The following is a 144,179-nucleotide window of genomic DNA, read 5'->3' on the forward strand; positions in this document are numbered from 1 at the left end:
AATAAGTATTTGACCCCTCTGCAAAACATGACTTAGTATTTGGTGGCAAAACCCTTGTTGGCAATCACAGAGGTCAGACGTTTCTTGTAGGTTAATAGGTTCCCTTGCAAGCACATCTCAGGAGGATTTTGTCCCAATCTCTCGCAGATCTTCTCCAAGTCATTAAGGTTTCGAGCCTGACGCTTGGCAACTCGAACCTTCAGCTCCTCCACAGATTTTCTGTGGGATTAGGTCTGGAGACTCGCAGGCCACTCCAGGACCTTAATGTGCTTCTTCTTGAGCCACTCCTTTGTTTCCTTGGCCGTGTGTTTTGGGTCATTGTCATGCTGGAATACCCATCCACTACCCATTTTCAATGCCCTGGCTGAGGGAAGGAGGTTCTCACCAAGATTTGACGGTACATGGCCCCGCCCATCGCCCCTTTGATGCGGTGAAGTTGTCCTGTCCCTTTAGCAGATAAACACCCCAAGCATAATGTTTCCAACTCCATGTTTGACGGTGGGGATGGTGTTCTTGGGGCCATAGGCAGCATTCCTCCTCCTCCAAACACGGCGAGTTGAGTTGATGGCAAAGAGCTCGATTTTGGTCTCATCTGATCACAACACTTTCACCCAGTTCCTCCTCTGAATCATTCAGATGTTCATTGGCAAACTTCAGACGGGCCTGTATATGTGCTTTCTTGAGCAGGGGGACCTTTGCGGGTTGCAGGATTTCAGTCCTTCACGGCGTAGTGTGTTACCAATTGTTTTCTTGGTGACTATGGTCCCAGTCTTGAGATCATTGACAAGATCCTCCGTGTAGTTCTGGGCTGATTCCTCACCGTTCTCATGATCATTGCATCTCCATGAGGTGAGATCTTGCATGGAGCCCCCAGGCCGAGGAAGATTGACAGTTATTTTGTGTTTCTTCCATTTGCGAATAATCGCACAAGTATTGTCACCTTCTCACTAAGCTGCTTGGCGATGGTCTTGTAGCCCATTCCAGCCTTGGGTAGGTCTACAATCTTGTCCCTGACATCTTTGGAGAGCTCTTTGGTCTTGGCCATGGTGGAGAGAGTTTGGAATCTGATTGGAGTGATTGCTTCTGTGGACAGGTGTCACTTTTATCCAGGTAACAACTGAGATTAGGAGGACTCCCTTTCAGAGTGTGACTCCTAATCTCAGCTCGTTACCTGTATAAAAGACACCTGGGAGCCAGAAATCATTCTGATTGAGAGGGTCAAATACTTATTTCCTCATTAAAATGCAAATCAATTTATAACATTTTTTGGACATCGCTTTTTTCTGGATTTTCTCCGGGTTTTTCTTTGTTATTCTGTCTCTCACTGTTCAAATAAACCTACCATTAAAATTATAGACTGATCATGTCTTTGTCAGTGGGCAAACGTACAAAATCAGCAGGGGATCAAATACTTTTTTCCCTCACTGTATAGTTTACCCCCAGTCCCTGTAATACAACCACAATCCACTATGTATCTCTAGTTTACCCCCAGTCCATCTAGTACAACCACTATATCTATCTAGTTTACCCCCAGTTCCTTTAGTACAACATTTAACAATTAAGTAATTTAGCAGACGCTCTTATCCAGAGCGACTTACAAATACAACCACTATACATCTCTAGTTTACCCCCAGTCCCTCTAGTACAACCACTATATGTCTCTAGTTTACCCCCAGTCCTGTCTTGTCTTGTCCTGTCTTGTCTTGTCCTGTGTAGAGTACACTGAAGCAGAGTCTGGCAAGAGGGGAGGCTCCATTGAACCATTCTTTTAGCTGTAAACTGAAGCCCCAGACACTATGTTCCAATAGTGCACTGCTTTCGACCAGGGCCTACAGGGCTGTTCCTGGCTCTTAATAACAGCATTATTACACAGGTATAGAGAGTTAACATACATAAGGTGCTATTATTAAACTTACTTGAGGAAGTATCTTTGTCCAGAGGGGGTCTTGGCCATCTCCCAGCCCGGGGGCAGGGGCATGTCCTCCGGGATCTCATAAGACGACTGTCGGAGGTGTGATGGGGGGGCACCAGCAGGGACCATGCCTAACAGGGGAGATACTGCCCCTAGCTGCAGGGAGGCCGGGGACGAGTGGGCGCGCACGTGGTGGGGGGCGATGGCACCAGCCGTACCTGCGTCTGTGCTGGCCTGGGAGGAAGAGAGAGGAGGGTGGAGGAGAGAGGAGAAGATGGAGGAGGAGAGAGGAGGAGAGGGAAGATGAGGAGGAGAGGGGAGAAGAGGAGGAGAGGGGGAATGAAGAGGAGGAGGAGGAGGGAGGAGAGGAGGAGGAGCAGTAGGAGAGGAGGAGGAGTAGGAGAGGAGGAGGATGAGGGAGAGAGGGGGGGAGTAGGAAGAGAGTAGGAGATGGGAGTAGGAGAGGGGAGTAGGAGAGGAGAGTCAGGGAAGTGATTCACTCTAACAATGGCACATGACCAGTAATGTACACCAGATTACTGATGGAAAGTTTGTATACAAAACACCTCATTAAATGTTGTTCAATCATGTTCCTCACTATTCACTTCAAAGTAATTAAATCAATTCATTATAGTCACGTTCTATAACGAGTTGAGTAGCTCAGCTGGTAGAGCACTGCGCTTGTAACGCCAAGGTAGTGGGTTCGATCCCCGGGACCACCCATACACAAAAAAATGTATGCACGCATGACTGTAAGTCGCTTTGGATAAAAGCGTCTGCTAAATGGCATATTATTATTATTATTATTAAAAAAGAAATAAAGTGGTTGTTGTTCCATGCAATAAGAACAAACTTTCTGTTCATAAACTTGAATAAACCAAACATTGTGATAATAAATTGGCCTAGTATCACTGCTCGGCTTCTAAAGACGGGAGGAGAGGAGAAGAGGGCTGCTGCAGCAGCCTGCTAAAGTGGAACAGGGAATCAGGGACAACAACTCTGGAAGTCCCGAAAGCGCATACTCCGACACGTCTATGCCACCGTGAAACCGCGCATGCGCACTGTTGGCTCAACTCACTCATTAAAGATCATAAACTGAAAGGGAAAACATTGTAAATAGGCTACGAGTGATCCCACCACATGATTTCGTAAGCTTTTTACTAACATTAAAGGGCATGCATTGTTTAACTAAACCGGCAGGTTTTACTCCTGCACAAACGGACCTGTTGCAAGCATAGGGCCTAGGCTGCAGTCCATTTTTCGATCACAGACATTTTCTTTTCATTTACAAACATCAAACGTAACAACTTTTTTATCAATCTTAAAACGAATATTATGTTAATCTTGGTGTATTAATTAAATAATAATTTTCGGCAATGCAATACACTACATTATATGAAGCCTACATAAGATATATCTGCAACTTGAAACTATTGGAATAACTTACAAAATTAACTATAGTAATAGCACGTAGTACTAGTCATATGCGTAACACTTAAAAAAGTTATTCAACAACTCCTCAAAAAATTAACCTTCTCAAGCTGATTCATCTTGATTTAGGTAACAGCAGATAACTTCTAATTTAATATAATTAACGTTTTTGGGACACTCCTGACTAGGAACATGCGTGGGTAAAAGTAAAACAACTGAACGGATTTCTCTCTTTATAGTTGCTGAAGTGTCTGGGGGCTTTGTAGCTGGGTTGTGCGTGAGGGTGGTCTCTCTCGTCTTACTTGTCTGGAGTGGGATTTTGGCTCTGGCGGTTTGAAGAAGGAATCGGAAGCTTCCTCATCCTCATAGGGACGGAGGGGGACGATGGTATTTTTTCGGGTTCATAACAGCGTTGAAAAGGGCCTCCAGGTCAGTCTCGGAGTCGCCACGGACGTGGATGATCTGGTGGCCGGCTGGGGGGTTGTGTTGGCTCGGATCCATGTTTATTCCAAAAACAATCCAAAAAGTATTTGCCAGAGAAAAAAATATGTATAAAAAGATTAAACTCAAAGAGCCCAAAATCAATCCAGAGTTTTTCGGAGAGCGAAACTCGAAACCTCGATCATCGAAAGTTAGTCAAAGTGAGTCCAAAAGTAAATTTGGTAAAGTTATCCCAACAGCTATCTATCGTAATCTCCAGAAACTGTACACTTCTTTTTGATGTTTCGGAAGGACACACTGTGCAATACAACAACGCGCATATCTACCGAACTGTATCTGTAACTTTTCCACAAAAAAAACACAAAGAAAAAGTTGAAAACGTTTACCTGGCTAAACTCAAATTACTGCACAGATTTACCATCGAAAGTTTTCCGATTTTTCCATCGAAAAACGAGTGACAGCGCACATTGCAAATCACTGCCTTCTCACTGTTGTAAAGTTGAGTCTGACTTGGTTCTAAACTTCGGGCAGGACATCAAACTCTGACTCATGTGATCTGAGCCCAGAACGGGCGGGGCTTTAAAGAGACGGAGAGAACTTTCTCCACAGGCAAATTAAATTAAAACCCTGCTACCGTTCTTTATGTTTTAGACAAATCTGGAGTGTTTTGGTGTGGATAAAGTTGTTATTTTAATTATACTGAACAAAAATATAAATGCAACATGCAACAATTTCAAAGATTTTACTGAGATACAGTTCATATAAGGAAATCAGTAAATTGAAATAAATTCATTAGGACCTAATCTATAGATTTCACATGACTGGGAATACAGATAATAATAATATAATAATATGCCATTTAGCAGACGTTTTTATCCAAAGCGACTTACAGTCATGCGTGCATACATTATTTATTTTTTTGTGTATGGGTGGTCCCGGGGATCAAACCCACTACCTTGGCGTTACAAGCGCCGTGCTCTACCAGCTGAGCTATGGCGCTAGTCACAAATACCTTTTTAAAAAGGTAGGGGCGTGGGTCAGAAAACCAGTCAGTCTCTGGTGTGAACACCATTTTCCTCATGCAGAGCGTAACATCTCCTTCGCATAGAGTTGATCAGGCTGTTGATTGTGGCCTGTGGAATATTGTCCCACTCCTCTTCAATGGCTGTGCAAAGTTGCTGGATACTGGCGGGAACTGGAACACGCTGTCCTACGCGTCGATCCAGAGCATCCCAAACATGCTCAATGGGTGACATGTCTGGTGAGTATGCAGAACTGGGACATTTTCAGCTTCAAGGAATTGTGTACAGATCCTTGTGACATGGGGCCGTGCATTATCATGCTGAAACATGAGGTGATGGTGGCGGATGAATGGCACGACAATGGGCCTCAGGATCTTGTCACGGTATCTCTGTGCATTCAAATTGCCATCGATAAAATACAATTGTGTTTGTTGTCCGTAGCTTATGCCAGCCCATACCATAACCCCACTGCCACCATGGGGCGCTCTGTTCACAACGATGACTTCAGCAAACCACTCGCCCACACGACGCCATACACGTGGTCTGCGGTTGTGAGGCCGTTTGGGAATACTGCCAAATTCTCTAAAACGATGTTGGAGGTGGCTTATGGTAGATAAATTAACATTCCTGCAGTCAGCATGCCAATTGCACGCTCCCTCAAAACTTGAGACATCTGTGGCATTGTGTTGTGTGACAAAACTGCACATTTTACAGTGGTCTTTTATTGTCCCCAGCACAAGGTGCACCTGTGTAATGATCATGCTGTTTAATCAGCCTCTTGATATGCCACCTGTCAGGTGGATGGATTCTCTTGGCAAAGGCGAAAGGCTCACTAACAGGGATGTAAACAAATTTGTGCAAATAATTTGAGAGAAATAAGCTTTCTGAGCGTATGGAACATTTCTGTGATCTTTTATTTCAGCTCATGAAACATAGGACCAACACTTTACATGTTGCGTTTATATTTTTGCTCAGTGTATTATAGCAAGTTATTTGTCATTTAGAAACACTTATATCATGCTAGTAAGTTATTTATAAACTATAGTTGTCATGTTCTAACTTTGCTTTGTTGTCAAAACATCTCTAACATTAGATTAAACTCAACAGTCTTTACTCTGCCTGCTGTTCCCCCTATGGTCATCCCCCCACACCCTCAACAGTCTTTACTCTGCCTGCTGTTCCCCCTATCGTCGTCCCCCCCCCCACCTCCTCAACAGTCTTTACTCTGCCTGCTGTTCCCCCTATCGTCCCCCCCCCCACCTACTCAACAGTCTTTACTCTGCCTGCTCATCCCCCCCCACCTCCTCAACAGTCTTTACTCTGCTGCTGTTCCCCCCTATCGTCATCACCCCTCAACAGTCTTTACTCTGCCTGCTGTTCCCCCTATGGTCATCCCCCCACCTCCTCAACAGTCTTTACTCTGCCTGCTGTTCCCCCTATGGTCATCCCCCCCCCCCTCCAACAGTTTTTACTCTGCCTGCTGTTCCCCTATGGTCACCCCCCACCTCCTCAACAGTCTTTACTCTGCCTGCTGTTCCCCCATCGTCCCCCCACCTCTTCAACAGTCTTTACTCTGCCTGCTGTTCCCCCTATCGCCCCCCATGTCCTCAAACAGTCTTTACTCTGCCTGCTGTTCCCCTATCGTCCCCCCCATGTCCTCAACAGTCTTTACTCTGCCTGCTGTTCCCCCTATGGTCATCCCCCACACCCTCAACAGTCTTTACTCTGCCTGCTGTTCCCCCTATCGTCCCCCCCCCCACCTCCTCAACAGTCTTTACTCTGCCTGCTGTTCCCCTATCGCCCCCCCACCTCCTCAACAGTCTTTACTCTGCCTGCTGTTCCCCCTATCGTCATCACCCCCTCAACAGTCTTTACTCTGCCTGCTGTTCCCCCTATGGTCATCCCCCCCACCCCTCAACAGTTTTTACTCTGCCTGTGTTCCCTATGGTCACCCCCCCACCTCCTCAACAGTCTTTACTCTGCCTGCTGTTCCCCCTATGGTCATCCCCTCCACCCCTCAACAGTTTTTCACTCTGCCTGCTGTTCCCCCTATGGTCACCCCCCCATGTCCTCAACAGTCTTTACTCTGCCTGCTGTTCCCCCTATCGTCCCCCCACCTCCAACAGTCTTTACTCTGCCTGCTGTTCCCCTATCGCCCCCCATGTCCTCGACAGTCTTTACTCTGCCTGCTGTTCCCCCTATCACCCCCCCCCCCATGTCCTCAACAGTCTTTACTCTGCCTGCTGTTCCCCTATCACCCCCATGTCCTCAACAGTCTTTACTCTGCCTGCTGTTCCCCTATCACCCCCATGTCCTCAAGCAGTCTTTACTCTGCCTGCTGTTCCCCATGGTCATCCCCCCATGTCCTCAACAGTCTTTACTCTGCCTGCTCTTCCCCCTATGGTCATCCCCCCCACCTCCTCAACAGTCTTTACTCTGCCTGCTGTTCCCCCTATGGTCATCCCCCCCACACCCTCAACAGTCTTTACTCTGCCTGCTGTTCCCCTATCATCATCACCCCCTCAACAGTCTTTACTCTGCCTGCTGTTCCCCCTATCGTCCCCCACCTCCTCAACAGTCTTTACTCTGCCTGCTGTTCCCCCTATCGTCATCCCCCCACCCCCTCAACAGTCTTTACTCTGCCTGCTGTTCCCACTATCGTCCCCCCCCCCATGTCCTCAACAGTCTTTACTCTTTCTCCACCCCAATGGTCATGTATGTATTCATCACTGCTACGGTTCTGATATATAGTGCTCTTTCTATTTCTATTGTGGGTTTTTATTACCATTGTCATTATTTTATTTCACTAGTCCTGTAATCACACCTGGAACCCTGTGCATGTGACTATTAAAACTCTGAATCTGAATCTGACAATGTAGGATGGATATTCTCTTTATACACCATTTCCCAAGAAGAAACAAGAACAATGGGACAATTGATAATGAGCAGCTAATAACATTCGCAAATAAATTTAATCTCGTCACATCAAATAATCACAAACCGCACTTGAAGTTGTCTAGTCAGTCATTATAAATAACAAAACATCTCTCTCTCTCTCTCTCTCTCTCTCTCTCTCTCTCTCTCTCTCTATATATATACAGTGATGCTAGAAAAAGTAGTCCCATGCAGTTCCCATAATTGTTATGCAAATGTCCTCCATGCTTCATTGAGAAATCATTTTGTCAAGACCCAGTCTCTTTGGACATAGACCCTGTTTCCCTAAACCCCTATTAATGCTCTGCAGGCACTGTAAAGAACTGTTGAATGGGAGAGAGTAGTCACTATGTCTGTCTGTCTCTGCTATTTATTAATTTATTCACACAGACAGATAATATCTAAAAGTTGGCAGTGCTTTATCTAACTAACTTAAACAGTGTTAGTGTAACTCTGTAAGTTCCAGAACATTTGATTTATCTTTTTTAAGAGGTAGGAAACATGCAATAATACCACCTTTATAACATGTTTACAACACAACACTAGCTATTATTTTGTTTGTTTATTACAAAAATATTTTGTTAGTTTATTACTACTATTTTGTTCCATGAATCTTCAGAAGTTGTGACGGATTTTCGAGAGCAGCTGTATTAAATAGAGGTAGAGATGTATAGTAGCAGTATATATACTGCCCTGACTCTTCATATATATACTGCCCTGACTCTTCATATATATACTGCCCTGACTCTTCATATATATACTGCCCTGACTCTTCATATATATACTGCCCTGACTCTTCATATATATTACTGCCCTGACTCTTCATATATAGACTGCCCTGACTCTTCATATATATACTGCCCTGACTCTTCATATATAGACTGCCCTGACTCTTCATATATATACTGCCCTGACTCTTCATATATAGACTGCCCTGACTCTTCATATATATACTGCCCTGACTCTTCATATATAGACTGCCCTGACTCTTCATATATATACTGCCCTGACTCTTCATATATATACTGCCCTGACTCTTCATATATATACTGCCCTGACTCTTCATATATAGACTGCCCTGACTCTTCATATATATACTGCCCTGACTCTTCATATATATACTGCCCTGACTCTTCATATATATACTGCCCTGACTCTTCATATATATACTGCCCTGACTCTTCATATATATACTGCCCTGACTCTTCATATATATACTGCCCTGACTCTTCATATATAGACTGCCCTGACTCTTCATATATATACTGCCCTGACTCTTCATATATATACTGCCCTGACTCTTCATATATATACTGCCCTGACTCTTCATATATAGACTGCCCTGACTCTTCATATATATACTGCCCTGACTCTTCATATATAGACTGCCCTGACTCTTCATATATATACTGCCCTGACTCTTCATATATATACGCCCTGACTCTTCATATATAGACTGCCCTGACTCTTCATATATAGACTGCCCTGACTCTTCATATATAGACTGCCCTGGACTCTTCATATATACTGCCCTGACTCTTCATATATATACTGCCCTGACTCTTCATATATATACTGCCCTGACTCTTCATATATAGACTGCCCTGACTCTTCATATATATACTGCCCTGACTCTTCATATAAGACTGCCCTGACTCTTCATATATACTGCCCTGACTCTTCATATATATACTGCCCTGACTCTTCATATATATACTGCCCTGACTCTTCATATATATACTGCCCTGACTCTTCATATATACTGCCCTGACTCTTCATATAGACGCCCTGACTCTTCATATATATACTGCCCTGACTTTCATATATATACTGCCCTGACTCTTCATATATAACTGCCCTGACTCTTCATAGCCTCTATAGACTGCCCTGACTCTTCATATATATACTGCCCTGACTCTTCATATATAGACTGCCCTGACTCTTCATATATCTGCCCTGACTCTTCATATATATACTGCCCTGACTCTTCATATAGACTGCCCCTGACTCTTCATATATATACTGCCCTGACTCTTCATATAACTGCCCTGACTCTTCATATATATACTGCCCTGACTCTTCATATATATACTGCCCTGACTCTTCATATATACTGCCCTGACTCTTCATATATAGACTGCCCTGACTCTTCATATATATACTGCCCTGACTCTTCATATATACTGCCCTGACTCTTCATATATACTGCCCTGACTCTTCATATATGACTGCCCTGACTCTTCATATATAGACTGCTCTGGACTCTTCATATATATACTGCCCTGACTCTTCATATATATACTGCCCTGACTCTTCATATATAGACTGCCCTGACTCTTCATATATAGACTGCCCTGACTCTTCATATATATACTGCCCTGACTCTTCATATAGACTGCCCTGACTCTTCATATATACTGCCCTGACTCTTCATATATATACTGCCCTGACTCTTCATATATATACTGCCCTGACTCTTCATATATATACTGCCCTGACTCTTCATATATAGACTGCCCTGACTCTTCATATAGACTGCCCTGACTCTTCATATATAGACTGCCCTGACTCTTCATATATAACTGCCCTGACTCTTCATATATACTGCCCTGACTCTTCATATATAGACTGCCCTGACTCTTCATATATATACTGCCCTGACTCTTCATATATATACTGCCCTGACTCTTCATATATATACTGCCCTGACTCTTCATATAGCTGCCCTGACTCTTCATATATATACTGCCCTGACTCTTCATATATATACTGCCCTGACTCTTCATATATAGACTGCCCTGACTCTTCATATATAGACTGCCCTGACTCTTCCATATATAGACTGCCCTGACTCTTCATATATACTGCCCTGACTCTTCATATATACTGCCCTGACTCTTCATATATAGACTGCCCTGACTCTTCATATAGACTGCCCTGACTCTTCATATATAGACTGCCCTGACTCTTCATATATCTGCCCTGACTCTTCATATATAACTGCCCTGACTCTTCATATATAGACTGCCCTGACTCTTCATATATAGACTGCCCTGACTCTTCATATATAGACTGCCCTGACTCTTCATATATAGACTGCCCTGACTCTTCATATATAGACTGCCCTGACTCTTCATATATAGACTGCCCTGACTCTTCATATATAACTGCCCTGACTCTTCATATATATACTGCCCTGACTCTTCATATATAGTGACTAGCCCTGACTCTTCATATATATACTGCCCTGACTCTTCATATATATACTGCCCTGACTCTTCATATATAGACTGCCCTGACTCTTCATATAGACTGCCCTGACTCTTCATATATAGACTGCCCTGACTCTTCATATATACTGCCCTGACTCTTCATATATAGACTGCCCTGACTCTTCATATATAGACTGCCCTGACTCTTCATATATAGACTGCCCTGACTCTTCATATAGACTGCCCTGACTCTTCATATATAGACTGCCTGACTCTTCATATATATACTGCCCTGACTCTTCATATATAGACTGCCCTGACTCTTCATATATAGACTGCCCTGACTCTTCATATATAGACTGCCCTGACTCTTCATAGACTGCCCTGACTCTTCATATAGACTGCCCTGACTCTTCATATATAGACTGCCCTGACTCTTCATATAGACTGCCCTGACTCTTCATATATAGACTGCCCTGACTCTTCATATATAGACTGCCCTGACTCTTCATATATAGACTGCCCTGACTCTTCATATATAGACTGCCCTGACTCTTCATATATAGACTGCCCTGACTCTTCATATATATACTGTCCCCTGACTCTTCATATATAGACTGCCCTGACTCTTCATATAGACTGCCCTGACTCTTCATATATAGACTGCCCTGACTCTTCATATATAGACTGCCCTGACTCTTCATATATGACTGCCCTGACTCTTCATATAGACTGCCCTGACTCTTCATATATAGACTGCCCTGACTCTTCATATATAGACTGCCCTGACTCTTCATATATAGACTGCCCTGACTCTTCATATATAGACTGCCCTGACTCTTCATATATAGACTGCCCTGACTCTTCATATATAGACTGCCCTGACTCTTCATATAGACTGCCCTGACTCTTCATATATAGACTGCCCTGACTCTTCATATATAGACTGCCCTGACTCTTCATATATAGACTGCCCTGACTCTTCATATATAGACTGCCTGACTCTTCATATATAGACTGCCCTGACTCTTCATATATAGACTGCCCTGACTCTTCATATATAGACTGCCCTGACTCTTCATATATAGACTGCCCTGACTCTTCATATAGACTGCCCTGACTCTTCATATATAGACTGCCCTGACTCTTCATATATAGACTGCCCTGACTCTTCATATATAGACTGCCCTGACTCTTCATATATAGACTGCCCATGACTCTTCATATATAGACTGCCCTGACTCTTCATATATAGACTGCCCTGACTCTTCATATATGACTGCCCTGACTCTTCATATATAGACTGCCCTGACTCTTCATATAGACTGCCCTGACTCTTCATATATAGACTGCCCTGACTCTTCATATATAGACTGCCCTGACTCTTCATATATAGACTGCCCTGACTCTTCATATATAGACTGCCCTGACTCTTCATATATAGACTGCCCTGACTCTTCATATATAGACTGCCCTGACTCTTCATATATAGACTGCCCTGACTCTTCATATATAGACTGCCCTGACTCTTCATATATAGACTGCCCTGACTCTTCATATATAGACTGCCCTGACTCTTCATATATAGACTGCCCTGACTCTTCATATATAGACTGCCCTGACTCTTCATATATAGACTGCCCTGACTCTTCATATATAGACTGCCCTGACTCTTCATATAGACTGCCCTGACTCTTCATATATAGACTGCCCTGACTCTTCATATATAGACTGCCCTGACTCTTCATATATAGACTGCCCTGACTCTTCATATATGACTGCCCTGACTCTTCATATATAGACTGCCCTGACTCTTCATATATAGACTGCCCTGACTCTTCATATATAGACTGCCCTGACTCTTCATATATAGACTGCCCTGACTCTTCATATATAGACTGCCCTGACTCTTCATATATAGACTGCCCTGACTCTTCATATATAGACTGCCCTGACTCTTCATATATAGACTGCCCTGACTCTTCATATATAGACTGCCCTGACTCTTCATATATAGACTGCCCTGACTCTTCATATATAGACTGCCCTGACTCTTCATATATAGACTGCCCTGACTCTTCATATATAGACTGCCCTGACTCTTCATATATAGACTGCCCTGACTCTTCATATATAGACTGCCCTGACTCTTCATATATAGACTGCCCTGACTCTTCATATATAGACTGCCCTGACTCTTCATATATAGACTGCCCTGACTCTTCATATATAGACTGCCCTGACTCTTCATATAGACTGCCCTGACTCTTCATATATAGACTGCCCTGACTCTTCATATATAGACTGCCCTGACTCTTCATATATAGACTGCCCTGACTCTTCATATATAGACTGCCCTGACTCTTCATATATAGACTGCCCTGACTCTTCATATATGACTGCCCCTGACTCTTCATATTAGACTGCCCTGACTCTTCATATATAGACTGCCCTGACTCTTCATATATAAGACTGCCCTGACTCTTCATATATAGACTGCCCTGACTCTTCATATATAGACTGCCCTGACTCTTCATATATAGACTGCCCTGACTCTTCATATATAGACTGCCCTGACTCTTCATATATAGACTGCCCTGACTCTTCATATATAGACTGCCCTGACTCTTCATATATAGACTGCCCTGACTCTTCTAATATTAGACTGCCCTGACTCTTCATATATAGACTGCCCATGACTCTTCATATATAGACTGCCCTGACTCTTCATATATATACTGCCCTGACTCTTCATATATAGACTGCCCTGACTCTAATATCATATATGACTGCCCTGACTCTTCATATATAGACTGCCCTGACTCTTCATAAATAGACTGCCCTGACTCTTCATATATAGACTGCCCTGACTCTTCATATATAGACTGCCCTTACTCTTCATATATAGACTGCCCTGACTTTTCATATATAGACTGCTGATGACTCTTCATATATATACTGTTGATGTCGCATAGACTGTTGATGACTCTTCATATATAGACTGTTGATGACTCTTCATATATAGACTGCTGATGACTCTTCATATATAGACTGTTGATGACTCATAGACTGTTGATGACTCTTCATATATATACTGCCCTGACTCTTCATATATAACTGTTGATGACTCATAGACTGCCATGACTCTTCATATATAGACTGTTGTGACTCATAGACTGTTGATGACTCTTCATATATATACTGCCCTGACTCTTCATATATAGACTGCCCTGACTCTTCATATATAGACTGCCCTGACTCTTCATATATAGACTGCCCTGACTCTTCATATATAGACTGCCTTGATGACTCTTCATATATAGACTGCCCTGACTCTTCATATACTGACTGCCCTGACTCTTCATATATAGACTGCCCTGACTCTTCATATATAGACTGCCCTGACTCTTCATATAGACTGCCCTGACTCTTCATATAGACTGCCCTGACTCTTCATATATAGACTGCCCTGACTCTTCATATATAGACTGCCCTGACTCTTCATATATAGACTGCCCTGACTCTTCATATATAGACTGCCCTGACTCTTCATATATAGACTGCCCTGAATCTTCATATATATACTGCCCTGACTCTTCATATATAGACTGCCCTGACTCTTCATATATAGACTGCCCTGACTCTTCATATATAGACTGCCCTGACTCTTCATATATAGACTGCCCTGACTCTTCATATATAGACTGCCCTGACTCTTCATATATAGACTGCCCTGACTCTTCATATATAGACTGTTGATGACTCTTCATATATAGACTGCCCTGACTCTTCATATATAGACTGTTGATGACTCTTCATATATAGACTGCCCTGACTCTTCATATATATATTGCCCTGACTCTTCATATATAGACTGCCCTGACTCTTCATATATAGACTGCCTGGACTCTTCATATATATACTGCCCTGACTCTTCATATATAGACTGCCCTGACTCTTCATATATAGACTGTTGATGACTCTTCATATATAGACTGCCCTGACTCTTCATATATATACTGCCCTGACTCTTCATATATTGACTGCCCTGACTCTATATATATATACTGCCCTGACTCTTCATATATAGACTGCCCTGACTCTTCATAAATAGACTGCCCTGACTCTTCATATATAGACTGCCCTGACTCTTCATATATAGACTGCCCTTACTCTTCATATATAGACTGCCCTGACTTTTCATATATGACTGTTGATGACTCTTCATATATATACTGTTGATGTCGCATAGACTGTTGATGACTCTTCATATATAGACTGTTGATGACTCTTCATATATAGACTGTTGATGACTCTTCATATATAGACTGTTGATGACTCATAGACTGTTGATGACTCTTCATATATATACTGCCCTGACTCTTCATATATATACTGTTGATGACTCTAGACTGTTGATGACTCTTCATATATAGACTGTTGATGACTCATAGACTGTTGATGACTCTTCATATATATAACTGCCCTGACTCTTCATATATAGACTGTCTATGACTCATAGACTGCTGATATTCATATATAGACTGTTGACCCGACTGTTGATGACTCTTCATATATAGACTGTTGATGACTTCCTAGACTGCTGATGACTCTTCATATATAGACTGTTGATGACTCATAGACTGTTGATGACTCTTCATATATAGACTGTTGATGACTAATAGACTGTTGATGACTCTTCATATATAGACTTTTGATGACTCTTCATATATATACTGCCCTGACTCTTCATATGTAGACTGTTGATGACTTATAGACTGTTGATGACTCTTCATATATAGACCTTTGACCTGACTCTTCATATATATACTGCCCTGACTCTTCATATATATACTGCCCTGACTCTTCATATATATACTGCCCTGACTCTTCATATATATACTGCCCTGACTCTTCATATATACACTGCCCTGACTCTTCATATATATACTGCCCTGACTCTTCATATATATACTGCCCTGACTCTTCAGATATAGACTGCCCTGACTCTTCATATATAGACTGCCCTGACTCTTCATATATAGACTGCCCTGACTCTATATATATATATACTGCCCTGACTCTTCATATATATACTGCCCTGACTCTTCATATATAGACTGCCCTGACTCTTCATATATAGACTACCCTGACTCTTCATATATAGACTGCCCTGACTCTTCATATATAGACTGCCCTGACTCTTCATATATAGACTGCCCTGACTCTTCATATATAGACTGCCCTGACTCTTCATATATAGACTGCCCTGACTCTTCATATATAGACTGCCCTGACTCTTCATATATAGACTGCCCTGACTCTTCATATATAGACTGCCCTGACTCTTCATATATAGACTGCCCTGACTCTTCATATATAGACTGCCCTGACTCTTCATATATAGACTGCCCTGACTCTTCATATATAGACTGCCCTGACTCTTCATATATAGACTGCCCTGACTCTTCATATATAGACTGCCCTGACTCTTCATATATAGACTGCCCTGACTCTTCATATATAGACTGCCCTGACTCTTCATATATAGACTGCCCTGACTCTTCATATATAGACTGCCCTGACTCTTCATATATAGACTGCCCTGACTCTTCATATATAGACTGCCCTGACTCTTCATATATAGACTGCCCTGACTCTTCATATATAGACTGCCCTGACTCTTCATATATAGACTGCCCTGACTCTTCATATATAGACTGCCCTGACTCTTCATATATAGACTGCCCTGACTCTTCATATATAGACTGCCCTGACTCTTCATATATAGACTGCCCTGACTCTTCATATATAGACTGCCCTGACTCTTCATATATGACTGCCCTGACTCTTCATATATAGACTGCCCTGACTCTTCATATATAGACTGCCCTGACTCTTCATATATAGACTGCCCTGACTCTTCATAATATAGACTGCCCTGACTCTTCATATATAGACTGCCCTGACTCTTCATATATAGACTGCCCTGACTCTTCATATAGACTGCCCTGACTCTTCATATATAGACTGCCCTGACTCTTCATATATAGACTGCCCTGACTCTCTCATATATAGACTGCCCTGACTCTTCATATATAGACTGCCCTGACTCTTCATATATAAGACTGCCCTGACTCTTCATATATAGACTGCCCTGACTCTTCATATATAGACTGCCCTGACTCTTCATATATAGACTGCCCTGACTCTTCATATATAGACTGCCCTGACTCTTCATATATAGACTGCCCTGACTCTTCATATATATACTGCCCTGACTCTTCATATATAGACTGCCCTGACTCTTCATATATAGACTGTTGATGACTCTTCATATATATACTGCCCTGACTCTTCATATATAGACTGCCCTGACTCTTCATATATAGACTGCCCTGACTCTTCATATATAGACTGCCCTGACTCTTCATATATAGACTGCCCTGACTCTTCATATATAGACTGCCCTGACTCTTCATATATAGACTGCCCTGACTCTTCATATATAGACTGCCCTGACTCTTCATATATAGACTGCCCTGACTCTTCATATATAGACTGCCCTGACTCTTCATATATAGACTGCCCTGACTCTTCATATATAGACTGCCCTGACTCTTCATATATAGACTGCCCTGACTCTTCATATATAGACTGCCCTGACTCTTCATATATAGACTGCCCTGACTCTTCATATATAGACTGCCCTGACTCTTCATATATAGACTGCCCTGACTCTTCATATATAGACTGCCCTGACTCTTCATATATGACTGCCCTGACTCTTCATATATAGACTGCCCTGACTCTTCATATATAGACTGCCCTGACTCTTCATATATAGACTGCCCTGACTCTTCATATATAGACTGCCCTGACTCTTCATATATAGACTGCCCTGACTCTTCATATATAGACTGCCCTGACTCTTCATATATAGACTGCCCTGACTCTTCATATATAGACTGCCCTGACTCTTCATATATAGACTGCCCTGACTCTTCATATATAGACTGCCCTGACTCTTCATATATAGACTGCCCTGACTCTTCATATATAGACTGTTGATGACTCTTCATATATAGACTGCCCTGACTCTTCATATATAGACTGCCCTGACTCTTCATATAGACTGCCCTGACTCTTCATATATAGACTGCCCTGACTCTTCATATATAGACTGCCCTGACTCTTCATATATAGACTGCCCTGACTCTTCATATATAGACTGCCCTGACTCTTCATATATAGACTGCCCTGACTCTTCATATATAGACTGTTGATGACTCTTCATATATAGACTGCCCTGACTCTTCATATATAGACTGCCCTGACTCTTCATATATAGACTGCCCTGACTCTTCATATATAGACTGCCCTGACTCTTCATATATAGACTGCCCTGACTCTTCATATATAGACTGCCCTGACTCTTCATATATAGACTGCCCTGACTCTTCATATATAGACTGCCCTGACTCTTCATATATAGACTGCCCTGACTCTTCATATATAGACTGCCCTGACTCTTCATATATAGACTGCCCTGACTCTTCATATATATACTGCCCTGACTCTTCATATATAGACTGCCCTGACTCTTCATATATAGACTGCCCTGACTCTTCATATATAGACTGCCCTGACTCTTCATATATAGACTGCCCTGACTCTTCATATATAGACTGCCCTGACTCTTCATATATAGACTGCCCTGACTCTTCATATATAGACTGTTGATGACTCTTCATATATAGACTGCCCTGACTCTTCATATATAGACTGTTGATGACTCTTCATATATAGACTGCCCTGACTCTTCATATATTGCCCTGACTCTTCATATATAGACTGCCCTGACTCTTCATATATAGACTGCCTGGACTCTTCATATATATACTGCCCTGACTCTTCATATATAGACTGCCCTGACTCTTCATATATAGACTGTTGATGACTCTTCATATATAGACTGCCCTGACTCTTCATATATATACTGCCCTGACTCTTCATATATTGACTGCCCTGACTCTATATATATATAACTGCCCTGACTCTTCATATATAGACTGCCCTGACTCTTCATAAATAGACTGCCCTGACTCTTCATATATAGACTGCCCTGACTCTTCATATAGACTGCCCTTACTCTTCATATATAGACTGCCCTGACTTTTCATATATAGACTGTTGATGACTCTTCATATATATACTGTTGATGTCGCATAGACTGTTGATGACTCTTCATATATAGACTGTTGATGACTCTTCATATATAGACTGTTGATGACTCTTCATATATAGACTGTTGATGACTCATAGACTGTTGATGACTCTTCATATATATACTGCCCTGACTCTTCATATATATACTGTTGATGACTCATAGACTGTTGATGACTCTTCATATATAGACTGTTGATGACTCATAGACTGTTGATGACTCTTCATATATATACTGCCCTGACTCTTCATATATAGACTGCCCTGACTCTTCATATATAGACTGCCCTGACTCTTCATATATAGACTGCCCTGACTCTTCATATATAGACTGTTGATGACTCTTCATATATAGACTGCCCTGACTCTTCATATATAGACTGCCCCGACTCTTCATATATAGACTGCCCTGACTCTTCATATATAGACTGCCCTGACTCTTCATATATAGACTGCCCTGACTCTTCATATATAGACTGCCCTGACTCTTCATATATAGACTGCCCTGACTCTTCATATATAGACTGCCCTGACTCTTCATATATAGACTGCCCTGACTCTTCATATAGACTGCCCTGACTCTTCATATATAGACTGCCCTGAATCTTCATATATATACTGCCCTGACTCTTCATATATAGACTGCCCTGACTCTTCATATATAGACTGCCCTGACTCTTCATATATAGACTGCCCTGACTCTTCATATATAGACTGCCCTGACTCTTCATATATAGACTGCCCTGACTCTTCATATATGACTGCCCTGACTCTTCATATATAGACTGTTGATGACTCTTCATATATGACTGCCCTGACTCTTCATATATGACTGTTGATGACTCTTCATATATAGACTGCCCTGACTCTTCATATATATATTGCCCTGACTCTTCATATATAGACTGCCCTGACTCTTCATATATGACTGCCTGGACTCTTCATATATATACTGCCCTGACTCTTCATATATAGACTGCCCTGACTCTTCATATATAGACTGTTGATGACTCTTCATATATAGACTGCCCTGACTCTTCATATATATACTGCCCTGACTCTTCATATTGACTGCCCTGACTCTATATATATATACTGCCCTGACTCTTCATATATAGACTGCCCTGACTCTTCATAAATAGACTGCCCTGACTCTTCATATATAGACTGCCCTGACTCTTCATATATAGACTGCCCTTACTCTTCATATATAGACTGCCCTGACTTTTCATATATAGACTGTTGATGACTCTTCATATATATACTGTTGATGTCGCATAGACTGTTGATGACTCTTCATATATAGACTGTTGATGACTCTTCATATATAGACTGTTGATGACTCTTCATATATAGACTGTTGATGACTCATAGACTGTTGATGACTCTTCATATATATACTGCCCTGACTCTTCATATATATACTGTTGATGACTCATAGACTGTTGATGACTCTTCATATATAGACTGTTGATGACTCATAGACTGTTGATGACTCTTCATATATATATACTGCCCTGACTCTTCATATATAGACTGTCTATGACTCATAGACTGTTGATGATAATTCATATATAGACTGTTGATGACTCGTAGACTGTTGATGACTCTTCATATATAGACTGTTGATGACTTCCTAGACTGTTGATGACTCTTCATATATAGACTGTTGATGACTCATAGACTGTTGATGACTCTTCATATATAGACTGTTGATGACTAATAGACTGTTGATGACTCTTCATATATAGACTTTTGATGACCCTTCATATATATACTGCCCTGACTCTTCATATGTAGACTGTTGATGACTTATAGACTGTTGATGACTCTTCATATATAGACCTTTGATGACTCTTCATATATATATACTGCCATGACTCTTCATATATATACTGCCCTGACTCTTCATATATATACTGCCCTGACTCTTCATATATATACTGCCCTGACTCTTCATATATACACTGCCCTGACTCTTCATATATATACTGCCCTGACTCGTCATATATATACTGCCCTGACTCTTTAGATATAGACTGCCCTGAATCTTCATATATAGACTGCCCTGACTCTTCATATATAGACTGCCCTGACTCTATATATATATATACTGCCCTGACTATTCATATATATACTGCCCTGACTCTTCATATATAGACTGCCCTGACTCTTCATATATAGACTGCCCTGACTCTTCATATATAGACTGCCCTTACTCTTCATATATAGACTGCCCTGACTCTTCATATATAGACTGCCCTGACTCTTCATATTTAGACTGTTGATGACTCTTCATATATATACTGTTGATGACTCATAGACTGTTGATGACTCTTCATATATATACTGTTGATGACTCTTCATATATAGACTGTTGATGACTCAGAGACTGTTGATGACTCTTCATATATAGACTGTTGATGACTTTTCATATATAGACTGTTGATGACTCTTCATATATAGACTGTTGATGACTCTTCATATATAGACTGTTGATGACTTCATATATAGACTGTTGATGACTCATAGACTGTTGATGACTCTTCATATATATACTGCCTTGACTCTTCATATATATACTGTTGATGACTCATAGACTGTTGATGACTCTTCATATACAGTGGGGAAAAAATGTATTTAGTCAGCCACCAATTGTGCAAGTTCTCCCACTTAAAAAGATGAGAGAGGCCTGTAATTTTCATCATAGGTACACGTCAACTATGACAGACAAATTGAGAAAAAAAATCCAGAAAATCACATTGTAGGATTTTTTAATGAATTTATTTGCAAATGATGGTGGAAAATAAGTATTTGGTCACCTACAAACAAGCAAGATTTCTGCTTTCACAGACCTGTAACTTCTGCTTTAAGAGGCTCCTCTGTCCTCCACTCGTTACCTGTATTAATGGCACCTGTTTGAACTTGTTATCAGTATAAAAGACACCTGTCCACAACCTCAAACAGTCACACTCCAAACTCCACTATGGCCAAGACCAAAGAGCTGTCAAAGAACACCAGAAACAAAATTGTAGACCTGCACCAGGCTGGGAAGACTGAATCTGCAATAGGTAAGCAGCTTGGTTTGAAGAAATCAACTGTGGGAGCAATTATTAGGAAATGGAAGACATACAAGACCACTGATAATCTCCCTCGATCTGGGGCTCCACGCAAGTTCTCACCCGTGGGGTCAAAATGATCACAAGAATGGTGAGCAAAAATCCCAGAACCACACGGGGGGACCTAGTGAATGACCTGCAGAGAGCTGGGACCAAAGTAACAAAGCCTACCATCAGTAACACACTACGCCGCCAGGGACTCAAATCCTGCAGTGCAGGACGTGTCCCCCCTGCTTAAGCCAGTACATGTCCAGGCCCGTCTGAAATTTGCTAGAGTGCATTTGGATGATCCAGAAGAGGATTGGGAGAATGTCATATGGTCAGATGAAACCAAAATAGAACTTTTTTAGGTAAAAACTCAACTCGTCGTGATTGGAGGACAAAGAATGCTGAGTTGCACCATACCTACTGTGAAGCATGGGGGTGGAAACATCATGCTTTGGGGCTGTTTTTCTGCAAAGGGACCAGGACGACAGATCCGTGTAAAGGAAAGAATGAATGGGGCCATGTATCGTGAGATTTGGAGTGAAAACCTCCTTCCATCAGCAAGGGCATTGAAGATGAAACGTGGCTGGGACTTTCAGCATGACAATGATCCCAAACACACCGCCCGGGCAACGAAGGAGTGGCTTCGTAAGAAGCATTTCAAGGTCCTGGAGTGGCCTAGCCAGTCTCCAGATCTTAACCCCATAGAAAATCTTTGGAGGGGAGTTGAAAGTCCTTGTTGCCCAGCGACAGCCCCAAAACATCACTGCTCTAGAGGAGATCTGCATGGAGGAATGGGCCAAAATACCAGCAACAGTGTGTGAAAACCTTGTGAAGACTTACAGAAAACGTTTGACCTGTGTCATTGCCAACAAAGGGTACATAACAAAGTCTTGAGAAACTTGTGTTATTGACCAAATACTTATTTTCCACCATAATTTGCAAATAAATTCATTAAAAATCATTCAATGTGATTTTCTGGAATTTTATTTCTCATTTTGTCTGTCATCGTTGACGTGTACCTATGATGAAAATGACAGGCCTCTCCCATCTTTTTAAGTGGGAGAACATGCACAATTGGTGGCTGACTAAATACTTTTTTTCCCCACTGTATAGACTGTTGATGACTCATAGACTGTTGATGACTCTTCATATATATACTGCCCTGACTCTTCATATATAGAATGTTGATGACTCATAGACTGTTGATGACCCTTCATATATAGACTGTTGATGACTCATAGACTGTTGACGACTCTTCATATATATACTGCCCTGACTCTTCATATATAGACTGTTGATGACTCATAGACTGTTGATGATTCTTCATATATAGACTGTTGATGACTCATAGACTGTTGATGACTCTTCATATATAGACTGTAGATGACTCATAGACTGTTGATGACTCTTCATATATAGACTGTTGATGACTCATAGACTGTTGATGACTCTTCATATATAGACTGTTGATGACTAATAGACTGTTGATGACTCTTCATATATAGACTTTTGATGACTCTTCATATATATACTGCCCTGACTCTTCATATGTAGACTGTTGATGACCTAAAGACTGTTGATGACTCTTCATATATAGACCTTTGATGACTCTTCATATATATACTGTCCTGACTCTTCATATATATACTGCCCTGACTCTTCATATATAGACTGCCCTGACTCTTCATATATAGACTGCCCTGACTCTTCATATATATACTGACCTGACTCTTCATATATATACTGCCCTGACTCGTCATATATATACTGCCCTGACACTTCATATATAGACTGCCCTGAATCTTCATATATAGACTGCCCTGACTCTTCATATATATACTGCCCTGACTCTTCATATATAGACTGCCCTGACCCTTCATATATATACTGCCCTGACTCTTCATATATAGACTGCCCTGACTCTTCATATATAGACTGCCCTGACTCTTCATATATAGACTGCCCTGACGCTTTATGTATATACTGTTGATGACTCTTCATATATAGACTGCCCTGACTCTTCATATATAGACTGTTGATGACTTATAGACTGTTGATGACTCTTCATATATATACTGTTGATGTCGCATAGACTGTTGATGACTCTTCATATATAGACTGTTGATGACTCTTCATATATAGACTGTTGATGACTCTTCGTATATAGACTGTTGATGACTCTTCATATATAGACTGTTGATGACTCTTCATATATAGACTGTTGATGACTCTTCATATATAGACTGTTGATGACTCATAGACTGTTGATGACTCTTCATAAATATACTGCCCTGACTCTTCATATATATACTGTTGATGACTCATAGACTGTAATGACTCTTCATATATAGACTGTTGATGACTCATAGACTGTTGATGACTCTTCATATATATACTGCCCTGACTCTTCATATAGACTGTTGATGACTCATAGACTGTTGATGACTCTTCATATATAGACTGTTGATGACTCATAGACTGTTGATGACTCTTCATATATATACTGCCCTGACTCTTCATATATAGACTGTTGATGACTCATAGACTGTTGATGATTCTTCATACATAGACTGTTGATGACTCATAGACTGTTGATGACTATTCATATATAGACTGTTGATGACTCATAGACTGTTGATGACTCTTCATACATAGACTGTTGATGACTCAGACTGTTGATGACTCTTCATATATAGACTGTTGATGACTCTTCATATATACAGTGGGGAGAACAAGTTTTTGATACACTGCCAATTTTGCAGGTTTTCCTACTTACAAAGCATGTAGAGGTCTGTAATTTTTATCATAGGTACACTTCAACTGTGAGAGACGGAATCTAAAACAAAAATCCAGAAAATCACATTGTATGATTTTTAAGTAATGAATTTGCATTTTATTGCATGACATAAGTATTTGATACATCAGAAAAGCAGAACGTTTCCTGTAGGTCTTGACCAGGTTTGCACACACTGCAGCAGGGATTTTGGCCCACTCCTCCATACAGACCTTCTCCAGATCCTACATGTTTCGGGGCTGTCGCTGGGCAATACGGACTTTCAGCTCCCTCCAAAGATTTTCTATTGGGTTCAGGTCTGGAGACTGGCTAGGCCACTCCAGGAACTTGAGATGCTTCTTACGGAGCCACTCCTTAGTTGCCCTGGCTGTGTGTTTCGAGTCGTTGTCATGCTGGAAGACCCAGCCACGACCCATCTTCAATGCTCTTACTGAGGGAAGGAGGTTGTTGGCCAAGATCTCGCGATACATGGCCCCATCCATCCTCCCCTCAATACGGTGCAGTCGTCCTGTCCCCTTTGCGGAAAAGCATCCCCAAACAATGATGTTTCCACCTCCATACTTCACGGTTGGGATGGTGTTCTTGGGGTTGTACTCATCCTTCTTCTTCCTCCAAACACGGCGAGTGGAGTTTAGACCAAAAAGCTATATTTTTGTCTCATCAGACCACATGACCTTCTCCCATTCCTCCTCTGGATCATCCAGATGGTCATTGGCAAACTTCAGACGGGCCTGGACATGCGCTGGCTTGAGCAGGGGGACCTTGCGTGTGCTGCAGGATTTTAATCCATGACGGCGTAGTGTGTTACTAATGGTTTTCTTTGAGACTGTGGTACACTTCAGGTCATTGACCAGTTCCTGCCGTGTAGTTCTGGGCTGATCCCTCACCTTCCTCATGATCATTGATGCCCCACGAGGTGAGATCTTGCATGGAGCCCCAGACCGAGGGTGATTGACCGTCATCTTGAACTTCTTCAATTTTCTAATAATTGTGCCAACAGTTGTTGCCTTCTTACCAAGCTGCTTGCCTTTTTGTCCTGTAGCCCATCCCAGCCTTGTGCAGGCCTTACACAGCTCTCTGGTCTTGGCCATTATGGAGAGGTTGTTTGATTGAGTGTGTGGACAGGTGTCTTTTATACAGGTAACGAGTTCAAACAGGTGCAGTTAATACAGGTAATGAGTGGAGAACAGGAGGACTTCTTAAAGAAAAACTAACAGGTCTGTGAGAGCCGGAATTCTTACTGGTTGGTAGGTGATCAAATACTTATGTCATGCAATAAAATGCAAATTAATTACTTAAAAATCATACAATGTGATTTTCTGGATTTTTGTTTTAGATTCCGTCTCTCACAGTTGAAGTGTACCTATGATAAAAATTACAGACCTCTAAATGCTTTGTAAGTAGGAAAACCTGCAAAATCGGCAGTGTATCAAATACTTGTTCTCCCCACTGTATACTGCCCTGACTCTTCATATATATACTGTTGATGACCCTTCATATATAGACTGTTGATGACTCTTCATATATAGACTGTTGACTCTTCATATATAGACTGTTGACCCTTCATATATAGATTGTTGACCCTTCATATATAGATTGTTTACTCTTCATATATAGACTGTTGACTCTTCATATATAGACTGTTGACTCTTCATATATAGACTGTTGACCCTTCATATATAGATTGTTGACTCTTCATATATAGATTGTTGACTCTTCATATATAGATTGTTGACTCTTCATATATAGACTGTTGACTCTTCATATATAGATTGTTGACTCTTCATATATAGATTGTTGACTCTTCATATATAGATTGTTGACTCTTCATATATAGATTGTTGACTCTTCATATATAGACTGTTGACCCTTCATATATAGACTGTTGACTCTTCATATATAGATTGTTGACTCTTCATATATAGATTGTTGACTCTTCATATATAGATTGTTGACTCTTCATATATAGATTGTTGACTCTTCATATATAGACTGTTGACTCTTCATATATAGATTGTTGACTCTTCATATATATATTGTTGACTCTTCATATATAGATTGTTGACTCTTCATATATAGATTGTTGACTCTTCATATATAGATTGTTGACTCTTCATATATAGATTGTTGACTCTTCATATATAGACTGTTGACTCTTCATATATAGATTGTTGACTCTTCATATATAGATTGTTGACTCTTCATATATAGATTGTTGACTCTTCATATATAGATTGTTGACTCTTCATATATAGACTGTTGACTCTTCATATATAGACTGTTGACTCTTCATATATAGATTGTTGACTCTTCATATATAGATTGTTGACTCTTCATATATAGATTGTTGACTCTTCATATATAGATTGTTGACTATTCATATATAGATTGTTGACTCTTCATATATGACTGTTGACTCTTCATATATAGATTGTTGACTCTTCATATATAGATTGTTGACTCTTCATATATAGATTGTTGACTCTTCATATATAGATTGTTGACTCTTCATATATAGATTGTTGACTCTTCATATATAGATTGTTGACTCTTCATATATAGATTGTTGACTCTTCATATATAGATTGTTGACTCTTCATATATAGACTGTTGACCCTTCATATATAGATTGTTGACCCTTCATATATAGATTGTTGACTCTTCATATATAGATTGTTGACTCTTCATATATAGATTGTTGACTCTTCATATACAGATTGTTGACTCTTCATATATAGATTGTTGACTCTTCATATATAGATTGTTGACTCTTCATATATAGATTGTTGACTCTTCATATATAGACTGTTGACTCTTCATATATAGATTGTTGACTCTTCATATATAGATTGTTGACTCTTCATATATAGATTGTTGACTCTTCATATATAGATTGTTGACTCTTCATATATAGACTGTTGACTCTTCATATATAGACTGTTGACTCTTCATATATAGATTGTTGACTCTTCATATATAGATTGTTGACTCTTCATATATAGATTGTTGACTCTTCATATATAGATTGTTGACTCTTCATATATAGACTGTTGACTCTTCATATATAGATTGTTGACTCTTCATATATAGATTGTTGACTCTTCATATATAGATTGTTGACTCTTCATATATAGATTGTTGACTCTTCATATATAGATTGTTGACTCTTCATATATAGACTGTTGACTCTTCATATATAGATTGTTGACTCTTCATATATAGATTGTTGACTCTTCATATATAGATTGTTGACTCTTCATATATAGATTGTTGACTCTTCATATATAGATTGTTGACTCTTCATATATAGACTGTTGACTCTTCATATATAGATTGTTGACTCTTCATATATAGATTGTTGACTCTTCATATATAGACTGTTGACTCTTCATATATAGACTGTTAATGACTCTCTAATAAATCACATTATTTGTTCAGCATATCAATGATGATCGGACACTTATCCGCTTGACTACATCAGAATAAAACACTGCATGCCCCGTCAGTCAAGGCATTTCCATTTTGTCGGTGGAAGCCTTGGTTTTCAGATCATGCTAATGCATTCAGACCCATTAGTGTAAAGATGGGCCCCCATGTTGAAGACTTCTAGGCTGGGTCCCAAATGGCACCCTATTCAATATAACATACTTATACAAAGTAGTGCACTAAATAGGCAGTAGTTTGTCTTGTGGGACAAACATCAAGACTTCTCCTCAGTTGTCCTGCAGCCTCAGCCTGACTGGCTGGAGGGCTAGGGACCACCCACCTAGCGGTATGGGGGCTCTTTGGTCAACACCATGTCTGCATCACAAATGGCACGTTATTCCCTATTCAGTGCACTATCTTTGACCAGGGCACATAGGCACAACTGTCTATATCCATCTGGACTGGTGTGACTTATCTCAACTGTCTGTCTGCTCTGTATCCATCTGGACTGGTGTGACTTATCTCAACTGTCTGTCTGCTCTGTATCCATCTGGACTGGTGTGACTTATCTCAACTGTCTGTCTGCTCTGTATCCATCTGGACTGGTGTGACTTATCTCAACTGTCTGTCTGCTCTGTATCCATCTGGACTGGTGTGACTTGCTATTGAACACATGGAGGATGGCAGCGTATATTATTTTAGTGTATTGGAGTTGTAAGAAATTGTTCAGATGTGTTTAATTTTTAATTTAATGAATTTAAAATGTAAAATTACATAACATTATAATGGTTAAATAAACTAAATGTTTTGTTGAAGCTGTACAAATGTAAGAAAAGGTATTGTGTTGTATTGCATGATCTACTATATGGTTTCTCATGGGGTAGTTTACCATGGGAGAGTTTACCATGGGGTAGTTTACCATGGGGTAGTTTACCATGGGGTAGTTTACCATGGGAGAGTTTACCATGGGAGAGTTTACCATGGGGTAGTTTACCATGGGGTAGTTTACCATGGGAGAGTTTACCATGGGGTAGTTTACCATGGGAGAGTTTACCATGGGAGAGTTTACCATGGGAGAGTTTACCATGGGGTAGTTTACCATGGGGTAGTTTACCATGGGAGAGTTTACCATGGGGTAGTTTACCATGGGAGAGTTTACCATGGGAGAGTTTACCATGGGAGAGTTTACCATGGGGTAGTTTACCATGGGGTAGTTTACCATGGGAGAGTTTACCATGGGAGAGTTTACCATGGGGTAGTTTCTCATGGGGTAGTTTACCATGGGAGAGTTTACCATGGGGTAGTTTACCATGGGGTAGTTTACCATGGGGTAGTTTACCATGGGGTAGTTTACCATGGGGTAGTTTACCATGGGGTAGTTTACCATGGGAGAGTTTACCATGGGAGAGTTTACCATGGGAGAGTTTACCATGGGAGAGTTTACCATGGGGTAGTTTACCATGGGGTAGTTTACCATGGGGTAGTTTACCATGGGGTAGTTTACCATGGGAGAGTTTACCATGGGGTAGTTTACCATGGGAGAGTTTACCATGGGGTAGTTTACCATGGGGTAGTTTACCATGGGAGAGTTTACCATGGGAGAGTTTACCATGGGAGAGTTTACCATGGGAGAGTTTACCATGGGGTAGTTTACCATGGGAGAGTTTACCATGGGAGAGTTTACCATGGGAGAGTTTACCATGGGAGAGTTTACCATGGGAGAGTTTACCATGGGGTAGTTTACCATGGGAGAGTTTACCATGGGGTAGTTTACCATGGGAGAGTTTACCATGGGAGAGTTTACCATGGGGTAGTTTACCATGGGGTAGTTTACCATGGGAGAGTTTACCATGGGAGAGTTTACCATGGGGTAGTTTACCATGGGAGAGTTTACCATGGGGTAGTTTACCATGGGAGAGTTTACCATGGGAGAGTTTACCATGGGGTAGTTTACCATGGGGTAGTTTACCATGGGAGAGTTTACCATGGGAGAGTTTACCATGGGGTAGTTTACCATGGGGTAGTTTACCATGGGAGAGTTTACCATGGGAGAGTTTACCATGGGGTAGTTTACCATGGGAGAGTTTACCATGGGGTAGTTTACCATGGGAGAGTTTACCATGGGAGAGTTTACCATGGGAGAGTTTACCATGGGGTAGTTTACCATGGGAGAGTTTACCATGGGGTAGTTTACCATGGGGTAGTTTACCATGGGAGAGTTTACCATGGGGTAGTTTACCATGGGGTAGTTTACCATGGGAGAGTTTACCATGGGGTAGTTTACCATGGGAGAGTTTACCATGGGGTAGTTTACCATGGGAGAGTTTACCATGGGAGAGTTTACCATGGGGTAGTTTACCATGGGGTAGTTTCTCATGGGGTAGTTTACCATGGGGTAGTTTCTCATGGGGTAGTTTACCATGGGGTAGTTTACCATGGGGTAGTTTACCATGGGGTAGTTTACCATGGGGTAGTTTACCATGGGAGAGTTTACCATGGGAGAGTTTACCATGGGAGAGTTTGTGTGCCCCCTACAGTAAGTAGGTCATGTAAACAATGAACACACACACACACCCCACCCCCATTTAATAATAAATTGCTCTCCTTCTCTTGTTTTAACAAAAGCAGGATTAGGGTTAGGTTTAGAGTTAACTTAACCCTAACCTAAAAAAAAATGCTCAGTTGGTAGAGCATGGCGCTTGCAACGCCAGGGTTGTAGGTTCGATTCCCACAGGGGACTAGTATGAAAATGTATGCACTCACTAAGTTCCTCTGGATAAGAGCATCCACAAAAATGTAAAGCTATAAAATGTTAATGTGTTATTTTTTTTGTATTTTTTTGTGGGCACTGAACTCGCTACATAATGAGGCGTGACATAACAAAGCGTGTGGGAATGAAAGGAAGAACACATCACACAAGCTCTGACTTGCACCGCTCTAGAAGGCTCACATTACATGGTATATTTTAGCATGACCTTTCTTGTCCGTCAGAGTTTGGTTTCTGGGAGTCAATTCAACAAGAAGAAGAAGAAGGTTGGTGAAGTACCTGTTGCATCACAGTTTCTACAGCTCAACCAACCAGAATCAGACATGGGTTTTGTTACAGTAACCATGGGTTTTGTTACAGTAACCATGGGTTTTGTTACAGTAACCATGGGTTTTGTTACAGTAACCATGGGTTTTGTTACAGTAACCATGGGTTTTGTTACAGTAAGCCATGGGTTTTGTTACAGTAGCCATGGGTTTTGTTACAGTAACCATGGGTTTTGTTACAGTAACCATGGGTTTTGTTACAGTAACCATGGGTTTTGTTACAGTAACCATGGGTTTTGTTACAGTAACCATGGGTTTTGTTACAGTAACCATGGGTTTTGTTACAGTAAGCCATGGGTTTTGTTACAGTAGCCATGGGTTTTGTTACAGTAACCATGGGTTTTGTTAAAGTAACCATGGGTTTTGTTACAGTAAGCCATGGGTTTTGTTACAGTAGCCATGGGTTTTGTTACGATAAGCCATGGGTTTTGTTACAGTAGCCATGGGTTTTGTTACAGTAACCATGGGTTTTGTTACAGTAAGCCATGGGTTTTGTTACAGTAAGCCATGGGTTTTGTTACAGTAACCATGGGTTTTGTTACAGTAAGCCATGGGTATTGTTATAGTAAGCCATGGGTTTTGTTACAGTAACCATGGGTTTTGTTACAGTAACCATGGGTTTTGTTACAGTAAGCCATGGGTTTTGTTACAGTAGCCATGGGTTTTGTTACGATAAGCCATGGGTTTTGTTACAGTAGCCATGGGTTTTGTTACAGTAACCATGGGTTTTGTTACAGTAAGCCATGGGTTTTGTTACAGTAACCATGGGTTTTGTTACAGTAACCATGGGTTTTGTTACAGTAAGCCATGGGTATTGTTACAGTAAGCCATGGGTTTTGTTACAGTAACCATGGGTTTTGTTACAGTAAGCCATGGGTTTTGTTACAGTAGCCATGGGTTTTGTTACAGTAACCATGGGTTTTGTTACAGTAACCATGGGTTATGTTACAGTAAGCCATGGGTTTTGTTACGATAAGCCATGGGTTTTGTTACGATAAGCCATGGGTTTTGTTACAGTAAGCCATGGGTTTTGTTACAGTAAGCCATGGGTTTTGTTACAGTAGCCATGGGTTTTGTTGCAGTAGCCATGGGTTTTGTTACAGTAAGCCATGGGTTTTGTTACAATAAGCCATGGGTTTTGTTACGATAAGCCATGGGTTTTGTTACAGTAGCCATGGGTTTTGTTACAGTAAGCCATGGGTTTTGTTACAGTAAGCCATGGGTTTTGTTACAGTAACCATGGGTTTTGTTACAGTAGCCATGGGTTTTGTTACAGTAACCATGGGTTTTGTTACAGTAACCATGGGTTGTGTTACAGTAGCTATGGGTTTTGTTACAGTAACCATGGGTTTTGTTACAGTAACCATGGGTTTTGTTACAGTAGCCATGGGTTTTGTTACAGTAACCATGGGTTTTGTTACAGTAACCATGGGTTTTGTTACAGTAAGCCATGGGTTTTGTTACGATAAGCCATGGGTTTTGTTACGATAAGCCATGGGTTTTGTTACAGTAAGCCATGGGTTTTGTTACAGTAAGCCATGGGTTTTGTTACAGTAGCCATGGGTTTTGTTACAGTAGCCATGGGTTTTGTTACAGTAAGCCATGGGTTTTGTTACGATAAGCCATGGGTTTTGTTACGATAAGCCATGGGTTTTGTTACAGTAGCCATGGGTTTTGTTACAGTAGCCATGGGTTTTGTTACAGTAGCCATGGGTTTTGTTACAGTAGCCATGGGTTTTGTTACAGTAAGCCATGGGTTTTGTTACAGTAGCCATGGGTTTTGTTACAGTAAGCCATGGGTTTTGTTACGATAAGCCATGGGTTTTGTTACAGTAGCCATGGGTTTTGTTACAGTAGCCATGGGTTTTGTTACAGTAAGCCATGGGTTTTGTTACGATAAGCCATGGGTTTTGTTACGATAAGCCATGGGTTTTGTTACAGTAGCCATGGGTTTTGTTACAGTAGCCATGGGTTTTGTTACAGTAGCCATGGGTTTTGTTACAGTAGCCATGGGTTTTGTTACAGTAACCATGGGTTTTGTTACAGTAGCCATGGGTTTTGTTACAGTAAGCCATGGGTTTTGTTACAGTAGCTATGGGTTTTGTTACAGTAACCATGGGTTTTGTTACAGTAAGCCATGGGTTTTGTTACAATAGCCATGGGTTTTGTTACGATAAGCCATGGGTTTTGTTACAGTAGCCATGGGTTTTGTTACGATAAGCCATGGGTTTTGTTACAGTAGCCATGGGTTTTGTTACAGTAGCCATGGGTTTTGTTACAGTAACCATGGGTTTTGTTACAGTAAGCCATGGGTTTTGTTACGATAAGCCATGGGTTTTGTTACAGTAACCATGGGTTTTGTTACGATAAGCCATGGGTTTTGTTACGATAAGCCATGGGTTTTGTTACAGTAACCATGGGTTTTGTTACAGTAAGCCATGGGTTTTGTTACAGTAGCCATGGGTTTTGTTACGATAAGCCATGGGTTTTGTTACGATAAGCCATGGGTTTTGTTACGATAAGCCATGGGTTTTGTTACAGTAAGCCATGGGTTTTGTTACGATAAGCCATGGGTTTTGTTACAGTAGCCATGGGTTTTGTTACAGTAGCCATGGGTTTTGTTACAGTAGCCATGGGTTTTGTTACGATAAGCCATGGGTTTTGTTACAGTAGCCATGGGTTTTGTTACAGTAGCCATGGGTTTTGTTACGATAAGCCATGGGTTTTGTTACGATAAGCCATGGGTTTTGTTACAGTAGCCAGGGGTTTTGTTACAATAGCCATGGGTTTTGTTACGATAAGCCATGGGTTTTGTTACAGTAGCCATGGGTTTTGTTACAGTAACCATGGGTTTTGTTACAGTAGCCATGGGTTTTGTTACAATAGCCATGGGTTTTGTTACGATAAGCCATGGGTTTTGTTACAGTAGCCATGGGTTTTGTTACAGTAGCCATGGGTTTTGTTACAGTAACCATGGGTTTTGTTACGATAAGCCATGGGTTTTGTTACGATAAGCCATGGGTTTTGTTACGATAAGCCATGGGTTTTGTTACAGTAAGCCATGGGTTTTGTTACGATAAGCCATGGGTTTTGTTACAGTAGCCATGGGTTTTGTTACAATAGCCATGGGTTTTGTTCACGATAAGCCATGGGTTTTGTTACAGTAGCCATGGGTTTTGTTACAGTAAGCCATGGGTTTTGTTACAGTAAGCCATGGGTTTTGTTACGATAAGCCATGGGTTTTGTTACAGTAGCCATGGGTTTTGTTACGATAAGCCATGGGTTTTGTTACGATAAGCCATGGGTTTTGTTACAGTAGCCATGGGTTTTGTTACAATAGCCATGGGTTTTGTTACGATAAGCCATGGGTTTTGTTACAGTAGCCATGGGTTTTGTTACAGTAAGCCATGGGTTTTGTTACAGTAAGCCATGGGTTTTGTTACGATAAGCCATGGGTTTTGTTACAGTAGCCATGGGTTTTGTTACGATAAGCCATGGGTTTTGTTACGATAAGCCATGGGTTTTGTTACAGTAGCCATGGGTTTTGTTACAGTAGCCATGGGTTTTGTTTCAGTAACCATGGGTTTTGTTACAGTAGCCATGGGTTTTGTTACAATAGCCATGGGTTTTGTTACGATAAGCCATGGGTTTTGTTACAGTAGCCATGGGTTTTGTTACAGTAGCCATGGGTTTTGTTACAGTAGCCATGGGTTTTGTTACAGTAACCATGGGTTTTGTTACAGTAGCCATGGGTTTTGTTACAATAGCCATGGGTTTTGTTACGATAAGCCATGGGTTTTGTTACAGTAGCCATGGGTTTTGTTACAGTAGCCATGGGTTTTGTTACAATAACCATGGGTTGTGTTACAGTAACCATGGGTTGTGTTACAGTAACCATGGGTTGTGTTACAGTAACCATGGGTTTTGTTACAGTAGCCATGGGTTTTGTTACAGTAACCATGGGTTTTGTTACGATAAGCCATGGGTTTTGTTACGATAAGCCATGGGTTTTGTTACGATAAGCCATGGGTTTTGTTACAGTAAGCCATGGGTTTTGTTACGATAAGCCATGGGTTTTGTTACAGTAGCCATGGGTTTTGTTACAATAGCCATGGGTTTTGTTACGATAAGCCATGGGTTTTGTTACAGTAGCCATGGGTTTTGTTACAGTAAGCCATGGGTTTTGTTACAGTAAGCCATGGGTTTTGTTACAGTAGCCATGGGTTTTGTTACGATAAGCCATGGGTTTTGTTACGATAAGCCATGGGTTTTGTTACAGTAACCATGGGTTTTGTTACAGTAAGCCATGGGTTTTGTTACAGTAGCCATGGGTTTTGTTACGATAAGCCATGGGTTTTTACCCTATCCGTGTGTGTGCACCACGTTTTTTAAGTGCTATCCTCTATGGATCCAATCTTGTTGTATCATTTCCCCCCCCAAAAAAATGTTCAATTAAAATGAACTTCTTTAAGTTATCAACTGATGATATTGGCTCTTATACCTGTGCAGTAACACTTTAAATACTACTACATTGTTGTTACATGATTCATTCATAATAGTAATAGCGAACGTGTTGCATTCAAACCTCAAAGTCCTAGCCTGGTCCCAGATCTGTTTGTACTGTCTGTTAGCCTGGTCCCAGATCTGTTTGTACTGTCTGTTAGCCTGGTCCCAGATCTGTTTGTACTGTCTGTTAGCCTGGTCCCAGATCTGTTTGTACTGTCTGTTAGCCTAGTCCCAGATCTGTTTGTACTGTCTGTTAGCCTGGTCCCAGATCTGTTTGTACTGTCTGTTAGCCTGGTCCCAGATCTGTTTGTACTGTCTGTTAGCCTGGTCCCAGATCTGTTTGTACTGTCTGTTAGCCTGGTCCCAGATCTGTTTGTACTGTCTTGCCAACTCCTATGGCCATTGTCACAGCAAACAGAAACAGATCGGGGACCAATCAATCACATTTACTTATAAAGCCCTTTTTACATCAGCAGATGTCACAAAGTGCTTATACAGAAACCCAGCCTAAAACCCCAAACAGCAGCAATGCAGATGTAGAAGCACGGTGGCTAGGAAAAACTCCCTAGAAAGGCAGGAACCTAGGAAGAAACCTAGAGAGGAACCAGGCTCTGAGGGGTGGCCAGTCCTCTTCTGGCTGTGCCGGGTGGAGATTATAACAGTACATGGCCATTAAGGCCAGATTTTTCTCCAAGATGTTCAAACGTTCATAGATGACCAGCAGGGTCAAATAATAATCCCAGTGGTTGTAGAGGTTGCAACAGGTCAGTACATCAGGAGTAAATGTCACTTGGCTTTTCATAGTTGAGCATTCAGAGGTCAAGACAGCAGGTGTGTGTGGGTGGGGAGAGAGAGAGAGAGAGAGAGAGAGAGAGAGAGAGAGAGAGAGAGAGAGAGAGAGAGAGAGAGAGAGAGAGAGAGAGAGAGAGAGAGAGAGAGAGAGAGAGAGAGAGAGAGAGAGAGAGAGAGAGAGAGAGAGAGAGAGAGAGAGAGAGAGAGAGAGAGAGAGAGAGAGAGAGAGAGAGAGAGAACAGCCGGTCTGGGACAAGGTAACACGCCCGGTGAACAGGTCAGGGTTCCATAGCTGCAGGCAGAACACCAGAAACTGGATCTGCAGCACTTCCTGTTCCTAGAGAGTGTGGTTAGGCAATGAATGGTTCCAAATGGCACCCTATTCCCTACGTAGTGCACAATGTAGGGAATATGCTGCCATTCAGGATTCAATCAACTCAGTCAAGGCCAGGTGGTGTCAGGTCAACTCAGTCAAGGCCAGGTGGTGTCAGGTCAACTCAGTCAAGGCCAGGTGATGTCAGGTCAACTCAGTCAAGGCCAGGAGTTGTCAGCCCGAAGGACATAGTGTGTCAGATGTAACTATGGAAAGGACTCTACAAGTGGCTACACCTGACGGCTATTCTGTCTGGACACTGTGTATGTTGTGTGTGTGGGAGGTGTGTCTGTGTGTATGTTGTGTGTGTGGGAGGTGTGTCTGTGTGTATGTTGTGTGTGTGGGAGGTGTGTCTGTGTGTATGTTGTGTGTGTGGGAGGTGTGTCTGTGTGTATGTTGTGTGTGTGGGAGGTGTGTCTGTGTGTATGTTGTGTGTGTGGGAGGTGTGTCTGTGTGTATGTTGTGTGTGTCTGTGTGTGTAGGATAACGAGGAAGGTCCACACTCAGAACTGACATGTATACAGGACTACTATCCCCTTCCTCCAGTAACCCCAGTGGACCAGAACTTTCTCTGATCTGTTCACTGCTTTGATGTGCAGCAGCTGATTGGTTTGAGAATACATTGATCGGACTCTACTCCACCACAACGGACACGACCACCTGACATATTAGTACCTCAAAAAGCCTGTCATTAGGAGGTCAAAGGGTGAAAATGCTGTACAGTCCATGTAGAGGACTGCAAAACAAACTAAACAAACCCAACTAATATCAAACAAAAAAGATGCATTAGGTGATTTACTTACATTTGTTAAATATATAATACTTGAGCATCTTAAATCAGGCCTCTCTGAGAAGATTTTAAGGGAGAAAAACATGTAGTAGCACTGGCCTCAAAGTTCTAGAAACCTGTTTGGTGGGTGTGCAGCACAAAAACCTTTCGTCACATCTGAAAGAGAGAAATTCTTGCCTGATGCGTGCTGCTTCTGTCTCCTCCTCAGACAAGTCACAGCAAGCTGACTGGAGACACAGGGAGAAGTGTTCACTGCAAGCTGACTGGAGACACAGGGAGAAGTGTTCACAGCAATCTGACTGGAGACACAGGGAGAAGTGTTCACTGCAAGCTGACTGGAGACACAGGGAGAAGTGTTCACAGCAAGCTGACTGGAGACACAGGGAGAAGTGTTCACTGCAATCTGACTGGAGACACAGGGAGAAGTGTTCACTGCAAGCTGACTGGAGACACAGGGAGAAGTGTTCACAGCAATCTGACTGGAGACACAGGGAGAAGTGTTCACAGCAATCTGACTGGAGACACAGGGAGAAGTGTTCACTGCAAGCTGACTGGAGACACAGGGAGAAGTGTTCACTGCAATCTGACTGGAGACACAGGGAGAAGTGTTCACTGCAAGCTGACTGGAGACACAGGGAGAAGTGTTCACTGCAATCTGACTGGAGACACAGGGAGAAGTGTTCAATGCAAGCTGACTGGAGACACAGGGAGAAGTGTTCACTGCAATCTGACTGGAGACACAGGGAGAAGTGTTCACTGCAAGCTGACTGGAGACACAGGGAGAAGTGTTCACTGCAATCTGACTGGAGACACAGGGAGAAGTGTTCACTGCAAGCTGACTGGAGACACAGGGAGAAGTGTTCACTGCAATCTGACTGGAGACACAGGGAGAAGTGTTCACTGCAATCTGACTGGAGACACAGGGAGAAGTGTTCACTGCAATCTGACTGGAGACACAGGGAGAAGTGTTCACTGCAATCTGACTGGAGACACAGGGAGAAGTGTTCACAGCAATCTGACTGGAGACACAGGGAGAAGTGTTCACTGCAAGCTGACTGGAGACACAGGGAGAAGTGTTCACTGCAAGCTGACTGGAGACACAGGGAGAAGTGTTCACAGCAATCTGACTGGAGACACAGGGAGAAGTGTTCACAGCAATCTGACTGGAGACACAGGGAGAAGTGTTCACTGCAAGCTGACTGGAGACACAGGGAGGCACACTTAAATCACTGATTGCCATTCCCCTTAATACAGAATGTTTGATAATGCTTTACATTAAGAAGTTTATAGACAGTTCGTTACAAGTTAAAATGTGTTTAGATATCATTAATAAAACGGTAATAAACCATTGGTTGAAATTGTTTAAACATGTTACAGTAGTCGTAATAGTTTAGAAACAGCATTTACATTTTATAGTAACAGAGTTGAGCGCTTTTTCTATTGACCAAAGACCAATAGGAGCTGTTGTTACTGTTGAACCGCTTGTTGACCTTGTTGGGTCAGTGACCAATAGGAGCTGTTGTTACTGTTGAACCGCTTGTTGACCTTGTTGGGTCAGTGACCAATAGGAGCTGTTGTTACTGTTGGACCCCTTGTTGACCTTGTTGGGTCAGTGGAGTGAGTCTGCTTCACAAGTTACACATTTAATCTCACTCAGCTGCCATCCAACAACAGTTAACACACCTGTGATAAAGTTGAATTGAATTGAATTGAATACACCTTTGACATTGCATCATATGAACGGTTTCACATCTTATGAACATCCTTTTCACAGAGTTAACTTGTGACCCCTAGAGGACAATCTACAATTCCCACCAAACAGCATCTACATCACCTTCAGAAACAAAACAAACTTGAGGACAGGGTGATTTTATTCATCATGATCAAGATTAGCTTACACACTGCCACACATCTGTATACAATCGTATTGGTATCATTGTGTATAATACATTATATACACTGCACAATTTTCAGAAAATAAATATATTTATTTCATACAAAAATAATCTCTATCAATGAAAGGCCAAACCAAATAGCAAAGCCTGACTGTATATAAGACAGAAGCTATAATGTGTCAATAAGTCAATATAAGTACTGTAATTTGATAATATAATTATTCACAGCCCTGGTTTTGGAAGTCTTCATCCCAGCAGAGACAGTTAGTGGTGGTGCTGAAACCCGGGGAGTGTTATTGTAAAGTGATGTGTTATACAGCAGTGTATAAGGTTAGAGTAATGCACAAGCAGACAAAGTGACAATCAGGCGGCCATATTGGAACGTTGTTGGACCGTTGTGTCAGAATCTCCTCTGGGTTCTAGAGCGGTTGCTGGTGGAAACTGGGCGGTGCTTGCGGTGTGGGGCAGCAGCCGTCCCTTCCTCTGTCTGGGAGGAGTCAGGAAACGGTCATGACAGGAAATAGTCATGTTCAACAACACTCAAATCAACGATCATGTACAAATTTATTCAATCAATCGAGTATGGTAAAAACGTTATTCTTTCAGAAACCACTGAGATACTCACAAAGGGCGCTTCACCATGTAAGAAAGCTTTAGCAGCAGGGTTGCCTCCAACAAACGCTTGCACATCTGCAATGTATCATGTCAGAGAGTGAGTAGGGGGTGGAGATGTGACCACTGAAAAACTCTTGAGCTCTATTTAGGGTCCCTAGACACTGGCAATATCAGCCTGGTCATTGCAGGGTTGTACTCACATTGCAGCCGATGGTTGAGTCGATCCAGGGACAGCAGCACTTTCTGCTCCTCCAGGGAGATGGTGGTGATGGTGGAGACCTGGACCTGGTGCTGCCCCTCCCATGCGGCCTGCTGTTGGTACCCCTGGCCCTGGCTGGTAGTGATCCATTGGCCCTGGTGTTGGTTGTGGCCTCCACCTGGCTCGAGCCTCTGTGTTTGCGCCGTCTCCTTGGCAGCCACTATATCACTGTCGGCCATCACGCCTTCACTGTGGGCCTCTGCTTCTGCATACTCTGAACCAAAAAGCACAGTCAATACAGTTAACACAGTCAGCATAGACAACGCAGTCAGCACAGACATTACAGTCCACACTGTCAACACAGTCAGCAGTCAGCACAGACAACACTGTCAACACAGACAACACAGTAAATACAGTCAACATAGACATTACAGTCAACATAGTAATCACAGTCAGTACAGTCAACACACACACACACACGTATTTTGTCTCCACGTGATGTCTATCGCCGATAAGCTACCAAGGAAAGGGCTAAGAATAGCCCATTTTAATATGTGTAGCCTTAGAAATAAGGTTCATGAAATCAATAACTTGCTAACATCAGATAACATTCATATACTATCCATGTCTGAAACTCACTTAGATAATTCATTTGATGATACAGCAGTAGCAATACAGGGATATAACATCTACAGAAAAGACAGGAATGCCAATGGGGGAGGTGTTGCTGTAGATGTTCAGAGCCATATTCCTGTAAAGCTTAGAGAGGATCTCATGTCTAGTGTTGTTGAAGTGTTGTGGTTGCAAGTTCACCTGCCTCATCTAAAGCCTCTTCTTTTGGGGTGCTGCTATAGGCCACCAAGCGGTAACAGTCAGTATTGGGATAATATGTGTGCAATGCTTGATAATGTAAGTGATGTTAACAGAAGGTCTATTTTCTGGGTGACCTGAACATTGACTGATTAGCAACTAGCTGTCCTCTCAAGAGGAAGATTCAAAAAATGTATCATTCAAATAAATTATGCAAAAGAGGTGACAAACAAGTTAGGCTGCTCAGCTGATTGGTTGACATACTGTAAATTGAGAAATGTTCACAAAAATTTTCACAAAAAGAACAAGAAATTATATTACCAAATAATGATGAATGACATAAAAGACAATTGGAAAATAATTTGGAGTACCTTAAATCATTTATAACAAAACCTTTCGATATTGCCAATCATTTCAATGACTATTTCACTAGTAAAGTGGACAAACTGAGAAGTGAAATGACAACATTGAACAGTGAACCATCATATTTTTTTATAAAATATCTAATAAAGAAAGAGAAGGATTGCTGTTTTGAATTTGGTCAAGTTAGTGTAGGAGAGGTGGAAAAACGATTGTTATCCATCAATAATGATAAGCCACCAGGTACAGACAACCTTGATGGGAAACTATTGAGAATGGTAGCAGACTGTATTGCCACCCCTATTTGCTATATCTTTAACCAAAGCCTAATGGAGTGTGTGTCCACAAGCTTGGAAGGAAGCTAACGTAATTCCACTGCCTAAAAATAGTAAAACAGCCTTTGCTGGCTCTAACAGCCGCCCAATCAGTTTGCTGCCTGCTCTTAGTAAACTGATGGAGAGGGTGGTGTATACAATGATATTTTTCAGAGAACAAGTTAACTACTGACTTTCAGCCTTCATATAGAGAAGGGCACTCAACTTGTACTGCTCTGACTCAGACGACTGATGATTGGTTTAAATAAATGGATAATAAGATGACAGTTGGAGCTGTATTGGTAGAGTTCAGTTCAGCCTTTGATGTTATTGATCATAAATTGTTATTGAAAAAAATCAACTTACATCACCTGGTTGGAGAGTTATTTATCCAATAGAACCCAGAGAGTGTTCTTCAATGGATGCTTCTCTAACATCAGGTATGTACAGTGCGGTGTCCCTAAGGGCAATTTCCTTGGGCCATTACATTTTAGTCATTTAGCAGACGCTCTTATCCAGAGCGAATTACAGTTAGTGAGTGCATACATTTTCATACTGGCCCCCCGTGGGAAACGAACCCACAACCCTGGCGTTGCAAGCGCCACGCTCTACCAACTGAGCTACACGGGAATCAGTTATACACTATTGCAGTCCATGGACACATTCTGCCTGGTGTCAACGGTACAGGCCGGTGGCGGTGGTGTACAGAAACTGCATGATGCCATGGTGTCAACGCTACAGGCTGGTGGCGGTGGTGTCCAGAAACTGCATGATGCCATGGTGTCAACGCTACAGGCTGGTGGCGGTGGTGTACAGAAACTGCATGATGCCATGGTGTCAACACTACAGGCTGGTGGCGGTGGTGTACAGAAACTGCATGATGCCATGGTGTCAACGCTACAGGCTGGTGGCGGTGGTGTCCAGAAACTGCATGATGCCATGGTGTCAACGCTACAGGCCGGTGGCGGTGGTGTACAGAAACTGCATGATGCCATGGTGTCAACGCTACAGGCTGGTGGCGGTGGTGTACAGAAACTGCATGATGCCATGGTGTCAACGCTACAGGCTGGTGGCGGTGGTGTCCAGAAACTGCATGATGCCATGGTGTCAACGCTACAGGCCGGTGGCGGTGGTGTACAGAAACTGCATGATGCCATGGTGTCAACGCTACAGGCTGGTGGCGGTGGTGTCCAGAAACTGCATGATGCCATGGTGTCAACGCTACAGGCTGGTGGCGGTGGTGTCCAGAAACTGCATGATGCCATGGTGTCAGCATGGACCAACATCCCAGTGGAACGTTTTCGACAGGTAGAATCCATCCCCCTAAGAATTCAGGCTGTTCTGGAGGTAAAGGGGAGCGAACCGGTAATATGGGGTGTACCTAATAAACTGTCCGGTGAGTGTACATCACAGTCAACATCACAGTCTACACATACAACACAGTCAGCACTGATACTCTGAACCAAGGAGCACAGTCAGCACTGATTCTCTGAACCAAGGAGCACATTTAGCACTGATGTTAGTCTGAAGAAAGGAGCACATTTAGCACTGATACTCTGAACAAAGGAGCACATTTAGCACTGATGTCAATGTCTGCAGGTATACAGTAAGAATTAACACACGGGTTGAAAGACCACATTACCTATAGATTCACACTACTCATACAGACATTACCTATAGATACACACTACTCATACAGACATTACCTATAGATTCACACTACTCATACAGACATTACCTATAGATACACACTACTCATACAGACATTACCTATAGATACACACTACTCATACAGACATTACCTATAGATACACACTACTCATACAGACATTACCTATAGATACACACTACTCATACAGACATTACTTATAGATACACACTACTCATACAGACATTACCTATAGATACACACTACTCATACAGACATTACCTATAGATACACACTACTCATACAGACATTACCTATAGATACACACTACTCATACAGACATTACTTATAGATACACACTACTCATACAGACATTACCTATAGATACACACTACTCATACAGACATTACCTATAGATACACACTACTCATACAGACATTACCTATAGATACACACTACTCATACAGACATTACCTATAGATACACACTACTCATACAGACATTACCTATAGATTCACACTACTCATACAGACATTACCTATAGATACACACTACTCATACAGACATTACCTATAGATACACACTACTCATACAGACATTACCTATAGATTCACACTACTCATACAGACATTACCTATAGATACACACTACTCATACAGACATTACCTATAGATACACACTACTCATACATACATGACCTATAGATACACACTACTCATACAGACATGACCTATAGATACACACTACTCATACAGACATTACCTATAGATACACACTACTCATACAGACATTACCTATAGATACACACTACTCATACAGACATTACCTATAGATACACACTACTCATACAGACATGACCTATAGATACACACTACTCATACAGACATGACCTATAGATACACACTACTCATACAGACATGACCTATAGATACACACTACTCATACAGACATGACCTATAGATACACACTACTCATACAGACATGACCTATAGATACACACTACTCATACAGACATTACCTATAGATACACACTACTCATACAGACATTACCTGTAGATACACACTACTCATACAGACATTACCTATAGATACACACTACTCATACAGACATTACCTATAGATACACACTACTCATACAGACATTACCTATAGATACACACTACTCATACAGACATTACCTATAGATTCACACTACTCATACAGACATTACCTATAGATTCACACTACTCATACAGACATTACCTATAGATACACACTACTCATACAGACATTACCTATAGATACACACTACTCATACAGACATTACCTATAGATACACACTACTCATACAGACATTACCTATAGATTCACACTACTCATACAGACATTACCTATAGATTCACACTACTCATACAGACATTACCTATAGATACACACTACTCATACAGACATTACCTGTAGATACACACTACTCATACAGACATTACCTATAGATACACACTACTCATACAGACATTACCTATAGATTCACACTACTCATACAGACATTACCTATAGATACACACTACTCATACAGACATGACCTATAGATACACACTACTCATACAGACATTACCTATAGATTCACACTACTCATACAGACATTACCTATAGATTCACACTACTCATACAGACATTACCTATAGATACACACTACTCATACAGACATTACCTGTAGATACACACTACTCATACAGACATTACCTATAGATACACACTACTCATACAGACATTACCTATAGATTCACACTACTCATACAGACATTACCTATAGATACACACTACTCATACAGACATTACCTATAGATACACACTACTCATACAGACATTACCTATAGATTCACACTACTCATACAGACATTACCTATAGATTCACACTACTCATACAGACATTACCTATAGATACACACTACTCATACAGACATTACCTATAGATACACACTACTCATACAGACATTACCTATAGATACACACTACTCATACAGACATTACCTATAGATACACACTACTCATACAGACATTACCTATAGATACACACTACTCATACAGACATGACCTATAGATACACACTACTCATACAGACATGACCTATAGATACACACTACTCATACAGACATGACCTATAGATACACACTACTCATACAGACATGACCTATAGATACACACTACTCATACAGACATGACCTATAGATACACACTACTCATACAGACATGACCTATAGATACACACTACTCATACAGACATGACCTATAGATACACACTACTCATACAGACATGACCTATAGATACACACTACTCATACAGACATTACCTATAGATACACACTACTCATACAGACATTACCTATAGATACACACTACTCATACAGACATTACCTGTAGATACACACTACTCATACAGACATTACCTGTAGATACACACTACTCATACAGACATTACCTATAGATACACACTACTCATACAGACATTACCTATAGATACACACTACTCATACAGACATTACCTATAGATTCACACTACTCATACAGACATTACCTATAGATTCACACTACTCATACAGACATTACCTATAGATACACACTACTCATACAGACATTACCTATAGATACACACTACTCATACAGACATGACCTATAGATACACACTACTCATACAGACATGACCTATAGATACACACTACTCATACAGACATGACCTATAGATACACACTACTCATACAGACATGACCTATAGATACACACTACTCATACAGACATTACCTATAGATACACACTACTCATACAGACATTACCTATAGATACACACTACTCATACAGACATTACCTGTAGATACACACTACTCATACAGACATTACCTATAGATACACACTACTCATACAGACATTACCTATAGATACACACTACTCATACAGACATTACCTATAGATACACACTACTCATACAGACATTACCTATAGATTCACACTACTCATACAGACATTACCTATAGATTCACACTACTCATACAGACATTACCTATAGATACACACTACTCATACAGACATTACCTATAGATACACACTACTCATACAGACATTACCTATAGATACACACTACTCATACAGACATTACCTATAGATTCACACTACTCATACAGACATTACCTATAGATTCACACTACTCATACAGACATTACCTATATATACACACTACTCATACAGACATTACCTGTAGATACACACTACTCATACAGACATTACCTATAGATACACACTACTCATACAGACATTACCTATAGATTCACACTACTCATACAGACATTACCTATAGATACACACTACTCATACAGACATGACCTATAGATACACACTACTCATACAGACATTACCTATAGATTCACACTACTCATACAGACATTACCTATAGATTCACACTACTCATACAGACATTACCTATAGATACACACTACTCATACAGACATTACCTGTAGATACACACTACTCATACAGACATTACCTATAGATACACACTACTCATACAGACATTACCTATAGATTCACACTACTCATACAGACATTACCTATAGATACACACTACTCATACAGACATTACCTATAGATACACACTACTCATACAGACATTACCTATAGATTCACACTACTCATACAGACATTACCTATAGATTCACACTACTCATACAGACATTACCTATAGATACACACTACTCATACAGACATTACCTATAGATACACACTACTCATACAGACATTACCTATAGATACACACTACTCATACAGACATTACCTATAGATACACACTACTCATACAGACATTACCTATAGATACACACTACTCATACAGACATTACCTATAGATACACACTACTCATACAGACATTACCTATAGATACACACTACTCATACAGACATTACCTATAGATACACACTACTCATACAGACATTACCTATAGATACACACTACTCATACAGACATTACCTATAGATACACACTACTCATACAGACATTACCTATAGATACACACTACTCATACAGACATTACCTATAGATACACACTACTCATACAGACATTACCTATAGATACACACTACTCATACAGACATTACCTATAGATACACACTACTCATACAGACATTACCTATAGATACACACTACTCATACAGACATTACCTATAGATACACACTACTCATACAGACATTACCTATAGATACACACTACTCATACAGACATTACCTATAGATACACACTACTCATACAGACATTACCTATAGATACACACTACTCATACAGACATTACCTATAGATACACACTACTCATACAGACATTACCTATAGATACACACTACTCATACAGACATTACCTATAGATACACACTACTCATACAGACATTACCTATAGATTCACACTACTCATACAGACATTACCTATAGATTCACACTACTCATACAGACATTACCTATAGATACACACTACTCATACAGACATTACCTATAGATACACACTACTCATACAGACATTACCTATAGATTCACACTACTCATACAGACATTACCTATAGATTCACACTATATCCTATACCTTGGTGTTGATGTGCCAGGTCATGTTTGCTGTGTAATGCTGTTATCAGCACCGTGGCCTGTGGAAAACAAAACAAACAAGACACGAAGACAATCTGCACTTACATCAGATTCTGTCTGCATAATGAAGGGATTGTATTCTATTTCATTCTATGCATACAAGAGAAACATTGTAATGACACATTTACGACACTTGCAAGCGGTTTTATAGGCTACTGTATACACTACCTAATGGATTAACTACTAAGTGTCGTAACTAAGAAACATGACTCACCTCCGGTTTTTCTATACAGCAGAACACACACTACACCAGTCACTCTGGTCTATCAAGAAACACAGGCCTAACTGACAATACAGACCCCCATTCACAGTCCCTGCCTTCCCAGTCAATTGACATATTGACGGGACTCAGATGAATTGCGAAACAAACGCAACAGGTTCTAAAACACCCTGTGTTCACAGTAGGATCTTAGCTACCCCATAATGCCCTGCCCACTGAACTGTCATATACAACTAGCATGTAGCCTACCTGAACTGTCATATACAACTAGCATGTAGCCTACCTCAACTGTCATATACAACTAGCATGTAGCCTACCTGAACTGTCATATACAACTAGCATGTAGCCTACCTCAACTGTCATATACAACTAGCATGTAGCCTACCTGAACTGTCATATACAACTAGCATGTAGCCTACCTCAACTGTCATATACAACTAGCATGTAGCCTACCTGAACTGTCATATACAACTAGCATGTAGCCTACCTGAACTGTCATATACAACTAGCATGTAGCCTACCTGAACTGTCATATACAACTAGCATGTAGCCTACCTGAACTGTCATATACAACTAGCATGTAGCCTACCTGAACTGTCATATACAACTAGCATGTAGCCTACCTGAACTGTCATATACAACTAGCATGTAGCCTACCTGAACTGTCATATACAACGCATGTAGCCTACCTGAACTGTCATATACAACTAGCATGTAGCTACCTGAACTGTCATATACAACTAGCATGTAGCCTACCTGAACTGTCATATACAACTAGCATGTAGCCTACCTGAACTGTCATATAAAACTAGCATGTAGCCTACCTGAACTGTCATATACAACTAGCATGTAGCCTACCTCAACTGTCATATACAACTAGCATGTAGCCTACCTGAACTGTCATATACAACTAGCATGTAGCTACCTGAACTGTCATATACAACTAGCATGTAGCCTACCTGAACTGTCATATACAACTAGCATGTAGCCTACCTGAACTGTCATATACAACTAGCATGTAGCCTACCTGAACTGTCATATACAACTAGCATGTAGCCTACCTGAACTGTCATATACAACTAGCATGTAGCCTACCTGAACTGTCATATACAACTAGCATGTAGCCTACCTGAACTGTCATATACAACTAGCATGTAGCCTACCTCAACTGTCATATACAACTAGCATGTAGCCTACCTCAACTGTCATATACAACTAGCATGTAGCCTACCTCAACTGTCATATACAACTAGCATGTAGCCTACCTCAACTGTCATATACAACTAGCATGTAGCCTACCTCAACTGTCATATACAACTAGCATGTAGCCTACCTGCGACTGAGATTAGGAGGGTAGCAACCAGCCTGAGTGTTTAAGGGGATCAGTTTGAGCAATCTTGGTCACATAATGAGTAGTTATTTGGGTTGGATGGTGATTTGTAGATCAGCGATTATTCGCACTCCAACTGCAATGTGCCTGTATTCACGTACCTGAGACTGGGAGGGTAGAGGCAGCCTTCTGTTCCCTGAGCCAGGTGTTCCTCTCCTCCTGGCCCCACCACCACTGCTCTCCTGGGGCTGTCTCCTCACCACGCTCCTGCCTGATCACAATAATATAGAATCATGCTAAATACATGTGCATTTACTACAAATGAGGTATAATCAGATGTTCCATAATGATGTTTATTTTAAGAAAATTGCATTGTCATAGAGGCAACAATAAATACAATAGAATTTCAGGTATCAGTGTCAAATGTGTGCAATGTTGGGTAACTACAGGTCAAGTCATTCACATTTCTTCAGAATCATAGGGAAGATCTACGGGACGGCAGGTAGCCTCGAGGTTAGAGCGTTGGGCCAGAAACTGAAAGGTTGCTGGTTCGAATCACAGAGCCGACACGTTGAAAGATCTTTCGCTGTGCCCTTGAGCAAGGCACTTAACCCCAAATGCTCCAGGGATGCTGGACAATGGTGACCCTGGCCATGGCCCCACTCCCTGCGGGCGACTCAGGGGGAGTTGGGATATTCAACGCATTACACACTCGTACAGCACCCCCTTAATTAGTATGACAACAGAAGGTTCGCCCTAATGCATGGTCTACTCTCTGACATTACGTTATTAAAAAGATATGCCGCCAAAAAAATGATTTCCCTTTTATGGAACGTTTAGAAGATTACTTCTAAATGGCGTTCTTTCACAGACAAATAATATTGCGAGGTTTGATTGGTGTCACAATTTTACCCCAGCCCCAGCTAACACACCTGACGTCTTCATTTTAGAATGCAATTAGTTTAATCAGCTGTGTTTGCTAGGGATGGGGGAAAGGTGTGACACCACTCCGGCCCCTGAGGACTGGAGTTACCCATCCCTGACCCTGTACACTACATTCGGAAAGTATTCAGACCCTTTGACTTTTCCACATTGTTACGTTACAGCCTTATTCTAAAATTGATTAAATCGTTTTTTCCCCCCTCATCAATCTACCACAATATCCCATAATGACAAAGCGAAAACAGGTTTTTAGAAATGTTTTGAAATGTATAAAACATAAAAAAACGGAAATATCAAATTTACATAAGTATTCAGACCCTTTACTCAGTAGTTTGTTGAAGCACCTTTGGCAGCGATTACAGCCTCGAGTCTTCTTGGGTATGACGCTACAAGCTTGGCACACCTGTATTTGGGGAGTTTCTCCCATTCTTCTCTGCAGATCCTCTCAAGCTCTGTCAGGTTGGATGGGGAGCATCGCTGCACAGCTATTTTCAGGTCTCTCCAGAGATGTTCGATCGGGTTCAAGTCCAGGCTCTGGCTGGGCCACACAAGGACATTCTGAGACTTGTCCCGAAGCCACCCCTGTGTTGTCTTGGCTGTGTGCTTAGGGTCGTTGTCCTGTTGGAAGGTGAACCTTCACCCCAGTCTGAGGTCCTGAGCGCTCTGGAGCAGGTTTTCATCAAGGATCTCTCTGTACTTTGCTCCGTTCATCTTTGCCTCGATCCTGACTAGGCTCCCAGTCCCTGCTGCTGAAAAACATCCCCACAGCATGATGCTGCCACCACCATGCTTCACCGTAGGGATGGTGCCAGGTTTCCTCCAGACGTGACGCTTGGCATTCAGGCCAAAGAGTTCAATCTTGGTTTCATCAGACCAGAGAATCTTGTTTCTCATGGTCTGAGAGTCCTTTAGGTGCCTTTTGGCAAACTCCAAGCGGGCTGTCATGTGCCTTTTACTGAGGAGTGGCTTCCGTCTGGCCACTCTAACATAAAGGCCTGATTGGTGGAGTGCTGCAGAGATGGTTGTCCTTCTGGAAGGTTCTCCCATCTCCACAGAGGAACTTTGGAGCTCTGTCAGAGTGACCATCGGGTTCTTGGTCACCTCCCTGACCAAGGCCCTTCTCCCCCGATTTCTCCCAAAATACAGGGAAGGGGGTCTGAATACTTTCCGAATGCACTATATATAGGGCCCTATTGGTCCTGGTCAAAGCTAGTGCACAATGTAGGGAATAGGGTGCCATTTGAGACGCAACCTAAGCTAAATCTTCTTTGACCTTCTTACCATTGGGCGGGGAGAGGAAGAAGCCTCCCATCGTAGTGACGGCTTTGACTCCGTTGATCAGGCTGTCCCCGTTGATAGTAACGCGAGATAGGTTGGCACGGGCTTGAGGCGGGACAGTTTTACGGTCACCTAAGTCGATTACATACACCCCCCCCCCCAAAAAAAGACAAAATAGTCATTCATTTCAACAGTCCTCATTTCCAGAGGTTACTAGTTTCCCTGCTCCAGATTCTGTTATGAAAAACCTGAAGTTCCTCTCAATACAAAAACATGATGTGGCCCAAAAAGAACGACATTTCCCCCATTATATAGATCCATTTCACCGGCGTTGTAATCCCGTGTGGTGGTGGTGAGTGGTACGGGGGGGGCAATGAAAACACAGCGTATCGATTCAACTTAAGAAGTAGCTTTCCTAAGAAAAATGTTTATACCTAAAGAATCTCAAACGAAGTTACAAACTGGCAGGCACACAAAGAAAGTACAGTCCCGTCAAAGGGTTTCTGTTGAACTAGCCTGCAGCACAAGGTGGGGAGGCTTTAGGTCACTGGGTCCTCAGTACTTTCTATGTAAAAAATGAGCAGTTTGAAATATATTTCCAATAGCAGGTGGATGACATCAGTCATAAAGTACATACAATATAAAATAACTAACTATTAGAGATGGAATGATTCAGCGATACAAAATAAACCCCAGGAAGAGTAGCTGCTGCCTTGGCAGGAACTAATGGGGATCCATAATAAACCCCAGGAAGAGTAGCTGCTGCCTTGGCAGGAACTAATGGGGATCCATAATAAACCCCAGGAAGAGTAGCTGCTGCCTTGGCAGGAACTAATGGGGATCCATAATAAACCCCAGGAAGAGTAGCTGCTGCCTTGGCAGGAACTAATGGGGATCCATAATAAACCCCAGGAAGAGTAGCTGCTGCCTTGACAGGAACTAATGGGGATCCTTAATAAATACAAATCTGTTGTGATTGAATTGATGTTTCCTCTCCTTCCAGCCTGGTCTCAGACTAGACGTAACATAGTAAAAGTAAATCTGTGATATGTTCTGTTTGGACCAGTCTGCTGTTCTAATAGGTTATTCGCACATTTGCATTCAGATGCTTGTAAAATGGCTTTCGCAATGTCAAATCATAGGCTTTATTAGCTGAGTGACAACCAATGTAATTTGCTGGGTCATTGTTACCAAATAAGCTGTAGAAAATTGTGTTTGTAGCCTAACAGAGTGGATGCAGTTCACACCCAACTGCCGATTGGGATTTTCCATTATACCATTTGTATTTAGATTGTTCAGGTTCACCATAAGACATTGTTTTGGTCGTTGTACTTTAAACACTCAGTTTATTGGGCCATTACATGGACAGGGTAATTATATAAAGGACAGCTGCGCATTGGTCCATTCATTCATTCATTGGTCAGGAGAAGCGCTCCATAATCTACCAACCAGTCTAAACCATTCTCTTCGGAGACGGGGGTAAAATTCAAAGCTGCATTATATTAATAGTCTTAAATGCCATGCTAATTTCTAAAGATAAATATTGACATAGTACTAGCTCAAAATATGTTTAATCTGCAAAAATGACAAATTCATCAGTGGTTGATGGTGATGTCAGATAAAAAGTGGGGGTGACAAAAAGCAGAAATTGCCTCCACCCCTAATCTGATAGTGGGGTGGTACATGCTCAGTCTGCCCTATGGCTCAGCTCAGGTGCCTACACACACCATTGACACTGACACACACACACAGAGGGCCACTCAGAAGTCATTTCAGACAGATTCATCTCAGAGAGGCTCAGCTCCTGAGCTCCCATCACTAGCAGATATGAATTTAAAATGGAAAATGAATGTGTTCATGCCAAAAAAAATATTGCATTGAATCGTATCGAATCAACTCGTTCCCCTAATCAAATCGAATCGTTTCAAACTAAAATGTATTGTTCCTGAATCATATCAGAGCCCTGTATCTAGATGCGTATCGAATCGTTCATGAAAGGAGAGATGCACATCCCTACTAACTATGCCGTAAAACTTCAAAGCTCAAACTACACAACAAGCTCACTGTGATAAAGTTAATCTAATTTGAATGACATGAACATTAATGTCTGTGAAGGAACATTTTATGTTCGTGCTTTTCTAATAACCAATTCGACTGGGTTCATGCAAGTGACTGATTGATCATGCCTGGGAGGAATCCTCACTATCAGTATAAGCAATTTGGCAGTACGCCCAGAACATTGCTCGGGAACCAAAAGGGGTATCTCAGTTTCAAGGTCTCAGCTTGGAGAGAAGAAGCCTCGTGAGGTATTGGTCGGTCACATGCATGAACCAAACGTTAATGATGAATTAATTATGAATAATGAATAAGCTAAATCATGAAAATCTAACTTGTCTGTGTCAGCAGTATATAAGCGAACTAACGGGACTGCCCCGGGGGAGCTCCTGACCGACGTGTACTATGGTGCATTGGGTTGGTTGGAACCTCACCAGCTTGCTGATAATAAAGAATGATTCATTTAATATTGACTTCAGGTGGTCATTTCCACGATACGTCCTTCTCAACTGGTGACAACAACACATGCATTAGAGATGTGAGGACCGGACATTCTGATCAATCTACAGTATAGTACATTACCGTCCTTGGTGGCTAAGGCACTACGGACTCCATGCCAGAGCTGGGAGATCTCCTCGTCTGTGGGAGTACGGTCCAGACAGAGGCCTTTCTCATGGTACAGCAGCCCCCGTCTGGCAGCCCCTCCCTGGGCGTCCTGCTGGCCTGACATGGGGGTGGCCTTGGATGGGTTGGAAACAACACCGCTATCTGCCCTAATGACATGCGTACAGGTCTGGGACGGGGCGAAGCTGTCCAGGGTGTCCTTATTACACAAAGCCTGCTCTACAGGAAGACCTGCTTTAGTAGCAGCAGAGTTAGACTTATCCATGTTGTAAGGAGTCTTGGTGGTGTCATTAGAGTGATCCATGTTGTAAGGAGTCTTGGTGGTGTCATTAGAGTGATCCATGTTGTACGGAGTCTTGGTGGTGTCAGCGTGATCCATGTTGTAAGGAGTCTTGGTGGTGTCAGAGTGATCCATGCTGTAAGGAGTCTTGGTGGTATCATTAGACTGATCCATGTTGTAAGGAGTCTTGGCGGTGTCAGAGTGATCCATGTTGTAAGGCTCTGCAGCCTCTCCTTTGTGTGTGTTAGGCTCAATGGTTTCAGTGCGGGGAGGGGGGCGAGGCACCATGACCTTCCCGTGGGTCACCCGGGCCACGTGGCTGCTGGCCTCGGTAGCAGACTGGGGTCTGATGACCGTGCCTTTCCTGGAGCGGGACGAAACAGGATCCATCCCTGCCCTGGCAGATCTCACTCTCCTGGGGACCCTGGGGCACCCGGTCCTCCCGCTGCTCCCTCGCTGGACCCTGACCTCCCTGGCCTCCTGGTGCCCCTGCAGCCTGCTCTCCTGGACCCTGACCTCCCTGGCCTCCTGGTGCCCCTGCAGCCTGCTCTCCTGGACCCTGACATCTGCCCAGGCCTGCTTGGTAAAGTGATAGCCGGTGGAGGCTAGAGGGGGGGTGGTGGTGGCCACTGTCTGGTCCTGACCCTGTTGGTGGTCTGATGATGCTGACTGTTGTTTATGTGGAGGTAGTGGACACCCAGAAACACACTTGTTGTTTGTTATAGGATTCTGTTCCATCAGATTTCTGTTCATCTCCTCCTCTCCTTCCAGATTGACCTCGTCAAACCAGCGTATCTTCTTGTTGACCGTCTTGTTGCCCTCTGCGTCCTTGACTTTCGTTCTGGTCAGTTCCACACTATCTCTGATGGACATGGTGAATTGCTTGGTGAATATTAAACGCCCGGTGTTGTACATACTACAGCTAGCGTTTCCTCCCGACACTCCGTATTTTGATTGCTTTTTAAGAATTCCCTTTATAGATCTGACGTCAGTGCCTTTAGGGTGACCTGTGGCTGTGCTGACAGCAGCTGCAGGTGGAGGAGGTGGCGGCGTGTCTGTGCGGTGTGTTGGTGTCCCTTCCACCTGCAGGCTCTTCAGGCCTTTAGGGAAGTCAGACCTGATATTACAATGACCCAATGTCTGACTGAGAGGGTCTGTGTTCTTAGACCTCCCGGCTTTGGGCTCAGAGTTGGACCCTTTGTTGAGGTTGTTCGTGGCATCTTCTCCACTGGGTTTGTTCCTGTGTGACTGGTGGTGTGTGCTCCCTGTTGGCTGAACGGTGGCGGAGTCCTCTCGGGCCCCTGAGCTACTCTTAGTGTTATAACTGAGGATATGATCAGGGTTTGAGGAGGGGGCTTCACACAGAAGGTCTTTGTGGCTGCAGGTTTTCCCAGGCAGAAGGACCTGGGTCGCCGACGGATGTTTGGAATACTTGTCCTCCTGATTTCTCACCTGCTGCCTAAATTCTAACTTTCCCTCTGGGGTCAGACAAGAGGTGAACTCCAGCTGCGTTTTGTCTGGGGTAGAAGCCTCGGAGCACGCTGCGACCGCTGAGACTCTGTGGTCCCCCCTCAGATTACTTTCCCTTTCGTCAGGGTCACCGTTATATGGACGTATTGAGGACGTATCTATAATCCCACTCAGAGTTAGCAGGCTGTGGTGACTGACACTGAGGAGTGGGGACTGGGTTACAGTGTTACTCTGAGATGATGAATGGGCTGTACAACTCTGCCACCCAGTGGCCTGTGAGAGCTGGTGCAGCCTACTGTTAAAGTCTTCTACAGACTCCTCTGTCTGCCTTGGTCTGGGGGGTTGAGGGCTAGCATCAGCTTTGCCCTGTTGGAGTAGGAGGTTACCACTTAGGAAACTCTTTGTTGGTGGACAAAAGGACAAGTCAGTGGATGGACCATTGGGGTGTTTCTGGACTCTCTGTGTTGTGTCCTCCATCTCCAAGCTATCCAGACTGGACAGGCTCTCTGACTCAGTGACTTCGTTCACATTATGATGCTGGAATACAGAAGAGATAGTTTTATTGGTTGATTCATTGATATTTAGGTAAAACTATTCGTACAGATAAAAACTATTTAAAAGTATCAAGAACCCCAGAGGATGACTGATGTAAGCATAAAAACACTTATTTTCAATGTGTTCCTCTGAGAAGCATTAAATTCAACAAGAGAAGAGATGCATTAATTCAACAGGAATAGAAGAGATGCATTAATTCAACAGGAATAGAAGAGATGCATTAATTCAACAAGTGATGAATGTCATGATGGTAGGATATCATTAATAATGTGCATAGCTACACCATATATACGAAAGTATGTGGACACCACTTCAAATTAGTGGATTCGGCTATTTCAGTCACACCCGTTGCTGACAGGTGTACAAAATCGAGCACGCAGCCATGCAATCTCCATAGATAAACATTGGCAGTAGAATGGCCTTACTGAAGAGTTCAGTGACTTTTAGCACCTAAAAATCGTCTGTCCTCGGTTGCAACACTCACTACCGAGTTCCAAACTGCCTCTGGAAGCAACGTCAGCACAATAACTGTTAGTCGGGAGCTTCATGAAATGGGTTTCCATGGCAGAGCAGCCGCACACAAGCCTAAGATCACCATGTGCAATGCCAAGCGTCGGCTGGAGAGGTGTAAAGCTCACCGCCATTGGACTCCGGAGCAGTGGAAACGCTTTCTCTGGAGTGATGAATCACGCTTCACCATCTGGCAGTCCGACGGACGAATCTGGGTTTGGCAGAAGGAAGGAGAACGCTACCTGCCCCAATGCATAGTGCCAACTGTAAAGTTTGGTGGAGGAGGAATAATGGTATGGGGCTGTTTTTCATGGTTCGGGCTAGGCCCCTTAGTTCCAGTGACGGGAAATCTTAACGCTACAGCATACAATGACATTCTAGACAATTATGTGCTTCCAACTTCCCAAAAAAATAAATACTTTTTTTTTTTTTTTACTTTGTGGCTACAGTTTGGGGAAGGTCCTTTCCTATTTCAGCATGACAATGCCCCCGTGCACAAAGCGAGGATTATACAGAAATGGTTTGTCAAGATCGGTATGGAAGAACTGGACTGGCCTGCACAGAGCCCTGACCTCAACCCCATCGAACACCTTTGGGATGAATTGGGAACACCGACTGCGAGCCAGGCCTAATCGCCCAACATCAGTGCCCGACCTCACTAATGCTCTTGTGGCTGAATGGAAGAAAGTCCCCCGCAGCAATGTTCCAACATCTAGTGGAAAGCCTTCCCAGAAGAGTGGATACTAATGCGCATGATTTTGGAAGGAGATGTTTGACAAGCAGGTGTCCACATACTTTTGGTCATGTAGTGCATCTCAAGTATCTAGTGCCACTGGACCCACGCACAGACATCGGTAACATTCATGTGTGTGTGTGTGTGTGTGTGTGTGTGTGTGTGTGTGTGTGTGTGAGTGCTCAGAGGGGACAGTCTGCCATCTAAAAAGGGCCTCTGTCTGTTTGCTCAGTCTGGTGATTCTGAAGCAAGTCCAGGCAGTAGCAGCTACAGGGCTAACGTTACGCTACAGGGCTAACGTTACACTACAGGGCTAACGTTACGCTACAGGGCTAACGTTACGCTAAAGGGCTAACGTTACACTAAAGGGCTAACGTTACGCTAAAGGGCTAACGTTATGCTAAAGGACTAACGTTACGCTAAAGGGCTAACGTTACACTACAGGGCTAACGTTACACTAAAGGGCTAACGTTACACTAAAGGGCTAACGTTACGCTAAAGAGCTAACGTTACACTAAAGGGCTAACGTTACACTAAAGGGCTAACGTTACACTACAGGGCTAACGTTACACTACAGGGCTAACGTTACACTAAAGGGCTAACGTTACACTACAGGGCTAACGTTACACTAAAGGGCTAACATTACACTAAAGGGCTAACGTTACACTACAGGGCTAACGTTACACTACAGGGCTAACGTTACACTACAGGGCTAACGTTACACTACAGGGCTAACGTTACACTAAAGGGCTAACGTTACGCTACAGGGCTAGCGTTACACTAAAGGGCTAACGTTACGCTAAAGGGCTAACGTTACACTACAGGGCTAACGTTACACTAAAGGGCTAACGTTACACTACAGGGCAAACGTTACACTACAGGGCTAACGTTACACTAAAGGGCTAACGTTACACTAAAGGGCTAACGTTACACTACAGGGCTAACGTTACACTACAGGGCTAACGTTACACTACAGGGCTAACGTTACACTAAAGGGCTAACGTTACACTACAGGGCTAACGTTACACTACAGGGCTAACGTTACACTAAAGGGCTAACGTTACACTAAAGGGCTAACGTTACACTACAGGGCTAACGTTACACTACAGGGCTAACGTTACACTAAAGGGCTAACGTTACACTACAGGGCTAACGTTACACTACAGGACCTTTTTCACCTCCACAGCAACACTTTCACAGCCAGAGAGAAGAGACGTAGCGGTTAGCTTTTTTAATTGAAACAACTCATTGATATAGGCTACAAATGTAATGGAGATATGTACTGTAAGCTTTAGAATACATATGGGTAGTTTGCATGATTTAAATGTTCATTAATACGAAAGTATGTGCTTCTCCAGACATACAGTGCATTCGGAAAGTACTCAGACCCCTTGACTTTTTCCACATTTAGTTACGTTACAGCCTTATTCTAAATTCTCATCAATCTACACACAATACCCCATAACGACAAAGCGAAAACAGGTTTTTATAAATTTTTGCAAATGTATTAAAAATAAAAACTGAAATATCTTATTTACATAAGTATTCACACCCTTTGCTATGAGACTCAAAATTGAGCTCAGGTGCATCCTGTTTCCATTGATCAGAGATGTTTCTACAACTTGATTGGAGTCCATATGTGGTAAATTCAATTGATTGGACATGATTTGGAAAGGCACACACCTGTCTATAAAAGGTCCCACAGTTGACAGTGCATGTCAGAGCAAAAAACCAAGCCATGAGGTCGAAGGAATTGTCCGTAGCGCTCCGAGACAGGATTGTGTCGAGGCACAGATCTGGTGAAAGGTACCAAAAAAATTCTGCAGCATTGAAGGTCCCCAGGAACACAGTGGCCTCCATCATTCTTTAATGGAAGAACTTTGGAACCACCAAGACTCTTCCTAGAGCTGGCCGCCCGGCCAAACTGAGCAATCGGGGGAGTAGGGCCTTGGTCAGGGAGGTGACCAAGAACCCGATGGTCACTCTGACAGAGCTCCAGAGTTCCTCTGTGGAGATGGGAGAACCTTCCAGAAGGACAACCATCTCTGCAGGACTCCACCAATTAGGCCTTTATGGTAGTGGCCAGATGGAAGCCACTCCTCAGTAAAAGGCACATAACAGCCCGCTTGGAGTTTGCCAAAAGGCACCTAAAGGACTCTCAGACCATGAGAAACAAGATTCGGTTTTGGCCTGAATGCCGAGCGTCACGTCTGGAGGAAACTTGGCACCATCCCTATGGTGAAGCATGGTGGTGGCAGCATCATGCTGTGGGAATGTTTTTCAGCGGCAGGGACTGGGAGACTAGTCAGGGTCGAGGGAAAGATGAAAGGAGCAAAATACAGAGAGATCCTTGATGAAAACCTGCTCCAGAGCGCTCAGGACCTCAGACTGGGGCACAAAGCCAAGACAACGCAGGAGTGGCTTCGGGACAAGTCTCTGAATGTCCTTGTGTGGCCCAGCCAGAGCCCGGACTTGAATCCGATCTAACATCTCTGGAGAGACCTGAAAATAGCTGTGCAGCGACGCTCCCCATCCAACCTGACAGAGCTTGAGAGGATCTGCAGAGAAGAATGGAAAAAACTCCCCAAATACAGGTGTGCCAAGCTTGTAGCGTCATACCCAAGAAGACTTGAGGCTGTAATCGCTGCCAAAGGTGCTTCAACTAAGTACTGAGTAAAGGGTCTGAATACTTATGTAAATGTCATATTTTAATTTTTCTATTTTTAATAAATTAGCAAACATTTCTACAACACTGTTTTCACTTTGTCATTATGGGGTATTGTGTGTAGAATGATGAGGAAAAAAACGATTTAATCAATTTTAGAATAAGGCTGTAACGTAACAAAATGTGGAAAAAGTCAAGGGGTCTGAATACTTTCCCGCCAACATTTGAGATAAGGATGGTAAACAACAGATATGAGATTTTCACCATGTGTCACATCAGAACCAGACTCTCTGTGTGGCCTAGATTAGTTGTTCTCAGCCCTCTCGTCTGAGACCCCCAGACGTTTCACCATGTTGTTGTAGCCCTGAACTACCACACCGGACTCACTAGTCAAGGGCTTGATGATCAGTTGACAAGCTGAATCAGGCGTGCTAGCTTTGGAATAGAATAAATACATGGAAGAGCTGAGGGGTTCCCGAGCAGAGGCTTGAAAACCACTGGCCTAGATGACCGACAAAGCCTACCTGTGGACTGCTACAGGTCTCCCTGTCCCTCAGCTGTGTGTCCTGCAGCAGGTTGAGGAAGACCCTGTCCATCTCCCTGTCCCTCAGCTGTGTGTCCTGCAGCTCATCCCTCTCCCTGTCCCTGTCCCTCGGCTGTGTGTCCTGCAGCTGGTCCCTCTCCCTGTCCCTGTCCCTCGGCTGTGTGTCCTGCAGCTCATCCCTCTCCCTGTCCCTGTCCCTCAGCTGTGTGTCCTGCAGCTGGTCCCTGTCCCTCAGCTGAGCGTCCTGCAGCTGGTTGGGGAAAAGTAGCCTGTTCTTAAAGCTGCTGAGGGTCCTGTCCTGCATCAGTTTGCTGTAGGCCTCCACGGCAGACAGGGTCCTCTGGTGGAGCGACGGGCTGGGTGTCGGGGGAGGCTTAGGGGATGAAGTGCAGCTCCTGTTTTTAAACCAGAGGATTGACCAGAGAAACATGCTGATGGAGATATGTAGTTGGTATAATAACGTTAATTCATATAAATGTCTGTAAACTATAGTGTTGTTAAGCTTTTTCCAGATCAGTTTGTGCTCTTGCCAACTCCATTGCTGCCATTGCCAAGCCAAACATGACAATGAGTGACAAGGAGTCTGTGGTATTATAGCACAAACAGACAGGGACTCAGGCTAGAAGATCACACATACAGTGGGGAAAAAAAGTATTTAGTCAGCCACCAATTGTGCAAGTTCTCCCACTTAAAAAGATGAGAGAGGCCTGTAATTTTCATCATAGGTACACGTCAACTATGACAGACAGAATGAGAAAAAAATTCCAGAAAATCACATTGTAGGATTTTTAATGAATATATTTGCAAATTATGGTGGAAAATAAGTATTTGGTCACCTACAAACAAGCAAGATTTCTGGCTCTCACAGACCTGTAACTTCTTCTTTAAGAGGCTCCTCTGTCCTCCACTCGTTACCTGTATTAATGGCACCTGTTTGAACTTGTTATCAGTATAAAAGACACCTGTCCACAACCTCAAACAGTCACACTCCAAACTCCACTATGGCCAAGACCAAAGAGCTGTCAAAGGACACCAGAAACAAAATTGTAGACCTGCACCAGGCTGGGAAGACTGAATCTGCAATAGGTAAGCAGCTTGGTTTGAAGAAATCAACTGTGGGAGCAATTATTAGGAAATGGAAGACATACAAGACCACTGATAATCTCCCTCGATCTGGGGCTCCACGCAAGATCTCACCCCGTGGGGTCAAAATGATCACAAGAACGGTGATCAAAAATCCCAGAACCACACGGGGGGATCTAGTGAATGACCTGCAGAGAGCTGGGACCAAAGTAACAAAGCCTACCATCAGTAACACACTACGCCGCCAGGGACTCAAATCCTGCAGTGCCAGGCGTGTCCCCCTGCTTAAGCCAGTACATGTCCAGGCCCGTCTGAAGTTTGCTAGAGTGCATTTGGATGATCCAGAAGAGGATTGGGAGAATGTCATATGGTCAGATGAAACCAAAATATAACTTTTTGGTAAAAACTCAACTCGTTGTGTTTGGAGGACAAAGAATGCTGAGTTGCATCCAAATAACACCATACCTACTGTGAAGCATGGGGGTGGAAACATCATGCTTTGGGGCTATTTTTCTGCAAAGGGACCAGGACGACTGATCCGTGTAAAGGAAAGAATGAATGGGGCCATGTATCGTGAGATTTTGAGTGAAACCTCCTTCCATCAGCAAGGGCATTGAAGATGAAACGTGGCTGGGTCTTTCAGCATGACAATGATCCCAAACACACCGCCCGGGCAACGAAGGAGTGGCTTCGTAAGAAGCATTTCAAGGTCCTGGAGTGGCCTAGCCAGTCTCCAGATCTCAACCCCATAGAAAATCTTTGGAGGGAGTTGAAAGTCTGTGTTGCCCAGCGACAGCCCCAAAACATCACTGCTCTAGAGGAGATCTGCATGGAGGAATGGGCCAAAATACCAGCAACAGTGTGTGAAAACCTTGTGAAGACTTACAGAAAACGTTTGACCTGTGTCATTGCCAACAAAGGGTATATCACAATTGAGAAACTTTTGTTATTGACCAAATACTTATTTTCCACCATAATTTGCAAATAAATTCATTAAAAATCCTACAATGTGATTTTCTGGATTTTTATTTCTAATTTTGTCTGTCATAGTTGACGTGTACCTATGATGAAAATTACAGGCCTCTCTCATCTTTTTAAGTGGGAGAACTTGCACAATTGGTGGCTGACTAAATACTTTTTTTCCCCACATATAAAAAGCCTGGAGAAATATGCAGATGGTGACATGCAGTTGGTGTAATAACGTTAATAAATAAGCCATTAAATGTTTATAAAGCCTTTATAATCGTTTATGTGTTCATAGGGTAATGGTTATACATGTTTATATATGCTGGAATATTCATTTCTTACTACATTTACATTTACATTTACGTCATTTAGCAGACGCTCTTATCCAGAGCGACTTAGAAATTGGTGCATTCACCTTATAGCCAGTGGGACAATCACTTTACAATATGTATTTTTTTATAAATTTTTTTTTGGGGGGGGGAAGGGGGGGTAGAAGGATTACTTTATCCTATCCCAGGTATTCCTTAAAGAGGTGGGGTTTCAAGTACACTACTAGTACACATAGTAGTTGTAAACAGTGTATGAATGCTATTATAGCAGACATTCTGACCTGTTGGGGGTGGAAGATTGTCTGGTATAGGAACTCAAGGTCAAGGTGCCTTGTATGTGATTCAGCGCCTCCTCGATATTAAGGGTGCTCGTCCTGAAAGCTGCAATACAACCAAGATAAATGTCTGTTAAAGTAACCTGTTGGTATAATTACAGTGCATTCGGAAAGTATTCAGACCCCTTGACCTTTTCCACATTTTGTTACAGCCTTATTCTAAAACGGATTCAAACTAAAATAAATCATCATTAATCTACACACAACACCCCACAATGATGAATGCCGCCGGAGCAGATGGCTTCCGTTTTACAGCCCTCTAACCAATTGTACTATTATGTGTGTTTTTTCACGTTATTTGTAATTTATTCTGTACATAATGTTTCTGCCATCGTCTCTTATAACCAAAAAGAGCTTCTGGATATCAGGACAGCGATTACTCACCTCGTATTGGACAAATATGTTTTCTTCAACGAACCGGACGCGAAGGATATCCTACAGACACCCGACAATGCCCAAATCCCCGTCATTCGCATGAGAAAGAGACGGAGATATCGTGGACGTAGGTCGGGGTGCCTTGTAAGGATCCGACGGCGAGCGAGTAAACTGCCGCTCCCATCAATCCTATTAGCCAATCTTCAATCATTGGAAAACAAAATGGACGACCTAAGATCAAGGTTATCCTACCAACGGGACATTAAAAACTGTAATATCTTATGTTTCACCGAGTCGTGGCTGAACGACATGGATAACATACAGCTAGCGGGCTATACGCTACATCGGCAGGATAGAACGACTGACTCCGGTAAGACAAGGGGTGGCGGTCTGTGTATATTTGTAAACAACAGCTGGTGAACAAAATCAAATACTAAGGAAGTCTTGAAGTTTTGCTCGTCTGAGGTAGAGTATCTTATGATAAGCTGTAGACCACACTATTTACCAAGAGAGTTTTCATCAATATTTTTCATAGCTGTCTATTTACCACCACAAACCGATGCTGGCACTAAGACCGCACTCAACGAGCTGTATAAGGCCATAAGCAAACAGGAAAACGCTCATCCAGAGGCAGCGCTCCTAGTGGCCGGGGACTTTAATACTCCTGTAGCTGGAGTAGCTGTGGTCGGGAGAGGTTGTGTTTTCTCTAGCAGGAGGTAAGCTTGGCTTCTTATATGGTGTTGAGTAAAGCTTAAACCATGTATTTAGATTGTAGGTAGGTAGTTGTAGTTAGGTATTGTAGGTAGTTTATTTAGGTAGTTATTTAGGTAGTTATTGTAGGTTTCTGTAGGTAATTATTGTAGGTAAGTATTGTTTACAACGGAGCCCGGCGAAGCACGAGGCTAGCTAGCTAGCGGGTAGCTACTGGTAACGTTTAGCAACGGTGGAGAGTTGTTTCCAATGTTATTTCACGCTTAAGAGTACCTGTAATTAAGCCAGCTAGCTACCTACCATTCAGCCGTTTTTCTAACCTCATTATCTGAGCCATCAACGTTAGGTAGTTAGTAGCTACTGTACTTAATTACACCTACTGATTGCAGAAGACAAATGTCAGCTGGCGTCGGGTAAGTTTGGCTTTATACATAGCTTGGGCTTTGTCGAGTAAGGCTTAATTATGTATTTAGATTGTAGTTAGGTATTGTAGGTAGGCCCGCAGCACGAAGCTAGCTAGCTAGCCGTTTTTCAAACAAAGTCAACACAGTAGCCATTGCTAGCTAGCCAACACGACCCGCTAACTGTACTGTAGCAGCTAAATACAATATATTTGTGCTAGCTAGCCAACGTTAAATTTTTGCTGCGTTATGAAAGGAACTAGACACGGACACGAATTATCTGTTTAGTGTGTTAACACACTATTGGTAGTTTGTTGTAACCAAGTATTGGTGCTAAACTGTGTGTTATTGGATGCTAGCATGCTAGTTAGCTATGGTGTCATAGTTAGGCATCGTGGGCTGTTGTGGGTAGTTATTGTAGGTTAGCATTGTTTTCGGCGGTGCCGGGTGTATACGAAGCTAGCTAGCTAGCCGTTTTTCAAACAAAGTCAACACAGTAGCCATTGCTAGCTAGCCAACACGACCAGCTAACTGTACTGTAGCAGCTAAATACAATATATTTGTGCTAGCTAGCCAACGTTTAATTATTGCTGCGTTATGAAAGGAACTAGACACGGACACGAATTATCTGTTTAGTGTGTTAACACACTATTGGTGGTTTGTTGTAACCAAGTATTGGTGCTAAACTGTGTGTTATTGGATGCTAGCATGCTAGTTAGCTATGGTGTCATAGTTAGCTAGCTGAATAAAGTAAGTTGAGTCTATTCCTTGAAACATTGAACCGCTGTAGTTCACAACAATTCTAATTTCTAAAAGTGGAAGTTGGGAGAGTTTTTGTTCGGGTGGTTCAGTGAAACAATTATAGTTTCTGAGGTGAAGTTTTGGTGAGGGAGGCCCTGCTCTCTCCTTTCCCAGATGTTTAGTTCATTTCATTCCGATCTCCTCTGCATTATTGTAGCCATTTGCTACAGCCTGTCAACTATGCCTCTGCCTATCCCTGTTCTCTCCTCTCCGCACAGGCTACACAAACGCCTCACACCGCGTGGCTGCTGCCTCTCTAACCTGGTGGTCCCTGCACGCACCCCACACCTGGAGTTCCAGGTCTCAGGCAGCCTCTGGAACTGCCGTTCTGCTGCCAACAAAGCTGACTTCATCCCAGCCTATGCTAACCTCCAGTCCCTCGACTTCCTGGCGCTGACGGAAACATGGATTACCACTGAAAACACTGCTACTCCTACTGCTCTCTCCTCGTCTGACCATGTGTTCTCGCATACCCCGAGAGCATCTGGTCAGAGGGGTGTGTGGCACAGGAATCCTCATCTCTCCCAAGTGGACATTCTCAATTTTTCCCCTAACCCATCTGTCTATCTCCTCATTTGAATTCCATGCTGTCACAGTCACTAGCCCATTTAAGCTTAATATCCTTGTCATCTATCGCCCTCCAGGTTCCCTTGGAGAGTTCATCAATGAGCTTGACGCCTTGATAAGTTCCTTTCCTGAGGATGGCTCACCCCTCACAGTTTTGGGGGATTTCAACCTCCCTACGTCTACATTTGACTCATTTCTCTCTGCCTCCTTCTTTCCACTCCTCTCCTCTTTTGACCTCACCCTCTCACCGTCCCCCCTACTCACAAGGCAGGCAATACGCTTGACCTCATCTTTACTAGATGCTGCTCTTCTACTAATCTCACTGCAACTCCCCTCCATGTCTCCGACCACTACTTTGTTTCCTTTTCTCTCTCGCTCTCCTCCAACACTACTCACTCTGCCCCTACACAGATGGTAATGCGCCGCCGCAACCTTCGCTCTCTCTCTCCCACTACTCTCTCCTCTTCCATCCTATCATCTCTTCCCTCTGCTCAATCCTTCTCCCTCCAATCTCCTGATTCTGCCTCCTCAACCCTCCTCTCCTCCCCTTTCTGCATCCTTTGACTCTCTGTGTCCCCTATCCTCCCGGCCGGCTCGGTCCTCCCCTCCAGCTCCGTGGCTTGATGACTCATTGCGAGCTCACAGAACAGAGCTCCGGGCAGCGGAGCGGAAATGGAAGAAAACTAAACTCCCTGCCGACCTGGCATCTTTTCACTCCCTCCTCTCTACATTTTCTTCATCTGTTTCTGCTGCTAAGGCCACTTTCTACCACTCTAAATTCCAAGCATCTGCCTCTAACCCTAGGAAGCTCTTTGCCACATTTTCCTCCCTGCTGAATCCCCCCCCCCCCCCCTCTCTCTCTCGTGGATGACTTCGTCAACCACTTTGAAAAGAAGGTTGACGACATCCGATCCTCGTTTGTTAAGTCTAATGACACTGCTGGTCCTACTCACACTGCCCTACCCTATGCTTTGACTTCTTTCTCCCCTCTCTCTCCAGATAAAATCCTGCGACTTGTGACTGCAGGCCGCCCAACAACCTGCCCGCTTGACCCCATCCCCTCCTCTCTTCTCCAGACCATCTCCGGTGACCTTCTCCCCCTACCTCACCTCGCTGATCAACTCATCCTTGACCGCTGGCTATGTCCCTTCCGTCTTCAAGAGAGCGAGAGTTGCACCCCTTCTCAAAAAACCAACACTCGATCCCACTGATGTCAACAACTACAGACCAGTATCCCTTCTTTCTTTTCTTTCCAAAACTATTGAGCGTGCCGTCTTTAGCCAACTCTCTTGCTATCTCTCTCAGAATGACCTTCTTGATCCAAACCAGTCAGGTTTCAGGACTAGTCATTCAACTGAGACTGCTCGTCTCTGTGTCACGGAGGCTCTCCGCACTGCTAAAGCTAACTCTCTCTCCTCTGCTCTTGTCCTTCTAGACAAGTCTGCTGCCTTTGATACTGTGAACCATCAGATCCTCCTCTCCACCCTCTCCGAGCTGGGCATCTCCGGCGCAGCTCACTCCTGGATTGCGTCCTACCTGACCGGTCGCTCCTACCAAGTGGCGTGGCGAGAAGCTGTCTCGGCACCACGTGCTCTCACCACTGGTGTCCCCCAGGGCTCAGTTCTAGGCCCTCTCCTATTCTCCCTATACACCAAGTCACTTGGCTCTGTCATATCCTCACATGGCCTCTCCTATCATTGCTACGCTGACGATACACAACTAATCTTCTCCTTTCCCCCTTCTGATAACCAGGTGGCGAATCGCATCTCTGCATGTCTGGCAGACATATCAGTATTGATGACGGATCACCACCTCAAGCTGAACCCTGGCAAGACGGAGCTGCTCTTCCTCCCGGGGAAGGACTGCCCGTTCCATGATCTCGCCATCACGGTTGACAACTCCGTTGTGTCCTCCTCCCAGAGTGCGAAGAGCCTTGGCGTGACCCTGGACAACACCCTGTCGTTCTCCGCTAACATCAAGGCGGTGACCCGATCCTGCAGGTTCATGCTCTACAACATTCGGAGAGTACGACCCTGCCTTACACAGGAAGCGGCACAGGTCCTAATCCAGGCACTTGTCATCTCCCGTCTGGATTACTGCAACTCGCTGTTGGCTGGCCTCCCTGCCTGTGCCATTAAACCCCTACAACTCATCCAGAATGCCGCAGCCCGTCTGGTGTTCAACCTTCCCAAGTTCTCTCACGTCACCCCCCTCCTCCGCACACTCCACTGGCTTCCAGTTGAAGCTCGCATCCGTTACAAGACCATGGTGCTTGCCTATGGAGCAGTGAGGGAACGGCACCTCCGTACCTTCAGGCTCTGATCAGTCCCTACACCCAAACGAGGGCATTGCGTTCATCCACCTCTGGCCTGCTGGCTCCCTTCCTCTGCGGAAGCATAGTTCCCGCTCAGCCCAGTCAAAACTGTTCGCTGCTCTGGCACCCCAATGGTGGAACAAGCTCCCTCACGACGCCAGGACAGCGGAGTCACTCACCACCTTCCGGAGACATTTGAAACCCCACCTCTTTAAGGAATACCTGGGATAGGATAAAGTAATCCTTCTACCCCCCCCCCCAAAAAAATAAAAAAAAATAAATAAATGTAAAGTGGTTATCCCACTGGCTATAGGGTGAATGCACCAATTTGTAAGTCGCTCTGGATAAGAGCGTCTGCTAAATGACGTAAATGTGCCCTTGAGCAAGGCACTTAACCCTAATTGCTCCTGTAAGTCGCTCTGGATAAGAGCGTCTGCTAAATGACTAAAATGTAAATGTAAATGTAATGCAGGGAAAGTTAAATCTGTTTTACCTCATTTCTACCAGCATGTTAAATGTGCAACCAGAGGAACATAAACTCTAGACCATCTTTACTCCACACACAGAGACACATACAAAGCTCTCCCTCGCCCTCCATTTGGCAAATCTGACCATAACTCTATCCTCCTGATTCCTGCTTATAAGCAAAAACTAAAGCAGGAATCACCAGTGACTCAGTCAATAAAGAAGTGGTCAAATGAAGCAGATGCTAAGCTACAGGACTGTTTTACTAGCACAGACTGGAACATGTTCCGGGATTCTTCAGATAGCATTGAGGAGTACACCACATCAGTCACTGGCTTCATCAATAAGTGCATCGATGACGTTGTCCCCACAGTGACTGTACGTACATACCCCAACCAGAAGCCATGGATTACAGGCAACATCCGCACTGAGCTAAAGGGTAGAGCTGCCGCTTTCAAGGAGCGGGACTCTAACCCGGACACTTATAAGAAATCCCGCTATGCCCTCTGACGAACCATCAAACAGGCAAAGAGTCAATACCGGACTAAGATTGAATCGTACTACACCGGCTCTGACACTCGTCGGATGTGGCAGGGCTTGAAAACTATTACAGACTACAAAAGGAAGCACAGCCACGAGCTGCCCAGTGACTTGAGCCTACCAGACGAGCTAAATCACTTCTATGCTCGCTTCGAGGCAAGCAACACTGAAGCATGCATGAGAGCCCCAGCTGTTCCGGATGACTATGTGATCACGCTCTCCGTAGCCGATGTGAGTAAGACTTTTAAGCAGGTCAACATTCACAAGGCTGCAGGGCAAGACGGATTACCAGGATGTGTACTCCGAGCATGTGCTGACCAACTGGCAAGTGTCTTCACTGACATTTTCAACATGTGCCTGACTGAGTCTATAATACCAACATGTTTCAAGCAGACCACCAAAGTCCCTGTGCCCAAGGACACTAAGATAACCTGCCTAAATGACTACCGACCCGTAGCACTCACGTCTGTAGCCATGTGGTCCTCTGTAGCTCAGCTGGTAGAGTACGGTGCTTGTAACGCCAGGGTAGTGGGTTCGATCCCCGGGACCACCCATACGTAAAAATGTATGCACACAAGTCGCTTTGGATAAAAGCATCTGCTAAATGGCATATTATTATTATGAAGTGCTGGTCATGAAAGGCTGGTCATGGCTCACATCAACACCATTATCCCAGAAACCCTAGACCCACTCCAATTTGCATACCGCCCCAACAGATCCACAGATTATGCAATCTCTATTGCACTCCACACTGCCCTTTCCCACCTGGACAAGAGGAACACCTACGTGAGAATGCTATTCATTGACTACAGCTCAGTGTTCAACACCATAGTGCCCTCAAAGCTCATCACTAAGCTAAGCATCCTGGGACTAAACACCTCCCTCTGCAACTGGATCCTGGACTTCCTGACGGGCCGCCCCCAGGTGGTAAGGGTAGGTAACAACACATCTGCCACGCTGATCCTCAACACAGGGGCTCCTCAGGGGTACGTGCTCAGTCCCTCCTGTACTCCCTGTTCACCCATGACTGCATGGCCAGGCACGACTCCAACACCATCATTAAGTTTAATGACGACACAACAGTGGTAGGCCTGATCACCGACAACGATGAGACAGCCTATAGGGAGGAGGTCAGAGACCTGGCCGTGTGGTGCCAGGACAACAACCTCTCCCTCAATGTGACCAAGACAAAGGAGATGATTGTGGAAAAAAGAGGACTGAGCACGCCCCCATTCTCATCGACGGGGCTGTAGTGGAACAGGTTGAGAGCTTCAAGTTCCTTGGTGTCCACATCACCAACAAACTATCATGATCAAAACACACCAAGACAGTCGTGAAGAGGGCACGACAAAGCCTATTCCCCCTCAGGAGACTGAAAAGATTTGGCATGGGTCCTCAGATCTTCAAAAAGTTATACAGCTGCACCATCGAGAGCATCCTGACTGGTTGCATCACAGCCTGGTATGGCAACTGCTCGGCCTCTCATCGCAAGGCACTACAGAGGGTAGTGCGTACGGCCCAGTACATCACTGGGGCCGAGCTCCCTGCCATCCAGGACCTCTATACCAGGCGGTGTCAGAGTAAGTCCCTCAAAATTGTCAAAGACTCCAGCCACCCTAGTCATAGACTGTTCTCTCTGCTACCGCACGGCAAGCGGTACCGGAGCGCCAAGTCTAGGTCCAAAATACTTCTCAACAGCTTCTACCCCCAAGCCATAAGACTCCTGAACAGCTAATCATTGCTACCCGGACTATTTGCACTGCCCCCCCACCCCATCCTTTTTACGCTGCTGCTACTCTGTTTATTATTTATGCATAGTCACTTTAACTCTACCCACATGTACATATTACTTCAACTACCTCAACTAGCCGGTGCCCCCGCACATTGACTCTGCACCGGTACCCCACTGTATATAGCCTCCCTACTGTTATTTTATTTTACTGCTGCTCTTTAGTTATTTGCTTTCCTCTTTTTTTACTTAACACTTAAAATAAAATAAAATGCATTGTTTGTTAAGGGCTTGTAAGTAAGCATTTCACTGTAATGTCTACACCTGTTGTATTCGGCGCATGTGGCAAATAAAATTTGATTTGATTTGACAAAGCAAAAACAGGTTTTTAGAAATGTTCTCAAATGTATACAAAATAAAAAACGGAAATATCATATTTACATAAGTATTCAGACCCTTTCCTCAGTACTTTGTTGAAGCACCTTTGGCAGCGATTACAGCCTTGAGTCTTCTTGGGTATGGGGATTTCTCGCATTCTTCTCCTCTCAAGCTCTGTCAGGTTGGATGGGGAGCATCGCTGCACAGCTATTTTCATGTCTCTCCAGAGATGTTCGATCTGGTTCAAGTCCGGCTCTGACTGGGCCACTCAAGAACATTCAGAGACTTGTCCCGAAGCCACTTCTGCGTTGTCTTGGCTGTGTGCTTAGGGTCGTTGTCCTGTTGGAAGGTGAACCTTTGCCCCAGTCTGAGGTCCTGAGTGCTCTGGAGAAGGTTTTCATCAAGGATCTCTCTGTACTTTGCTCCTTTCATATTTCCCTCGATCCTGACTAGTCTCCCAGTCCCTGCCGCTGAAAAACATCCCCACAGCATGATGCTGCCACCACCATGCTTCACCGTAGGGATGGTGCCAGGTTAACCAACACCTCCCTGACCAAGGCCCTTCTCCCCGATTGCTCAGTTTGGCCGGGCGGCCAGCTCTAGGAAGAGTCTTAGTGGTTCCAAACTTCTTCCATTTAAGAATGATGGAGGCCACTGTGTTCTTGGGGACCTTCAATGCTGCAGACATTTATTGGTACCCTTCCCCAGATCTGTGTCTCGACACAATCCTATCTCAGAGCTCTACGGACAATTCCTTCAACCTCATAGCTTGGTTTTTGCTCTGACATGCACTGTCAACTGTGGGACCTTATATAGACAGGTGTGTGCCTTTCCAATTCATGTCCAATAAATTGAATTTACCACAGCTGGACTCCAATCAAGTTCTAGAAACATCTCAAGGATGATCAATGGAAACAGGATGCAGCTGAGCTCAATTTCGAGTCTCATAGCAAAGGGTCTGAATACTTATGTAAATAAGGTATTTCTGTTTTTAATTTTTAATACATTAGCAAACATTTTTAAAACCTGTTTTCGCTTTGTCATCAGGGGTATTGATGAGGAAAACATTTTATTTAATCCATTTTAGAATAAGGCTGTAACTTAACAAAATGTGGAAAAAGTCAAGGGGTCTGAATACTTTCCGAATGCACTGTAGCGTGTGACTTATTCTATTCAGATATTTTCTCAAGTATGCACTACAGTTACAAACCACAAAGATTAAAGTGGAGACCAGTAATTGTGTTTTTCTGTGTGAAAAACAGCTTTGGGTTGTGAGACTGACATTGTCTGCGTCTCTGTGAGGGGGGCAGGTGTGCCCTCTGGAAGCGTTCGGTAGCATCCTGGACTCTCTGTTTACGTTGTTGTAGGATGTTGTCCCTCAGCCTCTGTTCCTGGACGTCCCACTGCTTCCTCCTCTCCTCCAGAACCCTGTATGGAGAACACAGAGAATACATTACAGACTGGTCCCAGATCTGTTTAACCAACTCCTCTCCTCCAGAACCCTGCATGGGGAACACAGAGAATACATTACAGACTGGTCCCAGATCTGTTTAATCAACCCTTCTCTTATTATCATAGTCATAACGAGAATATATAGACTGGTCCCAGATCTGTACTTTAGCCAACTCCTCTGACTTGCATTAGCTAATAGGATTTAGCCTGGTCCCAGTTCCATCAAGATTGATTATAGTGATCTTTTTAAGCCCCACAGGAAACTGAGTCCATTCCTTTAAGGTCCATTCTCAGCAGTCATTACATAGTTAAAGGAACCACTCCTGTGACAACTGGTTGGTTTAGAGATGGAACAGGAGAAGAACATATCAGGCTTCTCACAACAGACACTTTTATCTAAAGCGACTGACAGTCATGTGTGGATGCATATGTGTGGGTGGCCCCAGCGAGAATCGAACCCACAACCTTTGGCGTTGCGAGCGCCATGCTCTACCGACTGAGCCACACAGGATCACAACAAAAGTGGTCACATGGGCACCTTGGTTTATGGCAACAAAAAAAAACAATATGATGATTTCTCCCAGGAAGACTTAGCTTGGCTAGTCTGTAAATGTTCCTTCTATAGAAGTCAAAGAACGAATGAAGTAGGTTAATGTTCATGAATCTCTCTCTCACACACACACACACACACGCACGCACACGGAGTGACTCTATAACACCTCATCAGGTAGTGTTGTCCTTAGAAACCCTGACGCTGACTCAAACCTCCTCCTGTCCTATCAGTGGTTTCTGGAGCTCTCCACATTTAGCCTGGAAGGGTAGAAGTCAGGGATTTGTACGGTGTGCATGTGTGTTGTCATGTTGTCACTGTACCTCCCCTCTGGCCCTGTGGTTGACACTCCCAGCGTCACCACTCCAGTAGTCTAAGCCAGACCTTACAGCGTCACCACTCCAGTAGTCTAGCCAGACCTTACAGCGTCACCACCCCAGTAGTCTAGCCAGATCTTACAGCGTCACCACTCCAGTAGTCTAGCCAGACCTTACAGCGTCACCACTCCAGTAGTCTAGCCAGACCTTACAGCGTCACCACTCCAGTAGTCTAGCCAGACCTTACAGCGTCACCACTCCAGTAGTCTATACAGACCTTACAGCGTCACCACTCCAGTAGTCTAGCCAGACCTTACAGCGTCACCACTCCAGTAGTCTAGCCAGACCTTACAGCGTCACCACTCCAGTAGTCTATACAGACCTTACAGCGTCACCACTCCAGTAGTCTAAGCCAGACCTTACAGCGTCACCACTCCAGTAGTCTATACAGACCTTACGGCGTCACCACTCCAGTAGTCTAGCCAGACCTTACAGCGTCACCACTCCAGTAGTCTAGCCAGACCTTACAGCGTCACCACTCCAGTAGTCTAGCCAGACCTTACAGCGTCACCACTCCAGTAGTCTAGCCAGACCTTACAGCGTCACCCCTCCAGTAGTCTAAGCCAGACCTCACAGCGTCACCACTCCAGTAGTCTAGCCAGACCTTACAGCGTCACCACTCCAGTATTCTAGCCAGACCTTACAGCGTCACCACTCCAGTAGTCTAGCCAGACCTTACAGCGTCACCACTCCAGTAGTCTAGCCAGACCTTACAGCGTCACCACTCCAGTAGTCTATACAGACCTTACAGCTACACCACTCCAGTAGTCTAAGCCAGACCTTACAGCGTCACCACTCCAGTAGTCTAGCCAGACCTTACAGCGTCACCACTCCAGTAGTCTAGCCAGACCTTACAGCGTCACCACTCCAGTAGTCTTGCCAGACCTTACAGCGTCACCACTCCAGTAGTCTAGCCAGACCTTACAGCGTCACCACTCCAGTAGTCTAAGCCAGACCTTACAGTGTCACCACTTCAGTAGTCTAGCCAGACCTTACAGCGTCACCACTCCAGTAGTCTAGCCAGACCTTACAGCGTCACCACTCCAGTAGTCTAGCCAGACCTTACAGCGTCACCACTCCAGTAGTCTAGCCAGACCTTACAGCGTCACCACTCCAGTAGTCTAGCCAGACCTTACAGCGTCACCACTCCAGTAGTCTAGCCAGACCTTACAGCGTCACCACTCCAGTAGTCTAGCCAGACGTTACAGCGTCACCACTCCAGTAGTCTAGCCAGACCTTACAGCGTCACCACTCCAGTAGTCTAGCCAGACCTTACAGCGTCACCACTCCAGTAGTCTAGCCAGACCTTACAGCGTCACCACTCCAGTAGTCTAAGCCAGACCTTACAGCATCACCACTCCAGTAGTCTAGCTAGACCTTACAGCGTCACCACTCCAGTAGTCTAAGCCAGACCTTACAGCGTCACCACTCCAGTAGTCTAGCCAGACCTTACAGCGTCACCACTCCAGTAGTCTAGCCAGACCTTACAGCGTCACCACTCCAGTAGTCTAAGCCAGACCTTACAGCGTCACCACTCCAGTAGTCTAGCCAGACCTTACAGCGTCACCACTCCAGTAGTCTAAGCCAGACCTTACAGCGTCACCACTCCAGTAGTCTAGCCAGACCTTACAGCGTCACCACTCCAGTAGTCTAAGCCAGACCTTACAGCGTCACCACTCCAGTAGTCTAGCCAGACCTTACAGCATCACCACTCCAGTAGTCTAGCCAGACCTTACAGCGTCACCACTCCAGAAGTCTAAGCCAGACCTTACAGCGTCACCACTCCAGTAGTCTAGCCAGACCTTACAGTGTCACCACTCCAGTAGTCTAGCCAGACCTTACAGCGTCACCACTCCAGTAGTCTAAGCCAGACCTTACAGCGTCACCACTCCAGTAGTCTAAGCCAGACCTTACAGCGTCACCACTCCAGTAGTCTAGCCAGACCTTACAGCGTCACCACTCCAGTAGTCTAGCCAGACCTTACAGCGTCACCACTCCAGTAGTCTAAGCCAGACCTTACAGCGTCACCACTTCAGTAGTCTAGCCAGACCTTACAGCGTCACCACTCCAGTAGTCTAGCCAGACCTTACAGCGTCACCACTCCAGTAGTCTAGCCAGACCTTACAGCGTCACCACTTCAGTAGTCTAGCCAGACCTTACAGCGTCACCACTCCAGTAGTCTAGCCAGACCTTACAGCGTCACCACTCCAGTAGTCTAGCCAGACCTTACAGCGTTACCACTCCAGTAGTCTAGCCAGACCTTACAGCGTCACCACTCCAGTAGTCTAGCCAGACCTTACAGCGTCACCACTCCAGTAGTCTAGCCAGACCTTACAGCGTCACCACTCCAGTAGTCTAAGCCAGACCTTACAGCGTCACCACTCCAGTAGTCTAGCCAGACCTTACAGTGTCACCACTCCAGTAGTCTAGTCAGACCTTACAGCGTCACCACTCCAGTAGTCTAGCCAGACCTTACAGCGTCACCACTCCAGTAGTCTAGCCAGACCTTACAGCGTCACCACTCCAGTAGTCTAGCCAGACGTTACAGCGTCACCACTCCAGTAGTCTAGCCAGACCTTACAGCGTCACCACTCCAGTAGTCTAGCCAGACCTTACAGCGTCACCACTCCAGTAGTCTAGCCAGACCTTACAGCGTCACCACTCCAGTAGTCTAAGCCAGACCTTACAGCATCACCACTCCAGTAGTCTAGCTAGACCTTACAGCGTCACCACTCCAGTAGTCTAAGCCAGACCTTACAGCGTCACCACTACAGTAGTCTAGCCAGACCTTACAGCGTCACCACTCCAGTAGTCTAGCCAGACCTTACAGCGTCACCACTCCAGTAGTCTAAGCCAGACCTTACAGCGTCACCACTCCAGTAGTCTAGCCAGACCTTACAGCGTCACCACTCCAGTAGTCTAAGCCAGACCTTACAGCGTCACCACTCCAGTAGTCTAGCCAGACCTTACAGCGTCACCACTCCAGTAGTCTAAGCCAGACCTTACAGCGTCACCACTCCAGTAGTCTAGCCAGACCTTACAGCATCACCACTCCAGTAGTCTAGCCAGACCTTACAGCGTCACCACTCCAGAAGTCTAAGCCAGACCTTACAGCGTCACCACTCCAGTAGTCTAGCCAGACCTTACAGTGTCACCACTCCAGTAGTCTAGCCAGACCTTACAGCGTCACCACTCCAGTAGTCTAAGCCAGACCTTACAGCGTCACCACTCCAGTAGTCTAAGCCAGACCTTACAGCGTCACCACTCCAGTAGTCTAGCCAGACCTTACAGCGTCACCACTCCAGTAGTCTAGCCAGACCTTACAGCGTCACCACTCCAGTAGTCTAAGCCAGACCTTACAGCGTCACCACTCCAGTAGTCTAGCCAGACCTTACAGCGTCACCACTCCAGTAGTCTAGCCAGACCTTACAGCGTCACCACTCCAGTAGTCTAGCCAGACCTTACAGCGTCACCACTCCAGTAGTCTAGCCAGACCTTACAGCGTCACCACTCCAGTAGTCTAGCCAGACCTTACAGAGTCACCACTCCAGTAGTCTAGCCAGACCTTACAGCGTTACCACTCCAGTAGTCTAGCCAGACCTTACAGCGTCACCACTCCAGTAGTCTAGCCAGACCTTACAGCGTCACCACTCCAGTAGTCTAGCCAGACCTTACAGCGTCACCACTCCAGTAGTCTAAGCCAGACCTTACAGCGTCACCACTCCAGTAGTCTAGCCAGACCTTACAGTGTCACCACTCCAGTAGTCTAGTCAGACCTTACAGCGTCACCACTCCAGTAGTCTAGCCAGACCTTACAGCGTCACCACTCCAGTAGTCTAGCCAGACCTTACAGCGTCACCACTCCAGTAGTCTAGCCAGACCTTACAGCATCACCACTCCAGTAGTCTAAGCCAGACCTCACAGTGTCACCACTCCAGTAGTCTAGCCAGACCTTACAGCATCACCACTCCAGTAGTCTAGCCATACCTTACAGCGTCACCACTCCAGTAGTCTAAGCCAGACCTTACAGCGTCACCACTCCAGTAGTCTAGCCAGACCTTACAGCGTCACCACTCCAGTAGTCTAGCCAGACCTTACAGCGTCACCACTCCAGTAGTCTAGCCAGACCTTACAGCGTCTCCACTCCAGTAGTCTAAGCCAGGTCTTACAGCGTCACCACTCCAGTAGTCTAGCCAGACCTTACAGCGTCACCACTCCAGTAGTCTAGCCAGACCTCACAGCGTCACCACTCCAGTAGTCTAGCCAGACCTTACAGCGTCACCACTCCAGTAGTCTAGCCAGACCTTACAGCGTCACCACTCCAGTAGTCTAGCCAGACCTTACAGCGTCACCACTCCAGTAGTCTAGCCAGACCTTACAGCGTCACCACTCCAGTAGTCTAGCCAGACCTTACAGCGTCACCACTCCAGTAGTCTAGCCAGACCTCACAGCGTCACCACTCCAGTAGTCTAGCCAGACCTTACAGCGTCACCACTCCAGTAGTCTAAGCCAGACCTTACAGCGTCACCACTCCAGTAGTCTAGCCAGACCTTACAGCGTCACCACTCCAGTAGTCTAGCCAGACCTCACAGCGTCACCACTCCAGTAGTCTAGCCAGACCTTACAGCGTCACCACTCCAGTAGTCTAGCCAGACCTTACAGCGTCACCACTCCAGTAGTCTAGCCAGACCTTACAGCGTCACCACTCCAGTAGTCTAGCCAGACCTTACAGCGTCACCACTCCAGTAGTCTAAGCCAGACCTTACAGCGTCACCACTCCAGTAGTCTAGCCAGACCTTACAGCGTCACCACTCCAGTAGTCTAGCCAGACCTTACAGCGTCACCACTCCAGTAGTCTAGCCAGACCTTACAGCGTCACCACTCCAGTAGTCTAAGCCAGACCTTACAGCGTCACCACTCCAGTAGTCTAAGCCAGACCTTACAGCGTCACCACTCCAGTAGTCTAGCCAGACCTTACAGCGTCACCACTCCAGTAGTCTAGCCAGACCTTACAGCGTCACCACTCCAGTAGTCTAGCCAGACCTTACAGCGTCACCACTCCAGTAGTCTAGCCAGACCTTACAGCATCACCACTCCAGTAGTCTAAGCCAGACCTTAGTGTCACCACTCCAGTAGTCTAGCCAGACCTTACAGCGTCACCACTCCAGTAGTCTAAGCCAGACCTTACAGCGTCACCACTCCAGTAGTCTAGACAGACCTTACAGCGTCACCACTCCAGTAGTCTAGCCATACGTTACAGCGTCACCACTCCAGTAGTCTAGCCAGACCTTACAGCATCACCACTCCAGTAGTCTAAGCCAGACCTTACAGCGTCACCACTCCAGTAGTCTAGCCAGATCTTACAGCGTCACCACTCCAGTAGTCTAGCCAGACCTTACAGCGTCACCACTCCAGTAGTCTAAGCCAGACCTTACAGCGTCACCACTCCAGTAGTCTAGCCAGACCTTACAGCGTCACCACTCCAGTAGTCTAGCCAGACCTTACAGCATCACCACTCCAGTAGTCTAAGCCAGACCTTACAGCGTCACCACTCCAGTAGTCTAGCCAGACCTTACAGCGTCACCACTCCAGTAGTCTAGCCAGACCTTACAGCGTCACCACTCCAGTAGTCTAGCCAGACCTTACAGCGTCACCACTCCAGTAGTCTAGCCAGACCTTACAGCGTCACCACTCCAGTAGTCTAGCCAGACCTTACAGCGTCACCACTCCAGTAGTCTAGCCAGACCTTACAGCGTCACCACTCCAGTAGTCTAGCCAGACCTCACAGCGTCACCACTCCAGTAGTCTAGCCAGACCTTACAGCGTCACCACTCCAGTAGTCTAGCCAGACCTTACAGCGTCACCACTCCAGTAGTCTAGCCAGACCTTACAGCATCACCACTCCAGTAGTCTAGCCAGACCTTACAGCGTCACCACTCCAGTAGTCTAGCCAGACCTTACAGCGTCACCACTCCAGTAGTCTAGCCAGACCTTACAGCATCACCACTCCAGTAGTCTAAGCCAGACCTTACAGCGTCACCACTCCAGTAGTCTAGCCAGACCAGCCCTGACCTGCAGTTGGCTCATTACCAGGAGGTCTATTTCAAGACAGGATAAAATCCTGCTGACAACGACGACAGCACATTGTTGAATAACTGGATCTGTCCTCCTCTAGTTAGCTTTACCCAAAAAGAACAACATTTACACCATTATATAGATCCATTAGTAGTGCACTAAATAGGGCAGAAACATTAGTTGCACTTGGACAGAGAGATGGACTGGAGGCATACGCTAGTAGAAGGAGGGTGCTAATTAGGTGGTCCAGGCCAAGGGACACTTTAGAACATGGACATCTACCTCATTACCTTGTTGGCTTTTAGTTAGGCTACGGTTGTTAAGTTATAGCCTGGTCTCAGATCAGTTTGTGCTGTCTTGTCAACTCATATGGTCATTGTCATGCCACGTGACAATGACCATAGAGGCTATGATTTAAGCATTAAAAAAACGTAGGTATAGAAACTTACTTCCTTCTTCGGTTGGTCTCCAGGGAGAAGCAGCGAGCTCGGGCCCTGCATGACTTCTGCTCCTCCACCAGGACATGTCGGTCATCTTCAAACACCCCGTCGGCTCCTATCCTGCTGGTTCTGACATCAGGCCCGGTTAAGGTGTTTATGCTGATTGTGTCATTATAGGTACAACTCATACAATAGAACAAAGATGTACATGCCTACTTTCATATGCAAAAAAATGCATCCGCCCTACTTTTTGGCATGCAACAACAGCAGCACCTATTCCAACTCCTCTTCTGTTAAGCCTAGCTTCAGCTTAAAACGCAATGTTTTATGTAGGCTAGGCCTAGTTGCAGAACAAAAATGTCAAAGTAGAATATTTATAGTTAGAGTCATGTGAATTAATTCCAACCCAATTAGGCCTATTTAGCTAGTGGACAAAGAAAAAACATGAACACAGTATCAATCTACCTGTCTGCCTGGCAGTCTGTCTGTCCAAAAATATAACCATTAGGATCTAAACTAGCCATCTAGCTAGCTTATTTGCTGTAGGTAACGGTTACAAAACACACTACCTAAGGTTACGTTTCCCACTGATCTAACGTTAGCTAAGCTAGGCTATATTAGCAACGCCAATGTTGTGCAAGGTATACGAGTAGAAGAAGTTGTCCTTCAGAGCTTGCATTTTAGGAAGCTGCCGACACGCTTGACACGCTTACCAATAACACCCACAGTCTTCATCCGACAAGTTCAGGATTTGACTCCGACAAAAAACAGACAGAAATTCTAGCTAACAGTGACCCAGCTATCTTAACGTTAAGGTACCAGTCACTGCTTTCCCGTTCATTTCGCCGCATGCAATATCGAATCCGAATGGCAACTTCTTCAGTTATCCCCCCACCAGGAAACAAGGATCCACAGCTGAGCTTTTAATTAAACAAGTCAATAAAGCAAGTTAGCGTTTTTGTAGCTGAATGTATTTCTACAGCTGAGTCTGAGACTGTGTACAACAGCCCACGCCACGTTGGCAACCGAGGACGCGCTTCCTTGACAACGGAAAAGAATATAAAAGGTTGGGGTTTCTGCGCGCATACAGGAGCTGGCCAGCAGGCGGCGCCTCTTTTACAGTGTTCAAATGTAGTCAGGCTACTTAATAATAATAATAATAATAATAATAATAATAATAATAATAATAATAATAATATCAAAATAATAATATAAAAATAATAATAATGATATAATATAATAATAATAATAATAATAATAATAATAATAATAACAATAATAATAATATTATAATAATAATGAAATAATAATAATAATAATAATAATAATAATAATAACAATAATAACAATAATAATATAATAATATAATAATATAATAATAATAATATAATAATAATAATAATAATAATAATAATAATAATATAAAAATAATAATATAAAAATAATAATAATGATATAATATAATAATAATAATAATAATAATAATAATATAAAAATAATAATATAAAAATAATAATATAAAAATAATAATAATGATATAATATAATAATAATAATAATAATAATAACAATAATAATAATATTATAATAATAATGAAATAATAATAATAATAATAATAACAATAATAACAATAATAACAATAATAATATAATAATATAATAATAATAATATAATAATAATAATATGCCATTTAGCAGACGCTTTTATCCAAAGCGACTTACAGTCATGCGTGCATATTTTTTGTGTGTGTGTATGGGTGGTCCCGGGGATAAAACCCACTACCCTTGGCGTTACAAGCGCCGTGCTCTACCAGCTGAGCTACGGAGGACCTGTTGAAGATGGAGTGACGCACAGCTCTCTGATGCCTGCCGTGTTTCGCTAACACCACCGGGACACTTAAACACCAGCTCCCTGCCCCACACACTTACTCACACACTCAGTGTCATGCATTTTTTTTTAAACTCTGCAGCCAGTGCACGTGGATATCAGAGTCTAGTTTTAACCTGATATTCCAATAAGCATGATTCAACCAATGTTGAACCCATATAATGGTTGATCCAACCTATGGACCTAATCAACTAAACTGCACATAAAAGATTGTATGCACATAATTGTCAAATGCACATACATCCCATCCATATTGCTATTGAAACCAGTTTGCTAATATTAAGGGTGGTTTTATTGTTATCCTACCATCAGCTAGAATGGCGCTGGCATGTATAGCAGCCGTTTTATGGGCTCATGACCAATTATGCTACTTTGTGTGTTTTTTTGCTCTGATCTTAAAGCTGCAATATGTCACTTTTTGGGTGACGACCAAATTCACATAGAAATGTGTGTTATAGATCTGCCACTCATTCAAAGCAAGTCTAAGAAGCTGTAGATCTGTTCTATGTGTGCTATTTTTATGCTTTTCGTTCTTAAGTTGAGTTTTTTGTGTCTTTTACTTACGGTTTTGTAAACCAGCTTCAGACAGCTGTAAGGGGTTAAATACAATATTATTGGTTTAATAAAAATATATTTCACAGCGGTTTAGATGGTACAATGATTCTCCACACTATACATTGCTTGTTTTGTCACATAAACAGACATTTTACATTTTATAATAATAATAATATAATATAATATAATAATATTTTTAATTAAATAGCAATCTATTCGAATTTTAGCAACCAGGAAATGGCGGAGCGATTTCTGCATATTGCACCTTTAACTGTTTTTGTACATAATGTTTCCGCCATCGTTTCCTATGACCGAAAAGAGCTTCTGGACATCAGAACAGCGATCACTAACCTAGATTTTTGATGAAGAATTATGGTTCAACGAGTCGGGACAAGGCCCTAATCCCCGACACCAGAAGAGGAAAAGCTGCGATACAGAGGCCGACGTGGGGGCAGCCTGATGAAACTACAGAGATATAGATGCCAACGTGGGGGCAGCCTGATGAAACTACAGAGATATAGAGGCAGATGAGGGGGCAGCCTGATGAAACTACAGAGATATAGAGGCTGATGAGGGGGCAGCCTGATGAAACTACAGAGATATTGAGGCCAACGTGGACGCAGCCTGATGAAACTACAGAGATATAGAGGCTGACATGGGGGCAGCCTGATGAAACTACAGAGATATAGAGGCTGACGTGGGGGCAGCCTGATGAAACTACAGAGATATAGAGGCTGACGTGGGGGCAGCCTGATGAAACTACAGAGATATAGAGGCTGACGTGGGGGCAGCCTGATGAAACTACAGAGATATAGAGGCCAACGTGGGGGCAGCCTGATGAAACTACAGAGATATAGCGGCCAACGTGGGGGCAGCCTGATGAAACTACAGAGATATAGAGGTCAATGTGGGGGCAGCCTGATGAAACTACAGAGATATAGAGGCCAACGTGGTGGCAGCCTGATGAAACTACAGAGATATAGAGGCAGATGAGGGGGCAGCCTGATGAAACTACAGAGATATAGAGGTCAACGTGGGGGCAGCCTGATGAAGCTACAGAGATATAGAGGCCAACGTGGGGGAAGCCTGATGAAACTACAGAGATATAGAGGCCAACGTGGGGGCAGCCTGATGAAACTACAGAGATATAGAGGTCAACGTGGGGGCAGCCTGATGAAACTACAGAGATATAGAGGTCAACGTGGGGGCAGCCTGATGAAACTATAGAGATATAGAGGCAGATGAGGGGGCAGCCTGATGAAACTACAGAGATATAGAGGTCAACGTGGGGGCAGCCTGATGAAACTACAGAGATATAGAGGCCGACGTGGGGGCAGCCTGATGAAACTACAGAGATATAGAGGCCGACGTGGGGGCAGCCTGATGAAACTACAGAGATATAGAGGTCAACGTGGGGGCAGCCTGATGAAACTACAGAGATATAGAGGCCAACGTGGGGCAGCCTGATGAAACTACAGAGATATAGAGGTCAACGTGGGGGCAGCCTGATGAAACTACAGAGATATAGAGGTCAACGTGGGGGCAGCCTGATGAAACTACAAAGATATAGAGGTCAACGTGGGGGCAGCCTGATGAAACTACAGAGATATAGAGGTCAATGTGGGGGCAGCCTGATGAAACTACAGAGATATAGAGGTCAACGTGGGGGCAGCCTGATGAAACTACAGAGATATAGAGGTCAACGTGGGTGCAGCCTGATGAAACTACAGAGATATAGAGGTCAACGTGGGGGCAGCCTGATGAAACTACAGAGATATAGAGGTCAACGTGGGGGCAGCCTGATGAAACTACAGAGATATAGAGGCTGACGTGGGGGCAGCCTGATGAAACTACAGAGATATAGAGGCCAACGTGGGGGCAGCCTGATGAAACTACAGAGATATAGAGGCAGATGAGGGGGCAGCCTGATGAAACTACAGAGATATAGAGGCTGATGAGGGGGCAGCCTGATGAAACTACAGAGATATAGAGGCTGATGAGGGGGCAGCCTGATGAAACTACAGAGATATTGAGGCCAACGTGGACGCAGCCTGATGAAACTACAGAGATATAGAGGCTGACATGGGGGCAGCCTGATGAAACTACAGAGATATAGAGGCTGACGTGGGGGCAGCCTGATGAAACTACAGAGATATAGAGGTCAACGTGGGGGCAGCCTGATGAAACTACAGAGATATAGCGGCCAACGTGGGGGCAGCCTGATGAAACTACAGAGATATAGAGGTCAATGTGGGGGCAGCCTGATGAAACTACAGAGATATAGAGGCCAACGTGGGGGCAGCCTGATGAAACTACAGAGATATAGAGGCAGATGAGGGGGCAGCCTGATGAAACTACAGAGATATAGAGGTCAACGTGGGGGCAGCCTGATGAAACTGCAGAGATATAGAGGCCAACGTGGGGGCAGCCTGATGAAACTACAGAGATATAGAGGCCAACGTGGGGGCAGCCTGATGAAACTACAGAGATATAGAGGTCAACGTGGGGGCAGCCTGATGAAACTACAGAGATATAGAGGTCAACGTGGGGGCAGCCTGATGAAACTATAGAGATATAGAGGAAGATGAGGGGGCAGCCTGATGAAACTACAGAGATATAGAGGTCAACGTGGGGGCAGCCTGATGAAACTACAGAGATATAGAGGCCGACGTGGGGGCAGCCTGATGAAACTACAGAGATATAGAGGCCGACGTGGGGGCAGCCTGATGAAACTACAGAGATATAGAGGTCAACGTGGAGGCAGCCTGATGAAACTACAGAGATATAGAGGTCAACGTGGGGGCAGCCTGATGAAAATACAGAGATAGAGGTCAACGTGGGGGCAGCCTGATGAAACTACAGAGATATAGAGGTCAACGTGGGGGCAGCCTGATGAAACTACAGAGATATAGAGGTCAACGTGGGGGCAGCCTGATGAAACTACAGAGATATAGAGGTCAACGTGGGGGCAGCCTGATGAAACTACAGAGATATAGAGGTCAACGTGGGGGCAGCCTGATGAAACTACAGAGATATAGAGGCTGACGTGGGGGCAGCCTGATGAAACTACAGAGATATAGAGGCCAACGTGGGGGCAGCCTGATGAAACTACAGAGATATAGAGGCAGATGAGGGGGCAGCCTGATGAAACTACAGAGATATAGAGGCTGATGAGGGGGCAGCCTGATGAAACTACAGAGATATTGAGAACAACGTGGACGCAGCATGATGAAACTACAGAGATATAGAGGCTGACATGGGGGCAGCCTGATGAAACTACAGAGATATAGAGGCTGACGTGGGGGCAGCCTAATGAAACTACAGAGATATTGAGGCCAACGTGGACGCAGCCTGATGAAACTACAGAGATATAGAGGCCAACGTGGGGGCAGCCTGATGAAACTACAGAGATATAGAGGCTGACATGGGGGCAGCCTGATGAAACTACAGAGATATAGAGGCTGACGTGGGGGCAGCCTGATGAAACTACAGAGATATAGAGGTCAACGTGGGGGCAGCCTGATGAAACTACAGAGATATAGCGGCCAACGTGGGGGCAGCCTGATGAAACTACAGAGATATAGAGGTCAATGTGGGGGCAGCCTGATGAAACTACAGAGATATAGAGGCCAACGTGGTGGCAGCCTGATGAAACTACAGAGATATAGAGGCAGATGAGGGGGCAGCCTGATGAAACTACAGAGATATAGAGGTCAACGTGGGGGCAGCCTGATGAAGCTACAGAGATATAGAGGCCAACGTGGGGGCAGCCTGATGAAACTACAGAGATATAGAGGCCAACGTGGGACAGCCTGATGAAACTACAGAGATATAGAGGTCAACGTGGGGGCAGCCTGATGAAACTACAGAGATATAGAGGTCAACGTGGGGGCAGCCTGATGAAACTATAGAGATATAGAGGCAGATGAGGGGGCAGCCTGATGAAACTACAGAGATATAGAGGTCAACGTGGGGCAGCCTGATGAAACTACAGAGATATAGAGCAACGTGGGGGCAGCCTGATGAAACTACAGAGATATAGAGGCCGACGTGGGGGCAGCCTGATGAAACTACAGAGATATAGAGGTCAACGTGGGGGCAGCCTGATGAAACTACAGAGATATAGAGGCCAACGTGGGGGCAGCCTGATGAAACTACAGAGATATAGAGGTCAACGTGGGGGCAGCCTGATGAAACTACAGAGATATAGAGGTCAACGTGGGGGCAGCCTGATGAAACTACAAAGATATAGAGGTCAACGTGGGGGCAGCCTGATGAAACTACAGAGATATAGAGGTCAATGTGGGGGCAGCCTGATGAAACTACAGAGATATAGAGGTCAACGTGGGGGCAGCCTGATGAAACTACAGAGATATAGAGGTCAACGTGGGTGCAGCCTGATGAAACTACAGAGATATAGAGGTCAACGTGGGGGCAGCCTGATGAAACTACAGAGATATAGAGGTCAACGTGGGGGCAGCCTGATGAAACTACAGAGATATAGAGGCTGACGTGGGGGCAGCCTGATGAAACTACAGAGATATAGAGGCCAACGTGGGGCAGCCTGATGAAACTACAGAGATATAGAGGCAGATGAGGGGCAGCCTGATGGAACTACAGAGATATAGAGGCTGATGAGGGGGCAGCCTGATGAAACTACAGAGATATAGAGGCTGATGGGGGGCAGTCTGATGAAACTACAGAGATATTGGAGGCCAACGTGGACGCAGCCTGATGAAACTACAGAGATATAGAGGCTGACATGGGGGCAGCCTGATGAAACTACAGAGATATAGAGGCTGACGTGGGGGCAGCCTGATGAAACTACAGAGATATAGAGGTCAACGTGGGGGGCAGCCTGATGAAACTACAGAGATATAGCGGCCAACGTGGGGGGCAGCCTGATGAAACTACAGAGATATAGAGGTCAATGTGGGGGGCAGCCTGATGAAACTACAGAGATATAGAGGCCAACGTGGGGGCAGCCTGATGAAACTACAGAGATATAGAGGCAGATGAGGGGGCAGCCTGATGAAACTACAGAGATATAGAGGTCAACGTGGGGGCAGCCTGATGAAACTGCAGAGATATAGAGGCCAACGTGGGGGCAGCCTGATGAAACTACAGAGATATAGAGGCCAACGTGGGGGCAGCCTGATGAAACTACAGAGATATAGAGGTCAACGTGGGGGCAGCCTGATGAAACTACAGAGATATAGAGGTCAACGTGGGGGCAGCCTGATGAAACTATAGAGATATAGAGGAAGATGAGGGGGCAGCCTGATGAAACTACAGAGATATAGAGGTCAACGTGGGGGCAGCCTGATGAAACTACAGAGATATAGAGGCCGACGTGGGGGCAGCCTGATGAAACTACAGAGATATAGAGGCCGACGTGGGGGCAGCCTGATGAAACTACAGAGATATAGAGGTCAACGTGGGAGGCAGCCTGATGAAACTACAGAGATATAGAGGTCAACGTGGGGGCAGCCTGATGAAACTACAGAGATATAGAGGTCAACGTGGGGGCAGCCTGATGAAACTACAGAGATATAGAGGTCAACGTGGGGGCAGCCTGATGAAACTACAGAGATATAGAGGTCAACGTGGGGGCAGCCTGATGAAACTACAGAGATATAGAGGTCAACGTGGGGGCAGCCTGATGAAACTACAGAGATATAGAGGTCAACGTGGGGCAGCCTGATGAAACTACAGAGATAGAGGCTGACGTGGGGGCAGCCTGATGAAACTACAGAGATATAGAGGCCAACGTGGGGGCAGCCTGATGAAACTACAGAGATATAGAGGCAGATGAGGGGGCAGCCTGATGAAACTACAGAGATATAGAGGCTGATGAGGGGGCAGCCTGATGAAACTACAGAGATATGCCGTGCACTGAAACTACAGAGATATAGAGGCTGACTGGCAGCCTGATAACTCGTCTGACGTGGGGGCAGCCTAATGAAACTACAGAGATATTGAGGCCAACGTGGACGCAGCCTGATGAAACTACAGAGATATACCAACGTGGGGGCCTGATGAAACTACAGAGATATAGAGGCTGACATGGGGGCAGCCTGATGAAACTACAGAGATATGAGGCTGACGTGGGGGCAGCCTGATGAAACTACAGAGATATAGAGGTCAACGTGGGGGCAGCCTGATGAAACTACAGAGATATAGCGGCCAACGTGGGGGCAGCCTGATGAAACTACAGAGATATAGAGGTCAATGTGGGGGCAGCCTGATGAAACTACAGAGATATAGAGGCCAACGTGGGGGCAGCCTGATGAAACTACAGAGATATAGAGGCAGATGAGGGGGCAGCCTGATGAAACTACAGAGATATAGAGGTCAACGTGGGGGCAGCCTGATGAAACTGCAGAGATATAGAGGCCAACGTGGGGGCAGCCTGATGAAACTACAGAGATATAGAGGCCAACGTGGGGGCAGCCTGATGAAACTACAGAGATATAGAGGTCAACGTGGGGGCAGCCTGATGAAACTACAGAGATATAGAGGTCAACGTGGGGGCAGCCTGATGAAACTATAGAGATATAGAGGAAGATGAGGGGGCAGCCTGATGAAACTACAGAGATATAGAGGTCAACGTGGGGCAGCCTGATGAAACTACAGAGATATAGAGGCCGACGTGGGGGCAGCCTGATGAAACTACAGAGATATAGAGGTCAACGTGGAGGCAGCCTGATGAAACTACAGAGATATAGAGGTCAACGTGGGGGCAGCCTGATGAAACTACAGAGATATAGAGGTCAACGTGGGGGCAGCCTGATGAAACTACAGAGATATAGAGGTCAACGTGGGGGCAGCCTGATGAAACTACAGAGATATAGGCGTCAACGTGGGGGGGCAGCCTGATGAAACTACAGAGATATAGAGGTCAACGTGGGGGGCAGCCTGATGAAACTACAGAGATATAGAGGTCAACGTGGGGGCAGCCTGATGAAACTACAGAGATATAGAGGCTGACGTGGGGGGCAGCCTGATGAAACTACAGAGATATAGAGGCCAACGTGGGGGCAGCCTGATGAAACTACAGAGATATAGAGGCAGATGAGGGGGCAGCCTGATGAAACTACAGAGATATAGAGGCTGATGAGGGGGCAGCCTGATGAAACTACAGAGATATTGAGGCCAACGTGGACGCAGCCTGATGAAACTACAGAGATATAGAGGCTGACATGGGGGCAGCCTGATGAAACTACAGAGATATAGAGGCTGACGTGGGGGCAGCCTAATGAAACTACAGAGATATTGAGGCCAACGTGGACGCAGCCTGATGAAACTACAGAGATATAGAGGCCAACGTGGGGGCAGCCTGATGAAACTACAGAGATATAGAGGCCGACGTGGGGGCAGCCTGATGAAACTACAGAGATATAGAGGTCAACGTGGGGGCAGCCTGATGAAACTATAGAGATATAGAGGCCAACGTGGAGGCAGCCTGATGAAACTACAGAGATAGAGGTCAACGTGGGGGCAGCCTGATGAAACTACAGAGATATAGAGGTCAACGTGGGGGCAGCCTGATGAAACTACAGAGATATAGAGGTCAACGGGGGCAGCCTGATGAAACTACAGAGATATAGAGGTCAGCGTGGGGGCAGCCTGATGAAACTACAGAGATATAGAGGTCAACGTGGGGGCAGCCTGATGAAACTACAGAGATATAGAGGCCAACGTGGGGGCAGCCTGATGAAACTACAGAGATATAGAGGCCAACGTGGGGGGCAGCCTGATGAAACTACAGAGATATGAGGTCAACGTGGAGGCAGCCTGATGAAACTACAGAGATATAGAGGCCAACGTGGGGGCAGCCTGATGAAACTACAGAGATATAGAGGCCACGTGAGCAGCCTGATGAAACTACAGAGATATAGAGGCCAACGTGGGGGCAGCCTGATGAAACTACAGAGATATAGAGGCCGAAGTGAGGCAGCCTGATGAAACTACAGAGATATAGAGGTCAACGTGGGGGCAGCCTGATGAAACTACAGAGATATAGAGGCCGACGTGGGGGCAGCCTGATGAAACTACAGAGATATAGAGGCCAACGTGGGGCAAGCCTGATGAAACTACAGAGATATAGAGGCCAACGTGGGGGCAGCCTGATGAAACTACAGAGATATAGAGGCCAACGTGGGGGCAGCCTGATGAAACTACAGAGATATAGAGGCCAACGTGGGGGCAGCCTGATGAAACTACAGAGATATAGAGGCCAACGTGGGGGCAGCCTGATGAAACTACAGAGATATAGAGGCCAACGTGGGGGCAGCCTGATGAAACTACAGAGATATAGAGGTCAACGTGGGGGCAGCCTGATGAAACTACAGAGATATAGAGGCCAACGTGGGTGCAGCCTGATGAAACTACAGAGATATAGAGGTCAACGTGGGGGCAGCCTGATGAAACTACAGAGATATAGAGGTCAACGTGGGTGCAGCCTGATGAAACTACAGAGATATAGAGGTCAACGTGGGGGCAGCCTGATGAAACTACAGAGATATAGAGGTCAACGTGGGGCAGCCTGATGAAACTACAGAGATATAGAGGCTGACGTGGGGGCAGCCTGATGAAACTACAGAGATATAGAGGCCAACGTGGGGGCAGCCTGATGAAACTACAGAGATATAGAGGCAGATGAGGGGCAGCCTGATGAAACTACAGACATATAGAGGCTGATGAGGGGCAGCCTGATGAAACTACAGAGATATAGAGGCTGATGAGGGGGCAAGCCCTGATGAAACTACAGAGATATTGAGGCAGATGAGGGGCAGCCTGATGAAACTACAGATATAGAGGTCAACGTGGGAGCAGCCTGATGAAACTGCAGAGATATAGAGGCCATGCGTGGGGGCAGCCTGATGAAACTACAGAGATATAGAGGCCAACGTGGGGGCAGCCTGATGAAACTACAGAGATATAGAGGTCAACGTGGGGCAGCCTGATGAAACTACAGAGATATAGAGGTCAACGTGGGGGCAGCCTGATGAAACTATAGAGATATAGAGGCAGATGAGGGGGCAGCCTGATGAAACTACAGAGATATAGAGGTCAACGTGGGGGCAGCCTGATGAAACTACAGAGATATAGAGGCCGACGTGGGGCAGCCTGATGAAACTACAGAGATATAGAGGCCGACGTGGGGGCAGCCTGATGAAACTACAGAGATATAGAGGTCAACGCGGAGGCAGCCTGATGAAACTACAGAGATATAGAGGTCAACGTGGGGCAGCCTGATGAAACTACAGAGATATAGAGGTCAACGTGGGGCAGCCTGATGAAACTACAGAGATATAGAGGTCAACGTAGGGCAGCCTGATGAAACTACAGAGATATAGAGGTCAACGTGGGGGCAGCCTGATGAAACTACAGAGATATAGAGGTCAACGTGGGGGGCAGCCTGATGAAACTACAGAGATATAGAGGTCAACGTGGGGCAGCCTGATGAAACTACAGAGATATAGAGGCTGACGTGGGGGCAGCCTGATGAAACTACAGAGATATAGAGGCCAACGTGGGGGCAGCCTGATGAAACTACAGAGATATAGAGGCAGATGAGGGGGCAGCCTGATGAAACTACAGAGATATAGAGGCTGATGAGGGGGCAGCCTGATGAAACTACAGAGATATTGAGGCCAACGTGGACGCAGCCTGATGAAACTACAGAGATATAGAGGCTGACATGGGGGCAGCCTGATGAAACTACAGAGATATAGAGGCTGACGTGGGGGCAGCCTAATGAAACTACAGAGATATTGAGGCCAACGTGGACGCAGCCTGATGAAACTACAGAGATATAGAGGCCAACGTGGGGGCAGCCTGATGAAACTACAGAGATATAGAGGCCGACGTGGGGGCAGCCTGATGAAACTACAGAGATATAGAGTCAACGTGGGGGGCAGCCTGATGAAACTACAGAGATATAGAGGCCAACGTGGGGGGCAGCCTGATGAAACTACAGAGATATAGAGGTCGGCGTGGGGGCAGCCTGATGAAACTACAGAGATATAGAGGTCAACGTGGGGGCAGCCTGATGAAACTACAGAGATATAGAGGTCAACGTGGGGGCAGCCTGATGAAACTACAGAGATATAGAGGTCAACGTGGGGGCAGCCTGATGAAACTACAGAGATATAGAGGTCAACGTGGGGGCAGCCTGATGAAACTACAGAGATATAGAGGCCAACGTGGGGGCAGCCTGATGAAACTACAGAGATATAGAGGCCAACGTGGGGGCAGCCTGATGAAACTACAGAGATATAGAGGCCAACGTGGGGGCAGCCTGATGAAACTACAGAGATATAGAGGCCAACGTGGGGGCAGCCTGATGAAACTACAGAGATATAGAGGCCACGTGGGGGCAGCCTGATGAAACTACAGAGATATAGAGGCCGAAGTGGGGGCAGCCTGATGAAACTACAGAGATATAGAGGTCAACGTGGGGGCAGCCTGATGAAACTACAGAGATATAGAGGCCGACGTGGGGGCAGCCTGATGAAACTACAGAGATATAGAGGCCAACGTGGGGGCAGCCTGATGAAACTACAGAGATATAGGGGCCGGCGTGGGGGGCAGCCTGATGAAACTACAGAGATATAGAGGCCAACGTGGGGGCAGCCTGATGAAACTACAGAGATATAGAGGCCAACGTGGGGGCAGCCTGATGAAACTACAGAATATAGAGGCCAACGTGGGGGCAGCCTGATGAAACTACAGAGATATAGAGGCCAACGTGGGGGCAGCCTGATGAACGTCAGAGATATAGAGGTCAACGTGGGGGCAGCCTGATGAAACTACAGAGATATAGAGGCCAACGTGGGTGCAGCCTGATGAAACTACAGAGATATGAGGTCAACGTGGGGCAGCCTGATGAAACTACAGAGATATAGAGGTCAACGTGGGTGCAGCCTGATGAAACTACAGAGATATAGAGGTCAACGTGGGGGCAGCCTGATGAAACTACAGAGATAGAGGTCAACGTGGGGGCAGCCTGATGAAACTACAGAGATATAGAGGCTGACGTGGGGGCAGCCTGATGAAACTACAGAGATATAGAGGCCAACGTGGGGGCAGCCTGATGAAACTACAGAGATATAGAGGCAGATGAGGGCAGCCTGATGAAACTACAGACATATAGAGGCTGATGAGGGCAGCCTGATGAAACTACAGAGATATAGAGGCTGATGAGGGGGCAGCCTGATGAAACTACAGAGATATTGAGGCCAACGTGGACGCAGCCTGATGAAACTACAGAGATATAGAGGCTGACATGGGGGCATCCTGATGAAACTACAGAGATATAGAGGCTGACGTGGGGGCAGCCTGATGAAACTACAGAGATATAGAGGATCAACGTGGGGGCAGCCTGATGAAACTACAGAGATATAGAGGCTGACGTGGGGGCAGCCTGATGAAACTACAGAGATATAGAGGTCAACGTGGGGGCAGCCTGATGAAACTACAGAGATATAGCGCTGACGTGGGGGCAGCCTGATGAAACTACAGAGATATAGAGGCCAACGTGGGGGCAGCCTGATGAAACTACAGAATTGCGGCCAACGTGAGGCAGCCTGATGAAACTACAGAGATATAGAGGTCAATGTGGGGGCAGCCTGATGAAACTACAGAGATATAGAGGCCAACGTGGGGGCAGCCTGATGAAACTACAGAGATATAGAGGCAGATGAGGAGGCAGCCTGATGAAACTACAGAGATATAGAGGTCAACGTGGGGGCAGCCTGATGAAACTGCAGAGATATAGAGGCCAACGTGGGGGCAGCCTGATGAAACTACAGAGATATAGAGGCCAACGTGGGGACAGCCTGATGAAACTACAGAGATATAGAGGTCAACGTAGGGGCAGCCTGATGAAACTACAGAGATATAGAGGTCAACGTGGGGGCAGCCTGATGAAACTATAGAGATATAGAGGCAGATGAGGGGCAGCCTGATGAAACTACAAAAATATAGAGGTCAACGTGGGGGCAGCCTGATGAAACTACAGAGATATAGAGGCCGACGTGGGGGCAGCCTGATGAAACTACAGAGATATAGAGGCCGACGTGGGGGCAGCCTGATGAAACTGCAGAGATATAGAGGTCGACGTGGGGCAGCCTGATGAAACTATAGAGATATAGAGGCCAACGTGGGGGCAGCCTGATGAAACTACAGAGATATAGAGGTCAACGTGGGGCAGCCTGAAGTGAAACTACAGAGATATAGAGGTCAACGTGGGGGCAGCCTGATGAAACTACAGAGATATAGAGGTCAACGTAGGGGCAGCCTGATGAAACTACAGAGATATAGAGGTCAACGTGGGGGCAGCCTGATGAAACTACAGAGATATAGAGGTCAACGTGGGGGCAGCCTGATGAAACTACAGAGATATAGAGGTCAACGTGGGGGCAGCCTGATGAAACTACAGAGATATAGAGGTCAACGTGGGGGCAGCCTGATGAAACTACAGAGATATAGAGGTCAACGTGGGGGCAGCCTGAGTGAAACTACAGAGATATAGAGGCTGACGTGGGGGGCAGCCTGATGAAACTACAGAGATATAGAGGCCAACGTGGGGGCAGCCTGATGAAACTACAGAGATATAGAGGCAGATGAGGGGGCAGCCTGATGAAACTACAGAGATATAGAGGCTGATTAGGGGGGCAGCCTGATGAAACTACAGAGATATTGAGGCCAACGTGGAGCGCAGCCTGATGAAACTACAGAGATATAGAGGCTGACATGGGGGCAGCCTGAGTGAAACTACAGAGATATGAGGCTGACGTGGGGGCAGCCTGATGAAACTACAGAGATATTGAGGCCAACGTGGGCGCAGCCTGAGTGAAACTACAGAGATAGGGCCAACGTAGAGGGCAGCCTGATGAAACTACAGAGATATGAGGCCGACGTGGGGGCAGCCTGATGAAACTACAGAGATATAGAGGTCAACGTGGGGGCAGCCTGATGAAACTACAGAGATATAGAGGCCAACGTAGGGGCAGCCTGATGAAACTACAGAGATATAGAGGTCAACGTAGGGGGCAGCCTGATGAAACTACAGAGATATAGAGGTCAACGTGAGGGCAGCCTGATGAAACTACAGAGATATAGAGGTCAACGTGGGGGGCAGCCTGATGAAACTACAGAGATATAGAGGTCAACGTGGGGGCAGCCTGATGAAACTACAGAGATATAGAGGTCAGCGTGGGGGCAGCCTGATGAAACTACAGATATAGAGGCCAACGTGGGGCAGCCTGGGTGAAACTACAGAGATATAGAGGCCAACGTGGGGGCAGCCTGATGAAACTACAGAGATATAGAGGTCAACGTGGAGGCAGCCTGATGAAACTACAGAGATATAGGTCAACGTAGAGCACCATGATGAAACTACAGAGATATAGAGGTCAGCGTGGGGGCAGCCTGATGAAACTACAGAGATATAGAGGTCAACGTGGGGGCAGCCTGATGAAACTACAGAGATATAGAGGCCAACGTGGGGGCAGCCTGATGAAACTACAGAGATATAGAGGCCAACGTGGGGGCAGCCTGATGAAACTACAGAGATATAGAGGGCAACTTGGGGGCAGCCTGATGAAACTACAGAGATATAGAGGCCAACGTGGGGGCAGCCTGATGAAACTACAGAGATATAGAGGCCAACGTGGGGGCAGCCTGATGAAACTACAGAGATATAGAGGCCGAAGTGGGGCAGCCTGATGAAACTACAGAGATATAGAGGTCAACGTGGGGGCAGCCTGATGAAACTACAGAGATATGAGGCGACGTGGGGGCAGCCTGATGAAACTACAGAGATATAGAGGCCAACGTGGGGGCAGCCTGATGAAACTACAGAGATATAGAGGCCGACTGGGGGCAGCCTGATGAAACTACAGAGATATAGAGGCCAACGTGAAGGCAGCCTGATGAAACTACAGAGATATAGAGGCCAACGTGGGGGCAGCCTGATGAAACTACAGAGATATAGAGGCCAACGTGGGGGCAGCCTGATGAAACTACAGAGTGTGATGTCACGAGAGGCTGTGTCCTGGAGGGACGTTACATCCCCCTGAGGTGGCTGCAAACCCAGACAGCTATGGCTCCATCTGCTGGTATGATGGGAACTCCACCCCCTCTATGGCCAATCTTCCCACGCAGCTGAAACCAATCAGGAGCTGATGAGCTGAAGGTTTGGGGAAGGAAAAGACACAGTCTCCAACCTGGGCTCTCCTGGAGGACAAGAGTGCTGCACGTCCACTTCCATGAGAATATAGGGGCGATTTGGAGATACTTACCTTTGGGAAATACTCACCTTTGGATATATGCACCTGTGAAATACGTGTGGGACATTTGGAAGGGCGTTTTTTGCTGGGTTGGCCACTAGCTGCAACGTGGAATACAGTAAGACTGGGGAAAAGTTATTTGAGCGAGGGAGAGTTATGATTTTGGATGTGGAAGAGACATCCCTGAACTGTTAAACCTTAAAGAGCCACCAGAGAACAGAATTGTGTTATACTTTCGTTAGTTTCCCAAGACCTTTAATAAAATCCTTGTTTTGGTTGAACCTGGTCTCTTGCACTACTTGAGCAATCCCGCTGAAAGCTGTGTAGCCTCTCGTGACATCACAGATGGTGGAGAATACTGGCACGCTCAAAGCGTTAATAGTGCATGTCAGAGGAGGATACCGAAGGTTTGATCACCCAGTTTTCCAAGTTGGCCGTAGGCTCCCCGCCCAGACTGAAATGGAGGACATATTGAAAGCCCTTGTTGCTGGCCAGCAAGCCCAGATGCAAGTAACGTGGCTCTCTTGGAGGAGCAAAAGAAAGCCAACCTTCTGAAGGCAGAGAATTGCAGTTGCAGAGACAGAGGGTGGTCCAAAATACCCGCCCAATAAAGGCAAGTGACTTTATATCTAAGATGGGAGCTACCGATGACATTGAGGCATACCTGCATGCATTTGAGGCCACGGCCACTAGGGAAGCCTGGCCCAAGCAACAGTGGGTTGGTCTGTTAGCCCCCCTTTCTAACCGGGGAATCGCTGAATGCTGTCCGGACCTGGGCCCTGACCAGTTACTGACTATGATGCCCTGAAGTCTGAGATCCTCAGCAGATATGGACTCACAAAGTTTGGTATGGCCCAGCGCTTTCCACAGTTGGACCTTCCAACCAGACCAACCTCCTCGGCGCAGATGCATGAACTTGTCCGAATCGCAAGGAAATGGCTGGATCCGCAGAGGAATACACAGCGGCGGTGGTGGAGCCGTTGTGGTGGATCGTTACCTACGCGCCCTGCCTTATGAGGCAACGGTTCATCAGTCAACAGGCCTTGACCACCGGCTGATCTGACCGTGGAAGCTGTGGAAAAAGTACCAGGCCACAGCGGAGATGCTGAATGCTTCCCGAAAAAGACCCCCAGGAGTGCGGCCCCACCACAAATGGGGAAGAACCCGTCCAAAGGACCCCCAAGGTCTCGAACCCAGCCACGTCAGGACTTATCCCGGCTCCAGGGGGAGCCAGAAACCAGGCGGGTCCAAGAAGAGTACACCAGGAGGGAACTTCGACAGTGTTACCGGTGTGGGGAGATGGGACATATCTCCTGGCAGTGTGGGGAAACCACCCGATGAACCTATGCCCACTGCGAGTCCTCCAGCTCAGCACCCACACACCGTTTTGCCTCGCTCTTGGGAGTCGTAGATGGCGGCCCAGATCGACCCCCCCACCTGCCCGGTAACTGTGAATCACCATGATGTGGGAGGCCTTACTGGATTCTGGTAGCCGGGCCACCCCTGGTGCGTGGATTTGGTGGGCCCAACTGTCTGAACCCCGGGGGAAAGTCCTCCCAGTTTCCTGTGTCCATGGGGACACCAGAGAATCACCCCATTACTGAACTTACAATGACCAGCACCACGGGGAACCATACACACGACGGCGGGGGTGGTTGATTCCCTCCCGTCCCTGTCCCTAATTGGAGCAGAGACTGCCCAAGCCTTTTACCCACTCTGGAGAGAGTCTCAGAGAGGATAACCCAGTACTCGAAACGGAGAGGCAAGACTCATCCTGGGAAGGCTCCGGTGCAATCCTCCGAGTTACTCCCACTCCCGCCCGGGCTCTGATAGGGATGGCAGGTGCCCAGACCGACACAGACGGAGCTACAGAATCTGGACAAAGAACTGTCTGGTCTGAAGGGGACCGCTGAGAGAGTATCGTTTGTTAAAGCAACAGTTAGACATGAAGACAGAAGAGTTAGATATCCTCCAGGCTAAACTCCAACAGAGCTCCTTCCCTAAGCAACAGGAGGAGCTGGAGAGGCTGCGCAGGACCATCGAGGAGTGTGAGGAGACCCTGCGCAGGAGTAAGGAGGTCAGAAGAAGGCAGAGGAGAAGTACAAGGTGTTGGAGAACAAGATGAAGAATGCGGAGGCAGAGAGAGAGAAGGAACTGAAAGCTGCTCAACAGAAGCTAAACTCTGCTAAAACCAAGGCTGATGCGTTCAGTAAGAAACTCAAGGAGAGACAACAGGAGGCTGGAGTCCCTGGTCCTAGAGTTGGAGGAGTTGAAGAGAGAGCAGTCTGGCAAGCACCACGGCAATGCGGACGCTCCTCTCCCGGCGTGATGCCTTCTTCGCTGCCTTTACCCGACAGGACGTCGGTCCCGAGAGGGGATGTGTGATGTCACGAGAGGCTGTGTCCTGGAGGGACGTTACATCCCCTGAGGTGGCTGCAAACCCAGACAGCTATGGCTCCATCTGCTGTATGGTCGGGAACTCCACCCCCTCTGGCCAATCTTCCCACGCAGCTGAAACTTATCAGGAGCTGATGAGCTGAAGGTTTGGGGGAAGGAAGAGACACAGTCTCCAACCTGGGCTCTCTGGAGGACAAAGAAGTGCTGCACGTCCACTTCCATGAGGAATATAAGGATTTGGAGATACTTACCTTTGGGAAATACTCACCTTTGGATATATGCACCTGTGGAAATACGTGTGGGACATTTGGAAGGACGTTTTGCTGGGTTGACCACTAGCTGCAACGTGGAATCACAGTAAGACTGGGGAAAAGTTATTTGAGCCCGAGGGAGAGTTATGATTTTGGATGTGGAAGAGACATCCCTGAACTGTTAAACCTTAAAGAGCCACCAGAGAACAGAATTGTGTTATACTTTCGTTAGTTTCCCAAGACCTTTAATAAAATCCTTGTTTTGGTTGAACCTGGTCTCCTTGCACTACTTGAGCAATCCCGCTGAAAGCTGTGTAGCCTCTCGTGACATCACAAGAGATATAGAGGCCAATGTGGGGGCAGCCTGATGAAACTACAGAGATATAGAGGTCAACGTGGGGCAGCCTGATGAAACTACAGAGATATAGAGGCCAACGTGGGGGCAGCCTGATGAAACTACAGAGATATAGAGGCCAACGTGGGGGCAGCCTGATGAAACTACAGAGGAGAGTAAATCAACCCTCTCTAACCTCTCTTCTACTGGTGAATGTACAATCACTGGAGATCAAACTGGATGAGCTCCGTTCCAGACTATTCTATCAACGGGACCTGAAGAACTGTGATATCCTATGCTTCGCGGGGTCATGGCTAAATGAGAACATGGTTAATATAAATCTAGCTGGTTTTTCTATGCATCGGCAGGACAGAACAGCAGCGTCTTGTAAACTCAAGGGCGGGGTTGTGTGTCTCTTTGTTAACAACAGCTTGGTTAATCAAATCTTCCCATTCCGGCTCAATTTGGCACGCCTTCTCAAACAGCTACAACTGTATCCAGTATTCACACATCAAGTCTTCTCTTGAGTTGTGCTCAGGGATGGAACAACTGTTGAACATCTGAGCTTGTGGTTGAGTGAGTGAGTGAGTGAGTGAGTGAGTGAGTGAGTGAGGGAGGGAGGGAGGGAGGGAGGGAGGGAGGGAGGGAGGGAGGAGTGAGGGAGGGAGGGAGGGAGTGAGGGAGGGAGGGAGGGAGTGTGTGTGTGTGGGGGGGTGTAGGTCAGTCTAGAGGTGGAAGGGGAGAGAGGGGTAGATGTGTTTGTGGGGGGTGTGGAGAATGCATGTATGCATCCCACATCTGTTGCTATGGGGTAATGATGTTAAGGACAGTATAGGATGAATCCCAGTAATTGCCAGTCCTGGTTATACAAACCTTCGTACGGAGTGCCTACATTATTACCCATATTATTAGTCAATTGTGGAAATAAATTAAGATCTGCTAGATTTTTTCATATATATATATTTTTTTAATAACTATGTACGATACAACCAAGGCGAAGGCGTTGGAAATGCTTTTGGCTGTTAATCTGCTTCTGTTCTGTAGGTGTCCAAGCTCTTCTCTGTCCTGGCACCCCAATGGTGGAACCAGCTTCCCCCTGAAGCTCTTCTCTGTCCTGGCACCCCAATGGTGGAACCAGCTTCCCCCTGAAGCTCTTCTCTGTCCTGGCACCCCAATGGTGGAACCAGCTTCCCCCTGAAGCTCTTCTCTGTCCTGGCATCCCAATGGTGGAACCAGCTTCCCCCTGAAGCTCTTCTCTGTCCTGGCGCCCCAATGGTGGAACTAGCTTCCCCCTGAAGCTAGGACAGCAGAGTCCCTGCCCATCTTCCGAAAACATCTGAAACCCTTCCTCTTCAAACAGTATCTTAAATAATCCTCCTCCTCACCTCGACCCCCCGCCCCCCCAAAAAAATAAATAATTTATTAACCAGCACTTGCAATATATACATATGTAATTATCATGAAATAATCATGTAATTTTCATGTAATTATCATGTAATTATGTAATTATCGTGTAATTATAATGTAATTCTACTGCATGTTCCTTATTATTTACTAAGTATTATCAAACTTCATCCAGATATTATATTGTTGATGTGTTTGGAGTACAGAATTACTAGTTAGCTTATATTCTCCGAACAATAACACCAGTTTTCCTATATGGGTTATAGACAAGACAGGAGGAAGTGATGCTCTACGTAATATGGGTTATAGCCAAGACAGGAGGAAGTGATGCTCTACGTAATATGGGTTATAGCCAAGACAGGAGGAAGTGATGCTCTATGTAATATGGGTTATAGCCAAGACAGGAGGAAGTGATGCTCTATGTAATATGGGTTATAACCAAGACAGGAGGAAGTGATGCTCTATGTAATTTGCGTTATAACCAAGACAGGAGGAAGTGATGCTCTATGTAATATGGGTTATAACCAAGACAGGAGGAAGTGATGCTCTATGTAATATGGGTTATAGCCAAGACAGGAGGAAGTGATGCTCTATGTAATATGGGTTATAGGTAAGACAGGAGGAAGTGATGCTCTATGTAATATGGGTTATAGCCAAGACAGGAGGAAGTGATGCTCTATGTAATATGGGTTATAGCCAAAACAGGAGGAAGTGATGCTCTATGTAATATGGGTTATAACCAAGACAGGAGGAAGTGATGCTCTATGTAATATGGGTTATAGCCAAGACAGGAGGAAGTGATGCTCTATGTAATATGGGTTATAGCCAAGACAGGAGGAAGTGATGCTCTATGTAATATGGGTTATAACCAAGACAGGAGGAAGTGATGCTCTATGTAATATGGGTTATAGCCAAGACAGGAGGAAGTGATGCTCTATGTAATATGGGTTATAACCAAGACAGGAGGAAGTGATGCTCTATGTAATATGGGTTATAACCAAGACAGGAGGAAGTGATGCTCTACGTAATATGGGTTATAGCCAAGACAGGAGGAAGTGATGCTCTATGTAATATGGGTTATAGCCAAGACAGGAGGAAGTGATGCTCTAGGTAATATGGGATATAGCCAAGACAGGAGGAAGTGATGCTCTATGTAATATGGGTTATAGCCAAGACAGGAGGAAGTGATGCTCTATGTAATATGGGTTATAGGTAAGACAGGAGGAAGTGATGCTCTATGTAATATGGGTTATAGCCAAGACAGGAGGAAGTGATGCTCTATGTAATATGGGTTATAGCCAAAACAGGAGGAAGTGATGCTCTATGTAATATGGGTTATAACCAAGACAGGAGGAAGTGATGCTCTATGTAATATGGGTTATAGCCAAGACAGGAGGAAGTGATGCTCTATGTAATATGGGTTATAACCAAGACAGGAGGAAGTGATGCTCTATGTAATATGGGTTATAGCCAAGACAGGAGGAAGTGATGCTCTATGTAATATGGGTTATAACCAAGACAGGAGGAAGTGATGCTCTATGTAATATGGGTTATAGCCAAGACAGGAGGAAGTGATGCTCTATGTAATATGGGTTATAACCAAGACAGGAGGAAGTGATGCTCTATGTAATATGGGTTATAACCAAGACAGGAGGAAGTGATGCTCTATGTAATATGGGTTATAGCCAAGACAGGAGGAAGTGATGCTCTAGGTAATATGGGATATAGCCAAGACAGGAGGAAGTGATGCTCTATGTAATATGGGTTATAGCCAAGACAGGAGGAAGTGATGCTCTATGTAATATGGGTTATAGGTAAGACAGGAGGAAGTGATGCTCTATGTAATATGGGTTATAGCCAAGACAGGAGGAAGTGATGCTCTATGTAATATGGGTTATAGCCAAAACAGGAGGAAGTGATGCTCTATGTAATATGGGTTATAACCAGACAGGAGGAAGTGATGCTCTATGTAATATGGGTTATAGCCAAGACAGGAGGAAGTGATGCTCTATGTAATATGGGTTATAACCAAGACAGGAGGAAGTGATGCTCTATGTAATATGGGTTATAGCCAAGACAGGAGGAAGTGATGCTCTATGTAATATGGGTTATAACCAAGACAGGAGGAAGTGATGCTCTATGTAATATGGGTTATAGCCAAGACAGGAGGAAGTGATGCTCTATGTAATATGGGTTATAACCAAGACAGGAGGAAGTGATGCTCTATGTAATATGGGTTATAACCAAGACAGGAGGAAGTGATGCTCTATGTAATATGGGTTATAGCCAAGACAGGAGGAAGTGATGCTCTATGTAATATGGGTTATAGCCAAGACAGGAGGAAGTGATGCTCTATGTAATATCGGTTATAGGTAAGACAGGAGGAAGTGATGCTCTATGTAATATGGGTTATAGCCAAGACAGGAGGAAGTGATGCTCTATGTAATATGGGTTATAGCCAAAACAGGAGGAAGTGATGCTCTATGTAATATGGGTTATAACCAAGACAGGAGGAAGTGATGCTCTATGTAATATGGGTTATAACCAAGACAGGAGGAAGTGATGCTCTATGTAATATGGGATATAGCCAAGACAGGAGGAAGTGATGCTCTATGTAATATGCGTTATAACCAAGACAGGAGGAAGTGATGCTCTATGTAATATGGGTTATAGCCAAGACAGGAGGAAGTGATGCTCTATGTAATATGGGTTATAGCCAAAACAGGAGGAAGTGATGCTCTATGTAATATGGGTTATAACCAAGACAGGAGGAAGTGATGCTCTATGTAATATGGGTTATAACCAAGACAGGAGGAAGTGATGCTCTATGTAATATGGGATATAGCCAAGACAGGAGGAAGTGATGCTCTATGTAATATGCGTTATAACCAAGACAGGAGGAAGTGATGCTCTATGTAATATGGGTTATAACCAAGACAGGAGGAAGTGATGCTCTATGTAATATGGGTTATAGCCAAGACAGGAGGAAGTGATGCTCTATGTAATATGGGTTATAGGTAAGACAGGAGGAAGTGATGCTCTATGTAATATGGGTTATAGCCAAGACAGGAGGAAGTGATGCTCTATGTAATATGGGTTATAGCCAAAACAGGAGGAAGTGATGCTCTATGTAATATGGGTTATAACCAAGACAGGAGGAAGTGATGCTCTATGTAATATGGGTTATAGCCAAGACAGGAGGAAGTGATGCTCTATGTAATATGGGTTATAGCCAAGACAGGAGGAAGTGATGCTCTATGTAATATGGGTTATAACCAAGACAGGAGGAAGTGATGCTCTATGTAATATGGGTTATAGCCAAGACAGGAGGAAGTGATGCTCTATGTAATATGGGTTATAACCAAGACAGGAGGAAGTGATGCTCTATGTAATATGGGTTATAACCAAGACAGGAGGAAGTGATGCTCTATGTAATATGGGTTATAGCCAAGACAGGAGGAAGTGATGCTCTATGTAATATGGGTTATAGCCAAGACAGGAGGAAGTGATGCTCTATGTAATATGGGTTATAACCAAGACAGGAGGAAGTGATGCTCTATGTAATATGGGTTATAGCCAAGACAGGAGGAAGTGGTGGCTGATTAGAGCACAGACGTGGTTCTAATGTCAGTGGTGCTCACGAGGACCCTCATAACAACTGAAATGTAGATGTGGCCCCCCTATAACAACTGAAATGTAGATGTGGCCCCCCTCAAACATATTGTAACATTGGGAACCCTCAGTAGTCAATGTGTGATAGGACCCTGAGGGCAGGAGTAGACTATAACGAACATGGGCTTTCTGTACATTGTAATAATTTATTTTCCATTCCATTGTTTGCTCAGCTTGTAATTGTAATTGGTTATGTAAGCATCATCAGAACAGGCATTACATTTTTTTATTTTTTTATTTTAATTTTAATTGTACCTTTATTTAACTAGGCAAGTCAGTTAAGAACAATGTGTCGTCCGGGTTTGGCCGGTGTTTGGCCGTCATTGTAAATAAGAATTTGTTCTTAACTGACTTGACTAGTTAAATAAAGGTTAAGTAATAATAAAATAATAATAATAATAATTCCCTTGTCACAACGTTGTCCACTGTTAAGCCATGATCAGAGGGAACTCTCTTATCCATCCCCAGGTGGGTGAGAGGAAGAATAACATGAAACAGAAAACATGTCTCCTTCAGTATCCTGTAACTTTATATCCTGTAACTTGTATTATGTGGGTAAGACCAGACGTGAACTTAAGACAAGGACATGTGACCATAAGAACTCCATTCACAACCATGATGAAAAAATCACCTGTTGCCAGGCATTTCAACAGCCGTAATCAATGATGTAAAATCACCTGTTGCCAGGCATTTCAACAGCCGTAATCATGATGTAAAATCACCTGTTGCCAGGTAACAGCCGTAATCATGAACTAAGACCGCTTGGTCAGTCATGCACCTGCAGGCCTTAATGAGGAATGGTATTTTTATTGTTGTTTTTTGCAGTAAATAGGCCAAACATTTAGGGAATGACATCATAATGTACTGTATTGTGTGTCTACCTTTATTTGATTGTCATACATACGACGTCGTCGTCGTCGGGTGAGGTTGTGTCTCTCTCTGGCGGGAGGTAAGCTTGGCTTATATGGCTTATATACATAGTTTAAGCTTTGTCGAGTAAAGCTTAAACTATGTATTTAGATTGTAGATTGTAGTTAGGTATTGTAGGAAGTTATCGTGGGTTGTTGTATGTAATTATTGTAGGTAAGTATTGTATTCGGCTGAGCCCGGTGAAGCACGAAGCTAGCTAACCCACTACCTGGACTAGCTGGCGGGTAGCTACTGGTAACTATTAGCAACTGTGGATAGTTGTTTCACGCCTGAGAGTACCTGTAATTATGCCAGCTAGCTGCCTACAATAATTACATACAATAATACCTACCATTCAGCTGTTTTTCTAACCTCATTGTCTGAAGCGTTAATGTTAGGTAGTAAGTAGCTACTGTGCTCGAAATGTAGCTAGCTAGTTGCTACCTGGATAGCTACTAAACAATAGCTGGAACGACCTACCGAACAGACGCGAACTGGCCGAATCGATTCAGTGGCTAGCTTTGCACTTGGCTAGCTAACAGTAGCTGCTAGGGGTAAGTTATAACCTACATTTGGGTTTTGTTTTTACATATTGGTAGCTAGAGTCGTTCAAGGAATTCGGGACATGGGTGACTAGTTAACGTTAGCTTGGCTCTCTCTGTGTGTTCGTGCTGTGGGAGGACGGGTTTCTTCGTTGGCAGAAAGCAATGGCTAGCTAGTATGCTAACTATTCTAGCTACAGTAACTAACTGGCTGAATAAGTTGACGACGGACTCGCTCAAGCTGTCGGGACTAACCCACAACGTTAGACACGGACACGAATGATCTGCTTGGCGTGTTGACACACTTGTGGTTTGTGTGGCCGAGTATTGGTGCTAAACCGTGTTGTTGGAGGCCGGCATGCTAGTTGGCTGTGGCGTCATATGACTAGGTGCCCTGGACGGTTTTCACTGTACCAAGTTAGCTAGCTGAATAAACTAAGTTAGTCTATTCCTAGAAAACATTGAACCGCTGTAGTTTACAACAATTATAGTTTCTGAGGTGGAAGTTGGGAGAGTTATATTTGGGTGTTTCAGTGAAACGTAAGTGAGGGAGGACCCGCTCTCTCGCTTTCCCAGATGTTTAGTTCATTTCATTCCGATCTCCTTTGCATTATTGTAGCCATTTTCTGTAGCCTGTCAACTATGCCTCTGTCTATCCCTGTTCTCTCCTCTCCGCACAGGCTATACAAATGCCTCACACCACGTGGCTGCTGCCTCTCTAACCTGGTGGTCCCTGCACGCACGACTCACGTGGAGTTCCAGGTCTCCGGCAGCCTCTGGAACTGCCGTTCTGCGGCCAACAAGGCAGAGTTCATCTCAGCCTATGCTACCCTCCAGTCCCTCGACTTCTTGGCGCTGACGGAAACATGGATTACACTGCTACTCCTACTGCTCTCTCCTCATCTGACCATGTGTTCTCGCATACCCGAGAGCATCTGGTCAGCGAGGTGGTGGCACAGGAATCCTCATCTCTCCCAAGTGGACATTCTCTCTTTTTCCCCTGACCCTTCTGTCTATCTCCTCATTTGAATTCCATGCTGTCACAGTCACTAGCCCATTCAAGCTTAACATCCTTGTCATTTATCGCCCTCCAGGTTCCCTTGGAGAGTTCATCGATGAGCTTGACGCCTTGATAAGTTCCTTTCCTGAGGATGGCTCACCCCTCACAGTTCTGGGTGACTTCAACCTCCCTACATCTACCTTTGACTAATTTCTCTCTGCCTCCTTCTTTCCACTCCTCTCTTCTTTTGACATCACCCTCTCACCGTCCCCCCCTACTCACAAGGCAGGTAATACGCTTGACCTCATCTTTACTAGATGCTGTTCTTCTACTAATCTCACTAAAACTCCCCTCAAAGTCTCTGACCACTACTTTGTATCCTTTTCTCTCTCGCTCTCCTCCAACACTACTCACTCTGCCCCTACTCAGATGGTAATGTGCCGTCGCAACCTTCGCTCTCTCTCTCTCCCACTACTCTCTCCTCTTCCATCCTATCATCTCTTCCCTCTGCTCAATCCTTCTCCCTCCAATGTCCTGATTCTGCCTCCTCAACTCTCCTCTCCTCCCTTTCTGCATCCTTTGACTCTCTATGTCCCCTATCCTCCCGGCCGGCTCGGTCCTCCCCTCCTGCTCTGTGGCTTGACGACTCATTGCGAGCTCACAGAACAGGGCTCCGGGCAGCCGAGCGGAAATGGAGGAAAACTAGACTCCCTGCGGACCTGGCATCTTTTCACTCCCTCCTCTCTACATTTTCTTCATCTGTTTCTGCTGCTAAAGCCACTTTCTATCCCTCTAAATTCCAAGCATCTGCCTCTAACCCTAGGAAGCTCTTTGCCACCTTCTCCTCCCTGCTGAATCCTCCTCCCCCTCCCCCTCCTCCCTCTCTGTGGATGACTTCGTCAACCATTTTGAAAAGAAGGTTGACGACATCCGATCCTCGTTTGTTAAGTCAAATGACACTGCTGGTCCTGCTCACACTGCCCTACCCTATGCTTTGACTTCTTTCTCCCCCTCTCTCTCCAGATGAAATCTTGCGACTTGTGACGGCCGGCCGCCCAACAACCTGCCCGCTTGACCCTATCCCCTCCTCTCTTCTCCAGACCATCTCCGGTGACCTTCTCCCTTACCTCACCTCGCTCATCAACTCATCCTTGACCGCTGGCTATGTCCATTCCGTCTTCAAGAGAGCGAGAGTTCATCCCCTTCTCAAAAAACCAACACTCGATCCCTCTGATGTCAACAACTACAGAGCAGTATCCCTTCTTTCTTTTCTCTCCAAAACTCTTGAGCGTGCCGTCTTTAGCCAACTCTCTTGCTATCTCTCTCAGAATGACCTTCTTGATCCAAACCAGTCAGGTTTCAAGACTGGTCATTCAACTGATACTGCTCTTCTCTGTGTCACGGAGGCTCTCCGCACTGCTAAAGCTAACTCTCTCTCCTCTGCTCTTGTCCTTCTAGACCTGTCTGCTGCCTTTGATACTGTGAACCATCAGATCCTCCTCTCCACCCTCTCCGAGTTGGGCATCTCCGGCGCGGCTCACTCTTGGATTGCGTCCTACCTGACCGGTCGCTCCTACCAAGTGGCGTGGCGAGAGTCTGTCTCTGCACCACGTGCTCTCACCACTGGTGTCCCCAGGGCTCAGTTCTAAGCCCTCTCCTATTCTCGCTATACACCAAGTCACTTGGCTCTGTCATATCCTCACATGGCCTCTCCTATCATTGCTACGCAGACGACACACAACTAATCTTCTCCTTTCCCCCTTCTGATAACCAGGTGGCGAATCGCATCTCTGCATGTCTGGCAGACATATCAGTATGGATGACGGATCACCACCTCAAGCTGAATCTCGGCAAGACGGAGCTGCTCTTCCTCCCGGGGAAGGACTGCCCGTTCCATGATCTCGCCATCACGGTTGACAACTCCATTGTGTCCTCCTCCCAGAGTGCAAAGAGCCTTGGCGTGACCCTGGACAACACCCTGTCGTTCTCCGCTAACATCAAGGCGGTGACCCGATCCTGTAGGTTCATGCTCTACAACATTCGGAGAGTACGACCCTGCCTTACACAGGAAGCGGCACAGGTCCTAATCCAGGCACTTGTCATCTCCCGTCTGGATTACTGCAACTCGCTGTTTGCTGGGCTCCCTGCCTGTGCCATTAAGCCCCTACAACTCATTCAGAATGCCGCAGCCCGTCTGGTGTTCAACCTTCCCAAGTTCTCTCACGTCACCCCACTCCTCCGCACACTCCACTGGCTTCCAGTTGAAGCTTGCATCTGCTACAAGACCATGGTGCTTGCCTACGGAGCTGTGAGGGGAACGGCACCTCCGTACCTTCAGGCTCTGATCAGTCCCTACACCCAAACGAGGGCATTGCGTTCATCCACCTCTGGCCTGCTGGCCCCCCTACCTCTGCGGAAGCACAGTTCCCGCTCAGCCCAGTCAAAACTGTACGCTGCTATGGCACCCCAATGGTGGAACAAGCTCCCTCACGACGCAAGGACAGCGGAGTCACTCACCACCTTCCGGAGACACTTGAAACCCCACCTCTTTAAGGAATACCTGGGATAGGATCAAGTAATCCTTCTACCCCCCCTTACCCCACCCCAAAGAAAATAAAAGAAAAAAACATATTGTAAAGTGGTTATCCCACTGTCTATAAGGTGAATGCACCAATTTGTAAGTCGCTCTGGATAAGAGCGTCTGCTAAATTACGTAAATGTAAATGTAAAATGTAATGTTTCCCCCACAGCGCCCTCTGCTGGGATCTCTTGATTGGGCCAATACTGGCTGAGAATGTATAATTATGCCCACCTGCCAATACTGACTGAGAATGTATAATTATGCCCACCTGCCAATACTGACTGAGAATGTATAATTATGCCCACCTGCCAATACTGACTGAGAATGTATAATTATGCCCACCTGCCAATACTGACTGAGAATGTATAATTATGCCCACCTGCCAATACTGACTGAGAATGTATAATTATGCCCACCTGCCAATACTGACTGAGAATGTATAATTATGCCCACCTGCCAATACTGACTGAGAATGTATAATTATGCCCACCTGAGGGGCTCAACATTAACCTGTGAAGTATTGTCGTTGTAACATTGATTGCCATTGCCTTGCACGCTGAAGAAGGGCTCATACCCCAAATGTTCTTGCGGCAATAAAAATGTTTGTTCACGGGAGTATCCTTTTTCTGTTCTTTGGATGATAAACAAGGACCCAACGCCCGATTTAAGTTGATATAAGGTGGAGTGGAGCACGTTGTTTATCCTTTCAGCTAGTGACGTTAGCCATGAAGCTACCCCCTGATAAGTCGTTAAGCTAACGTGTGCCTTGCCAGGCTGCTTACTATAGCCAAGTGGACGTCAGTAGCTCATCAGTTTTCACCCCTTTAACAACTCCAGATCCACCGTCTGCCCATCCAATAGCTTCAGATCCACCGTCTGCCCCTTTAACAACTCCAGATCCACCGTCTTCCCCTTTAACAACTCCAGATCCACCGTCTGCCCATCCAATAGCTTCAGATCCACCGTCAGCCCCTTTAACAACTCCAGATCCACCATCAGCCCCTTTAACAACTCCAGATCCACCGTCTGCCCCTTTAACAACTCCAGATCCACCGTCAGCCCCTTTAACAGCTTCAGATCCACTGTCTGCCCATCCAACAGCTTCAGATCCACTGTCTGCCCATCCAACAGCTTCAGATCCACTGTCTGCCCATCCAACAGCTTCAGATCCACTGTCTGCCCATCCAATAGCTTCAGATCCACTGTCTGCCCATCCAACAGCTTCAGATCCATCGTCTGCCCATCCAATAGCTTCAGATCCACCGTCTGCCCATCCAATAGCTTCAGATCCACTGTCTGCCCATCCAACAGCTTCAGATCCACTGTCTGCCCATCCAACAGCTTCAGATCCACTGTCTGCCCATCCAACAGCTTCAGATCCACTGTCTGCCCATCCAATAGCTTCAGATCATACTAAGTGCACACAGACAGCAGTAAGCCGTACCACCAGGTTGTAAACAGGAAGTAAAGAGCCTACACAGGTAAATGTTTTGTATGTGGTTCCAAATGAACTAAAGCCATCCCTCGCAAGACACATATAGTCAGCTATAAATGTATGTTATTTCATCATGAAACACACGACATAGACACGGAAAAATCTGAAGTTTAACTTCAGATGTGCCCTTGAGCAAGGCACTTAACCATAATTGCTCTGGATAAGAGCGTCTGCCAAATGACTCAAATGTACATTTGTATTAAGAAATGGCACTTATACAGCCTACTTGTTTGTAAATATCCTTTGATCTTTGATGTTATCAAATCACATTTTATTGGTCACATACACATATTTAGCAGATGTTATTGCGGGTGTAGCAAAATGCTTGTGATCCTAGCTCCAACAGTGCAGTAGTATCTAACAATTCACAACAACACACACAAACCTAAAAGTTAAAGAATGGAATTAAGAAATACCCTGCTCTAGGGGACAAGCCGACCCTGCTCTAGGGGACAAGCCGACCCTGCTCTAGGGGACAAGCCGACCCTGCTCTAGGGGACAAGCCGACCCTGCTCTAGGGGACAAGGCATCCCTGCTCTAGTGGACAAGCCATCCCTGCTCTAGTGGACAAGCCAACTCTGCTCTAGGGGACAAGCCGACCCTGCTCTAGGGGACAAGCCGACCCTGCTCCATGGGACAAGGCAACCCTGCTCTAGGGGACAAGCCGACCCTGCTCTAGTGGACAAGCCGAACCTGCTCTAGGGGACAAGCCGACCCTGCTCTAGGGGACAAGCCGACCCTGCTCTAGGGGACAAGGCAACCCTGCTCTATGGGACAAGCCGACCCTGCTCCATGGGACAAGGCAACCCTGCTCTAGGGGACAAGCCGACCCTGCTCCATGGGACAAGGCATCCCTGCTCTAGGGGACAAGCCGACCCTGCTCTAGTGGACAAGCCGACCCTGCTCTAGGGGACAAGCCGACCCTGCTCTAGGGGACAAGCCGACCCTGCTCTAGGGGACAAGCCGACCCTGCTCTAGGGGACAAGGCAACCCTGCTCCATGGGACAAGCCGACCCTGCTCCATGGGACAAGGCAACCCTGCTCTAGGGGACAAGCCGACCCTGCTCCATGGGACAAGGCATCCCTGCTCTAGGGGACAAGCCGACCCTGCTCTAGTGGACAAGCCGACCCTGCTCTAGGGGACAAGCCGACCCTGCTCTAGGGGACAAGCCGACCCTGCTCTAGGGGACAAGCCGACCCTGCTCTAGGGGACAAGGCAACCCTGCTCTATGGGACAAGCCGACCCTGCTCCATGGGACAAGGCAACCCTGCTCTAGGGGACAAGCCGACCCTGCTCCATGGGACAAGGCATCCCTGTTCTAGTGGACAAGCCAACCCTGCTCTAGGGGACAAGCCGACCCTGCTCTAGGGGACAAGCCGACCCTGCTCTAGGGGACAAGGCAACCCTGCTCTAGGGGAGAAGCCAACCCTGCTCTAGGGTAGAACGCTGGTTCAAGCCCCGCTCCGGCCGGCAAAGAATTTTGATCCCTTGACCTGGGATCCCCCCAGGTCTCAAACGACCGCCTGGGCCTGAGCTGGGATGCCCAGCCCAAAATGGGAGCTGCACGCCTTACACTGGTGTACTATAATACGTATTGGATCACAACTTTTACGTTACTGTGTAGTTTACCAATAAAATGGTCTGATGGTGATGTGGACATACTCGGTATTCATATCCCGAAAGAAATGAACAACAACACTTTGACTTCTACTTCCGGCTTATACAGTGCCTTGCAAAAGTATTCATCCCCCTTGGCGTTTTTCCAATTTTGTTGCATTACAACCTGTAATTTAAATGGATTTTTATTTGGATTTCATGTAATGGACTGTGGCAGATCAGGGGGTTTGGGTCAAGACGTTTACACAGATAAGACACGGACAGTGTATGATTAGCTCGGTTTCAAGGGTGTTTATTAATAAAATAATCAAAAGAAAAGGTTAAGGTCTCCCCCATGAGACCCTCTCCAGGATACCGTCTCCAACTACACAGAAGTTATCTTACTTCCTCTGCCCTTCTGGCAGCTTTATGGGCCTTCCACAGCTGGTGAGCAATCCACCCTTAATTACTCACCAGCTCCCAATCAGCCCCAGTTAGTCCTGTCCGGGGACCCCTTCGAGACCTGGCCCGTCCAGCAGATGGAGCCACTGCCTCGACGAGTCTCCCCCTGGTGGCTGACCTGCTGTACACCACAGGACACACACAAAATAGTCCAAATTGGTGAAGTGAAATTTAAAAAATAACTTGTTTCATAAAATTCTAAAACATAAATAACGGAAATGTGGTGCGTGCATATGTATTCACCCCCTTTGCTATGAAGCCCCTAAATAAGATCTGGTGCAACCAATTACCTTCAGAAGTCACATAATTAGTTAAATAAAGTCCACCTGTGTGCAATGTAAGTGTCACATGATCTTAGTATATATACACCTGTTCTGAAAGGCCCCAGAGTCTGCAACACCACCAAGCAAGGGGCACCACCAAGCAAGCGGCACCATGAAGACCAAGGAGCTCTCCAAACAGGTCAGGGATAAAGTTGTGGAGAAGTACAGATCAGTGATGGTTATAAAAAAAATATCCAAAACTTTGAACATCCCACGGAGCACCATTAAATCCATTATTAAGGAATGGAAAGAATATGGCGCCACAACAAACCTGCCAAGAGAGGGCCGCCCACCAAAACTCACGGACCAGGCAAGAAGCACATTAATCAGAGGCAACAAAGAGACCAAAGATAACCCTGAAGGAGCTGCAAAGCTCCACAGCGGAGATTGGAGTTTCTGTCCATAGGACCACTTTAAGCCATACAATCCACAGAGCTGGGCTTTATGGAAGAGTGGCTAGAAAAAAGCCATTGCTTAAAGAAAAAACTGGTCAGAATTGAAGGAATGATGGATGGCACTAAATACAGGGAAATTCTTGAGGGAAACCTGTTTCAGTCTTCCAGAGATTTGAGGTTCACCTTCCAGCAGGACAATGACCCTAAGCATACTGCTAAAGCAACACTTGAATGGTTTAAGGGGAAACATTTAAATGTCTTGGAATGGCCTAGTCAAAGCCCAGACCTCAATCCAATTGAGAATCTGTGGTATGACTTAAAGATTGCTGTACACCAGCGGAACCCATCTAACTTGAAGGCGCTGGAGCAGTTTTGCCTTGAAGGATGGGCAATAATCCCAGTGGCTAGATGTGCCAAGCTTATAGAGACATACCCCAAGAGACTTGCAGCAGTAATTGCTGCAAAAGGTGGCTCTACAAAGTATTGACTTTGGGGGGGAGAATAGTTATGCACGCTCAAGTTTTCTGTTTTTTTTTGTCTTATTTCTTGTTTGTTTCACCCAAAAAATATTTTGCATCTTCAAAGTGGTAGGCATGTTGTGTAAATCAAATGATACAAACCCCCCAAAAAATAAATGTTAATTCTGTGTTGTAAGGCTACAAAATAGGAAAAATGCCAAGGGGGGGTGAATACTTTCGCAAGCCACTGTCCATACTATATACATGTTACGGACAAAGTATATTTTACAATAGTTATATTTTCTTTGTTTTTAGTCCCATCCTTCACCTCCACTCAACCCCTCCCATCCACAGTGCATTCGGAAAGTATTCAGACCCCTTCCCTTTTTTCACATTTTGTTTTACGTTACAGCCTTATCCTAAAATGAATTAAATAAATAAAAATCCTCATCAATCTACACACAATACCCCATAATGACAAAGCGAAAACAGGTTTTTAGAACATTTTGCAAATGTATTCAAAATAAAAACAGAAATACCTTATTTACATAAGTATTCAGACTCTTTGCTATGAGACTCGAAATTGAGCTCAGGTGCATCCTGTTTCCATTGATCATCCTTGTGATGTTTCTACAACTTGATTAGAGTCCACCTGTAGTAAATTCAATTGATTGTACATGATTTGGAAAGGTACACAACTGTCTATAAAAGGTCCCACAGTGCATGTCAGAGCAAAAACCAAGCCATGAGGTCGAAGCGATTGTCCGTAGAGCTCCGAGACAGGATTGTGTCGAGGCACAGATCTGGGGAAGGGTACCAAAACATTTCTGCAGCATTGAAGGTCCCCAAGAACAGAGTGGCCTCCATCATTCTTAAATGGAAGAAGTTTGGAACCACCAAGACTCTTCCTAGAGCTGGCCGCCCGGCCAAACTGAGCAATCAGGGGAGAAGGGCCTACATTTTCAAAAATGTCTAAAAACCTGTTTTTGCTTTGTCATTATGGGGTGTTGTGTGTAGATTGATGAAGGGATTTATTTGTTTACTCCATCTTAGAATAAGGCTGTAACGTAACAAAATGTGGAAAAAGTCAAGGGGTCTGAATACTTTCCGAATGGACTGTATCTCTGAACATCATCCAGTTTTGATTTCTATTTGCCATATATTTTTCAACTGTGCTGCGATGGTTCACAAAAGTTTACAAAAAAATATATGGGGAACTGGAAATGATGCAGACAATAACATTGATGGAAGGCACAATCTATCTGCAATATTAAAGCTGATCTACCGCCTAAAAAATAATAATAGAGTTTTTAATCCCGGTGCTGAGCTAGTGTGTAGCAGTTTTTTGCTATAGGCCAGGGTGTCAAACTTATTCCACGGAGGGCCGAGTGTACGCACGTTTTTGGTTTTTTCCTTTCAATTAAGACCTAGACAACCAGGTGAGGGGAGTTTCTTACTAATTAGTGACCTTAATTCATCAATCAAGTACAATGGTGGAGCGAAAACCCGCAGACACTCGGCCCTCCATGGAATGAGTTTGACACGGCATGTGTTTGTTCTAGAATGTTATGTACGGCCCTTATCGACTGAGGTGAACGAAGCTACAGCAGCCAAAGGGATAATGGCTGGAGTCATTTTGGCTTGTCTTTGCTGTTCTCCAAATAGCATTTTAGAGCTTTCAAATTGTGTAGAAATCCAGTAAATCAGCTTCAACTTTCAAAAAAATTCCTTGGCTCTGAAAGAAAAGTCATTGGAGGGAACTGTATCTAACTTGAATACGGATCAATATGATCACTTCAAATTAATTTATTTGAAGAAATTATGGCAGATACAAATTAACAGTTGAAACAGTTATTCAATACAATGCATCGGAGCCAATGTTTTACACTATTTGTGATACAATTTTGCCATTTATAGGCTACACCACATAATTTGTCTGTGTCTATTATTTAATGCATGGTTATGCTTTATCTACAGTATATGTAGCTATATAGTTTAGGCACAGAGTTTCTAAACCCAGAGGCGCAACATCGCGAGACGCAGAAGCAGACCAATCAGACCAGGCCGGGGTTTGAGATGAGAGAAGCAGACCAATCAGACCAGGCCGGGGTTTGAGATGAGAGAAGCAGACCAATCAGACCAGGCCGGGGTTTGAGATGAGAGAAGCAGGCCAATCAGACCAGGCCGGGGTTTGAGATGAGAGAAGCAGGCCAATCAGACCAGGCCGGGGTTTGAGATGAGAGAAGCAGACCAATCAGACCAGGCCGGGGTTTGAGATGAGAGAAGCAGACCAATCAGACCAGGCCGGGGTTTGAGATGAGAGAAGTAGACCAATCAGACCAGGCCGGGGTTTGAGATGAGAGAAGTAGACCAATCAGACCAGGCTGGGGTTTGAGATGAGAGAATCAGACCAATCAGACCAGGCTGGGGTTTGAGATGAGAGAAGCAGACCAATCAGACCAGGCCGGGGTTTGAGATGAGAGAAGCAGACCAATCAGACCAGGCCGGGGTTTGAGATGAGAGAAGCAGGCCAATCAGACCAGGCCGGGGTTTGAGATGAGAGAAGCAGACCAATCAGACCAGTCAATGAGAGAAGTGAAACATTCTTCCTTAGTTGTTAATTTTCTTTTCGTCAAAAAACAACTTTATATCGAAGAAGTGCCTTTGATTTGACGGCTTGCACATGGGCAGTTCGGCACGAGACGACCGTTAGACCCGATAACTTGTTTCTGCATTGTGTCTGCACATGAGTTTAGGTAGCCAACGTCACCATGACATCCCCTACAAGCGTGAGCAATAGAGGATTTCTATTGAAGAAGCAGTTTCTGCCCATCTTTCAAACTGTACTGTCTTTGGTTTAGGCCTTCCTGTAGCCTAATACAAGCTTCTGTTCATCATTGTAGACAAAACTTGCTTAAATCCCCTAGAGTCTATTCACGCACCGGTGAGTAACATGATAAAATCCTGTTGAGCTAGATCCATTCAGATGTCGTTTATAGTGGAAAGTGGCCGAGCTACAGTGGAGTTTGTCAGATCATGAGACATCACGAAAATCGGTCTTCTCTGTAGAGTCGGTTTGGCCTACAAACTAATGTGACCCCACTGTGGAAAGGGGAGATTCTAACAAACACCATGAAGGGAAGTATGGAGGTGGTTTTGAGCCTACCCAAAAAAGGGGTTAAATATGTGTATTTTTTTGTAATATACACTACCATTCAAAAGTTTGGACACACCTACTCATTCAAAGGTTTTTCTTTATTTTTAATTTTTTTTTTACATTGTAGAATAATAATGAAAACATCAAAACTATGAAATAACACATATGGAATCATGTAGTAACCAAAAAAGTGTTAAACAAATCAAAATATATTTTATATTTGAGATTCTTCAAAGTAGCCACCCTTTGCCTTGATGACAGCTTTGCACACTCTTGGCATTCTCTCAACCAGCTTCATGAGGTAGTCACCTGGAATGCATTTCAATGAACAGGTGTGCCTTCTTAAAAGTTAATTTGTGGAATTTCCTTCCTTCTTAATGCGTTTGAGCCAATCAGTTGTGTTGTGACAAGGTGGTGTGGGGGGAGTGGGGGTATACAGAAGATAGCCCTATTTGGTAAAATACCAAGTCCGTATTATGGCAAGAACAGCTCAAATAAGCAAAGAGAAACGACAGTCTATCATTACTTTAAGATATGAAGGTCAGTCAATACGGAACATTTCAAGAACTTTGAAAGTTTCTTCAAGTGCAGTCGCAAAAACCATCAAGCGATATGATGAAACTGGCTCTCATGAGGACCACCACAGGAATGGAAGTCCCAGAGTTAACTCTGCTGCAGAGGATAAGTTCTTTAGAGTTACCAGCCTCAGAAATTGCAGCCAAAATAAATGCTTCACAGAGTTCAAGTCACAGACACATCTCAACATCAACTGTTTAGAGGGGACTGTGTGAAAAGGCCTTCATGGTCAAATTGCGGCAAAGAAACTACTACTAAAGGACACCAATAAGAAGAAGAGACCTGCTTGGGCCAAGAAACACGAGCAATGGACATTAGACCGGTGGAAATGTGTCCAAATTGGAGATATTTGGTTCCAACCGCCGTGTCTTTGTGAGATGCGGTGTGGGTGAACGGATGATCTCCGCATGTGTAGTTCCCACCGTAAAGCATGGCGGAGGAGGTGTTATGGTGTGGGGGTGCTTTGCTGGTGACACTGTCTGTGATTTATTTAGAATTCAAGGCACACTTAACCAGCATGGCTACCACAGCATTCTGCAGCGATACGCCATCCCATCTGGTTTGGGCTTAGTGGGACTATCATTTGTTTTTCAACAGGACAATGACCCAACACAACTCCATGCTGTGTAAGGGCTATTTTACCAAGAAGGAGAGTGATGGAGTGCTGCATCAGATGACCTGGCCTCCACAATCCCCCGACCTCAACCCAATTGAGATGGTTTGGGATGAGTCGGACGGCAGAGTGAAGGAAAAGCAGCCAACAAGTGCTAAGCATATGTGGGAACTCCTTCAAGACTGTTGGAAAAGCATTCCAGGTGAAGCTGGTTGAGAGAATGCCAAGAGTGTGCAAAGCTGTCATCAAGGCAAAGGGTGGCTATTTGAAGAATCTCAAATATTGTCACGACTTCCTACGAAGCTGCCTCCCCTCCTTGTTCGGGCAGGCTTCGGCGTTCGTCGTCACCGGCCTTCTAGCCACTGCCGCTCCATATCTCATCATTCCATTTGTCTTGTCTTGTCAATTACACACACCTGGTTCATATTCAAATCAAATCAAATCAAATTTTATTTGCCACATGCGCCGAATAAAGCAGGTGTAGACATTACCGTGAAATGCTTACTTACAGCCCTTAACCAACAATGCATTTATAAAAAATAACAATAGGGAGGCTATATACAGGGCGGTACCGGTGCAGAGTCAATGTGCGGGGGCACCGGCTAGTTGAGGTAGTTGAGGTAATATGTACATGTGGGTAGGGTTAAAGTGACTATGCATAGATAATAAACAGAGTAGCAGCAGCGTATAAGATGGGGTGGGGGTGGGCGGGCAGTGCAAATAGTCCGGGTAGCCATGATTAGCTGGTCAGGAGTCTTATGGTTTGGGGGTAGAAGCTGTTGAGAAGCCTTTTGGACCTAGACTTGGCGCTCCGGTACCGCTTGCCGTGCGATAGTAGAGAGAACAGTCTATGACTAGGGTGGCTGGAGTCTTTGACAATTTTGAGGGCCTTCCTCTGACACTGCCTGGTATAGAGGTCCTGGATGGCAGGAAGCTTGGTCCCAGTGATGTACTGGGCCGTACGCACTACCCTCTGTAGTGCCTTGCGGTCGGAGGCCGAGCAGTTGCCATACCAGGCGTTGATGCAACCAGTAAGGATGCTCTCGATGGTGCAGCTGTAGAACTTTTTGAGGATCTGAGGACCCCTCATTAGTACGTGTTTAAGTGTTCCCTCTGCCCCCCTTGTCCTTTTGGGTGATTGTTCATTGTGAGGATTAGCAGCTCGGTTGAGCTAAGTATTTTGTATTGCCGGGGTATTTCCCCCGTGTGCCTGTTTGTTCCAGTGCGCCTGTTTTACGCACTGGACTGGTTACGCTGGATTACGGAATAAACTCTGTATACTGGGATTTACCCTCCTGTGCCTGACTCCTTCAAATCACGCACCACAAATATAAAATATAGTTTGATTTGTTTAACACTTTTTTGGTTACTGCATGATTCCATATGTGTTATTTCATAGTTTTGATGTCTTCACTATTATTCTACAATGTAGAAAATAGTAAAAAATAAAGTAAAAACCCTTGAATGAGTAGGTGTGTCCAAACTTTGACTGGTACTGTATATCTAAAAATAAATTAATGAATCATGAAGAGAGAGATGCAGTATCCTCAATCCTGACAAACAGATCAAACAAGAACAAAGTTATGGAGAACAAAGGTTGTTGTAGTAACAGAGAATGAGTAGGTGTGTCTAAACTTTTGACCGGTGGTGTATTTCCTGAGCTGTCTAGATACAGGACAGACACTGATTTATTTTTTTACTGTCTTTTTTGCCATTTATGAATGTTATTCAATGCATTTCTAAAAAAAATGTTGGGGGGGGACGACGACGACAAGTTGGCATTAAACAAGGGCACTTCAAACTGGACCCCATTCATAAACGGTAATGAGAAGCGTATCCTACTACACACCGTTATTATCGTCAAAGAACGTCACCATCAACAGTCCGAAGTCAACTGTTGAGCGGCCAGGGTCTGCGTTCTGCGCACAGCGGCCAGGGTCTGCGTTCTGCGCACAGCGGCCAGGGTCTGCGTTCTGCGCACAGCGGCCAGGGTCTGCGTTCTGCGCACAGCGTCAGTCCAGCAGTGGACATCGGAGGTTGGCAGCATCTGTGTCTGTGCGCTTCTGTTGATGATCACAGGGTTGGGATTGACAAGAAATGACTCACAGGAGACTGTATTTCAATGAAAGTGATTCAACAAAACGATGTTCTACAGAAGGAGATTCTCATAGAAATCCTCCACTCTTGAAGACAGACTCATCTGCCAACAGCAGCGCAAATTGCCACGGACATTACAAGAGGTGAGTGGCATATTTTCAGACTTGGAACAATGATAGACTTATTATAAAGACAAAAAACTTCGTATTCTGACCGTTACGCGTTGTTGTAGTAAGGCTATATCGATGGTTAGGCTATGAAAAAGGAAAATGCATTCATATTGTTGCTGTCAAATAAGTTTTAGTCTATAGTCCCCAAACGTATTTTTAGTCGATGTTTGGACAGTATCTTTGACCTCGTGGATTAAGAAAACCAGCGGATGTTAAGTAGCCTTTCCCAGTGTCCGAAGGGACCCAATGGAAAATGAAATACATTGGACTCTATAGCCCAAGATGGACTGTTTAGGACTGCATAACATTGACAGTCCATGAAATTGATTAATTGGACACTACCTCTCATAAAAGCGCTACTCATTTTATGTAATGCCAAGAGGACACTGTCTGTCCACTTAATTTTGTGAAGGAAGCCTATACTTAAAGGAAGTATAGCCTGCTTATCCAATGTATAGCCTACTTTTCTATACTGAACAAAAATATAAACACAACAATTTCAACGATTTTACTGATTTACAGTTCACATAAGGAAATCAATCAATTGAAACGAATTCATTAGGCCCTAATCTATGGATTTCACATGACTGGGCCGGGGGCGCAGCCATGGGTGGGCCTGGGAGGGCATAAGCCCACCCACTTGGGAGACAGGCCTACCCACTGGGGAGTTTTCCCCCACAAAAGGGCTTTATTACAGACAGAAATACTCCCCAGTGTCATTAGCTGTTTCGGGTGGCTGGTCTCAGACGGTCCCGCAGGTGATGAAGCCGGATGTGGAGGTCCTGGGCTGCCGTGGTTACACGTGGTTACCGTGGTTACACTTGGTCTGCAGTTGTGAGGCCTATTGGACATAATGCCACATTTTCTAAAACGACGTTGGAGCCGGCTCATGGTAGAGAGATGAACATACAATTATCTGGCAACAGCTCTGGTGAACATTCCTGCAGTCAGCATGCGAATTGCACGCTCCCTCCAAACTTGAGACATCTGTGGCATTGTGTTGTGTGACAAAACTGCACATTTTACAGTGGCCTTTTATTGTCCCCAGCACAAGGTGCACCTTTGTAATGATCATGCTGTTTAATCAGCTTCTTGATACGCCACACCTGGCAAAGGAGAAATGCTCAGTAACAGGGATGTAAACAAATTTGTGCACAAAATTTGAGAGGAATAAGCTTTTTATTTGTATGGAACATTTCTGGGATGTTTTATTTCAGGACATGAAACATGGGACCAACACTTTATATGTTGCATTTATATTTTTGTTCAGTGTGATATATTGTAAATGGAACAGGCAGGGAGCACGGTTCGAACTCTCAACCTTCTGGTCTGAAGCCTAGCGTGCCATCGACTGTGCCATCGAGACTATATCCGCGTTTGTAAACCAGGGTCAATACTTCAGAAAATATTCACAACCCTTGACTTTTTCCACATTTTGTTATGTTACAGCCTGACTTTTAAAATAGATTAAATTGAGATTTTGTGTCACTGCCCTACACACAATACCCCATAATGTCAAAGTTAAACTATGTTTTTAGAAATTTTTACAAATTAATGAAAGATGAAAAGCTGAAAAGCTGAAATGTCTTGAGTCAATAATAGTGCTGAGCGACTCTATGGAAAATAATGAACAACGTGGAAGGTGTGTTCGACACGCTAGGGAGTGGAACTTATGTTCCACGGAGTTGCATTATATTCCAGAGAACGCATAGAGCCCCCTAGTTGATCATCCTTTTCATATCATGGCTACAATTTATACATTTGCCACTAGAAATGTGTTCATTTGCCGGTAGAAATGTGTTCATTTGCCGGTAGAAATGTGTTCATTTGCTGGTAGAAATGTGTTCATTTGCCACTAGAAATGTGTTCATTTGCAGGTAGAAATGTGTTCATTTGCAGCTAGAAATGTGTTCATTTGCTGGTAGAAATGTGTTCATTTGCCACTAGAAATGTGTTCATTTGCCACTAGAAATGTGTTCATTTGCAGGTAGAAATGTGTTCATTTGCTGGTAGAAATGTGTTCATTTGCCACTAGAAATGTGTTCATTTGCTGGTAGAAATGTGTTCATTTGCTGGTAGAAATGTGTTCATTTGCCGGTAGAAATGTGTTCATTTGCTGGTAGAAATGTGTTCATTTGCCACTAGAAATGTGTTCATTTGCAGGTAGAAATGTGTTCATTTGCAGCTAGAAATGTGTTCATTTGCTGGTAGAAATGTGTTCATTTGCCACTAGAAATGTGTTCATTTGCCACTAGAAATGTGTTCATTTGCAGGTAGAAATGTGTTCATTTGCTGGTAGAAATGTGTTCATTTGCCACTAGAAATGTGTTCATTTGCTGGTAGAAATGTGTTCATTTGCCGGTAGAAATGTGTTCATTTGCCGGTAGAAATGTGTTCATTTGCCGGTAGGAATGTGTTCATTTGCCGGTAGAAATGTGTTCATTTGCCGGTAGAAATGTGTTCATTTGCAGGTAGAAATGTGTTCATTTGCAGGTAGAAATGTGTTCACTTGCAGGTAGAAATGTGTTCATTTGCTGGTAGAAATGTGTTCATTTGCAGGTAGAAATGTGTTCACTTGCAGGTAGAAATGTGTTCATTTGCTGGTAGAAATGTGTTCATTTGCAGGTAGAAATGTGTTCACTTGCAGGTAGAAATGTGTTCATTTGCAGGTAGAAATGTGTTCACTTGCAGGTAGAAATGTGTTCATTTGCTGGTAGAAATGTGTTCAACATCCACTGAAGTAGCTAGCAAGTTTACTAGATAACTACAGTAGTTGCTGTGGTAACCAAACAAACAGACTTGCTAGTTTAGCTAACCAAACCATCAGTCCTAGCTTGCTATTATGAAAATACAATTCAACAATACTAATGCTGTTTTCAATTCGACTTTTGCTTTCAAAAGCAGCTCAAACACAGAACATGTAAGAAATAGCTATAGCCATTGAATTCTACTGTGCAAATATACAGTGCTTTATAGGGAAAGAATGCATGCTCTAGAATGCCCTTCAGAAAGGAGGATTCTACAGTACGAATATCGCCTTATTCTGGAACGTCACAGTGAACAGCAGCTGGCAATGAATCATTGGGTCAACCTTCAAGGACATGGGGTGTCTCATCCTGCAAAAGGGATTTTACAGGCATGCTGGGAACATGAGCGAAGACAGAACACGAGCTTTGTGTGGGTGGGTAATTTTATTTATTTATTCCACCTTTATTTAACCAGGTAAGCCAGTTGAGGACAAGTTCTCATTTACAACTGCGACCTGGCCAAGATAAAGCAAAGCAGTGCGGAAAAAACAACAACAACACAGAGTTACATATGGAGTAAACAAAACATACAGTCAATAACACAATAGAAAATATATATACAGTGTGTGCAAATGTAGTAAGTTATGGAGGTAAGGCAATAAATAGGCCATAGTGCAAAATAATTACAATTATAATTTAGTATTAACGCTGGAGTGATAGATGTGCAGAAGATGATGTGCAAATAGAGATACTGGGGTGCAAATGAGCAAAATAAATAACAATGTAAATAACAATATGGGGTTGAGGTAGTTGGGTGGGCTAATTACAGATGGGCTGTGTACAGGTGCAGTGATCGGTAAGCTGCTCTGACAACTGATGCTTAAAGATAGTGAGGGAGATAAGTGTCTCCAGCTTCAGAGATTTTTGCAGTTCGTTCCAGTCATTGGCATCAGAGAACTGGAAGGAATGGCGGCCAAAGGAGGTGTTGGCTTTGGGGATGACCAGTGAGATATACCTGCTGGAACGCATACTACGGGTGGGTGTTGCTATGGTGACCAATGAGCTAAGATAAGGCGGGGATTTGCCTAGAAGGGATTTATAGATGACCTGGAGCCAGTGGGTTTGGCGACAAATATGTAGTGAGGGCCAGCCAACGAGAGCGTACAGGTCACAATGGTGGGTAGTATATGGGGCTTTGGTGAATACCCAGGCGAAGGAGATGGGACTGTATGGAAGGGAGTTTAGTCCAACGGTAGTTATTCCTGTAAATCCACCATGGCTACTCCCGCCTCCAGTAGTTGATCTAGAAGTGTTGGAGAGACTATAGAAAGATACGGAAGGTGTTGATCCATCTGATTTCTTTAAGAGACGTCTGGAAACTGTGCATCAGGATTTTGTGGCCATTTACACAGATGGTTCAAAAGATCCAAGGACAGGACGTACTGGGTCAGCATTTGTAGTGCAGGAATGTGGTGTGGAAGTCAGGAAACGTATTACAGGTCATCTGGCTGTATATACGGCGGAGCTGATGGCCATACTGTTGGCCTTGCAGTGGGCGGAGCTGATGGCCATACTGTTGGCCTTGCAGTGGGTGGAGCTGATGGCCATACTGTTGGCCTTGCAGTGGGTGGAGCTGATGGCCATACTGTTGGCCTTGCAGTGGGCGGAGCTGATGGCCATACTGTTGGCCTTGCAGTGGGCGGAGCTGATGGCCATACTGTTGGCCTTGCAGTGGGTGGAGCTGATGGCCATACTGTTGGCCTTGCAGTGGGTGGAGCTGATGGCCATACTGTTGGCCTTGCAGTGGGCGGAGCTGATGGCCATACTGTTGGCCTTGCAGTGGGCGGAGCTGATGGACATACTGTTGGCCTTGCAGTGGGCGGAGCTGATGGCCATACTGTTGGCCTTGCAGTGGGCGGAGCTGATGGACATACTGTTGGCCTTGCAGTGGGCGGAGCTGATGGACATACTGTTGGCCTTGCAGTGGGTGGGAGGAAGTCAAACAAGACAGAGTAGTTATTTGCTCTGATTCATGTGCAGTGTTAATGAGTCTGCAGTCCTTTAGCCAACGTAGTAGACAAGACCTGCTTTACGAGGTACTACAAACCCATGGCAGGATTAAACAGATGGGCATACAGACTAGAGTTACTTGGGTCCCAGCCCATGTGGGGGTGGAGGGGAACGAGGCAGTAGATGAACAGGCTAAACAAGCACTTAGTAGTGGGGATGTTGATGTTGAAGTATCAATGAGCAAGGCAGAGGCAAAAAGCCTGATATATACAGTGATGGTGCAGAGATGGCAGGAGCAGTGGAATAGAGATAATAAGGGAAGGCATTTATTTCAAGTACAGAGGAAAGTCGGGGAGGGGAGGGGAGGACGGCAGGAAGGGACAGAAGAGAGGAGGCTATTTTTACTAGATTAAGGGTGGGACACCGCCAGTTGAATAAGACATTAAACGTGATAGGAAAGCATCCATCAGGAAAGTGTGATTATTGTCAGGAAACAGAGACCGTGGAGAATGTATTGCTACAGTGTGGGCAGTATCAGAGGGAAAGAGAGAGGATGAGATCTAGTATGAGGGAGAAGGGGATACAGGAAATTAGATTAAAGGGTATATTGAGTAGAACGTCATTAGATATAGTCTAAAATATTTTGTTATCTTTATTTAAGAGCAACGGGGCTGTCAGGTAGGATTTAGTTTCTCCCTGTCTCTGGCCCACACTCCAGTACAGTAGGAGGCGGTAATGCACCATAACGTTGGATGCCAACCGCCGATAAACCCCACTGAAGAAGAAGAAGAACGTCACAGTGATCACCGCGAGTTTAGTTGCAATTGTGTTTCTATTTCCGACAACATTCGCACGACGCTAGCGCATGCAAAAGTGGTACTTTTTAGTTGAGAGCTTGATAGTTTTACACTGACAGAACCGCACCAAATCCTAAAATCGATCAACATGACAAGTATTATATGTTCAGTACGAGGCTGTCACAATAATTGTATGAAGAGGAGGCCATTTTTTAATACAACAATGTTTTCAACACCAACCTCTACGTTGATCTGAATGTACATGTGGAGCGCCATGCAACCTGCATCCACCTAAAGACGCAGAGTCTTTGGCTCAAAGCGTTGAACCTAAAGAAACCACCAAAACGTCCCTTTGTGTGCTCCTACCACTTCTTTGACAAGAAACCTGCATTATTGACTGCTCAGAAACTGCTTTACAGAAGTGCACACATCTGGATTCAAGGGGGGAGTCATTCAGCCATTACTACTCCCAGAACACTATCAAGGACCTGGTGGCCATTGCACCTTGTGGTCTAGTGATGTTCATCTCCTCAGCATATGGCCGGTAGATGTAGCGACAAATATATAACATCGGATTCTGGGTTCCTGGAGTACCTGGATACGAGGTCATGGCTGACCGGGGTTTCAAGATCCGTGATCTGCTACACGAGAGGAAAGTCAAATTAACACAAAAAGAGGCGCACAGCTGTCAGAGGAAGACACCACATGTTCAAGACGGACAGCTAACCCGAGGGTTCATGTGGAACACGTCGTTCAAAGCCTCAAACGGTTTAGAATCATCTCACAGACAGTGCCAATCAACCTCTCATCTAAAATGGACGAAATACTTTGAAACTGTGCTGCCCTGTGTAACCTGCGTGGTGATATCATTCATGAAGATGCTGAATGAACTGACCAGTCAAATGCCATTCACAGGGTCGACTTCCCAATATGAATTAAAGTTATGTGTCAAAATGTACGTTAAATAAATGTCAATTCATTCTATAACAACTCGACTTAATTATTTGTTTTACATACTCATTAATATTAATAAAAAACAAAGCCATAAAAACAATTTCCACAATACTGTGACTGTTGATGCATTAAGTCAGGCTTTTTAATTGAAAAACAAATAGTAACTGCAAACAGGAGAGACGTCTGACTTCTACAGAGCTGCATGTACAGTTGAAGTCGGAAGTTTACGTACACTAAGTTTGGAGTCATTAAAACTCGTTTTTTCAACCACTCCACACATTTCTTGTTAACAAACTATAGTTTTGGCAAGTCGGTTAGGACATCTACTTTGTGCATGACACAAGTCATTTTTACAACAACTGTTTACAGACAGATTATTTCACTTATAATTCACTGTATCACAATTCCAGTGGGTCAGAAGTTTACATACACTTAGTTGACTGTGCCTTTAAACAGCTTGGAAATTTCCAGAAAATGATGTCATGGCTTTAGAAGCTTCTGATAGGCTAATTGACATAGTTTGAGTCAATTGGAGGTGTACCTGTGGATGTATTTCAAGGCCTACCTTCAAACGCAGTGCCTCTTTGCTTGACATCAAGGGAAAATCAAAAGAAATCAGCCAAGACCTCAGAAAAGAAATTGTAGACCTCCACAAGTCTGGTTCATCCTTGGGAGCAATTTCCAAACGCCTGAAGGTACCACGTTCATCTGTACAAACAATAGTACGCAAGTATAAACACCATGGGACCACGCAGCCGTCATACCGCTCAGGAAGGAGACGCGTTCTGTCTCCTAGAGATGAACGTACTTTGGTGCAAAAAGTGCAAATCAATCCCAGAACAACAGCAAAGGTCCTTGTGAAGATGCTGGAGGAAACAGGTACAAAAGTATCTATATCCACAGTAAAACGAGTCCTATATCGACATAACCTGAAAGGTCGCTCAGCAAGAAAGAAGCCAATGCTCCAAAACCGCCATAAAAAAGCCAGACTACGGTTTGCAACTGCACATGGGGACAAAGATCGTACTTTTTGGAGAAATGTCCTCTGGTCTGATGAAACTAAAATAGAACTGTTTGGCCATAATGACCACCGTTATGTTTGGAGGAAAAAGGGGAAGGCTTGCAAGCCGAAGAACACCATCCCAACCGTGAAGCACGGGGTTGGCAGCATCATGCTGTGGGGGTGCTTTGCTGCAGGAGGGACTGGTGCACTTCACAAAATAGATGGCTTCACGAGGAAGGAAAATTATGTGGATATATTGAAGCAACATCTCAAGACATCAGTCAGGAAGTTAAAGCTTGGTCGCAAATGGGTCTTCCAAATGGACAATGACCCCAAGCATACTTCCAAAGTTGTGGCAAAATGGCTTAAGGACAACAAAGTCAAGGTATTGGAGTGGCCATCACAAAGCCCTGACCTCAATCCTATAGAACATTTGTGGGCAGAACTGAAAAAGCGTGTGCGAGCAAGGAGGCCTACAAACCTGACTCAGTTACACCAGCTCTGTCAGGAGGAATGGGCCAAAATTCATCCAACTTATTGTGGGAAGCTTGTGGAAGGCTACCCGAAACGTTTGACCCAAGTTAAATAATTTAAAGGCAATGCTACCAAATACTAATTGAGTGTATGTAAACTTCTGACCCACTGGGAATGTGATGAAAGAAATAAAAGCTGAAATAAATCACTCTCTACTATTATTCTGACATTTCACATTCTTAAAATAAAGTGGTGATCCTAACTGACTTAAAACAGGGAAATATTACTAGGATTAAATGTCAGGAATTGTGAAAAACTGAGTTTAAATGTATTTGGCTAAGGTGTATGTCAACTTCCGACTTCAACTGTATTTTACAATCTGCCTGCCTGATGCACCTCAACAATAAATGGCAGCGTGTGTGTAAAGCAGAAGGTCTTCAACCTCAGGACAGCCTCGGCACAGAACTGTGCATCACAGGGAACAGGGACGACGACTTGCTGGGACGGAGTCCAGATGATCCCTTTACTTTCTCTCAGTCCTGTGCAAAACATACCAATTTGCACCTGCATGTAGTAGCCACGTGGCCCATGTGGTTGCAGTTGGGGTGTGCCCTCCACCAACTTCACATCGCAGGCTTTCCCATGGAAGACATCATCCAGCGAATCACAGCCCTTCCCCATGACAGGACACTTGATCTCCAACAGCTCCTTGATCTCCAGCAGTCCGTCAGGGCTTGCTGATAGCCATGGCTCTTCAACCCTGACAACAGTGCCTCTGTGGTCCTCAGAGTATCCACAGTCTTCCAGCCACCGTGAGGTCATCAGCTCATTATCTTTCCCGTAGCGTGTGGCTGCATTCCCTCGGAACCCGGGATACAGGATGCTCCTGGAGAAACTGACCAGGGTTGGTGGATTCCTTGAGTCATGCCACAAGTGTGAGGCACTCCGCTCCTTTTGTGATCCGTACCAAAGCAGTCGACTGGGTTAGGTCAAGTTTCACAAATTCATCGCAGAAGGACAGACACTTCTGGCATGCTCTCCATGTGGCTGGGAAAGAGTAGAGAATCTATATTTAAGTTATTATATGGAGTTAGAAAGCGTTGAACAGAAGAGACACAGATCAGTTCAAATACATAAAAATGGAACAGCCACAAATAAATATTCCTTTCAGTCTAATTTGACCTGGGATGCCACTGGCTGGGATACTATGGTCGGTTCAGCATTAACACACGTCTAGAGCAGACTCCCCACAGGCAGATCCAGGTGTCTCAGGCTCCTATTCAGTTCCTCCTGTGAGTGGGAGGCAGGAGTGGAATGCAGGAGTGGGAGGCAAGGGGTGGACATTCTGGACGCTTTTCTGCATATTGGTCGCTGGCCTTATGGTGTGTGAAGTCAATGCTGTTTAACCGCTTTGGTTCAAGGTTCCTCCGAGTCCCTCCATTCCATTGTCACTGCTCATCTGCACCAGTGATAGAATGTTTGTTACAAAAAAAATGTAATGCCGAGAATATCCCATTATAAACAATTGTGTGACTGAGGACTATGTGATCAACTGAATCAAAACACATGCAGGTTTCATCGTAAACGTACCTTGCTATTGTTCCCACTTATACATACCATACTTTAGGCATTACCCCCCCCACCCCGAACCACAAGGATATTTTACAAACCTTATTCACCCAGGAAAAACAATAACACTAAAGAAATACATGTTTAAATACATTTTATACCCTACTCCCCTGGACTCCGTAAACTTACCTCGGCTTCACCAACATGAGATTTGACAGGATACTTACAGATTCCCCCCACATTTAACACAGCAGTTTCTGTTGATTCACAAATACATGTTAAATCAATCATGACATCCTCAATTCAGCTTTTATCCGACAAAACGTTTGGTCTAACTGCTATGTTAAGTCTGACTATTTTATCATTCTGTGTCTAGATAAGGCAGCACTGTGCACTTTCATCTATACAAGGAACCAATAAAATAAGGCTATAAAACATCAATTACAAGACCAAGTGATGCGGAGATTGATCGTAGATATCATCTGAGAACTCTTATCATAGCGTTATAGTAACTGTCACCATAACACATGTAGGATGCTTGTACGCTGTAATCGTTAGACATAGCCCCTACCTTCCACAAAATTGAGGCTGCATGACTTTCCAAGGCCAGCGACGCAAGCGCGCATCCAGCCGCCTCTACTGATCCGTTGTTGGATACAAGGACCCAAGCAGATAAGAGCTGCCTGATTGGCTGGGCTGAACGTCGGCCTTCAAAAAAAATACCAATCCTTTTCCCTTCTCCTGGTGAAGAAGACCTCGGCCCACCTTCATTTTTAAATGTCCCCATACGGTACGTAATTTCAGGCCATTTTATCATGTCCAATTGTTAATCATGGACGGATGGGGTACGGCGATACCATCCGACCTCCGAAGAGCCATGTGTTCCCAAATGTGAGCCATGTTTTGTTTCTGTTTATTTGATAAGATGTGTTAATGATGCGCTTAAAAAAAAAAAAAAGATTAGCTAGCCACCGCTCTGAGGTAATTCGCTAGCGTTGACGGAAGTTGTGAAAACGGAAACACAAACACAATCGCGTTCGAATGGAACTGGGTCAAGTGGGCGGGGCTACATAAGGCATAATCAAGGTTATTTTTCTATTATTTGGGTTGAATGCTGTAACAACACAGGATAAAACAATTAACAAAAGTCCCATGATGGTAGTGACTGCCCATTGACTGCTTATCACTTATTAACCATCATTTATTCACGTTACTTTACTTTAATGAAATATTTCAGTTGTATATTACATTTGTTTTATTTGATGACTTTATTATTTCATTCCAAGTCATCTTCTCATCTCTATAGAGCTGCTGTCTGACTAAATCACTATTTTAGTAGTTTCTTCAAAGTAAATAAGGCAGACTCTTATGACTGCTGAATAATACCAACTATCAACCACTCAGATCATGTATTTCCAGGTAGAGATACCTCGTGACGCTACAGCTGCTGTCTACATCCCCTCACGATCGCGCATTCTTCCCTCTTCTGTAGCAGGCGTAAAATAAACACAGACCAGACAAGTGGATGCGCAATGGATTATGGTCATTGTAGTTCATTACCACGTTTTATGCGCTAAACTATGTAGAATATTGACCTGTTGGAAACTACAACTCCCAACTACATCACACAGTTCAGGCTGGATCTGATTTCTCTCCAGAGAAACAATGTGCAATGTGGCATTGAGCTCACAGCAAAAAAATTAACAAATTGGAATTCAAATAATTAAACTGACAACGGTTAATAGTATTCAACCCCTTTGTAATGGCAAGCCTAAATAAGTTCAGGAGTAACAATTTGCTTAACAAGTCACATAATAAGTTGCATGGACTCACTCTGTGTGCAATAATAGTGTTTAACATGTTTTTTGACATGATTTTTGAATGACTACCTCATCTCTGTACCCCACACATACAGTTATCTGTAAGGTCCCACAGTCGAGCAGTGAATTCCAAACACAGATCCAACCACAAAGACCAGGCAGGTTTTCCAGTGCCTCGCAAAGAAGAGCACCTATTGGTAGATGGGTAAAGAACATCAAAAAACAGACATTGAATATCCCTATGAGCATGATGAAGTTAATAATTACATTTTGGATGGTGTATCAGTACGCCTAGTCACTACAAAGATACAGGTGCCCTTCCTAAGTCAGTTGCTGGAGAGGAAGGAAACCACTCAGAATACAAATACAGAATACAAATATTCCAAAACCTGTTTGCAATAAGGCACTAAAGTAAAACTGCAAAAAATGTTGCAAAGAAATTAACTTTTTGTCCTGAATACAAAGCGTTATGTTTGGGGCAAATCCAACACAGCACATCACTGAGTACCATTCTTCATATTTTCAAGCATGGTGGTGGCTGCATCATGTTATGGGTATGCTTGTCATCGGCAAGGACTAGGGAGTTTTTCAGGATGAAAAAAAATTAATGGAATAGCTAAGCACAGGCAAAATCCTAGAGGAAAACCTGCTTTCCACCAGACACTGGGAGACAAATTCACCTTTCAGTAAGGACAATTAACTAAAACACAACGTCAAATATACACTGGATTTCATCACAACAACAAAAATGACATGACAAATGCAGAGTATATAAAACGTAACAATGATAATAAAATAAGACCAAAATCAAGAGATAACAATATAAACGGACTTCATTCATTTCACCTTTAAGGTCCATTTCACCAAGCAATGAAGGGGCCCCAAGTACAGTGCATTCAGAAAGACATGATTTGGAAAGGCACCCACCTGTCTATATAAGTGCATGTCAGAGCAAAAACCAAGCCATGAGGTCAAAGGAATTGTCCGTAGAGCTCCGAGACAGGATTGTGTCAAGGCACAGATCTGGGGAAGGCTACCAAAACATTTCTGCAGCATTGAAGGTCCCCAAGAACACAGTGGCGTCCATAATTCTTAAATGGAAGAAGTTTGGAACCACCAAGACTCTTCCTAGAGCTGGCTGCCCGGCCAAACTGAGCAATCGGGGGAAAAGGGCCTTGGTCAGGGAGGTGACCAAGAACCCGATGGTCACTCTGACAGAGCTCCAGAGTTCCTCTGTGGAGATGGGAGAACCTTCCAGAAGGACAACCATCTCTGCAGCACTCCACCAATCAGGCCTTTATAGTATAGTGGCCAGACAGAAGCCACTCCTCAGTAAAAGGCACATGACAGCCCACTTGGAGTTTGCCAAAAGGCACCTAAAGGACTCTCAGACCATGAGAAACAAGATTCTCTGGTCTGATGAAATCAAGATTGAACTCTTTGGCCTGAATGCCAAGTGTCATGTCTGGAGGAAACCTGGCACCATCCCTATGGTGAAGCATGGTGGTGGCAGCATCATGCTATGGGGATGTTTTTCAGCAGCAGGGACTGGGAGACTGGTCAGGATCGAGGGGAAGATTAATGGAGCAAAGTATAGAGAGATCCTTGATGAAAACCTGCTCCAGAGTGCTCAGGACCTCAGACTGGGTTCACCTTCCAACAGGACAACGACCCTAAGCACACAGCCAAGACAATGCAGGAGTGGCTTTGGGACAAGTCTCTGAATGTCCTTGAGTGGCCCAGCCAGAGCCCGGACTTAAACCCGATCGAACATCTCTGGAGAGACCTGAAAATAGCTGTTCAGCGACGCTCCCCATCCAACCTGACAGAGTTTGAGAGGATCTGCAGAGAAGAATGGGGGGAACTCCCCAAATACAGGTGTGCCAAGCTTGTAGCGTCATACATTTACCCAAGAAGACTTGATGATGTAATCATTGCCAAAGGTGCTTCAACAAAGTACTGAGTGAAGGGTCTGAATTACTTATGTAAATGTGATATTTCCGTTTTAAATTATTTATAAATTTGCAAATATTTATTAAAAAAACATTTTTTGTAAAAAATTAAAATAAATAACAAACAATTTTAGAATAAGGCTGTAACATAACAAAATGTGGAAAAAGTCAAGGTGTCTGAATACTTTCTGAATGCCCTGAATATTCAAAGTGTTCTAGTTTACCCAGACGTGGTTTAGTTTATACAGACGTGGTTTAGTTTACCCAGACGTGGTTTAGTTTATACAGACGTGGTTTAGTTTATACAGACGTGGTTTAGTTTATACAGACGTGGTTTAGTTTATACAGATGTGGTTTAGTTTATACAGACGTGGTTTAGTTTATACAGACGTGGTTTAGTTTACCCAGACGTGGTTTAGTTTATACAGACGTGGTTTAGTTTATACAGACGTGGTTTAGTTTATACAGATGTGGTTTAGTTTACCCAGACGTGGTTTAGTTTATACAGACGTGGTTTAGTTTACCCAGACGTGGTTTAGTTTACCCAGACGTGGTTTAGTTTATACAGACGTGGTTTAGTTTACCCAGACGTGGTTTAGTTTATACAGACGTGGTTTAGTTTATACAGACGTGGTTTAGTTTACCCAGACGTGGTTTAGTTTATACAGACGTGGTTTAGTTTATACAGACGTGGTTTAGTTTACCCAGACGTGGTTTAGTTTATACAGACGTGGTTTAGTTTATACAGACGTGGTTTAGTTTATACCGACGTGAGTAATACAACTCTCTCATAGCCAGCCCTGCTTTGGTATTGGCCCACTCATCAAAGGGAGGGGGACAGTCTTTCTTCCAAAGAGTAAGCGCTAAGCTGTGTTCATGGCCAGGACAAGCCATCTCTTTTCAAAGGAGGTGAGAACACAGTCCTCCAGTTCAGTTGTTGAGCCCCAACGTAAACGGCTTTACAGGGATCGGGAACTGTGTCTTAACAACATGAAATGTAACTTGTTGGAAATTATTCCACCAATCCCTGCTGGGCATGACCAGAGTCTATGTGTAATAGATGTATCCTCTAGTATTAACTTCAGCTTATGTAACCTTATGTGGAGTCCACTGCCATCTACGTATTATTTTCAGTTGAAAAATATACATAGTATTTAAATTAGTCAAGCATGATTTCCACTCTTCAGGGGATGTATCTAGAGGCAATTATTTTTCCCGTTGATCTTTAACTTTGTTTAAGGTGATAGATTCTCGGAGCCATCCCCTTACGTGTTAATGGCTTGGTTAATAATTCTTCAATCGGGCTGGCTATGGGACAGGTAAGGAAGAAAAAAAAGAGCTTCCCAGACATTTTGACAAAGATCTTTGCAATTGGAGATGCCTCCAAAATTAATTCTGTGGCAGATTATACTTATTAGAAATCTGGGCAAAGCTTAAGAATTGCGTAGTACGCTTAAATACATCAAACAGACAAGTGATCCCTACATATTGCCACTGTTCCAATTAGGATACGCTTATTGTGCCACAGAGGGGCCTGAGGCGATTTCTTACGGTCCCAACGTCCACCTCTGTGCAGCTTACCCCACAAGGTTCTGGAGTTTCTAACAGTGGGGTGATCATTCGGCAGTGGTCTTCCTGTGCTAAATATTCTGAGCCAGGGCAAGACTCCCACACAGGCCTCAGACTCCATCTGGTACCAGCCTGGTTGAGCCCCTCCCTTCCTTTAGCCCTTCCCCTCCCTTCCATTTGGCACCAGCCTGGTTTAGCCCCTCCCTTCCAACATGGCAACCACATACTGATATGTTTGACATGATAGCCCAGTAGTACCCCCTGAAGTTAGGGAGACCAACTCCACCTTTCACTGGGGGAGCCTGAAGTTAGGGAGACCAACTCCACCTTTCACTGGGGGAGCCTGAAGTGAGGGAGACCAACTCCACCTTTCACTGGGGGAGCCTGAAGTGAGGGAGACCAAATAGCAATTATTTTGTTTAACATAGTTCTGTCTCTGTTTTGGGAGTATAAAGTGTCAAGCGCCTTAAACTCACATTCTAGGAGCGTAGATTGGCTGTATTTTTCTTGAATGAAGGCTAAAATATAATCCTCCCCCTCAAATATGCTTTAAGAGTATCCCACCGAACCGACAGAGTTCTTTCCTGTCTCTTGCTGGTTTGCTCAAAAATAGTTACCTCATCACTAATCATCCCGCAGGTGGTCACGGTCCTCTGCTTCGCTAACACAGGTGGTCACGGTCCTCTGCTTCGCTAATGCGGGTGGTCACGGTTTCCCTTCTATTTCCTCCATCGTGGTCTTGGTTTCTGACATGTCATGTTCAATATTTTGTTCAATAAACTAATTTATCTGATTTCGGAGGCAAGAAAGGTCAGAGTGGGCTTGTCTGGCGTAGCTGCCCGTAGTTCATTAGAGTTACTAGACACAGAAATTGCAGCTCAAATAAATGCTTCACAGAGTTCAAGTAACAGACACATCTCAACATCAACTGTTCAGAGGGGTCTGTGTGAATCAGGCCTTCATGGTCGAATTGCTGCAAAGAAACCACTACTAAAGGACACCAATAAGAAGAAGAGACCTGCTTGGGCCAAGAAACACGAGCAAAGGACATTAGACCGGTGGAAATCTGTCCTTTGGTCTGATGAGTCCAATTCTGAGATTTTTGGTTCCAACCGCCGTGTCTTCGTGAGACGCAGAGTAGGTGAATGGATGATCTCTGCATGTGTTGTTCCCACCGTGAAGCATGGAGGAGGAGGTGTGATGATATGGGGGTGCTTTGCTGGTGACACTGTCTGTGATTTATTTAGAATTCAAGGCACACTTAACCAGCATGGCTACCACAGCATTCTGCAGCGATACGCCATCCCATCTGGTTTGGGCTTGGTGGGACTATCATTTGTTTTTCAACAGGACAATGACCCAACACACATCCAGGCTGTGTAAGGGCTATTTTACCAAGAAGGAGAGTGATGGAGTGCTGCATCAGATGACCTGGCCTCCACAATCCCCCCGACCTCAACCCAATTGAGATGGCTTGGGATGAATCAGACCGCAGAGTGAAGGAAAAGCAGCCAACAAGTGCTCAGCATATGTGGGAACTCCTTCAAGACTGTTGGAAAAGCATTCCAGGTGAAGCTGGTTGAGAGAATGCCAAGAGTGTACAAAGATGTCGTCAAGGCAAAGGGTGGCTATTTGAAGAATCTCAAATAGAATATATTTTTTGATTTGTTTAACACTTTGTTGGTTACTACATGATTCCATATGTGTCATTTCATAGTTTTGATGTCGTCACTATTATTCTACAATGTACAAAATAGTAAAAATAAAGTAAAACCCTTGAATGAGTAGGTGTGTTCAAACTTTTGACTGGTAGTGTATATACACTATATATTCTGAAGGCACTGTACTTCCAAAAGTATACTTCTATTACACATTTGACAGGCCGGTTGTGCATATGACCAAATATAGTTGGTCTACGCTAGGTTTCTTTTAGCCTGAGTGCTTGTACTATCATGCCAACTCCTTGTCACATATTGTCATTCCAAATGGGAAACATGTTGGCTTGGAGTTAGCAAGAGCACAGCCTGGGAGATCTGGGAGCTTGACATTGAGCAATGGAGTTAGCAAGAGCACAAACAGATCAGGGACCATGCACAGATCTGGGAGCAGGCTATGATCTGGGACCATGCACAGATCAGGGAGCAGGCTATGATCTGGGACCATGCACAGATCAGGGAGCAGGCTATGATCTGGGACCATGCTATGATCTGGGACCATGCTATGATCTGGGACCAGGCTATGATCAGGGACCAGGCTATGATCAGGGAGCAGGCTATGAAATGGGACCAGGCTATGATCAGGGACCAGGCTATGATCAGGGACCAGGCTATGATCTGGGACCAGGCTATGATCTGGGACCATGCTATGATCTGGGACCAGGCTATGATCAGGGACCAGGCTATGATCTTGGACCAGGCTATGATCTGGGACAATGCACAGATCAGGGAGCAGGCTAAGGTCTGGAACCAGGCTATGATCAGGGACCAGGCTATGATCTGGGACCAGGCTATGATCTGGGACCAAGCTATGATCAGGGACCGGGCTATGATCTGGGACCAGGCTATGATCAGGGACCAGGCTATGATCAGGGACCAGGCTTTGATCAGGGACCAGGCTATGATCTGGGACCAGGCTATGATCTGGGACCAGGCTATGATCAGGGACCAGGCTATGATCTGGGACCAGGCTATGATCTGGGACCAGGCTATTATCTGGGACCAGGCTATGATCAGGGACCAGGCTATGATCTGGGACCCGGCTATGATCTGGGACAAGACTATGATCAGGGACCAGGCTATGATCAGGGACCAGGCTATGATCAGGGACCAGGCTTTGATCTGGTACCAGGCTATGATCTGGGACCATGCTATGATCTGGGACCAGGCTATGATCTGGGAAAAGGCTATGATCAGGGACCAGGCTTTGATCAGGGACCAGCCTTTGATCAGGGACTAGGCTATGATCTGGGACCAGGCTATGATCTGGGACCATGCTATGATCTGGGACCAGGTTATGATCTGGGACCAGGCTATGATCAGGGACCAGGCTATGATCTGGGACCAGGCTATGATATGGGACCAGGCTATGATCAGGGACCAGGCTATGATCAGGGACCAGGCTATGATCTGGGACCAGGCTATGATCTTGGACCAGGCTATGATCTGGGACCATGCTATGATCTGGGACAAGGCTATGATCTGGGACCAGGCTATGATCAGGGACCAGGATATGATCAGGGACCAGGCTATGATCTGGGACCAGGCTATGATCAGGGACCAGGCTATGATCAGGGACCAGGCTATGATCAGGGTCCAGGCTATGATCTGGGACCAGGCTATGATCTGGGACCATGCTATGATCTGGGACCAGGCTATGATTAGGGACCAGGCTATGATCAGGGTCCAGGCTATGAACTGGGACCAGGCTATGATCTGGGACCATGCTATGATCTGGGACCAGGCTATGATCTGGGACCAGGCTATGATCTGGGACCATGCACAGATCAGGGAGCAGGCTATGATCTGGTAACAGGCTATGATCAGGGACCAGGCTATGATCTGGGACCAGGCACAGATCAGGGACCAGGCTATGATCAGGGACCAGGCTATGATCAGTGAGAAGGCTATGATCAGGGACCAGGCTATGATCAGGGACCAGGCACAGATCAGGGAGCAGGCTATGATCAGGGACCATGCTATGATCAGGGACCAGGCTATTTGATCTGGGACCAGGCTATGATCAGGGACCAGGCTATTATCTGGGACCAGGCTATGATCTGGGACCAGGCTATGATCTGGGACCAGGTTATGATCTGGGACCAGGCTATGATCTGGAACCAGGCTATGATCAGGGACCAGGCTATGATCAGGGACCAGGCTATGATCAGGGACCAGGCTATGATCTGGGACCATGCTATGATCTGGGACCAGGCTATGATCTGGGACCAGGCTATGATCTGGGACCAGGCTATGATCAGGGACCAGGCTATGATCAGGGACCAGGCTATGATCAGGGACCAGGCTATTTGATCTGGGACCAGGCTATGATCTGGGACCAGGCTATTATCTGGGACCAGGCTATGATCTGGGACCAGGCTATGATCTGGGACCAGGTTATGATCTGGGACCAGGCTATGATCTGGAACCAGGCTATGATCAGGGACCAGGCTATGATCTGGGACCAGGCTATTATCTGGGACCAGGCTATGATCTGGGACCAGGCTATGATCTGGGACCAGGTTATGATCTGGGACCAGGCTATGATCTGGAACCAGGCTATGATCAGGGACCAGGCTATGATCAGGGACCAGGCTATGATCAGGGACCAGGCTATGATCTGGGACCAGGCTATGATCAGGGACCAGGCTATGATCAGGGACCAGGCTATGATCAGGGACCAGGCTATGATCTGGGACCATGCTATGATCTGGGACCAGGCTATGATCTGGGACCAGGCTATGATCAGGGACCAGGCTATGATCAGGGAGCAGGCACAGATCAGGGACCAGGCACAGATCAGGGACCAGGCTAGGGTTTCTAAACTCTCTAAAATGGCATTTGACACCATAGAAACCAATCAGCTACCACAGGACTCAACCAATCCCCTGGCCTAGACCATCCATAGCATGAAATGTTGGATTTTTCTGCTAACATGATGCCATCCTCTTCATATGCATGCTTCACCAGTGCCAACTTCTCCTCACCCCTTATCTGTCGCTGTTACAGTGTTTAAAAGTCTATATCAGTAATACATGGACTAGACAGGACAGGGCCAGGCTATATCAGTAATACAGGGACTAGACAGTACAGGGCCAGGCTATATCAGTAATACAGTGACTAGACAGGACAGGGCCAGGCTATATCAGTAATAGAGGGACTAGACAGGACAGGGCCAGGCAATATCAGTAATACAGGGACTAGACAGGACAGGGCCAGGCTATATCAGTAATACAGGGACTAGACATTACAGGGCCAGGCTATATCAGTAATACAGGGACTAGACAGGACAGGGCCAGGCTATATCAGTAATACAGGGACTAGACAGTACAGGGCCAGGCTATATCAGTAATACAGTGACTAGACAGGACAGGGCCAGGCTATATCAGTAATAGAGGGACTAGACAGGACAGGGCCAGGCAATATCAGTAATACAGGGACTAGACAGGACAGGGCCAGGCTATATCAGTAATACAGGGACTAGACAGGACAGGGCCAGGCTATATCAGTAATACAGGGACTAGACAGGACAGGGCCAGGCTATATCAGTAATACAGGGACTAGACAGGACAGGGCCAGGCTATATCAGTAATACAGGGACTAGACAGGACAGGGCCAGGCTATATCAGTAATACAGGGACTAGACAGGACAGGGCCAGGCTATATCAGTAATACAGGGACTAGACAGGACAGGGCCAGGCTATATCAGTAATACAGGGACTAGACAGTACAGGGCCAGGCTATATCAGTAATACAGGGACTAGACAGGACAGGGCCAGGCTATATCAGTAATACAGGGACTAGACAGGACAGGGCCAGGCTATATCAGTAATACAGGGACTAGACAGTACAGGGCCAGGCTATATCAGTAATACAGGGACTAGACAGTACAGGGCCAGGCTATATCAGTAATATAGGGACTAGACAGTACAGGGCCAGGCAATATCAGTAATACAGGGACTAGACAGGAGAGGGCCAGGCTATATCAGTAATACAGGGACTAGACAGGACAGGGCCAGGCTATATCAGTAATACAGGGACTAGACAGTACAGGGCCAGGCTATATCAGTAATACAGTGACTAGACAGGACAGGGCCAGGCTATATCAGTAATAGAGGGACTAGACAGGACAGGGCCAGGCAATATCAGTAATACAGGGACTAGACAGGACAGGGCCAGGCTATATCAGTAATACAGGGACTAGACATTACAGGGCCAGGCTATATCAGTAATACAGGGACTAGACAGGACAGGGCCAGGCTATATCAGTAATACAGGGACTAGACAGTACAGGGCCAGGCTATATCAGTAATACAGTGACTAGACAGGACAGGGCCAGGCTATATCAGTAATAGAGGGACTAGACAGGACAGGGCCAGGCTATATCAGTAATACAGGGACTAGACAGGACAGGGCCAGGCTATATCAGTAATACAGGGACTAGACAGGACAGGGCCAGGCTATATCAGTAATACAGGGACTAGACAGGACAGGGCCAGGCTATATCAGTAATACAGGGACTAGACAGGACAGGGCCAGGCTATATCAGTAATACAGGGACTAGACAGGACAGGGCCAGGCTATATCAGTAATACAGGGACTAGACAGGACAGGGCCAGGCTATATCAGTAATACAGGGACTAGACAGGACAGGGCCAGGCTATATCAGTAATACAGGGACTAGACAGTACAGGGCCAGGCTATATCAGTAATACAGGGACTAGACAGGACAGGGCCAGGCTATA

At 44.8% G+C, this 144,179-nt stretch overlaps 2 protein-coding genes across 3 annotated transcripts; both read right to left on the reverse strand.

Annotated features, from left to right (window-relative positions):
* Positions 1–1,633: 1,633 nt before the first annotated feature.
* Positions 1,634–31,017, reverse strand: LOC121566966 (adhesive plaque matrix protein-like). The gene is made up of 3 exons (XM_045214769.1): positions 29,395–31,017; positions 3,646–3,705; positions 1,634–2,146 (listed from the first exon to the last, which is right to left on the reverse strand). The coding sequence occupies exons 1-3, from the start codon at positions 31,015–31,017 to the stop codon at positions 1,913–1,915; spliced, it is 1,917 nt and encodes a 638-aa protein (XP_045070704.1). The 3' UTR covers positions 1,634–1,912.
* An 8,895-nt stretch (positions 31,018–39,912) lies between these two features.
* cep126 (centrosomal protein 126) lies at positions 39,913–82,658 on the reverse strand. Of its 2 annotated transcripts, XM_041876699.2 has the most exons (12): positions 82,297–82,658; positions 81,659–81,778; positions 74,038–74,183; positions 64,421–64,520; positions 61,742–62,156; positions 54,963–57,291; positions 52,329–52,457; positions 50,267–50,376; positions 48,497–48,554; positions 40,770–41,042; positions 40,580–40,644; positions 39,913–40,441 (listed from the first exon to the last, which is right to left on the reverse strand). In XM_041876699.2, exons 1-12 carry the CDS (start codon positions 82,326–82,328, stop codon positions 40,355–40,357), a joined length of 3,864 nt encoding a protein of 1,287 aa, XP_041732633.1. In that variant the 5' UTR covers positions 82,329–82,658; the 3' UTR covers positions 39,913–40,354. The 2 variants fall into 2 exon arrangements, with proteins under 2 accessions (XP_041732633.1, XP_041732634.1); XM_041876700.2 differs by lacking the exon at positions 52,329–52,457.
* Positions 82,659–144,179: the final 61,521 nt, after the last annotated feature.

Source organism: Coregonus clupeaformis, chromosome 5, assembly GCF_020615455.1.
Source record: "Coregonus clupeaformis isolate EN_2021a chromosome 5, ASM2061545v1, whole genome shotgun sequence".
In the NCBI taxonomy this organism is placed as follows: Eukaryota; Metazoa; Chordata; class Actinopteri; order Salmoniformes; family Salmonidae; genus Coregonus; species Coregonus clupeaformis.

Coding starts and splice junctions, on each gene's coding strand:
- LOC121566966 (XM_045214769.1), bottom strand. CDS start 31,017: ATGGTAAACTCTCCCATGGTAAACTCTCCCATGGTAAACTACCCCATG. Junction 3,706..29,394: donor CCATGGTAAACTCTCCCATG/GTAAACTACCCC, acceptor CGTCCCTATGAG/GATGAGGAAGCTTCCGATTC. Junction 2,147..3,645: donor CAAAATCCCACTCCAGACAA/GTAAGACGAGAG, acceptor TCTTCCTCCCAG/GCCAGCACAGACGCAGGTAC.
- cep126 (XM_041876699.2), bottom strand. CDS start 82,328: ATGCAAGCTCTGAAGGACAACTTCTTCTACTC. Junction 74,184..81,658: donor GAGACCAACCGAAGAAGGAA/GTAAGTTTCTAT, acceptor TTCTCCATACAG/GGTTCTGGAGGAGAGGAGGA. Junction 64,521..74,037: donor CTCACAGAGACGCAGACAAT/GTCAGTCTCACA, acceptor GTTGTATTGCAG/CTTTCAGGACGAGCACCCTT.